Raw genomic sequence first — 144,179 nt, 5'->3', positions numbered from 1 at the left:
GGAGGAAGAGGACAAGGTTACCTGGGAGGAATGGTGGTCGTGCCAAGGTGGAGAGGACAAGTATTTGTGGAGTTAAGTGCTTTTGGGACTGTGTTGAGCCAGTGGGGCACGGGGAAGACGTGCCCCACGGCTGAAGAACGAAAAAAAAGCCTGTTGATTTTACACATGCCTCAGTGTGAATCTGTGCTGGGTCGGGCATCTATATAGCGCCTTTATCACACTGTATACTGTATATATTTTAAAATGGCATGCTGGTGTATTTTGTGTTTACTTCCCTTTGCATGGTCTATTCTAACTGGGATTCCACCAATCTTCTTCCCTAGGTTTGTGTAGGTTTTATTCAGAGATTCTAGTTGCCTCCTACAGTCCAAAGACATGTTCTTAGGCTTAAGGTTAACTAGAAATACTTAATAAACTGTTTAGGAAAGCATGTGTGAGTGTCTGACATCCCATTCAGGACACGCTTCACTGTTAGGGTGAAACTCTGAAACAAGGTTGGAATGAAAGTGGATGAATGGATGTATATGGCCGTCAAAGTTTTGAGACAAATCCACAGACAATTATATGTAGATGAGCCCCACATTGCAATCTACTCCAGCAACAAATTTTTCCTGCTCAGAACAATGATATCACATATTTATTCTCACGCCTACCTAAACCAGTTCAGGGTCATGAGGGGTTGCAGCCTATCCTGACAGCATTGAGCACAAAGCAGAAAGCAACTGTGGATGATTCTCCAGTCAGCCATTGGAATCAGTCACACAAACAGCAACATGGGGCCTCATTAGAATCACCAATTAGACAATTAGACATCCCTGGGATGTGGCAGGAGTCCAGATGAAGAGCAACTGAATTCAACAATAGAATAAAAAATACTGGATCCATATCACTAAAAACTTAATCACTAACCCACAATGTAGCCCATGGAACATCTACCAGACAAAAAAAAATCTCTAAAAATGTAACTCTAAATAACAGGTTTGTATTCTTACCCCTACAATTACAGAGTCCGGATGTGATGCACATGTCCTGTATAAGAGCCAGCATCAAGAAAATGTCAACTGGGATTCTGCTGGCATCATAATGGGACAGACAGTAAGCCTGTTTAAATGACAGTGGCCTGTAATGGATATAGTAATGACTGAGAATCAGGTCTATATAATTCTATTTGTTCTTTCAGGGTCTTCATCAACTCTGAAAATGTGGACAGCTAATGAGCAATCATGTGACTTAATGGAGTATAAAAAGCTCACCATTACTCCTGGAAAGATTTAACCTGGAGGTGAGACATAATGATTCAGTGGCAGGGAGAACTGAGAGCATTTTTGAGTTAGTAAGTGGATAAATCATCTCAGCCATGGAGACCATCTTTACCCTCAGCATAATCATGAAGAAGCATGAAAGAAATAAAAGTACAAAAAGTAGACCTATGTATCATCTTTGCTGCCAATACAATGTACAAGACTCAGAAGTCATGATCTGACATGGGATTTTAATTTTTTCCAACTATTCCTTGGCCTATAAAAATGTTTTAATTATGGCATTCAGGCCAACCCGTAGGGAAATTTTACTGCTTAAAAGTTGATCTTTGAGAGCTCATGAGACGTAATGGTGGTTCTCGTTTATGTTTTCATTCAGGGATCAACTTTGTCACAGATGTCTCTCCTAACATTCCTTACCAGAAATTGCTTCAGACAAAAAGGAGACTTGAAATACAACTGAGGACATAAGGAGTCAAAATTGAGAATTTGTTTAAAAGTATGTTATGAGGAGTCTCTTTCTAGTCTTGTTTTAATTTCTTTCAACACTTCATATAATTTGCTTATTATTTGATAGGTATTTTTATCCAAGGTAACAAACAACATTTGAGATACAATTAATTGCATTTCTTTTATTTTTCCATCTGGAGCACAGGCAGATAAAGTCACTTGTTCATGGTCTCACAGTGTGATTTGAACCCATGACCTCAACCACTGAAGCCCAAAGTCTTAAACACTATGCCACAGTGCCTGCCTTTTTTTTTGAGACTGGGTATGATCTATTTGGAGCACAGCAATATATATTAGAGCAACTAGTAGTATTAGTCACAAGCAAAGACTACAGTTTTTCGATCAGAGTAAAGTTTTTTATTACTACAAACAACAGTCCATGCATTTCACTTCATTTTCAAATTGCCAAAAAAAAAAAATTGTCAAGACACCTCTTGGAAAATCTGAGCCCATTATATGACTTTGCTGAGATATCTGCTGAAACTTAAGAAGAGACAAATGTCACAAAATCAAGGTATTTTTTCTCAGGAGAAAAATTTGAGAAGCATGAGATAAAAGAAAAGTCTTGATTTTATTTCTTTCTGATGTCATTGTTGTCTAGGAGCGACCAAAAAGATATTAAGATTGATTTTTCATTCCTATGGGAAGGGATCTAGTGGTTGTACTCATGATTTGTTTTCTAATATGATTCACATTGCCTCAGAAGTGCAATCTTGTATTCCTTATGGACGCTCCACCATGCTGGGGACTGGTTGCTAGAATGTCATTGTCCTTTGCAAGGATGCAGATCTTGGAGATCGCACGTCATGACGTCACTAGTGCAGATTCCCCATTAAATTTAGGGATCTTTCAGATTCTTTTAAAGGAAACGATTATGACACCCATTTGGACCAAGTCAGCAGTCGTCAGCAGTACAGTGTACTGTTGCACTTTCCAACCTGACTCAAAATCCCTATCGCAAAAGCCAACATTTTATCGATAAGCAGACTGAGTAGATAAATAGGCTGTTATCTGCATTTGCACATCAAACAGAATTATATTCCTTGTCATACTCCTGAAGTTGTGAGAGATACTCTTAGAATGAACATCGACTCATCAAAGGGTTGATACGTTCTAATAAGACAGTTTTCTTGCTGTATTGATGTGGAATTTTACCTTAACTCTTTGAGAGCTGAATATTTTTTTCCAAAAAACACAGTTTTCTGAGAAACAAACACAGGAGTGCTACAGGGGCAGCAGCAATGGTCACAATCGCAACACATCACAATCTGGTTTGTACCTCTTGTCATTGTAAGTGGCTGTCCTCCCAGGTGAATCTTGCCATAGGCATGTCAGCTACAAGAACCTGCTCAGCACCACACTCAGATGGGGATCGATCAGCTGGGTACTGATCAGCTGGTGCAGGTACCTCACATTTGTTTTCTATCACTTGTATCAAAATCAGAGTCTGAAGAGTACAGAGTCCAGTTCAGCGATAAGATGCAAACATCGTCCACGTTGTAGTTTTCTTTACTCATTCGCTTCAGTCTCTCACCAGACATCGATTCCATTTCTGCCGTTGTTTGCTCCTTGCTATGCACATGAGCACAGGAAATCTCAGTCAAATCAATGAAATTAACTTTCCTTCTAGCAAACAGAATCCAACTAAAACATAAAGGTGAATTTTGTCACTGTTTACAATTCTTTACCACCGTCAACCCCTCCACCCTGAAAGAGTTAATATATCTCCTTTATAGCACTCCACGTATACAGTCTTATCTGCACGTGGACTGCTTCTTTATGCAAAGACACTTGCCAGCTTAGCATAAGCTTACCAAACAGTTAAACTATATACCCATGCCAATCATCAAAGCATGTGCCCGCTCACCATACTACTTTTTATTAGAAGCGTCCCCCTCAGCTTCTAACCCCTGTAGGTATATGGCAGTCACTCACACCAGGTGCTCTTATCACTATACCTTGAATATATTATCATAGCTATTCCTATGTTCATTAGTTTTGTTTGCTTATGTTATAGTTATTGTTAACTCTCTTGTTTATATGAGTTTTAAGTATCTATTTTATAGCACCCCACGTGCATAGCCTTACCTGCTCAAGCAAAGAGATTTACTAGCTGTCCATAAAAAGAGCAAATGGCTGTCTCAGAACCTGAGCTACACCTTTGCCAACCACCAAAGCAGGTGCCCACTCAGCACGCTGCTTTCTTTGGAAGACGTCTCTTCTAAGCTGCTAACCACAACAGGTGATCTTAACAATATACATCGACGCAATCAAACAGTGCAAAATGAAAATAATTATAAAGAAACTTTAATAAAAACATTGTAAAACTGAAGGCAGTGAAAGGAAATTTGACAAAAGTCTTAAAAGGTTTGAAAGAGTCTTATTAAAATACTTGGAAATATCGGTGATGGAAGTTAAGTCTTTACAGGTGTAGGCGCAGAGCTGTTTTGGATTTTCTTCAGTCAGCAGAGGTCTTGCCAGTTTTTTTTTTTGGTTCTTCTTTCTTTTATTTCTTCCTTCTCTGCTCTTCTTTTTTCAGCTCAGCATGCATCCCTAACTTTATAATGAATTTGAAATGATTAAGAATATCCAAATAGTGTTTGTCTTTCTCAGGCTGTTTGTCCATTCTAATCCTAAAATAACTCTGCCAATAAATAAATTTTGTTTGGCACATTCCAGCTCACATTAGAAATTAAAACCTCTGCATCATTTCATACTGCTAGTTTTGAATTACTGATTATGATGATTTTTCCAGGCTTCTTTATATCATGAAATATTTATGTTTTAATTTTTTTTTCTAAACTCCTGTTATGTTTAGCCATGATGTTTTGTGCCCTCTAGGGGTTTTTCCACATGTAGAGTTCAAACTGATTTTTGAATCATAGGGTATTTTCTATCATATTCACAGGCACTTCCATTTTGGAGTATTTGTGTTATTGTTTCCTGGGAAGTAATTCATAGCAGATGTCATCTTAGCGACAGGTTAAAAGGTCAGCATTGGCACCTTTGTGCCAGTGTGTGATTGTTAATGAAAATACTCCTGGTAAACAGTCATCTAATTCTGTTTTTCTTGGTTACAATTTTGGTGACAGTATTTTTGACTTCTTGGTTGCAGTCCTTGTTTTCATTCCCTGACTTCCTCTCCTCTTCTGATTACTGCTTTCTTGTCAGGTTGGCTCTTTTATGTAGCACAATTTGCATCTTGTGTTTCCTAACTCGATGATGTGTGTTCTTTTTGGCTTTCAACTTGCTGCTCTGTTTTTTGACTAGTATTCTGGTTAAACATCCTGACCTGTATTTATTTAATTACTGGCCATGGTGCCTGTTTCAGAGAAGTAACAGAATCATTTTAAAAAGCCTGCCATCTCCTGCCCTCCATGTTCCTTCAGCGCCTTACCTCTGTATTCACATGTGTGTGAATGCCTCTTCACTGGTACTCCCTCTCTTGAGTGTTCCTCTAAAAACTGTGTCTCAATCTCTTTCATTATTTGTGAGGCACTTTTCTCGCCTCCTATCTGATTTTATACTTGCAGTCTTTGACATCAACTCTCTAAGCGTGGATATTATTTTTTTACTCCTCCATTCACACTTCCTCTTACGTTGCGTCACAAAGGCCAAACTGAACAATCAGATTGCTTTGAGGGACGGGACACACAGACTTTGATGTTTTGTTATATAGCAGATAGTCTTCCTGATCTTGACCCCTGCACTGTATAAATTCTGACACCTGAATGCAATCTTCTGATCCCATCCATCTATCATCCAACCCGCTACATCCTAACTACAGGGTCACAAGGGTTTGCTGGAGCCAATTCTTCTGATTCCATTCTCTCTCAAAACTGCTGTCACCTTTTGCAAAGTAGCACATTAACATGAGTGACAGAAGGCAGTGCCACAAATTTTTAATGATGCCCTGTTTTATAAATTTGCTCTGAAGTGAAATGATTAGTTCTGAAATGCGTCTCACAAGTAGTTATTATTGTCTTTGTGTAATTTTTTAAACTCTCCATGAATTTCTCCACCCACTTCCCAAATGACAGCATGTTAGGCTGAATGACGATTGATATACTGGGGTGTGAGTGTGAGTAGACCCCCGCTATGCACTGGTGCTGTGTCTGTTCAGGCAGGGCTGAAAATATTATGTTATATAAATTGGATTTTCTTGTGATTTCACATAGGCATATACAGTCCAACAGTCCATTGTGTCAGTCTGGATTGAAGTTAAAGTACACCTGAACAGCACTGTTTGTAGAGGAATATGTCCACTGCTCTTTTCTATTCATGATGGCAATGGAGGTGGACATCAGGGAGTTGTATAGCAGCCTGCAACAGGAGTGTTTTTGTTGATAACCCTTTCAAAAAACCAAAAGTAAAGCACAGTTTTAGGGTATGAAGGAAAATATGGGAAAGATCATGGTAAAGACTGCGGAAGAGGTGAAAATTAAGAATTTTCTTTGGGACACAAATAGTGATGAGCAAAAATGTTTTAGGTGAAGCTGAATTTGCAGCAAACTCAGCATTTTGTTGCGCAGACATTTGTGAAATAAACTGCATTTTGCTTCCAGTGACATTCATGCCACTCACAAAAGAAGAAGGGCATTTAGTTAAAGTCTGGAAGTATTTTTATACTTTAATTACACAAGTGTCTCTCTGTCTTTTAGCATTTAAATATAGATCTTTCTGTGAAAAAAATACATTAATGTGCACAATGGTACACAGTACTCTGCTTTAGTGTAGAAAATGTACAGCATTTCAAACTAACAAAAACACACACCACACTCCTATAAAGCGATGTGAGCAAGAGGCATAAACAGAATTGATGCTACAGATTACATGCTTTAGGGAACAGCAGCAAAGAAGAAGGGTGAATGAGGCTTTAGGGAGCATAAGGAGCAATATTCCTTGTTTTCCATCCAGAAAAAGCTTGAGCCCCCAATCTTAAATATCTGTGAGTACTACAACTGCAAAATCACATTTGACACAAATTTTAGTGTCAGTTTCACAAAACTGTATGAGAATTGAAACCTGCCTTGTCCCCTCATCACTGTGACACATCATTCTCTGTTTGCATTCGTGAATGAAGCATTGCTTTGAGAAAGGTGTATAAAAGCATAACAGCATGAACTGTATAGGGAGGTGGCTTGTTGTTGTTAAGTGTAAATGTGGATATTTTTAATTCACACTTTTGTTTTTAGTTGGGTAGATTAATGTAATGCACTTCCAACTTGACTCCTAACCTTTTTTTTTATTTTTTTAATTAATTTTATCGTAATCATTCCGTACAAATCTATCAATTTTTACAAAAAATAGGATTGAGAAGAAGTCGACCCCCACCGCTTAGAGAAAGAGCATGGCCAACGGGGTAAAGCTTAAGGCTTGTAAACAAACCTAAATTGATGAGTTTGATAGGCCAATAGAGATGAATGGAGAAGAAAAAGAAATGTGGAAATAATTGCTTCCTTAGTGCTTTGAGAGCTTATTCTAAAATATTACTGATAAGATCCTGCCATGTTTTGAAAAAAATCTGTACAGATCCTCTAACTGAGTATTTGAGTATTCAAGTATTCAAATCTAACCTAGGGGCGGCACGGTGGCACAGTGGTAGCGCTGCTGCCACGCAGTTAGGAGACCCGGGTTCGCTTCCCGGGTCCTCCCTGCGTGCAGTTTGCATGTTCTCCCCGTGTCTGCATGGGTTTCCTCCGTGCACTCCGGTTTCCTCCCACAATCCAAAGACATGCAGGTTAGGAGAATTGGCCCTGGTGTGTGCTTGGTGTGTTTGTGTGTGTCCTGCGGTGGGTTGGCACCCTGCCCAGGATTGGTTCCTGCCTTGTGCCCTGTGTTGGCTGGGATTGGCTCCAGCAGACCGCCATGACCCTGTATTCGGATTCAGCGGGTTAGAAAATGGATGGATGGAAATCTAACCTAAGAAAGACATTAAATGGTTTCAGATGGTTCAGAATGCAGCAGCAAGACTCTTAACCAATGAAAGAAAATCGGAGCACATCACACCAGTTTTAGCTTTATCATTACATTGGTTACGTGTGTCCTGTAAAATTGATTTTAATATACTATCGTATTAATGGTACATTATATAACGCTCTAAACATTCTTGTTCTTTTCTATATTTCTGAGTGCCTGCCCCATTTTTGGACAGGCGGAAAGAACACCTAGTGCTCTCACAAAGTGTAGGGATGCCAGCCTGGTCACCCCCTTTTATTTAATGCACAAATAAACTAAGCAGGCACTTGATGGCACTGAAATAAACATAAATAGTCTCTTTGGCTAAACGTTGGTGGCTTCTTCAGGTTCACAAATCTAGGGAGCTCCATCCTTGTCAAAGGTTTGGGTCCAAATGAGACATGGACATTCGGTGGAGTGGCGTATGTCTCTTTTTAATACCGGTTCTGCCAGAAGAAGCAGAGTCAGTTACCCTCAGGGGACATCTTCTCTGTGCTGAGGAGGAGAAAAGAGACAAGCCTGTTAGTAGCAGTGCCCCTTCTCATCCCGACAGGGTATTACATACCTGGAATGAGTCCTTGAGGTGCATCACACCTTACATTCCCAGCCATAGCCATAGATCTTCTAATGCAGGCCTGCTTATTATTCAAAGAGCAAAGCATATAAGACATGATGAAGCAGCTTTTTACTGCTATGCACGCAAATTCTGGAATACTTTACTGATAAGAATATTCCAGGCTAATGCTCTGGAACATTTCAAAGAACTCCTAAAAACACTCTTTTTTTTAATTTGGCTTGTTCATAGTTGCATTTTAGTTCTACCTCTAACAGATTATGCATCCATAGAAATATTATATTCTTCATGAATTCGTAGTCATAATTAATCTATAAGCTACTTATTTTTCTTTTCCTTTTTTATTGTGATGGAGCACCATCTGATCAAAGTACTGTTCAGTCACCTGTAATGTAAAAAAAGTGGGTACTCCAACTGTCGACAAGATGAACTGCATCAAATCCATCCATCCATTATCCAACCCGCTATATCCTAGGGTAACGGGGTTCTACTGGAGCCATCCCAACCAACACAGGGTGCAAACCAGGAAACAAACCCCGGGCAGGGCTCCAGCCCACCGCAGCTTCATCAAATCTTCTATGGGCAAAGCTGAAGAAACAGTAAGGAACTGCTGAAGTACGTTTATGTTAGAGATGGCCAGTCCTTTGGCTGTGGAACCACAGCAGATTTGTTTTCTTGTTCCTGGTGTTTTTCAGTTTTTTTCTATCCTCCACAGCCATCCTGACCATAGCATTAGACTTATCTTTAGAGGCTTAAAACAATATTCATATTTATAAGGACTCCGCTTTATCTGCTGCTTGTAGATCTATGTTACTGTATGAAAGAATGTGCTGATTTATTGCTATCTGCTATGTATTCATTCTTATTGTTATCTATTGCTAATTTGTTTTGTTTTTCTTGCAATTTTTTTCTTTGGTGTCTTCTCTAGCATTTTGAGCTACATCCTTCGTATAAAAATGTTCTATAGAAATAAATGTTATTATCAGCAATTTTGAAAAATACCACCACTTACATATAGTTTATAATTTTGGATGGGTAAATGTAATATCCTCAGTAAATGTATGCCATATCTTGCCCTTTTTTTCCATTAGAGAGTTTATGTGTGAGACTAAATCACACACAATAATTAATGACCAGACGTACTTACTGTTGAAATTTTAAATGGTATCTTTTTTTAAATCTTGATCACTTTTTAGGTGAGTCACAGGAGTTTGAGAATGTGATTGCTCACTGCAGGAGAAAAAAATAAATTAAAAAGGTGGCATTAAACTGAAATGAATGTGTCAATGTTTAGGCATCTGTTCAAACTGTAAAATAATTTCCAGCGCCTGTCATCTTTCCAGCAATTTCATGGAGGAGAACTGTGCAGAAATAAGCAGCTTTGTCCTCTATTATTATATAAACACTCAGCTTAGGAAACAAAAGGATTTTAGAAAAATTATGTCACTGTGCTAAGAGCATAATATTTAGCCAAACTGATTATAGTATTGTGCCGTATAATTGTTCCAGTTTATGGCATTTGCTGCTCCTATCGTTATTCTCTGGAGATGCCATGCATTAGTAAAATGTCTTGCTGTCATAATTTGGTTGAAAAGGGCATCGGTCTCCGTTCAAAACTGAAGTGATGACTCAATATTTCTCCTTAAGCCTTCAATAACTCACTTCTAATAAACCTGACCCTTTTGGTATTTGCTTGGTAATGATCAAATACTGTCACTGATGAGAACTGAAAACAGATCAGAGGTTATATTGTCCCTGTTACTTTGTGTATATCTATGTAACTAAGCATGGTGGTGCAGTGGTTGGCTTCAGAAGGTTTAATACCAAGCCTGAAGGCTGTTTGTGTGAAGTATAAATGTTGTTCCCTTTTCAGGACCATTTTCTCCAGGTACTCTGGCCCTGTGATAGAGAGACTTGGTTCCTGCTTTGCACCAAAAGCTACTGATATAGACTTTTCCCTTCGGCAACCAAGAATTAGAACAGGCAGGTTCAAGAATAAATTTAGCAGTATATAAAATACATTTGTATATACACTCTCAGTAGGCAATTAGATATGGTTGCTCTCAGCCAGCTCCTCCAAACATACACTCATGTGGATGCAACTCAATATACAGCATTTAGTACACAGATCTGGTCAAGAAGTTTAGTTGTTGTTCGACCCAATATTAGAACGGGCAAAACGCATGACCCAAGGGTCTTTGGCCATGGAATGAGTTTTGGTGTCAGATGAGGTGGGCACAATGCCCAGATTTGCTCAAGATAACAGAAATGCCCCAAATACTCAGTAACATCTCATTAAAATAGTGTTGTGTAGAAAGACATCTCTGTACAACATATGGGACCTTGAACCCAATGGGCTCCAGCAAAAGACCACACCATTTTCCCAAACTGTCAGTTAAGAACATGGAGCACACCAAACCAACAAAACCGTAAGAACTGAGATTTGTGTGGTCTAGTCTGATGAATTTAATTCCTGTTGCAATGTGTAGACTTTGGGGTCTTAATTCAGCAGAAACAATAGTGATCTCTGGATCAGTCCTGCTTTGCATGTACACAGGCTGGTGGTGATAGCATGATGCCGCAGGAAGTGTTTTCTTGGAACACATTGTTCCTCTTAATAGTAACTCAGCATCACTAGAATGCTTCTTCTTGTTACTGACCATACTTCTCTCTTTCTGGCCACAGTGTAATACTTTTCAAGTGGGAACTTCCAATAGAACGTCATACAACATGCATCATTTCAAGGTGTTTCCGAGAATATGACAGGGATTATTTCTGTTTACTGCATGGTGTGCACAATTCCAAGATCTTCATCCAATTGAGCACCTTTGAGACAAGGTGGAGCAAGAGGTTTGCGACATGAACATGTGGCCAAAAATCTGTTAGACCTTCGTGATGCTATCATGTCAGCTTTGGCAAAAATCCCAAAAGAATATTTCCTGCATTTTAATACAATAGACAGAGTGTGAGTATTTGCACATGCGTGTGTGTGTGTGTGTTTACATATATGTAAGGCTAGAATGTATAAAGAGAGTGAGAGTTATTGTACAAATACACATACAGTATATATTGTAAAGAGACAAAATACACAAGATCAACGGTCTGGGGCACCTGAAGGCGAACCCCGTATATTGCAGTATGCAAAAGGTGAAAAATAAAACATGTGGTAAAGTGCAATGACAAGACTTCATTGAATCTCAGTTGGTCTGTCCAAGATGGCGTAGTTTCATCTGATGTGGAATTTTGTGAGGAAAAAGTGTGTCCTGGTGGTCTGACCCAGGAAGTGATGTCAGAGTGGGATAGGTGTCAATCTTCCTTTCTGCAGAAGGAGAAGAGTGAGTATTATCAGACAGTGCCCCCTCATGTCTCTGTGGTAAATTACACTCACCTAAGCCTTTAGGTTGCTCCCCAAACACACGTATGTGACAACATATAAAATTTATACTATATATAAAGTATATACATGACAGTATATTCATCCATCCAGCTATATCCTAACCACAGGGGTCTGCTGGAGCCAATCCCAGCCAACAAGGCAGGAAACAAACCCCAGGCAGGGCGCCAGCCCATCGCAGGGCACGCACACACACACCAAGCACAATTTAGAATTGTCAATGTGCCTAACCTGCATGTCTTTGGACTGGGAGGAAACCCACGCAGACATGTGGGAGAACATGCAAACTCCATGCAGGGAGGACCCAGGAAGTGAACTTGGGTCTCCTAACTGCGAGACAGCAGCGCTACCCACTGCACCACCATGCCTGACAGTATATTGTATAACATATTTTATATATCATTAGGCTATATTTCTGAGTCCAGTAGATTCTACTAGAGGTAAAACTCCCAGCATTGAAGATAAAGGTGACTGTGCTGCTGTGCATGGCATAGACCAGTGGTTTTCAACTCCAGTCCGTGGGGACCCCAAGTCTGCAGATTTTTTATTCCAACCAATTTCACAATCAGTGTACCATTCTTCCTTGTAATTGATCTAAATTGTTTAGGTATCTGTCCTATAGATGTTTCAAAGAAATTCATAAATACTTGTCTTCTTCTTTACATCTTTAAATGCTTATGCTTATTCTTTCATGTATTTTTAGGACTTTTGCTTCCTTAATTGTATCCAAATACTGATGATTAGAAATGATCAATGTAGACACAGGTGCAAACAACACTGAATGCTAAAGGGGAGCAATGACTTCACTGCCATTTTCACTTGTCTGCTCATTAAGAAACATTTCAAAGTATTTGTAATCCTTTAGCATTCTGTGTTGTCAGCATCTGGATATAATTAAAGGAGTAAACTGTAAAGAAAACGGTGAGTTTAAAAGAAAATGTCAAAAGATACTTAAGTGTTACAAGTTTGGGGAATAATACAAGTATATCATGATTTCTTAGAATAAGAAAACAAAAAGAGTACAGTTCACTAAACAATGAGTTCTATGAAAAGTATTAATTTAGACGAGCTTTCAGAAATTCACTTTGACATTGAGAAGTCTTTTTCTATTAATTGGTGTCAATAAGACAAATGGACTGGCACCCTGCCCGGGGTTTGTTTCCTGCCTTGCGCCCTGTGTTGGCTGGGATTGGCTCCAGCAGACCCCCGTGGCCCTGTAGTTAGGATATAGCGGGTTGGATAATGGATGGATGGAATGAGACAAATTAAATCCGTTGTGAGTCAACATTGTCTAACAATAAAATCTGAAAACTTCCAAGAGAGTGAATACTTTTTATAGGCACTATATATCCTTTAGCCTCCAGGATGACAAAAACCAGAAGACACATCAGGAGAAAACCTTCAGGGCAGAACATGAGCCACTACAGTAGCAGGAAAGGCCCCTTGCATGTCAGCATAGGAGCTCTAGATTAATGGCACACCCCAGATAACTAAGAATGAGGGGCACCATTACAATGAACACAGGTATTACAGTTTGAGAGTAATCATGACTCAGTTTCAGTCTCCCTAATATTAGTGTTCATGCCAGAGAGGACACAACAGGGACAGAAACACCTCCTGGCCACAAGAGGATGCTTAACCCCAGAATGGAACATAAGAACACCTTTCTCGTCTTTGCCCTTTAAAGGTAATGGCTCAGGGGTGCAAGAACACCAGAGACAACTACAGAGAGTTCTAACCTGGTGTCTCCAAACTAAGTGACTCCTGAAGTGATTGTCTAAAGTGACCTGGGGATACCTCAGGGCCAGGAGCTATCTGAGTTTAATGTCAGGATAATAGTGATTGCGAGTCTTTAGGGCAATAATTTAAATGACATTAAGACTGGATAAATCTGTTTGACACTTGTTCTTCTCCCACTAGCAAAGTGACATTTCATTTAAGAAAAGTCCCTTTCAACTCCATTTGAGGCTATTCCATACTTGTCAGCCATGTAACAACCCTCCTCATTCTTACCCCTAAAGCTCATGGAGCAGATGTGAAGCCACATGATGTTATGATGCCAACGCCTGTAGCATCCATCGGATCATGTATCGTGTTGCCAACTGTGTTTTGAGACATTTCAAGAATCATGGCACTGAAGAGTGGTGGCATGTTGCATGTTGATGAATAGTACAAGTCAATAAGAATTTCACTGTGCTTTGTACATGTGACAATACTTTTACTATTACCAGTACAGCACTCAGGGCTTGAAGTGGGCTGGTATATACATATATAGAGTACTGGCACTTCTCTTTTTTAACAGTTATATTTCTTGAGTGTTTGGTGCATACCAGCAGAGTTTTTAAGAGTATGAGTACACATTTACACATTCTCAGTCCGCAGCCCTTTGATGAAATGTTACCTTATTGTGGTGCTCAAAACACTAAGGAGGACCCAAGACCCATTTTTCAATGGAATAAATCAATCTTAAACAAAGAGTACTGGAACTTAAGTATCTCCACTTTCGGGTACTGACTATACTGAGAGAACTTTCAAATTCTTCACTGAAAGTGAATTGAACCCTGACAGCCAGGGCTGTTAGACAGCAGCACAAAGCAAGTGAGTCCCCAAGATGCTGTAATAAATATTTTCAAACCCGCACTGAAAAAAAAATTTGAAATGGCACAGCCTTAACAAGAAGGGATGTACTAAGCGACCAGATTGTATAATCCTATGTTTTCTGCTTCACTTCATGTGCATTGCAAGAGAATATAATGTGAAGAGCATCTGATACAGAAGCTTTTGTATCTAGGTTAGTTGCCATTTTTGCACAGTACACTGCATTATATTTTAGTTCATTTTATTTCAGATTTTATAACACGGTTTGGTTAAGTTTCTTTGAATAACTTTCAAAATGCTCATAAATCAAAAAGGAAATGGTATTCTTTTGAAAGGTTTATTGCAGGTTTCTGGTGTTATCAGAACACTGTTGGGTATTTTCAGTATGCCTCAGATGTCTGCATTTATTTGAATTGATATGGCATGATTGAATATATAAGAAAATATATTTCCTTTTCAGCCCTAAAAGCGAGCATGATTTAAATATCATTATGAAATCTTTATTATGCTGTCCCTCAGCGTTTGCCATTTTTTTTTCTTTTTTGATGTGATTTAATTTCCTATAAATTTGTTAAGATCCCGAAGTTATTTCATAAAACCAAGCCGGAGCGATTAGTTTGTGAGACAACAGCGCCACCTTGCGCTTATGATTTTGTTTTTAATATACCCCGTTCTCTCAAAACGTGAGCAGCGCTCCGAGATTGGTTCTGTTCTTCAATGTGGGCGAGTCGTACGGAATGGTTGTGAGGTTTATGTTGGAAATCAACCGTTTCTAATATAGTCCCAGTTACGTCGATCGGGCGTTACCTGTTATTGAATTCTCATACTCCAAATTACTATATAAACTCATATTACTATTGACAAAAACCTCATTGTTATTAAAATCTTAAATATTAAATTACGTTTTAGAAACATTATTCATTTCTTTCAAAATATTTGTATTCCAGTCTACAGTTTCCAAGTTCGATTGTAAGATAGGACTCAACCCTAAGAGTTGTCTATTAACATACCGTTTTGTAATGTGAATTAAAATGGAATTATACAGTATATGTAAGGTGACCAGAATTTTTTCGGCCAATCAGGGGACATCGGGGGGGAGGGGGGTTAGGGTTAGAGGAGCGTAGACTACTCCCTATCGTGTTCCGTGATTGAAGTTCTCCCACCACTACCGATGGAAAACTTACAGTCGCACATGCTGCAGATCATAGCAGAAGCATCCGGGGTCGGACGCAAATACGAAAATTCACGCCTAAGCCCATCATTGAACTGACATTTCCTTTTAGCAATCATGTTGAACCACAGAGCTCACCGCGCCAAAATGCAGAAACATCAGGTGGAAGAAAAGAGCCGCCACGCTGCTCTCGCATCCAGAAGCAAGCCACGCGTAGACACAGCCACGGGCAGAGGCAGAGCACGGCGTGCCTAACTTAGTATCTACAGATCACGAGTAGGGACTCTAAACACTACAGAGTACAAAGTGAAAGCTTATCACGTGAATTCTTATCACGTGAATTCTCGCTAAAGTTGCAGGATGCGGTAACGCATAACCTCCGTCAAAACACTGCGCACGCGCTCCGAGTTCAAATTATCGTGGTGATGACATACATTCAAAAAAGTGAACCAGCTGAAACCGGGGACAAAAAGGGGACATGTTTCTGAGTGGGGACAGTTGTCCGGAAAAAGGGGACAGTCCCCGGATGGATGGTCACCTTAGTATATGGTGGAACAGGAAGACCACGCAGACTCGGTGATGATATATGCAAACTATACACAGAAAGTGATTTGAACCCTGGAGGCAGTGGCGACAACCATTTTAACACTGAATATTCAAATCTGTGAAATTTTAGGGCCTAATTATTGTTTTTAATACAAGCATGTGAAGGCATAAATGATGACAGATTTTTTTAATATCAGTTTGTGACGCCTCGATGTGAATAAATAATTAAAATGCTAAATACCTACAGACATCTGTTCTCAGATTTCTGTTGTCAGTTCTCTGATCCCTTCTCTGTCAAGTGGCTGCCTGTCACACTTTTACACTACTAATCTGATAGCTTCTCCGCACCTGCTCAGTATCTTCTGGATGGACTTGCTCTTCCCTGTTGAGTATCCCCTGCTGCCTCAAAATCTGTCTGTTTCAGTAAATACCTGTAAGAATGAACATTTTTGCTGAAATACTAGTAATATCCTATTGCCACTTCAGTTTAGTTCATCTTATTTTTATAGTGCTCTTCACTTTGTACTGGCATTGAGCACTCTGGTAAGTTCAGAGGTAGATGCAAATACAAACTTTGCAAATCACTAATGACATAATGAGTACACATAAAGACTCAGATCTGTTTAAACAGACAGGAAACAGAGTTGATATTGATTAACATAAGTGGAGGCCAGCAATATCTGTCCATTAATTAATTGTTGAACTATGGCCACTTCATATCCTTAGCTTCAATATAATTCAATCATTCATTAAATTGTTTATTTATTTATCTCACACTGACATTCAGAAAATAATCAATAGGTCTGAATATTTAATAGGTCACAATATTTCCACAGTGGCGCTTCTTCATAAGCAGAAAAGCAGCTCGATTTGCATCCATCCATCGATTTTTCTCAGCCTGCTTTAATTCAACCGGTGTTCATGGGTAGATAGAGCCCACTTTAGTTCTACAGGGCTTCTTTTCCCGACAGCCAACCAGTCTGCCTCATGTGTCCCAATACTAAATATTAATTATTAAAGAGATTCTGCCTCTTCTAGTTAAATAATTTAGAAAAAGGCTGGAACAAAATCCTGAACTGGTAAGGATCTGGAGGGGCCAACAACTGGATTGTTATGGCAGTCCTGCACTAATTTATCCATACGTGGTTTCCTCCATGTGGACACACAGGAATACTCAGCTTCCATCTCACTCATGAATTATATAATAATATTTAGGTGGCAAGAAAACCCTGTCATTAATGCTTTGTAACAATGTGGTGAATCATGGATGAATATTTAAGGATACCCACTCTCAAGTGAAATAAATACAACCATACAGAGAAAGTCCACATATTAATAGCTGCATTATCAAGTTTTGTTTATCACATATTCTGCTTCACCAACAGAATTATAGTACTGGAGAGCAATGACCCCAACATAACCATTTAAGCATCCATTTAAAATGAAGTACACTTCAAATGAAGTGCACTTCAACCAGCTTCAGCATTCCATTCAGCACTCTGTACCAGTATTAGCCTATAATTCTTCTCATAACGAAGGTGTAAATCAGAGATGAACTAACATCTTTGCGGAGGGCCCTCTCACATCAGAAGGCACAAAAAGCTGAAAGGTCAAGTAAAATGACACCTTTTATTGGCTAACTAAAAAGATTACAATATGCAAGCTTTCGAGGCAACTCAGGCCCCTTCGGCAGGCAAAAAGATTACATCTTGTCTGAAGAAGGGGCATGAGTTGTCTTGAAAGCTTGCATATTGTAATCTTTTTAGTTAGCCCATAAAAGGTGTCATTTTGCTTGACCTTTCACTACATTCATAATGGCTAACACAGTACAACACCCTAGTAATACAAACAAAAAGTTATAATTCAACAAGTGACAACGGTGATGTACAAAATAATGTTCCAATGAGCAGGTATTAATTTTATAACTGGAAGTGACTTTATTTATCTATTGAATTTATTAAAAGCAACTAAATCCCATGATTTAGTCAAACTTAACAAAACTAAATTCAATTCAACTCCCACCCATGAGAAAGAGAGGAAGGCTAACAGCCGGAGTAAAAATAAGAGTAGAAAAGAGAGAAGGGATTCCTCTTCACCAATATAAAAGCTTAATCTAAAATGTTATTGATTAGATCATGCCAGGTTTTAAAAAAGTTTTAAACAGGTCCTCTAAGTTAGAATTTGATTTTTTCCAGTTTCAAATAGTATATACCGTAACATCAGTTACCCACTGACTTAAAAGAGGTGGACTAGGATTCGTCCAGTTGAGGAAGATAAGTCTATGTGCTAATAGTGAAGTAAAGGAAATTACAGTTTGTTTGTCCTTCTCCACTTTAAGCCCATCTGGGAGTCCACCAAACACTGTTAATGGGTTAGTTTGGATTGTGACGCCAAGGCTGTCTGATAGGCATTTACCTGTCAGAACTGCAGGTCTGACATTGTGGTCAGCAACACAGGAGCGCTGCAGGGGACTGTACTTTCTCCAGTCCTGTTCAGTCTATATACATCAGACTTCCAATGCGACTCAGAGTCCTGCCACGTTCAAAAGTTTGCTGATGACTCTGCTGTTGTGGGCTGCATCAGGAGTGGGCAGGAGGAGGAGTACATGAAGCTAATTAAAGACTTTGTTAAATGGTGCGATTCAAACCACTTACACCTAAACACCAGTAAGACCAAGGAGCTGGTGGTGGATTTTAGGAGGCCCAGGCCCTTCATGGACCCTGTGATCATCAGAGGTGACTGTGTGCAGAGGGTGCAGACCTTTAAATATCTGGGAGTGCAGCTGGATGACAAATTGGACTGGACTGCCAATACTGATGCTCTATGTAAGAAAGGTCAGAGCCGACTATACTTCCTTAGAAGGGTCCTTCAACATCTGCAATAACATGCTGCAGATGTTCTACCAGACGGTTGTGGCGAGTGCCCTCTTCTACGCGGTGGTGTGCTGGGGAGGCAGCATAAAGATGAAGGATGCTTCATGCCTGGACAAACTTGTTAAGAAGGCAGACTCTATTGTAGGAGTAAAGTTGGACAGTTTAACATCTCTAGCAGAGCGACGGGCACTAAGCAAACTCCTGTCAATCATGAAGAATCCACTGCATCCACTGAACAGTGTCATCTCCAGGCAGAGGAGTAGCTTCAGTGACAGACTTTTGAACGACTGAGGAGATCGTTCCTCCCTCACACTATGTGACTCTTCAATTCCATCTGGGGGAGTAAATGCTAACATTATTTAAAGTTATTGTCTGCTTTTACATGCATTTTTATTACTATTTAATTTAATATTGGTTTTTGTATCAGTATACTGCTGCTGGATTATGTGAATTTCCCCTTGGGATTAATAAAGTATATATCTATCTATCTATCTATCTATCTATCTATCTATCTATCTATCTATCTAAAGATTTTGGTTCAAAAGGATGTTAATTTGTTACACACCCAGAACATGTGGCCTAATGAAGCTGGAGTGCGATTGCAGCATTTGCAGGTTGGATCTTGCCCTGGAAACATTTTGGACAATTGTATGCTTTGCGCATATGGAGCTTGAGTGAATATTGTGCATGGCTGCCTTCCACTCCTTTTCTGAACTGTTGAGCAAGAGAACCTTTTCTCATTGTACCCTTTGATCTTTGAAAGGAAGGGACCTTAAAATAGAAATGCTCTCTGAGTCCTCAAGACTGATCAATATTTCTTCAGGAATACAAGTAGGTGAAGCTTCTAATTTGGAAATAGTGGAAAAATTGTGCTGATAGGAAGCTAAATTTGGGCTGTAATTGTTCATGGAATGCAAAGACATTATCTATGTACAAATCTCTGAGTGATTTAATCATGTATGTTTTCCAAACATTAAAAATTGTGTAAGTTTGAGATGGAGGAAAAAGGTGGTTATCGTGTAGAGGTGCCACAAATAAAAGCTTCTCTATCTTGAAGTGCTTCCTACATTGGTTCCATATTTTGAGTGAATGAAGGAAAATTGGGTTGGAAAGGAAAATTAACTTTACTAATAAAGTGGGAGTCTTATTTTATTAATGATCGGCATTGCTGAAGGGAAAAAAATGATTAATTGACCAAAGTTCAATTCTTATTTTTTCAAAAACATTAAAGTGGATAACAGGTAGCAGATATTTTCCCATTTTAATAAGTTTTATTCTAAAAAAATCAGTCTACAGAGGTTTTTGACCGAATCTTATTTAAACCTGGAGACATACTGGTATATTGTATGAATATAACGAATTTTATGCTGAAAGCAGCAGATTTTTAATCACCATTATCAGGATGGAAAGCACCTTACTCAAATGAAAAAAAGAAAGAGGCTACCAGAACAAACCTGGACAAAGGTTTCTTACAATGTCTGTCACTAAATTTGCTGCCATGTGCAAGATTCAAACATCCACTAAGTGAATTTTGTATACTAATACAATAGGACAATGCATACGTATTGTCCTCAAAAGAATGTATGGGATACAAAAAACCGTAGCTGATTCATTCAAATGCCAGCCTAAATGTAGACAGCAGTACAGAATGAAACTAAGTCTGCAAGTAGGACAGCTTTACCCCAATTTGTTTATTAAAGCACCAGCTCATATTGGTTTTACAATTATATAATATATTTAAAATATCATAACATTGATTCTATTTTATTTATTTATTCAAATTCAGTTTTAACCTGGTGCAGTGGTAAAAAAAAAAACCTCCCGAGTTCAAATCCCAGTGTGCTTATGCTTTCCTTGTCAAGATGTGTTTTTCTGTGCCAGTACTCCAGTTGTTCTCCCATGCTCTGGCATGTGCCATTCTATACTGGATTAATCATCTTTTATAATGGTCGGGTACATTGCTTTTTGCAATACAAGTGTCATTTTCTATAAATGAAGCCTTCTATACAAATTGTGAAATGTTATCATTTGCACGTGCATTTTTACCACGGGAACTGCTTCTCAAGGCTCACCTGCGTTCAGTGGCAACTCGATCTGCCACACTTTACCCCAACTCCTTGAGCTTGAAGTTCCGCCGATGCACGCGCACCCGGAAAAAAATGAACCTTAGTGGATGGAGAAGCGGTGGTGGTTCTGCCCAGGTGTCAGTCTCTCAGTTTCCTTCAGATCTGAGCCTAGCAGCTCTCCAGCCAACCCGCTGAAAAGCCATTACGGTGCTCGGCGCCGACGATACAATGTAACACTACAAAATACAAAGGGGGTTAAAAAAATGAGTTTTAGGGATGTCTGACATATGGTTGTTCTTCGTCAGTTTAAGTCGGAAGAGCAATAAAAACCTTTGTTTTTGGAATGCTACAACCACTTCACTGTGTTTATTTCTCCCGCCTGGAAAGAGACATTACAATGTATATATTATAAAATAACCTTTTTTGAGTGGCGGGATTAGGCTTCAAAAGAATACATTTAAAACAGTTCACGTTAAAAAAAAATAGTTTAACGCTGCAGATAATTAACAATTTGCGATTATCGAGAAGCTGTCTGCCTTTAGTTGCCCAGTGTGTGGCGTTGCTCCCCGAGTGCGCATGCTTCAAAAGCTTTTGTCACATGGTACGCACCACTTTTTTTTCGTCCCGGCGTGCATTGTGACAGCCTGTGCCCTGTTTGCCCTGCCAGACTCCCCTGTGCAGCAATGTCCCTCTTAAAGTCTAGCAAACTTCTCTGCAATGTCGGGAATTATTATCCTTGTTTGTCGTCTTTTCCCGTCAGGGCCAGGTAATACGTTTATGTCTTCACCTCTGTACTCTTCCATGTTTTTTTATTTTTATTCCGGTTGTTGGGCCCGGGGAAAGGGCGTTGAGGGGAGTTGAAAGGCACCGTGAAATTTACAGGTTTACATAATTCTCGACTTTTGGCACGTGTGATTTCCCCGCATTTTGTACTTTTCTGCATTTATGCTGTTTTTAAAGTGATACACTTTTATTACTAGTGTATTTTAACATGCTATTATAGACGGCCTTTTACAAATGCATGGTGTGTCCTTGAGTAAATTATAATACACCCTGACGCCGGTGGGCCCTGGATATTGCTTTCCGATGTATAGGATTCCGTGTTTGACATTCAATTATTGCATTTTAACTTAAATGAGTATTTTGGAATGTACATTTTCAGTCACTCGCTAAGCGTTAGTGATGTGTGCTTATTGTTCAATAGCAGTTTTAAATATTTTATTTATCCATCTCCAGTTTTCCGACATTGGAAGGTCATATTATAAATAACTTTGGGTTAGTAGAGGTTAGGTGCCCTCTCGTTATCCGCAAAATATGTTCTATATGATTTCCTTTGCATGTCCCTCTGCTTTACCACCAGTTCGGTCAAGATAAGCTTAAAGATACTCGTGAATCAAAAACTGGATCAAGCAGTTTAGAAAGATGGGTGGTTGTATATTGTAACCGGGGTTTGGAGTGGGCACTTATAATAACGGTAGCAGTTCAAAAGGTGTCGGTGGTAACAATAGCAATAACAAACCGCTGGTTTCAATGCCGATGACCACATTCTTAAAATAAAATGGTCACAGTATTCAAAATACGTTCCGAAAGGTGACGGTTATTACTTGTGCCACCTCGTGTATCCGGATAGCTAATGGTTCAAGTAATTTGGATAATGACGTCGACCTTCGGTTGCTGTGTGTTGCGTCGTGATGTTGTGATTGGCTAAGGCACACGTGCCCCTTTTAATATGGTTGGATGTTTATCTGATGCTTGTATGAGCCTGTTTATCCACTGATGGAGAGTAAAATTTTATTCGTAGGTGAGAATTCTGTAGAATCGTTTGATATCTGCTGTTTTTAATTTCGCATTTGGCAAAATTATGTAGGATGGTCGTAGACTTTTAGGTGGAACCCCAGTGTTGTTTCCATTTTAAATCCAAAAAAATGTGTAAAAGGCAACCGCCAAGCTGTAGTAATTTTTAGGTGTCCTCACTAAACCATTTAGAATTTAATGTAGTTGCAATTGTGTAAATACTGTAAATATATTTCAGTATTTTTAATTAATTTACTTGCAAAGTCTGAGCTTATTTTCTCGACTTTTGAATGGGTTTTAGTGGCCAGATCGACTTCTGATTAATGTATCTGCCGCCTATTGCTCTAGTGTGCATCTTTGATGAATCCCTCTCTTTACAGTTTCTGCAGCATTTGAAGAAAACTATTCTTCACTTTATCAATGCACATTTAACATCCAATTTTAGGCCAAGTAAAATGCTTGTAATATTTATATAGTACATATATTAATAAAACAGTAATATTTTTATTTCATTTTACCTTCTGGTAGAGTTTCAGTGAATGAGCAAAGTATCTTGGTTTTAATTATAGCCATTACAGAACTTCTGGTGAAATGAATGTCATACGAGAAGGATCCTTGTGTGGGACTGGTAAACGTGCCAGTGGGTTAAGAAGAAATGTTTTTATCTCCCACACTTGCCAATTTAGAGCTTAATATAAAGCCTAGACAATGATTGGTCATTATTTTCCAGTTTAGGTGGCCCGCACATGATGTGTGTGTGGTGTTTTGTTTTTTTCATTTTCTTTTCTTAAATAAGCCAGTTAACAAATCTTGTTTTTCTCATTCAACACTTTTGATGTTTGTACTGAACAACAGTCAAACCTCATTAGTTTATTATGGTAATTTTCTTCCTAATCAGTCGTTCATTAATTCAAATATTACAAACTGTCAGACATAAATATATTAAGTGTCATTTTCAGATTTTTAAATTATAAGAAAACAAAATCTTTTTGTAGTGTGTTTCATTTTTCATTAAACTGGTAAGAAAACAACAGTTCAAAGCTCAAATATTACAGTAGAGGTAAACTGAGTGGAATTAAATTTCAAAGTCAAAGCGTCATTTCCATAACCAAGTCCAGTATAATCTGAATTTTGTACTGACTGTCTTGTACATTCTATTTTTGTTGCTAGTTATTTATATACTAACACAATATTGAGGGAAATTTCCTTATTTTACCATGCCTCCGCATATGTGAGAAATGAAATGTGGATGGTCTGATGGTACAATACTTAGCTTTACTAAAATAGGATGGTTTGCAGAGGTATTTCATTTTCACACCCCACGGTAATAATGGGCCAGAGCCTGTTATGGCAGCACAGTAGGACAGGGTACCAGTTCATCATAAGGCTCATACATATACACATCTACATGGACCAATATGGAATTGCATGTTAACCTGACCAGCATGTCTTTTTGCAATTCATGTATATATTTGAGGGAAGTTGTTGTTGTTTGTATTTCTTGAACTTATGTAAAAGTTAAACAAATAAATACTGTCTATATCTTTGGGGGTATAGGAGGAACACCCATGCAAAACCATGATAGTGCTTATACTCAACATGGGCAAAATTGGCCTGGAACTAGAATCCAGGATCCTGGATCTTTGAGGAGGAATTACTATCCACTGTGTATTATGCTGCCTTTTAAGTTTTGCATTTGTGCAATTATTTTGTCATATATAAATCTTATGATCAAAAACAGAATTTGAGCAAGTTAGTTAAAATGCAATAGATTCTAAATATAAACATGTGTTTACTTAATAAAAGCTACAGTGAGAGGAAGAACCCAAAGAGAAAACAAGATAGCAAGGGGAAATTAAAATCCTGGATGTCCTTGGACCTAACTGTATAAGCATTGTTTCTGATGTCTGTTAGAATGAGTTGGCCTCTTTAGTTTATCTCAAAATGCCACAATGGAATCTCCTTCTTGCCATCAGGCTCTTTGTCTGACCTTTCCTTCACCAGCTTCCTTCCTACTCTGTGCATCTTGCAGGAAGTGGCATCCCAGTAGGAAAAGCCCTGTAAAAATAGTTATTTTGATCATTCCTAGATTTTGCTTTCTGCTTCTGATTCACCGCTTGATATTTTAATAACTTTACCGGTAAATGTTAAGAGCAATATTTAAGGAAATTTGCCGTTCTGTGAAGGCTATTGTATAAATGTAGTTGTTTCTGTATGTATGTTGTAACCTTGTTCTGCTGCATACAGGTAACCTTACTGAGTGGCTTATGACTTTTCATACCATTTTACCAAAACTGACCTTCTTGTTGTTCTGCATCAGTTTTCATTTTTTTTTTTGATGCCCTCCAAAAAATATGTTACAGATTTACAGAATATTTACTGTGCTATGGAGTTTCAGTATCATCTTTGTGTATCACCTTTTATTATCTAGCTCCTGGTGGTCGCATGTGGAGATGGGTCCACCTGATCCCATTCTTGGAGTAACAGAAGCTTTCAAGCGTGACTCTAACCCCAAAAAAATGAATCTTGGTGTGGGTGCTTATCGTGATGACAATGGCAAGCCTTATGTACTTAGCTGTGTGCGCAAGGTAAGTGAACAAAAAAGTGATTCCGTCTACATATACTCTTCCAGTATATTCCTTGTAACATTCACGACTGTTGTTTACTTTCTAGCCACTGCAAAATTAAAAACATCTATGTGTATAATGTGCAAGTTACGTGTAGTTTGTGTTCAGGATATTTCGGGCCAGAGGCACAATACATGTATATTCTCTACCTTTTTGGAAAGCATTCACAGTCTAGTGGTGAGTGCCAAGACTACACATTCCGACTCCTATCTTAGCAGTTGGCCTTTAATATTATATAAAGGGTTGATGTGGACAACATTTGAATAATTCTAAGTTACAGTGCTGCGATACAGTAAGTAGATCACATGGAAGGATCTCTTCATATTTACTTGCATGTTAATTGAGTAAATTTCCAATATTCACAGTATCTACTGTAGTTTAACAAAAGAAATGATGACAATTCTTTATAATTTATTCAGCAAAAGGTATGACATGGAAAAGATAAGTAAGCCCCTGGCTTCTTTACATGGTGTTTAGCAAAAATGTTTTGTAGACACCTCCTCATTGGTTAGCTCTACATCAAGTCCTGCAAGCATTTCTGTGAAGGTTAGTACTGGGTTTTGATTTGGCCTATCCATAATCCTCCAATTTCTTCTTTGTGTGCCTTATCTTTGTGCATTTGCTTCAGTGTTTTGGTTCAATGCCTTGTTACAACACCCACTTGTGGTTCAACATCAGTTTTGTAACAGATGAGAGTACTTGATGAAGGTTCAATCTAACACAATATGATATTCAAGGTTGACTTTAAAATGACAAGCTGGCCAGCTAATGCATAAGAAATGCAGCCCCAAACCATAACTCTTTCACAACCTTGTTTTACAGCTGAGAAATACGTGTTTGTTCTCCTTAGTTTCTTGATGACTTCCCACAGCATCTTTTGGAGAGAATGTGATGGCATTACCTGGCTTGGATAGATTGCTAGTGGTCTGAAATGTTAATTTTTAGATGATCTTACAGTGGACTGCTAATTTCTAAGAAACATGTCGTCTAATTTAAATATCTTTCCAGACTCCCTAGCTTCAGCAGTCTTCTGAGGGACTCTGACTGCCTTTTTGATCTTGGCATACTGTAGCTATATTGCTTGAATGAAACCACACCACTGATATCTAGCATATAAGGCATAATACTCAAATGAATCTGTAATGATGATCTAAACATTTGCGCTGATTTGGGTACACCTGTTTCGGATTTTAGGTATTTGATCCAGTGACATGTACAGTATCCTTTGTGTAAGGAATTTGCCTTTTTGTTTAGTGAGAAATTAGATGTTTATGGTATTTGTTTTAATTATAACACCTTTATCTGTTAATACTGTCAAAATTTCAGTCCAGTATCTTTTGCCTAAAAATTTAAAAAAAAAAAAAAAATCCCTAGATATTTAAATATTACACATTGTACAGGAAGTCATAATCAGGGCTGGGATACCAGGAGAGTGTAGGATTGAAGTGATGTAATGGAAGGATGACAGGAGGTCATTATCAAGTGATCAGTGTTCCCTAATAAGCTACAGGGCAATAGGGAGACCCGTCGTCTTGGATGTGGCTATATGTTGCCCATAATAGCAGGCGGAGAACATGGGAATTGTGTAGCCCTTCAACAGAATGTTTGGTCTAGGTTTACAAGGACACCTGGGTCCTTAGTGCGAGTTCTGGCAGAATAGAATAAAATTTCCTGGCCTAGGCCTGGAAGTGATTCTCCTGAAGTAGCTTTTAATCTATGTCACCAGACTAATGAATGTGAAGTTGAGAGGAAAGACTGATATTGAGCTGTTGGAGGAAGAAAGGCCTGAGAGTACACTGTATAAAGATGCTGAAGGCTGGAAGCGGGCCTACTGGGCAAAAAAAAATATATATATTTTTAAGTTTCATACCCATGCAAATTACGCTGTGCTTTTTTTGCCATATTGTTTGTATATAGACTGATTTTATTTTCACACCATGCTTGTTCGTAGCCGATTATCTACTGTTTAAAATCAAGAAATCTCTGACTATACACCTTTGATGATGAATGCACACATTTGATAAAATTCACTTTGTGGACTGTTTATGAACTAATATACTCTTGTTGGGTTTTTTTTTTTTCTTTTCCTTTACTAGGCTGAGGCGCAGATTGCAGCTAAGAAGCTAGACAAAGAGTATCTTCCAATTGCTGGCCTAGCTGACTTTAACAAGGCTTCTGTGGAGCTGGCCCTAGGGCCTACTAATGAGGTCATAAAAAGTGGTCGGGTGAGTTGACAGTCTTCATTTTGAATGATTGGGAATTCCGTCAATTTTAAAAGGAGAGAGAAAATACCTGCTGCAGAAAAGGGCATGAGATGTGTTTGGAATAGAATGTGTTTATTGCTGCATTTCAATTTACAGCAATTAAGTGGAATTATGAGTGAGATGATGTACTGTCTCTCAGGATAATAGAACATCAAATAATAATCAAAAAAAGTTTTTCTAAATGCCAGTTGATATAATGCTAAGAGAAACCTTTAAACACAAACAGCAGAGTTGTCCAGTTGATATTTTTGGTCGACTAAGAGCTGTTCTTTAAAATAAGGACAAATTACTTGATTTCTTTTTTTTAATTCATAAGACTTTTTTCCAGCTTACAGAGTTGTATTTATGTTTATACTGCACCTATTTCAGGCTAATTATAAGCTCATAAGTGGCTGTTCAACCACTACAAAAAAAGTAGTGATTAAGACTATGCCTAACCTAAAAAATAAACCGTATGTAAAGTATATTTGCTTTATAGCACATTGAGTTTGTCCCCAGAGGATAACACAGTATCACTTACGTGGATTGTTTTTATCATTTTATTTGTAGTTCACAACTGTGCAGACCATTTCAGGAACTGGGTCTCTTCGTGTGGGAGCCAACTTCCTGGTAAGTTACTGTTGTCCACCTTTTATGCGAATTTAGCATTGTTTTCTGATGCTGGTGGCATATTTTAATGTAATAGTGCTAGCCATTTCACAAACTCCTTTATCATAGTTGTAAGTCTTGGTTCAGGGATTCTGGAGTTTTCGTGTTCTCTCGTTGTCCACTTGGGCTTTATCTGTGTACTCTGTTTTTTGCCCCTCCCACCTTCTGTAGATGTGCAGGGTAGATTGATTTGACTAACTTGTAGTGGTAAAAGAATTTAGCAATAAAGATTTTATATTGTGATTAACAAAGTATATTTCTTTTGTTTTAATAATTACAGAGTGCGCCACTTGGTTCTGTATCAGAATAGAAACTTGCCTGTCGCTAATAGATTTGTCAAAAATGCTAAGGCATAATCAGACATACACCATTTTCTAAAGGCTGTTTTCCATACAGAATTGGGGAATTTTAATTGATTTCTACTTGTAAATTGGGTTCACTTTTACTCTTTCTAAGCCTTCTTTTCAGTTTGAACATTTTTGTCACTGTCTCTGAAACAGAGTGATTATGGTTTGTACCTGACTGATGTCCTGGACAGGCTTGGTTTCTGCCAGGATAGGTTCTGGACTATTTTGACCCTTTTTATTAAATGGATTTGGGAATATATTTAAATATTCTGAATATAACAGAATTCTGAATTTTGCTCAGGTTGAAACTATACAATGCTCCTTAATTGTGTTTAGTTTATGTTGCATGTATTAAGAATCTGAAACAATGATAAACTATGAAATTGCAGTACTTAATTTTCCAGGGCTCACTTGTCTTTCTGGGCAAATGTTGACTACCATGTCATAATAATGCCCATTGTGGTGAGATTAGGACAGTTCATAAGCTTTCTATGTTCTTTTTCAACAGGCAAGATTTTACCAGGCCAGCCGTGATGTATACCTTCCAAAACCATCTTGGGGTAACCACACACCCATCTTCAGAGATGCTGGAATGCAACTTTCTGGATATCGTTACTATGACCCTAAAACATGTGGATTTGACTTTGCTGGTGCCTTGGAAGATCTGTCTGTAAGGGGATGTTAAAAGCTTGTTTGCAAATATGAGTTGGTTCTATGTGATGTGTTAATCTATTTGGATATGTCTTCTGTAATGTTTCTTTATTTTCTGTATAATTTTTGGTATGTTCTTTTTCAGAAAATCCCAGAAAAGAGCATCATTCTGTTCCACGCCTGTGCTCACAATCCCACTGGTGTGGACCCCAAACCAGAGCAGTGGAAGGAGTTGGCTTCAGTTGTTAAAGTGAGTTTAAACACTGAAAATTATAGATCTTTATTGTGTAGAGTATGGGTTTCATTTTAATATGTAAAACCCTGTGTAAACTATATTATTGTTGCCAAGTGCTCCATCAGAAGTATTTGGTGATCCAAGTAGAAATTGTCGAATCTGTGGTTATCGCATGTGGCTGAAACCCAAATCCTACCAGTTCATAGGAATTTTACCTATATTACTGTGTTCTACAAACTTTGATTTATAGGTTTGCATGGCATCATGAAACTTGACCAGTTCATTTTGTGTTAAATCTTAAACTGCAAATTATTGGATGACCAATGTATATTTCAAGAATCCAGTATAGTACTTTTGGCTTAGTGTGTATACATTTATCAAGGTCTTCAGATTTGTTTTTTTGTTTGTTTTGTTACAGCAAAGAAACCTATTTTCCTTCTTTGACATGGCATATCAGGGGTTTGCAAGTGGAGATATTGATCGTGATGCATGGGCTGTCCGCTATTTCATCGAACAAGGCCTTAATGTTGTTCTTTCTCAATCCTATGCTAAAAATATGGGATTATATGGTAAGAATTCCCTTTCATTTTTAATTTTTTTTTTTCCAACTGTCTTAATTTTTAGTGACTGCATAAAAGAACAACTATCTTTTTACTGGTAAATGTGAAGCATATATATTTTTTTTTTATTTATACTATTTTCCCAATCCTCAGGTGAGCGTGTAGGAGCCTTCACTGTTGTGTGTAGTGATGCTGATGAGGCAAAACGTGTTGAATCCCAGTTGAAGATCCTGATTCGCCCAATGTATTCCAACCCCCCACTTAATGGGGCTTGTATCGCTGCCACTATTATGAACACCCCTGAGTTAAGGCAGGAATGGTAAGATTTTACTCTTCTGTGTTTTCTGATCCTTTTTTTTAATTCTGTATTTAAATATCTTCGATTAGCCATTTAATTAAGAGATGTGTTACTTGGGCAGTGCAATGAGCCTGTCTGTGAAGATAAAAACATACAATTGTTAGGTTTGACTGATACTGCTTTATGGCATTCTTGAATATGGTGTAATTTTGAGAGAATTATAAACTCCTTTTATTATGAAAATGTGAAGTGGCTGAATATACTTTAATTCCTAACCTTTCTGAAAAAAGACAACCTTGCTTTTCACATTCATATTATGTCAGTGTATAATAAAACAAGTTTTCTTGTATGGAACCTGTTACATTAAACTCACAACATCCATTTTTAAGTAGTAATGTTACAGAAACCACTCTGGAAATGGGTTCTGTGTGAAATCTTGTTAGTGGTGTTGTGAACTGGGGAATTAAATGCAGAGACACCGTTTAATCCACACCCTGATAATTTGTGTTGGCAGTTTACATACCCTTCAAGAGTGTTACCAAAGGAATGACTTTCAGGTTTTCCGGAATCTTTAAATTGGTGCGGATGAGCCACTATGAAATTAAAGATTGCTCATCCGTCATTTTATTATATTCATTTATTGTGGATGGTGGTGTTTTTATCATTGGCCGTCACAGTTTTGTATACCTTGCTGTGAGGAGTTTCACTGCATTGTACAGTGATAGTAATGTAACTGTTTTTTTAACTGTTTTAAAGAAAACCTTTCTCATATGTAGAGAAATTATTGCATGCATTATATATTCATGCACTGACATGCTCCTCAGTTTGAGATCAGCCATTCAGCTGAATGTTGGACACGAAGTGTACAGATCATTGCAGTTGAGGCTCTGTGGGTCTCTGGTACATGTACTTAAACTGCTGGTACTGAGTCACACAAACCAATCTTGTCTTGGCATCTGCACACTTAGTCTGTGTAAGGCAGTGTTTCTCAACCACTGAATTGCGACCAGGGTTCCAGCTAGTGGGTAATGGTGCCATTTGTTGTTTCATGACTGAGTTGCAGTGTTCCGCCTAAATGATTGGCAGTGCTGTGCAGTACGTTTCTCCATTTCTAGGGTGAGCTTGTTTCACCAAAGGGGTGGGGGGGCAGGACGGCAGCTTGCAATTGCTACTAATTGGTTTGTCATTGAATTAAAAAAGCAAAACTAGTTTCTTGAGACATATAGCTTGAGAAGCACTGGTGTTAGGAAGGCAATGTGGGATGAATGCCTAAGAATTTCCGACATGGAGCAGTGCTGGTGAAAACAAACCTTAAAGGGCCCTCCAGAAGTAATTAAATTGGTGCATGACTGTAGTCTGTTATTTGAGGAATGTAGAATGGGTGGCTTATTAATTCACATTAATAGGCTGTATATTATATTAAGGCAGTGCTCCGCAACCGGTGTGCCTTCAGCTGATACAGGTGTGACACGGTCAAGTAAGACAATTTTCTAACTAAATAATATTTCAACGGTTCTCCTTAGAAACACACTAACGAGAATACGTGCAATGAAATATTCGCGTAAATAGCCTTTTAAAGGTTTCATAATTTTATGTGTCATTTCTCTGAAATAATAAATCCCATCGCCTGGCGCATTGTCGCCTACGATGTCTGGCGACTACGTAGGGCCTACAACTGCGTAGTATGCTTTGATAGGCAGAGCGCTCCGTGCCCTCGCCTAGATTCAATTCAAGCTGACGTATTAGTCGTGCTAAGTCGCATTCACTCGTCTTGCGACAGTAGTTATCATTCATTACTATTAGTTGTGTTGTTGAATTCTGTATGGTTAACTTTCTTCGTGTGATTCATATTTAGTTTTACACCCCTTTAAATATGGATACATTTTTATGTGGAAAAGATTTGTCTTCACGTACAGATGATTTTTAATGTTGAGTGACTTGACTAGCAAGAATCTCTTTCTTGGACCCTGCACTTAAAAGGCTGTGCATCTGACTAACTTGTGTAAAGGCTGAAATGGCTCATGTCAGATATTCAGAATTTTTTTTTTTTTGTGGTAGTGGTGTAATGAGGATAATAATTCTTTGTCTTATATAGATGTGCTTAAGGTGAAATGGTGCTATTTATGACTTTTTATTTGAGAATGACTCTGCCTGGTATTTTTTGCCACATTACACTCGGTTTCCTTACTGCACTAATAGTATTTTATATCTAGCTGCTTTGGTTTTTATTTATAGGTTGCAAGAAGTAAAAGGAATGGCTAACCGTATAATTGGCATGAGGGAACAGCTTGTGTCCAATTTGAAAAAGGAAGGGTCTAGCCATAATTGGCAGCATATCATTGACCAGATTGGCATGTTCTGTTTCACTGGCCTCAAACCTGAGCAGGTAAGTTGTTTAGCCAAATCCAGTTTATTGCAGATAGTGTAATTTTTAAAGAGTATGAATCTCTAATAATACTTGGAAATTTCCTGACTTTTCTAGACAGGCAATCCTACCTAGGTTTTGACCATTTCTGAGGTGTTCCAGTTCTTTGTCACCACAATATAAAATATTTTTGTTTTTTTACTTTTTGAAGACCTTCCCATAACTTTTTTTTTTTAATGTTTCATTTCTTAATTTAGGTTGAACGTCTCACAAAGGAGTTCTCTATCTACATGACAAAAGATGGGCGCATCTCTGTGGCTGGTGTGTCATCATCAAATGTAGCTTACCTTGCCAATGGAATACACCAGGTCACCAAGTAAAAGTGCATATGTGTTGGAGTGAAACCAGTTCATTTATTTTTGAGTACTTGCATCTGGAACGTAGAGAACAACTCAAAGTTGTGTGCGACAAGTTAAATGTGTTTCCCCTAGAAGGCAACCTTAATTATGAGCTTTGGAGCTCGGTAATCTTAAAAGCAACTGTCTACCATTTTAGATACATGCCTACTGTAAAGAATCACACACTTGTACTCTGCTACTTAATACAACTCCAAGTTGTTCCATAGAATCTCATTTTTTACCTTATTCCAGGATGTGGTGGCAGCGATTGCAAAGAATATGGTTTGATTAGCAGGAGCTTTAATTTAGATTACAGCTGCATCCAAAATTTGTATGGAAAATTTTCCAAATAATCCATTGATAATGCAAGCATTGTGAACACATTCTCTGGGTAAATAACTGCCCTTATTTTGCCTAAGTAGTGGTTCATTCTTACTATGTAGTTTAAGGTACCTTGACACAAGGATACAATCAAACTACTTTAAGGATGCCTTGCATCATTTATGGAAGTTGTGGCCCCAAAATCCACTAGAGCTACCAATTGATTTTTTTTTTTTTGTGGGCGGGGGAGAGGAGAAGTCCTATCTAAAAGTTGCTTGTTTAGATTGTGGCTACATAACTCGTCATCCATGCCTACTTAACTAAATACACAGAGCCAGTACCAAAAATTCTCAATGCTGAATTTGACAAAAAATGCTTTAGGCATATTCTTGTAATGGAATGTTGTCTTTATTGGGTCTCTAACTTTTGCACATTTAAAAAAAAAAAAAAAAAATTGTAAATGTCTAAATTTCAAAATTGCTTCAGAATCTTTTCCTCAGATATAGTTCTTAGTTGTGCGGAAGAGTAAAGGCAATGAAAAATGAAACCAAATACTACTGCATCCAATTTATAGTTAAAATACATTTAATATTTTCAAAACAAATCTTAAATGCCAGATACAATTTTTTTTTTTTTTTGGTCTGCACAGTGTCCATTATCTAAAAGGAACAGTGCTGTTCATTTCATCAGCAGGGTCAACTGTCAAATTTGTAACGTATGAAAATGCCCACATTTAAGAGTTATAAAACAGATTTTGGTATCTGATCAAAAGTATTAACCTCTGTGGTTACATAAGCACTTGGAAAATGTGTGTATAAATGTATTCACACATGAGCTGCACTTTTTGATATTGTGTCATTTGTCCAAATAAAAATGAACTGCAATCATGATATGGAGGTTTCTCTTAATTTTAATTCCTGGGGCGGATGGGAATCGGGGGGGTGTCTCTGTTTGGTTTAATTTTGTGTTTTGCTTTAGTACCCTGGAGGATGTGCAAACAATACACGTAAAAGGAAGGGGCCTAAAATTGAACCTGCTCAAGTGCCTTTTTAAACCTTAAGAGGTTTCTTTTCAGATGTAAGAGTGTTTTACAGTGATGAGTATTGACCTTTAATACAATGCAGACGATTTGCTGATTTAAAATCAGTCCAGATTTTTTTACAGTGTCACTTTTTTCCCCTAATAAACTGATTTGTAACCATCAACTAGTGTCTTTAAACAAAGGTTACTGATCCCCTAAAACAACTCTGGTCCTTTTAATTGGTGACCAGTTTTTGCTGCAAATTAACTCCTTTTCTTTTCAATTTAATTGAAGATTTTTTTTCCTCTAAATTGCTTCATTTCTTGCCTTAAATGGCAACTAAACAAATGAAGTGTGAAGTGAGTGAGCCAACAGAAGGGCCTGAAACTCCAACCAATCGCTTAATTAGGCACCAATTCTTGTTAATTAAACCTGTTTTTTATTTCCACGGCTTGTTGCTGCTGTCATTGTGCAATAGCAGATATTTCTGAAATTGATTTTTCTTTTCTAAAAACACAAAATATTTTGGGGATCTGAGCAGATCAATATTCTTGAAACCTTCATCATTCTTTTCTGTAATTATATGATGGACGCAGTTTGCTGGTCATGTTTTGGCTCCTATTCTATCTCGGTGTTAGGCTGCTAATTAAGGAAAAACAATTGTGTTCCGAGTCTTCAAGAGCAAGTCAATTAAAATTTAAAAGTTAATTAGCAGCAAAAACAGGTCACTAATTAAAAGGGTTAGAATGAAAACCTGCAGTCACTACACCCCTCCAGAACCATAGTTGGGGACCCCTGCCCAAGAATCTGTAAGCTACTACACTAATTTGATCTGCAATTGTTGTCACACTTTTTTTTTTTCCCCATTTCAAATGACATTTACAGGTTTTCTAGCATGAAATGAGAAATTCTAGCAAAATCTGCCCATGAAGATTCAATCTGATCCGTTGATTTGGCCATTCCAAACACTCGGCTGTCGTATGCATGTTTGGGATACATTTTGACTCTGAGATTTGATAGTAATGCACAGTATCTGTATTAAGGGGCTGTTTGAATAGAGTTGAAGTACAAATGAGATTTTTCAAACAAGAGAAAATAGTTTTAATATTACAACAGCTATCTATTCAGTCAACTGATAGGAGAATGTGCCATTAAAGCTGTATAACAAAATGAAACCTATAGCCAGCACCACTTAAATACACACATTTTCCAAATTTATTTTCTTTAACAGAAGCTTCATATTCCACAGTCAATGTATAATATTTTATTGCATTTTTACGTAAGGCATCATTTGATTAGGATACATGATTGCTTAAATTCTTGTAGTTGGAGCACAGGCAGAAGCGACCTCCATTGATGCAGAGGTAGGAACTGAACGAGCAACCCAGTGGTTTAAAGTCCAGACCAGAACACTACACACCTGGACTCTGGTCCAAGTTTATCATTCATTGTTTACCTTCTCAAGTAGTTTGCTTAAAAAAAAAAAAAAAAGACTGCATTTATGGCTTAGCACATTGGAACTGCATGAATATACTTTATCTAGCTGTAAAAAAAGTGCAGCATGTAGAGGTCATAGTCCCCAATTCTGTTAGAAGCAAATTTAACAAAAGGTAATTAATGATTTACATCTTTATTAAAAAAAAAAAAAACATTCTATTAAACTCCTGGTGTCAGTGTATCTGTTCCTAACGAGACTTTCATCCATGTATGCTTAGTGATCGGTTTTATTGACTTAAAACACATTAACTGTATATCTAGAGTTCAGTTTAAAGAGGACAAGACAAAGGTCACGTACTTGTGTAACACCCTACTGGCTTTCTGCCATCTTCAACTGAATAAGCTGGTTAGAAAATGGACAGTATGGATCAAGATTAAGTAAAGAGTACCAAGTTAAACAGAGTATAGTTCATTGTTAAAAGCCAGTTTGGTAACAAATTTACGCTCTGCTGCAGGTACGTAAGAAATTGGACAAATGAGAGGAGACCATTCATTCCATCTAGCCCGTTTGTTTAGCGAATGGCTAAGCCGTTCCAATATCTCATCCAGATTCTTCTTAAAGGTTGTTAAGATTTCTGCTTCAATTACATATTTCAGTAGGTAGTTGCACTTTACTTGGCCCCAAGGAGAAATTGAGACAAATCATTTATGAGGTGAGTAACACAAATGATTAATATCAAACATAGGCAGCTGTAATTTTTCCCCCCTAAAATTATTTTTAAATGTGTATTTTGATTAGATTAAGTTTTGAGCACCCAAAATTTTTTTAATATTTGTCCTCTCAAATTTTAAATTTAACGTGAACTTTTTTTACCTTGCTTTGGGCACCATGTCAAAACAAATTGAAAATATGAAAACTCCTGACACCAGGGTGGATGGACAGCTCCCAGGTGCCCAAACGTTAACGTAACATTTATGGCATACAGAGCTTTTATTCAGCCACCTTAAAGGTTTTGCTTGATTACATTTCCAGTAATGCCTCGTTACTCCAGTGTTTCAGTTTTTTCAAATTGTGTTTTATCGATTCCTTCATTGTGCGGTTTACTGATTGTTACTGAAAATCTCATTTTCTCTAAGCTAATAAGCAAAATATCTCCACTATATTAAAATTGTCTGCATATTCCATCTACCATCTATCCCTGAGATTGTTTGTTTTTTTGTTTAATGATAACCAGTGCCAGATTTTTTTTATTCTCTGCACAGAAATTGTACATGTGACCCACTGCACTCTCCTTTGAATTTGGCGTGACTTTTTTTGGTAAGATTTTTCAAATGCAGTGGTTTTAAACTCTAAAAGCACTCGTCTACATTGACATCATGATGTCATTTTGTTTGAACACAGTACAGCAGATGCACAAAAAACGAATTGGCCTAAAGTGCTTCCTCATAACAGTCAACATGAAGTGGACTTTAGATGTACACAGACTTTCCCATTTGAGTGTGGTCATCCAAATTGATGTTAAAATGTTGTTTTCTCCATGTAAAAAGTATGAATTAGCTCTAAAGAGTTCCCATATGCTTCAGGGCACATGAACTTCACATGTCTTATGAATATGAGCAAAGCAGAATGTTGCTGCACAATTTGTACGTGTTTGTGCTGCTTTTTAAAAAGCATCCATAATTGTTGGTCATACTCAAATCATGAACAGTCAAAGCAGGGAAGACTGCATGGCCCCACAACTTTGGAGATGTGGGAATGTTCTGCAGGTGACTGCTGGGATTCACATCTGCAGAAAGTATAAATTGGCATCAAAGGAAGCAAAAAGTAGGAGCAAAACGCTTCCCTGCCTTGACAGTTGTAGACACCCAGCTGCCGTTGAACCACTTTTGGAGAAAGTACTTGCTGGTGCATTGTGGCAGAATGATTTTGGCTTTCCTTTCTATACCACCTAACAAAATGATAAAGACATCTTGGAAACTGCCAACGCTGGAAGAAGTGGCTGAGTAAAATTGTGTTGGAATTCATGCAGTAAACTCACAGTATTTTCATGAACACTGTAAAAAGACACTATACCATCATCAAAATTGACATACACCCCAACTTGTTTGGGGCTACCTGAAACAGAGACTGCCTCCTTCTCATGCCATGCTTCGGTTTTATCCTTCTCCCCATAAAGACACCAAGAATAACTGTTGTATCCCAGTCTACAGTTGTCGCCCTTTCCTTTCCGGCCAATTTGGGGGTAACAAATGCCAACTTTCCAGCGACCTTCACCTTGGAGCTTCACTTCCCAGTAACTGCAGCCACCCTCCAGCGGTTCAGCTCCCAGCACTTGTGGGAAAATGTCAAATCGTGCATTATGTTGGGGGTACGGCTGGTTCTCTTCTGTATGAGTTACTGATCGATTGTCATCAGTCAGGATCAATTTAACGTGTGCACTGTCTGGGTCCAGGTTTGGAGTTTTCCCATCTACAAGAAAGCAAACCATACATAGTACTCTTTTTTTTTTTAATTCTAGGTTCACTCTTTACAAAAAAAATATATATATATATTTGAACATATTACTGTAGGTCTAGCCAGAGATGGACATCCTACCTAAGTACCATTTCCACATCTGGCTGGAGTTTGCGTGTTCTTTCCAAGCATTTTCTAACTTTCCTCCCATAGTGGCAGGACAATACCCTCATTAAAATTGCCCTTTTGTGTGCATGAATATAACGTGATGAGCTGGTGTCCCATACCTGGACTGTATTCTGCCAGGTGTATCCATTTTTATGACTGCCATCATTTTTCTCCACCATGGAACAACAGATAGATGTATGACAAAGATCTCCTTATCCTACTGTACCACTGAACTCAGAATTTAAAGAACCCAATTAGACATTTTTCTGTACCGGTAAGTAAAGATGGGTGGGGCAATAACCTTAGGTACTGCAAATAAAAACGATGTGTCACTTTTAATGTGTTATGCTACATGACAAGGATTGTTGTATTTAAAAGAACATCAGGGTACCTGTACCCCACTACAGACTGGTCAGTTTTCTTAATGAGGTGGCTCAAGCTCTACCCAGCAGCGTTTCATTACTGTTACATATAAAGAAACTGTTGTTCACATTCGTATCATAGTTGGTCAACATTTCTGGGAGCACCCATGGCATACTTACATCCCCAGATTTAGGCTGTTCAATGTGACAGGTGCCTCTGTCAAACTTGCTGAGTGCCAAGACTTATGTCAATCACAAATAAATATCGATTTTAATGTCAATGTGCATTCATCCTTCCATTTTCTAATTGGGTTATTCGGTTCAGGGTTAGGGGTAAACTTTTGCCTTTCACAACAGCACTAGACACAAGGCAGGAAACCAACTCTGGACAGGGTGTAAATCCATTATGTGAATAAAGGAAAATAAGTAGCATTCTTGCTGATCTGCATCTGTATCAGAATGACAAAGTACACAATCACCGGTGATTTTATTGTATGACCTGCCACAATCTCACTTCAGCCTAAATAGCCCTCTTAGTATTCTATCTGAGCATGTCGCTGCCAAATCATCAGGACTCTTGTGACACTCACAGAACAGAATAAGGGATTCCCTGTCTTCCTCCTTCATAGGTGCCACCTCCAGTCTCTTCCTCGTCCAGTTCTGCAGCCTCTCAAGTTTATCACGGTCCAGTTCTCTTGGAGGCTGCAGCTCATTGATGGGACTTGCCATATGACTAATACTTAAAAAAGAGAAAGTAAAGAGGAATAGCAGGTAAAGCGTTAGCTCATTTATTGTAAGGTTACAACAGATATAAATTACACCTTGCTGCAAGGAAATAAGTAATTTTTTAGTCATATATAATAACCAAGTGGAAATACTTTGTTAATGTGCTTGAGTATATTTTAGGAATAGTTCTACCTTACTTAAGCAGGATGTTAGTGACGCACAATCTCAATCTCTGTAATTTCCACCACTTTCAGATACTGTCCTCAAGGCAGCCTGCCAAACAGGGTGTGGCTGGACTTTGATGTCCCAGTCTGAGTTTGTCATTCTTAGAGCTGACTGCAAGTTCAGTTTACGGTTGGGCTGCTGCTAAAATTTTGACTTCGGCATCGATGCCAGCATTCAGACCTTAGTACCAGAACCACAAATAGGGCTTGTTTTGATGGCAAATATTATTGAAATAATTCTATCAATTTTCAGTTTGGTATTATTTGAATAAAAATGGGGTGCATGTTGGGGACCAAAGAGCACTTAAAAATGTTTCCCATTTAAACTAATCAAGTTATGAAAATTCACCTTGTGAAATGGTATTTGCTTAAAGCTAGGAAAGCATGCACACCACTTCTATTAGCACCTACCCCACTGAATTAAGAGAAAATCATTAAGATGTCCACTCACACTGAATGTCGCTGCTTTAGGTTGCAGTTACTTGGCTCATACATTAGTGATTGTTAGAAAATTCCCATGCAAATAAGGTCAAGTTTGTAAGAACTTTTTTTGACCATATACTGCAGAAAACAGAGAGAGATCCTACATTTACTTGTACTTTTGTTACTTAAATACACTTAATACCAGATACTTTAAAACATCTAGAGTAGTTTTCTTATGTGCAAATTTTACTTTCATTTGAGTCACTTTCCAGAAAGGTAGATTTACTCAAGCTTGGCTCCTGGGTATTTTATACAATACAAATTTTCTATAATAGTGGCAGCTTCAAAGAATGAGTAATTGGCGGTTTTTGATTTGTAAACACAATGTCAAATAATAATCATATGCAATAATCATAAATAAAGATCATGAAAACAAGTTATGATAAAGAAAAAAAGAACATGATGACATTTAGAACAGAAAAGGTCCTGAGCACAACCAAGGATTCAAGGATTTTGTTCAGGTGCCAGTTTACACAAGTATCTAAAGGCACTTTACATCAAAAAAGCAAATGAAATTAAAAAGATATTAAAAGATAGGTAACATAAAATCACATAAAACAGGAATGCAAATTTTAGAATGTGTAAACAATATTAAAAACCTCCTCACACAAAACAAAAAGTCTCAAGCATTGATTTAAACATAAAGGCAGCAGCAGTCTAAGGCTTATTTGGAGTGAATTTCAAGGTTTAGAAACAAAATCACTGAAGTTTGCGACCCCAGAGGTTTTATTCCTGTATTTTAGAACAGCTAATAGAATGGCATCAGCCAAGCAAAGAGCCCTGTGAGGCACATAGTGATTTTTTTCTAAATGGATAAATATGAAGGGGATTTATCATGTAGTGCACAAAATGTTGAGATGAGTACACTTTCACAGGGAGCCAGTTTAAACTACACAGGATTACACTGAATCACAACTTTGTACATTTCAGAAGATAAGCACCCGAGCTTTGTGCCATTGTGCCATTATTATGTATTGATCACTTTGGTAGACCATTAAATAAAACATAATAGTGACCCAAGCAGAGAGTATGAGAGAATGAATTAGAATGTTAGCAGATACACAATCATGACAGAGTAACACTTGTGCATTGTTCTTTAAATGGATGTACGTACTGTAGACTTACAACTACCTCTCTCTCATTTGTGCTTTAAAAAAGAGTTCTGAATGAAATTCCAGCATGCAGATTAGCATCAATACAACATAAAAATTACAAGTCAACAAACTACCTATGACATCACATTCAAATTCCCCAAATCAGTCACAAATGGGGAAAACAAATGAAACAGATCATCTAATGCACACCGTGAACTAATGGAAGGTTTGATGATAATATTTTCAACCAGGCTCGACCAAATAATAATAATAAATATGAGTCTCTTTATTTTATGTATAATCCTCACTTGAGTTGCAGTGACAGCTTGGGTCCACTAAAAGACTAAATAAAAGACTGACGTCTTTTCCTTAATCAAGAATCAAAGTAGCCACAAGCCTGAAAAGAGATTTTGAGGTGTTTTTAATTGACCTCCAGCAGTATTTACAGGGTGGACTTGAGCTGGACAGCAGCGTAAATGAAGGCTCGGGTGCAGTGAGGACGACAGCCAGAACAAGGAGAGTGAAAGTTTGCCAGGGAGGATACCTGGACTACTTAAATTATTGTGTTAGTTAGTTGGTCAGTCATCCCAACAAGGACATAAAGAACTACATAGTTAGACTGAGGGAGAAAAACAGGATTGTGTTTTTTCTTATTTTGTGTTGTTGCTTTGTTTTTACTCCTTTTTTGTCCCTTCCTCACTCTTCATAGAATAAGTTCTAATTTTTAGATTTCTGTAGCCTCCTTGGCTTATTTTTGAACTTAAGGAAGACTCAATTCAGCTCCCTACAGTCCACTGTATCAATATTCTCAGACAAAAAAAATGGGTATACTACAGAAAATCAGAATAAAACACTGTTATTGGACATTTGTAGTATTTTGGTACTTAACATCTCTCCACTATTTTTTTTAATAATGTTGCTCGAATAGATGTAATGGCTCAGTTCAATGATCACTATTTACAGTTTAAAAATTATTTTGGATGGTTGCATTAATTATCCACCAATTCCTGTATCTTTGAGGGTCTTCTTTGCCCATTAAAATGATGCAAGATGCCAAAGCCTATCATGGAGAACTTGCCCAGAACTTTGGATAGGATGCCAGACCCTTTTACAGTCAACATTCATACCACGTGTATTTAGAGTCACTAATTAACTAATTAACCCTAACAGCACATCTTTTAAATGGCAAAGCCAACCAAAATAAAAGAAAGAAAAGGAGAACATAAGAGTTTTACAAAGACACAAGACACAGTGACAAACTGAATCCAGTAACCAGTACCATAATGCAGCAGTGTTAGCCAATATCCTAGCATGGCAAAGACTCAAAGCAGTACAGAATTCCAAATTTTCATGATAATATATTGTCAAAACACTGAGGACAAGTATCAATGTAGGTATAAGAAACTTTGCAGATGTGGTAACATCTGTGATGCACCATCTGTGTAATACAAACATCAGCACTGCTGCAGAGATTCCTTTACCAAAGGCTCTGTTTACATTTAAATGTGTGAAGTTCATTTTGCTTTTTCATGTTACAATGAAAAAAGAGCTTAAATGTGATACATGCAGTAACATGCAATTGACACAACAAGCCATTTGCAGACAATGCTGTATTAAAATAAAGTACTCTAGTAAACTAGGGATGTCTTTGAATTCAACTGCTGGGAGCAGTTTGGAGGCTGAATTTAGAATTCACAAACATGTGTAATCAAAAGAGAAAACAGGGTAGCAAGAAACCGGATGATTACGGATGATTTGTTTACAACTGTCCTGACTGGCCCCCAGTCATCTCTGCTTGAGAGGCAATGAGGATCTTCAGGGAAACGAAAAGAAGGCTAATGTACTTAAAATAAAAAAAAAACTAAATTCAAAACATGTATTATCCCAATTAGTTAATTAAATTATTTAATTTTTTGTCTTCTGGTAGCAAACATCTTGCAAACAAATATTATTTTTAATGTGTTATTTTAATAAGACAATGGAAAACACATGTAGAATAAAAATGTACAGACACTATTATCTTTCCAATGTCCTTATATGTAACATATGGAGCATACAAACCCCAAGACATGGAGGAAACTTTCAAAGTGCCTTTACCATATTATAGTAACATTGGGAATGGCTTCAGTAGATTTAATGAAACAAAGCATAAACAGAAAGGCAGATGCCAAGATGACTAATCATTGTCAATGTATAATCAAAGTTATAGTACACTTCACTTTTCCATCTCTAAATTACTAAATTATTAATGTTAATATATTCCTTGAAAATAAAAGCAACAAATGTATTCATACCTCTTTGCCATCCTGCAGTATTCCTGCATTGGAGAAAGAGGGAATAAATATACAATGTGCGTAAGTGATGTTTAAAAAGAGACAAAAAGACATTCACTAAATAATAAAGTACTACAAAAGCTAGAATTTTTGGCCCGTTGTTTCAAGAAGCAAAAGCAGTGAAGCAAATAACCACACCACAACTTAAACAACACTACTAAGATGCCACATAAAAGCAGTGATACTATCCTTTTCACATTAGTCTACAATAAAGTTTCTATCCATCTAGTATTAATCCTTTCATAACATAATCCATACTGTATATCTAGTCTCAATATTATTGCTTTGAATTTTGTTTTATCTTAGCATTCACATCACAATATCCTCTCCAGACAAGAAGTGACACTCACAAAAATAAAATTTCTTTAATTACACAGTCAATGCATTGTTTCAGAAACAGTTCCTTTATGATTTACTAGTGGAAAACTAATTCTGAAAAGCATTATATAAAATAACTTCAAACTTGCTTGCAAATCACACAAACACTTTACAAATGCAGATTCGAACTTACATAAACTGTCTATCCAGAAGTGATTTTTTTTTTACCTGTACAAAGGCTTGATCCCGGAGACGAGTGGCTACATTAGAATCAGACAGCTTTTCCAACTCAGTGGAGTTCTCCATAATTTCTTTCAAGGTCTCTTGCAGGGGTTTAAGCTGGGTCTCAATTGAAGCTATAACCTTTGCCTCTTCTCGCTCCAAGCACTTTAGCACCTTACTCTCCTCATCCTCAATCAGCTTCTTCAACATTGCGTATTGGTCTTGAAGATAAGATTTTTTGCCATTGATTTCAGTCTAAAGAAAATCAGATTAGAAACTACGCCCATCAAAATTAATCTTTAACTGCCTGTTAGATGTCCATATTGCATACAATCTTAAATACTAACAACTTCAAAAGTTCAATCTCTTATTTTTAAGTGATTTGATAAAATGGCTGTGGAATAAGGGATGCTCTTCCATATACCAACTGATGACAAGGTAGGCTTCATTTATACTAAAAATGTCCCAAATTCCTAGAAGTATTTTGTGCCTTAAGTCTGATACAACAGAGTCCAATTTCTGATTCAGTTCATAACAATTGAGTAACCACCTTTACACTATTTTAATTACATTCATTTGGATTACATTGGCTTTGAGTTGGCATGCATAGGAAGAAGAGCATTGAGATCTTGGGAAGATTAAATTGATTAAATTAAATGCTCTCATAGTCTATCACCCATTATTAAATCATTGCCATTTGGGTTATTTTGTTTCTTTTTTGTATCTTCTCAAGCAAAATAAAGTTCAATCAAGAACACTCAAATTAATTGTAAGCAACGTTCCAAACCATGGTCTACTTACAGCTGCCATTTCCAAAATAAGCAAAACGTTTTTTTTATTACTTATGTCATGTTACACCTGTTGTCTAAATGAAGTCAGTTCAAACTTTAATTAAGAGAACTGCAGAGTAGTTACCGCTGACTTAATGTGAGATGGGAATATTCTGAGTTACCATGTCTAATGTCACTCCTTCCCAATTTCTTAATGTTTATTTCAAGTCATGTCAAAGCTTTGAGCCAAGCATAAGATTACTGCATTTTCTTCTCAATATACGCAAAAAGAATTTAGCATTTACCTCTGTTTAAATAAAATGGAAACACCTCAAACAGGATTGCTATCAAAAATAATACGATGGTCAAATGCCTTTTCTGGCAGGGTTAATTATTAATTTGTTATTTAATATAACAAAATAAGTTGAGGGATCAGTTTTATATCATAATGCAGCACTCGTAACTCGGGTAGTAAAGTTACTTCCAAAACTGTCCTACAGGGAAGCTTGCATGTCCCATACTTTCCTTGAAGCGTAAGCACAGCAGAACAACTGGAGTTGGCTGTTCAAGAACAATAGGCACATACAATACATTTACTAGCCAATCCAGCAGTTGAAAGACCCTTACTTGCCTAATGAATGGTAGGAGCCCGATCTCTGGTCTTGTCTTCTCTTTTATAGGCTGTAGAGTTAATTAGTTTTTCTTGTGCCTTGTGTGGGGATTAGACTGACTAGTAAAACTAAAACTGAACCACTGTGAATTTGGGTGTGCACCACAGTGAATTCTGTCATTTAACAAAAATGCCCACATTTAAAAAGTTGAAGAATCAGGAAATATAAGTCAGTGGTTCTCAAACTGTGGGGCGGGCCCCCTAGAGTAACAAAAAGGGGGGCACGAAGATGTGAAAACAAGAATCAAAAATATGAAAATTACATCTATTGAAACCAAAACAAATTAACTTAAACTACATTCTGATACTAGAAAAATAAATATAGAGTTAGATAAATGTTGATAAAAGTTAAGTAGGTATAATAAAATATGCATCTATTATATATCATTAATTAAAAAAAGAACAAATTGGTATTAGTGGGCTCCTTTCAAAAAAATGTTAGGGGGGCACGATTACAATTGTTATGAAAACTCGGGTCGCAAATACGTAAAAGCTGAGAAACGCTGAGATAAGTCATAGTGTGGAATAGGCTATGGTATAGGCATCTTGACTGAATGCACAGAGCAGACTCACCTGAAGATCAAGCTTCTTCTCCATTAGAACATCCACGTTATTCTGGATGATTGTACTGTTTGTTTTGATTTTCTGAATATCTTTTTTCAATTTGTCCTAAAATATTAAATAAAATCTCAGTTTAAATTTGTTTTTGTATCAACATTTGCCATAAATATTCACGCCTACTCATGTACCCAATAGTACCCAAAATGCACAATAATAATGAATGTTTCAGAATAATTTGTATTATTTAATATAAATTAAATTAAGATAAATGTAATTAGATTTTTTTAATATATTGATATATGAACAAATTACTCATTTAAGAAAAATTATTGTCCAATCAGACACCAAATTGACATGTGGGAGTAATTCACACAGTGAGAAACATTTTACAGCATGACAGTCGATCAGATTATGACTGGTGTAATCAGTGGAGTCAGTCTTCAGAACATGTTATCTGCAGGCAACGAAGTGCTGTTGTGTTCACTATATTGTAATGCAAAATGAAAAAAACGAATGCACAGGGATGAGAGTATGTACAATATTAGCTATCCATTTTGCAAAATGAACTTGAGCAAAAACCGACAGATGCACTCATGATATTAAATATGTTCAAAGAAAGTCATGAAGCAAGCTGCAATGTCAAGTCAACTTTATTTTTTGTGTATGTTTGTCGTGCTATTAAGATATTACTCTCAAATTATGACAATGGCAAAATATAGGTGCTACCTCAATCTTATTGCATTCTAAATAGTGCCATGTCTTAACATATCTCATTGTAAAATTATCCAAAAACATTCATATCAAGAAAAACACTCTATTATAGTGATATACAAGAGGTATTACAAGAAGGTCATTTATGTCTTTTACTAGGTGTAGTTCTACCTATGTTGTACAAATTTCTCTTCATTCTTAGAAACTAGTAGCAGTTACTATTCATTTGACCTATTAAGACAAACATTTTAGAAATAAATTTTCACAAAATATAAAGGAAAACAACAGTGATCATACAACATTTTCTGTATATAAATCACACATGGAGCAAATTTAATAGTAGAAACAGAATTAACAGTAGTATTGGAACACTGCAGATGGGTAAGATATGACCAAGCTAACTACATATTTAAACATTCAAATAATTTTCTGAAAATGAAGCTGTGGTACCATAGAGGAAAAAAGCTATAGCTGTGATGAACATAAAAATAACAGAAGACTAAAATCATATATGGTTGAAACAAATGTTCTGCACCTTGAATTTTCTATAAGTACAAGCTATATCTGGAACAATACATAAAAATAGGACACTTTCAGGATAATTTTGGATAAAAAAAATGGAAATCTTATTCACTAAACTCCAAGTTCCCATATAATTATTCAAATTCAAAATTAATTAAATGTTTATGGATTGTAGCAAGAGCTTTAAATTTGACTTTAGTATGTCCATCTGTTTCTATATTATCTGTACCACAAAGGTACGTGCCCAGAAAGATAGACAACAAACTGTAAATGGTCAAATTGTGTTGGAAAATGCTTACAGTATGGACCTCTGTAAAACAAAAACCTTCAATGTTAAAACCCAATACAATACTTACTCCTGTGCTACATATGCAGAGGTAAAAACATGTGGTCCATATCAGTTTAAAGTCTTGCTAGGTTTAACAACTTCTTGTTAACCTTAAGCAGCTAATCTATTGGATTAGAGAGAAAGCAAAACCTACAATGCTCGTAATGCCAAATGCCAATATCTGCATTATCTATTGAACTCCATTTTATGAATTTATGAAGATGCATCACTTACACATTTCAATTATTAAACATTATAGTGTGTAACATTATTTTAGTGTGCATGGACAGATTTTGACCTCTGTGAATTTAATACAAGTAATTATGCAAAACATGATATATATATTTGTATAACAGGTAAAATTGTGTTTGAAGGCTTATTATAAATCCTACAACTCTGTCGAAATGAGGGAAATAAAGTTGGTAACACAGTTCAAAGTCTGCAATTTGAATCCTGAGTAAAAGTTGGCATGTGTTTGTGTGACGTGTGCAAAATTTTTCCATACGTCTGAGTGTGTTTTTTTCCTTACTTCCTTATAATGTGCATTTTAGGTTAACTACTAACAGCTAATTGACTGTGTCTGGGTATTCCTAACACTGTATTTCAGAATTGATTCCACGTCCTCACAAGCCTAAACTGCACAAAGTAATGATTGCATGATGCCTTTACTTTCCAGACACTTAATAGCACACAATGTGGAAAAAACAACTGCATAGAGATACATTTACACTGTAACTCTTACTTGGGCCTACTCTTTGAAGAAGGGCCTCCTCAGTGTTCCTGGATAGCTGATCCCTCCCTAAATGTGAGCACTCAACCTGTTCATGATTTCCTTTTCAGTACTTACAATGCCTGAAAAACAAAACCACCCCTTAAATGTGACATACAAAACAAGCACAATTTGCCCTTCTGGCATGCACATGCCACCCTACTGAAGAATACAACCTTGCATGTAATGCTGGCAATGCCTTCTCTTGTAACCTGCACTGACATAGTCCAGGTAACAAGCATATCTGCAAGGGTTACAGTATTCTGAACTGCCAAATTAATTTTAAGTGCCTACCAGTGCCACCACTCTTATGATTGACATACAAATTGAAACCAGCATTTATCAGTCAAATGTAACCAGAACGAAACCTGCCATGAAATTGCCAACCAAATAAAAACCATAATCTACATATATACAGCTGCTCCAGTCAGAGGAATCAATCTCAGGTCCTACAGAACTGTAGTGGCTGTAGGTTTTCATTCCTAATTAATAACTGGTTACCTAAAAAAACACACTTATTTTGTAATAATTATAATTTCTCTTTTATTATACTTTCCTTACCAGCAAACAAACGATAAAGAGATGCAAAGCGATGATTAGCTAACTTGATTGAATGTACATAAACTCGCCCACCATAAAATATCAGTTTCAAAAAAATATTTGAAAAGAAAAAAGTGAAGTCTGAGAAATAATGATCTGGGTTTTCATTAATAAAACTTTGCATTGATTAAAGTGTGCCATAAAACTGGAAAATGCATATCCCAAAGAAAAGTCAATATTTTTAAAAGCTGGCATACGCACATTTGTATGCCATTTACCTTTATAAAGCACCATCATCTTGTAAATATTTGTATGTGAGCACACTTCGAACGCCATCTGGTTGCCACTCTGAAACAACCATATACAAACTGCACTTGGGGTGCTCAATGGAGGTTTACAGTGGCTACAGGTGTTTGCTTTATTCAGTTTCTTAATTAGAATCCATTTATTTACTAATAAAGTAATGTTTTTGGAGAGCTTAGTTTTAATTACATTGCCTGTTACAATTCAGAACCCTTAATTGCCTATTTTCATATTTATATTTTAATTATTGCCTGTTTTCTTAACCAGCCATCAGTTAGTAATGAGGTACAAATGATAAAGGAATATTAGCTCTATACCTTATATGCTTCCATTTAAACTCTATATATGCATCAACATCTGGGTTAATAAAAAATATGAAATAAGAAAGAAAAGGGAAGGACCATCAGCCACAGGGATATAGTTTTCAGAAAACAAAATACACACTTTTTGCAAGAAAGCACTAACAAGCCACATAATTAACTACTGAGTTTCTTTAGTTTTTATGCCTGGCTTCGAATTATGAAAATAATTAAAAAGCTGGAGTGAAAACCTGCAGTCACTGCAGACCTTCAGGACTGTAACCCAGTACCCCTGGACTATGCTAATCAACCTCATATCGATGCAATCGCAATCCTACAGACCTTTGTTTCCTGGTAGAGCAGCCTTCCACCTGACGCATCCAGATGATGCCACCTGTATCTTGCCTGCATTTGTGGCATTCTATGGTGTAGCATTAAAGCAGAGTATTGAGAAAAGGGATGAGGTGCTATTGTATGAGGGTGTAGCCACTATCACTTGGCACATGTAATGACATGACTGCTGTTACAATGAATAGCATAGGCCCTATGAAATTCTGAAGGTTCAGCAAATTACCTTACCAGGAATCCAGCCTTTATGTACTGTGCCATTACGAAGTTGTTTGCCAGCATTACTTTGTCTCAAAATCGCTAAACTTAGGATTGACCCAGGCCACCAAGCCATGACATTTGTCAGTTTCATCTTGGCATCGCAGGTGACTTGTGTGTTAATGGCATGTCACTGCACATGGTTAAAAAAAGAAGCATCATTTTCACTAGGTGATCTTATTCCCTCGATTACATTAGGAAAACTGAATGGCTCCTGGGAGCCTAAATCAGCACATAAGTCATCATCACCAGTTAAAACAAATCATGCCGGTCTCTAAAAACTAATTCTCTTCGCATATGACCATTTGCATAGTTTCAAGCAGCACCACATAAATCATGTTGTGTCAAACCATTAGGCTATGAATATGTTATTTAAAACATTCTGTATGCAGGGATCAATCACACTTGTGTTTATACTGTGCTTTGGTTTCTAATCCCAACAAGTGCCAACAGGTAGTCTAAGTTGACAAAAAAGTCAAAGAGTTCTTCAGTGCCACAATGGCTCTCTTAAAAGAGAACTAAAAAACACTCTATACATCACATTCATCACTTTTGAGGTTTAAGATCCATCATGGCAACACACAACATAATAATGGTTTGGTGATATGAAAAATTATGTATGCAACTTATGATTTAGCTGGTTTGATTACAAACATTGCAGGCCTCTTTTTGTGCATATGCAAGTTTTATAAACCTGAACCCTGCTCTGGTCAACAAAGTATGTTGTCGGTGCTCTCAGAAAAACTAAAATCTACAGTTCTGGAAAAGTGTGGTTTGGCAGAATAAGAACGTTAGTAAGCCATAAAATTACATAACAAAGTGGAGTTGGAGATCTGAGTTAGCTAGTTGATTTGCTTTGCATCTCGCTATTGTTTGGCTGCTGGTTATGAAAAAAAAAACAATTAAGGGTACTAAATATTAAAAAGGAAGTTATATGAAATGAAGGCAAGAGAAGTATGTTTAATTTGCATAAGTAACTGGTTATTAAGTAAGAAAGCTGGGGCACTCCTGCATGAGTTTGACACCTCAAACAAAACCCATCATCCAACTGATAGAGGCCAATCGAATGGATAATTTAAACTTCTGCATACATGTGCCAGCCCAGGCTTACTGATAAAGATCTCAATGCTTTGCCATTCCAATTAACAAGCATTCGTGTGTCAACACTGCTGCAAAAGGCAATTCAGACATTGTCAGTCTGCTGAATATCTAAACTCAGCCAGACAAAAATATATAAACTCAAAGTGCATGTATGAAGAAGCTCAGCTGAAGGACATCGCGGTTGAAGAGGATAAACAGCTTTAAGCACTAATGACTCCCAGCTTACATGCAAGTACCGTTCCTTTAAAAAGACCATCTGTACCGCGTTTGCACGTGTCCATCTACGTTACTTATCCTGATCACTGACCCGTAGCTCCTTCTCGGCCTGGGCAATGCTGATACAGTCGTGCTGTTTGTGTGCACCGATCAAGGTGCACACGCTGCACACGCACACCTCGTCTTCCCGGCAGTAGATCTTCAGCAGTTCCTGATGTTCCATGCATTTCCAGACGGAGATATCTGAGGTAGCATCTACCAGAGGATGGCTTTGGAACGCAGCACCTTCCGTGTGGATCTTCAGATGGTCGGCGCACATCGATGCTCCACACACCAGACACGTCTTCAAAGCCACCTTCGATGATTCTGTGCAGTAGCTGCAAACCACCGTGCCTTCAGGAAATATTTGAATGCGCTTCTCACGGCGCTCATTAGCAAGAGAGTTCGGAAATACTTCGTCTCGCCCAACGGCTGGCATTTTCTGGTATTGGTCGCGACACTCGGGGCAGTGAATGGTAGCAGTGGAGGAAGCTCCGAAAACCTCCTGGAGGCATCCCCGGCAAAAGCCATGTCCACAGTTGAAAACGGTCAGCTCCCTCGCTGTATGATGGCAAAGAAGACATGGCTCATCGGAAGAAGACGTGCTACCCATAGCAAAAAAAAAAAAAACAAGCGGGACAAAGCGAACGCGAAGCAAAAGTAAAGTGAAAAAGGCGGTTTGTGGCGAAAGTAAACGACTTCCTGCACGCAAGTTGTAAAGTTGTGTCAAAATAAAAGCCACTCGGCGACAAAGGGCATTCTGTCTGGCGGCTGCACGATTTCCTGGAGCGTTTGAAGTACATAAAGTATGTCAAATGTAACATGGACATATGCAAGCGAGTATGGTGGTGGGCGCGAGCGTACTGTGCGTTTAGCTTGCATCTCTTGGGCAGTTATTTATTATTAATAATATTGCTATTTTAATAAATCTTAATTTTAGTTTCTTTATTGATAAGTTCTCATTGAAGAATTTATTGGTAACAGAACATACAGTAAGCATGCCAAAATGAATGAAAATACAACTAACAAGTGGCATTTAACAAAGTTTGCTGTCCGTCGTCAATCTCAGTAAAACGACAGTAACTTATAATGCATCTGCGACCTTAGAATTCAGACTTTGTTGTGCATGTCTGACAGGATGGCATTTTGTACTAAACCTGTGTTAAATCAAAAAACAAACGGCGCGCAATGATGCGCGAACCCCAGGAGATCCGTGACAATCCCATCTTGGTGCGCCTGCGCCAAACTCGGAAGAGCCACTGAGTTCTACGGGGCTGATCCAGTATCTTCATATGGATTACCGCGTAGTCGAACAGAGGCAGTGTTTCCCCCGTGGAGTTTTACCCGAGTTGGGCTCGAAAACGGGGTGTGAGGGGCGTCGTCGTGGTAGAGTTGGAGTTAGGCGGTCTCTCAAAGATCAGAAGCAGGGCGCCTGAGATTAGGGGCGGAAGCAAAAGCGACACAACTGGCCTTGAGCCTGTTGTGACAGCTTTCTGTTTCTTGTTTTACTGAAGCTTGAAAATGAGGGAACGGTGGTGCACTGATTAGTGTTGTTACCTATCGGACCGAGGAGATTAGATTCACTGAAGTGGAAGTCAGTCAGAAGCCACTGAATTGGAAAACAAATGCCCTAAAACAAGTACACTTCTTCTTAAGGCTGCATCAAAAAAAACTTTTCAAAAAACTGAACATACCTGTAATTCTGTTTTATCTTTAAAAATGGATTAAATTGGTTTGATATTGGACAGATGGAAATGTGAATTAGATATGTTTCTACTATGAATTTTGACTAAGCAAAACATAGTTATAGTTATAAAGATAAACATGAACCTGAGAAAATTACTCTTTAGTGCTCATAAAACAAAACATTGGTGTGTATGTTGAAATGGTTTCACAATAGAATGCCTCCATTGTCACTGGTAGATTTTACGTACAGTGCCCAGCCATGTCAATGGGGTCTACGTTCCATAATACCCTGGAGAGGTTTTTCTTTTGGCTGGTCTGATGAGAAGTAAGGAAAGCTCTGGTGTTTTCTGTTTTCTTACCACATAAGATTCAGAAAATGAGACAATCGATATATAAAATGCTAGGGATTGTGTCTCCATTTCACACAATCATTCACAAAAACCACTGGGAGTATGGTCTTGATCTTGATTGAAAGCATATGATAGAAGGCACACTGATGAAACCCAATGTCGTTGCTGGAATGTCCACAAAGTTATCAGGGTTTGCATCTTTCTTATGGCAAACTACATAGGAAATATAATTAACAAGGTGACATAAAAGAAAAAAAGAGCAGCAAATTTAAGAAGCCGATTATGTGATACGAGGAAGAATGACAGCCCTGGCCTTTAATGTGCCCAGCCTGCTGTAACTCGCGTAGCGTGCCACATTGCTGACATGTAAACAATCGATGTGAGCTCTACTGTGGCTGAAGCTCATTGCACAAGCTGACCAGTTGTTATCGCAAATGCTAGTCATATACTCCCAATACGACAGAAATTCATGCATGACCAAAGAAATGGAGTTACAGGCTTGTTCCATCATGTTATTTGGCTTAGGATCTTTTTATACAGGTGCCGGTCATAAAATTAGAATATCATGACAAAGTTGATTTATTTCAGTAATTCCATTCAAAAAGTGAAACTTGTGTATTAGATTCATTCATTACACACAGACTGATGTATTTCAAATGTTTATTTCTTTTAATTTTGATGATTATAACTGACAACTAATGAAAGTCCCAAATTCAGTATCTCGGAAAATTAGAATATTGTGAAAAGGTTCAATATTGAAGACACCTGGTGCCAAACTCTAATTAGCTAATTAACTCAAAACACCTGCAAAAGCCTTTAAATGGTCTCTCAGTCTAGTTCTGTAGACTACACAATCATGGGGAAGACTGCTGACTTGACAGTTGTCCAAAAGACAACCATTGACACCTTGCACAAGGAGGGCAAGACACAAAAGGTCATTGCTAAAGAGGCTGGCTGTTCACAGAGCTCTGTGTCCAAGCATATTAATAGAGAAGCGAAGTGAAGGACAAGATGTGGTAGAAAAAAATGTACAAGCAATAGGGATAACTGCACCCTGGAGAGGATTGTGAAACAAAACCCATTCAAAACTGTGGGGGAGATTCACAAAGAGTGGACTGCAGCTGGAGTCAGTGCTTCAAGAACCACCACGCACAGACGTATGCAAGACATGGGTTTCAGCTGTCGCATTCCTTGTGTCAAGCCACTCTTGAACAAGAGACAGCGTCAGAAGCGTCTCGCCTGGGCTAAAGACAAAACTGTTGCTGAGTGGTCCAAAGTTATGTTCTCTGATGAAAGTAAATTTTGCATTTCCTTTGGAAATCAAGGTCCCAGAGTCTGGAGGAAGAGAGGAGAGGCACAGAATCCACGTTGCTTGAGGTCCAGTGTAAAGTTTCCACAGTCAGTGATGGTTTGGGGTGCCATGTCATCTGCTGGTGTTGGTCCATTGTGTTTTCTGAGGTCCAAGGTCAACGCAGCCGTCTACCAGGAAGTTTTAGAGCACTTCATGCTTCCTGCTGCTGACAAACTTTATGGAGATGCAGATTTCATTTTCCAACAGGACCTGGCACCTGCACAAAGTGCCAAAGCTACCAGTACCTGGTTTAAGGACCATGGTATCCCTGTTCTTGATTGGCCAGCAAACTCGCCTGACCTTAACCCCATAGAAAATCTATGGGGTATTGTGAAGAGGAAGATGCAATACGCCAGACCCAACAATTCAGAAGAGCTGAAGGCCACTATCAGAGCGACATGGGCTCTCATAACACCTGAGCAGTGCCACAGACTGATCGACTCCATGCCACGCCGCATTGCTGCAGTAATCCAGGCCAAAGGAGCCCCAACTAAATATTGAGTGCTGTACATGCTCATACTTTTCATGTTCATACCTTTCAGTTGGCCAAATTTCTAAAAATCCTTTTTTTGCATTGGTCTTAATTGATATTCTAATTTTCTGAGATAGCCTACTGAATTTTGGACTTTCATTAGTTGTCAGTTATAATCATCAAAATTAAAAGAAATAAACATTTATAATACATCAGTCTGTGTGTAATGAATGCATCTAATATACAAGTTTCACTTTTTGAATGGAATTACTTAAATAAATCAACTTTGTCATGATATTCTAATTTTATGACCGGCACCTGTACATTCAGCGATGGAATGGCCACACAACCTGACTGACAAATAAAAAAAAACAACCATCAAGTTGCGAGACCTTTCTGCCAGGAAAAAAATGACGACATCAGGCGGCAGTGAAGGATATTGCAGAAACCTCAGCAGAGTTCCTGACAGGCGCTTTCCTCAAGTACCAGAGATCAGAGTTTTACTAGTTACACTTAAATTAAAAACGTGATTTAAATATAATCTAGAAAATGTATCTTAGCACTCTAGAAATGAAGATGCAAAAAATAATTATGTTGAATTTGGCTTTATTATGCACCATGATGTTTGTGATTTGGATGGCTCATGATCAGGAAAACTCAGCTGGAACATGGATGAAATGACTGAATGCACTTGGGATTTTGTCGCTCTATCATTGGATGCCAATGGTTGGTGATAACATGAAGCATAGCCAGGGACCTTCCACAGCCAGAGATGACTGGCCTACTGACTCTCTTCAGGTTTCTTTTTGTAATCCTTCTCTGATGAAGTGTGGTCAGCAATTCTGTATACATTAAAAATATAAACAAAGTTTCCAGATGTTAGCATAAGGTTGCAACATAACAAAATGTGTTAAAGTGAGGGGATCTGAATATTTTCTGAATGTTGGAATTGCCAGGTGATTTAAATAGAATATGAGAAATTACCGCGGCTTTAAAGATTTCTGTCTCCAGCTGGGGTCTCACATGGCCTTCCCATGATTTGGATCTTAGCAGCATATCTCTGTTCGTAAAAGGCTTCATGCTTCTGGGCGACACGGTCTGTGGAACAGCTCGGGCAAGTATTATACTCCACCTGCAATTTCAGAAAAAGAATATGAGGATATTAACTGCAGATACAACTTTCCTATAATCATATATTAACTCGGGCTTGCCTATAATTTTTTTTTAAATAACAAATATGTCTGCCTTGACAACCACCAATATTTGAGCTGAATATTTTAACCCAATACTGCAAGACTCCATAAATTCAGAACCCAAACAAATTAGTAACATTTACTAGACCAGTGAGGTGCTTAAAGTAAAGTTCCATCCATCCATTATCCAACCCGCTATAATCTAACTACAGGGTCACAGCCAACACAGGGCGCAAGGCAGGAAACAAACCCCGGGCAGGGCGCCAGCCCACAGCAGTAAAGTTAAATAGCAAAATTAATCCTAATCCTGGGTTTCATAAATACAACCAGATAATTCATATCCGCTTTATCTTATTTTGGGTGACAAGGGACCTGGAGCATGTTACTGTAGGAAATCATACCAGGCGCAGCACACTCAAATACATTTTGCCAACACCTGTTACTTTGGTCATAGAGGCAAAAAGGATTCCCCCAAAAATGAATCCCAATGTGCACAGGAGGAACTGTGAATGACACAAAGAATTAACTATGACATGCCATTTTATTAAGTATAAAATGTTATGTTATGTTTTGTTTTGTGAACCCAGCCACAGGGGATGCACAAACCAGTGTGTTTCTTCGCGCCAGTCCCAAGCCCGGATAAATGGGGACGGTTACGTCAGGAAGTGCACCGGTGTAAAATTTTTGCCAAATCAATATGCGGACAATACACATTTCCATACCGGATCGGTCGAGCCCCTGGTTAACAACGACTGCCACCAGTACTGTTAGCCGACAGGGTGCTGGAGGAAATTGGGCTACTGTTGGCCTAAGAAGGAGAAGAAGAGGGGGGAGACGAATCTGGAGGCAGGGGGAGAGGAGGAAAGTAAAGAGAGTGGAACTGAGGGTAGGAACTTTGAATGTTGGCAGTATGACTGGTAACGGGAGAGAGTTAGCAGATATGATGGAGAGAAGGAAGGTTGACATATTGTGCGTGCAAGCGACTAAATGGAGGGGGAGTAAGGTCAAGTGGACTGGAAGTGAATTCAAATTGTTCTATCATGGTGTGGATGGGAGGAGAAATGGGGTAGGAGTTATTCTGAGGGAACAGTATGTCAAGAGTGTTTTGGAGGTGAAAAGAGTGTCAGGCAGAGTAATGATTATGAAGCTGGAAATTGGATGTGTGATGATGAATGTTGTTAGTGCATATGCACCGCAAGTTGGGTGTGCAATGGGTGAGAAAGAAGATTTTTGCAGTGCGTTGGATGAAGTGATGAACAGTGTACCCAAGGGACAGAAAGTGGTGATTCAATTCAATGGGCATGTCGGTGAAGGGAACAGTGGAGGCGAGGAGGTGATGGGTAGGTATGGTGTCAAGGAGAGGAATGAAGAAGGTCAGAGGATAAAGGATTTTGCCAAAAGGATGGACATAGCTGTGGTGAATACATATTTTAAGAAGACGGAAGAACAGAGGTGAGACAGGCACTGGGTGGCAGTGAAGAGTTACCAGATAGCTGGGAAACTACAGCAGATGTAATAAGGGTGACAGCAAGAAGGATTCTTGGCGTGACATCTGGAAAGAGAAAGGAGGAAAGGGAAACCTGGTGGTGGAATGATGAAATACAGGAGAGTATACAGAGGAAGACATGGCAAAGAAGAAGTGGGATAGTCAGAGAGATGCAGAAGGTAGACAAGAGTACAAGGAGATAAGGCGCAAGGTGAAGAGAGAGGTGGTGAAAGATAAAGAAAAGGCGCATGATGAGCCGTATGAGAGGTTTGACACTAAGGAGGGAGAAAAGGACCTGTACTGATTGGCTAGACAGAGGGACCGAGCTGGGAAAGATGTGCAGTAGGATAGAGCTACCAGGGAAGAGGAAAAGAGGAAGGCCTAAGCGTTGGTTTATGGATATGGTTAGAGAGGACATGCAGGTGATGGGTGTAACAGAACAAGATGCAGAGAACAGAAAGATATGGAAGTGGATGATCTGCTGTGGCAACCCCTAACGGGAGCAGCTGAAAGAAGAAGATGTTTTGTTTTGTGAACAAAGTATCTCACTCTTCTCTCTCCCACTGAATTCCTTTTAAGCTTTTACAGTAAGACCACCCTGAACATCCCTCAGTGAATTCAAAGGTAACTCATTACCTCACTAAGATGTGCCTTGAGAATTAAGTTATAATGACAAACTGATTTCATCACTAAGAAAACTTGTGCACAGCATTCAATGGAATACGTTATTAGAACTGGCTCTTGCAAATCAATCTCTTTTAAACCCACTTAGCCCATTCAGAATGAGAGTTGCCAATAACATGCATGTCTTTTAGATATATAAAAATCAGAGTACCTGTAGAAAAGCCCACAAAACTCTGAGAAAGAGCATACAGTATTCCAATTAAGCTGACCTTGGTCCAGGATTTTTGAGTCAGGACTGCAGAGCTATGAGGCAATGTATGGCATAAATGAAATATTTTAATGTCAGAAATATTTACTAAGTTGCAAAATAATGACAGCTCCTAAATATCTACATTTTAGTTTAATTTACGATTCCAAGCATGCACGAGTGTGTGCCTCTGTTCAAGGCTTGGTCTGACCTGGCATACAGTCCTGCCGATATGGGCCACATATCCCTCCAACATTAACATGAAATAGATAATAGATTAATCATACTGTGCAGTGTTCAAACCCCCTTACATTCACTTAAATTATAAGGCTACCCTTTCAATTAAAAAATACTTAAGAGCAAATATTTTTTTCACGGTACCATCCCAAGTTGTCAGATAAAAACTTAAGACCAAAAAATTCAAAACCATTACATAAGTAGCAGCATGGTGGCCCACTGGTTAGCATTGCCTTACAGCTCTTTGAAGACTCTTCAAATCCAATTCTCCATGTAGTTTGTAATTTCTACTTCTGGCAGTGGGTTTTGTTTCTTCAGATACATGTTCATCCTAAAGACATCCAGATTTGTTTTTGGTGGTTACATGTGTGGTTATACTCTGAATAGTCCATGATTGCTTCCTGTCATATATCCAAACTTGTCTAGAACAGATTTCAGCCCTCACAGTCATGACAGCAGGCTAGATTGTACTACTGTACTACAATCAATTGAGCTAAGTGAATCCCAAGCTAAGATACAGATTCTTTATCCTAGCAGATTTGTTGCACTCCCTTAAAGGGGGTTGACATTCAAGTTGTTGAAGGTTTGAGCTACTAGCTAGAACATGGTCACATCTGTCCAGTTATTTACCCTGCATGATTTATATTATAGGTGACATAGTGATCTAAAGGGTAGTGCTGCTGCCTCACAGCTCTAACAGCCTGGATTTGAATATCATGCTGGTTACAGTCTACGTTGTTTGAATGCTCTTCCCTTTTTTTTTTGGTCAGGTTTTCTCCACAAAGATGTCAAATTAAAAAGGCAGTAACAGCACATGTCTAAGACAGACAGAGTCATACAAAAATAAAGCTTTCTCCTGCTCGTCCCTTTGTGCAGTTATTTCAAAACATGAATTTTCAAACAGATGAAGTTCTTTGTTTAGTTTGGCGCACCTATATGGTGAATTCAGTCAGTCAGTCATTACCCAACCCGCTACATCCTAACACAGGGTCACAGGGGTCTGCTGGAGCCTATTCCAGCCAGCACAGGGCACAAGACAGGAACAAATCCCTGGGCAGGGCGCCAGCCCACCAGAGGTCACACACACCCACACACCAAGCACACACTAGGGACAATTTAGGACCGCCAATGCACCTAACCTGCACGTCTTTGGACTGTGGGAGGAAACCGGAGCAACCGGAGGAAACCCACAGTGACATGGGGAGAACATGCAAACTCCACACAGGGAGGACCCAGGAAGCGAACCCAGGTCTCCTTACTGCAAGGCAGCAGCGCCGCCACTGTGCCGCCCATTGTGAATTCATCCAGTATGAATGTGGGTATACATAAAAATGCCTTGTGATTCCTTGTGATTGACAGGCATCTGAGAGTGCACTTGGCATATGCACCTTTGGAACATTTAAGCAAACTGGAGTACATTAGATGTACAGTCGACCCTTGACATACAACCGGCCTGACATACAAACAACTTGATTTACGACCAAAATTTTCGTTTTGATTTATGACCAACATCTTGAGTTACGACCCGAATGCGGTCACGTGTATGCGATTGTAAACAAACAGCCGAGAGCGTTCGTAAGCGTCAGTCGGAGCCCAGATACATGTGTTTGTGGACGTAATTTCGGTCAGTGCAGTGATTTATCTATATATATATAATTCACTAAGACCATGGCAAGCAAGACGCATAATTGCTAAGGAAGGAAGAGAAGGTAACAAAGGTAAAGAAAGTGATTGTTAAGGGATGTTAGCTAGTGGGCTGGCGCGGCACATGATGATGTCATCAGGCTGAGTCAGCACTGGCTTGCTTTGGAGTGTATTATTACAGCAGTTAACAACACGACCAGCTTTGAACTGAGTGCTCGACTACTGTCATTATTAACTTGAGAAACAGCGATCACAATCAAAACGAAGAAGGAAATTGTGCGGAAATATGAGAGTGGCGTTCGTGACCGATCTCGCTAATATGTACAGCATGTCGAAATCCACCATCTCGACAATTTTACAAAGAAAAGATTTGCATAAGGAGGCTCCTTCTAAACAATAACCATCTTCCGTTTCATTCTCCTCCTCCTCCCTTCCTGCAGCCCAAAGATGTCAAATTAAATGGTGAGTACAATATGAAATTGTTGTTTCTGGTAGGCTAGGCACTTTTTATAACTTTTTGGTTAATACATTAGAAAAATTATTATTATTATTATGCACATTATACAACCCTTTTTTTATTATGAAAAGTGTTGCTGTGGGAGGTTCAGAGCGCATTATGGGTATTTCCATTATTACTTATGGGAAAAATAGTCTTGACTTACAACCAACTTGAGTTAAAACCAGCCCTCGCGAACGAATTGAGTTTGTAAGTCAAGGGTCCACTGTATTAGACTCTGGCCCTTGGATGTGAAAGCCAGCAGCACTATTCAATGAGCCACAATGGTAGTACTTTTAAATTCCACTGTGTCATGATTGCTTTAAATTTCTAACGTGTTTACATTGAGCCCTCCCATTTACTATTTAAATTTATGTAGTCTGATCAGTTTGATCATAAATGTGTGGAGGACTGACCTAATATCCTAATCCAACATACTCAGAAAATTAAACCGAATAGAGGAGACTATGCGGGGGCCTAATATGGGTCTTCAAAATTCTCAAAGGAATTGATAAAGTAGATTCAGCTGAATTCTTTCAACATAACAGTGTACCATGAACTACGAGACACTGGTAGAAATTAAAGGGAAGTGCATTTAGGACTGAAGCCAGGAAGCACTTCTTTACATAAAGAGTTGTGGAAATTTGAAACAAACTACTGAGCCCTGTACCTTTAGTTGAAACAGAAATGTTTCCAATCTTTAAGAAGTAGCAATGAGGTATTGGTACAGCTTAGATATTAGCTAAACAAACGAACATGATGGACTGAATGATCTCCATATATAAAGGTGCCCCAAACCTTTTTTTAACAGTGCATAGCGAAAATCACAAAAAAGATGAATTTTATAACCTTGCTTTTTGTAGGATCCTGGGGAGTCAAAAATCTTCCCAAAATCACCACAAATTTGAGTATGCACAAAAAAATCCAGATTTATAAAACTGTGTGTACAATAAGTTGCATTCACTTCCCCTTTATAAGTCCCAAAAAACGTGAAATGTAATGAACATGCATGTGCCTACAACCACACCCTGACTCCTCCCAGAATTCTGAATATTTAAATATGCAAGTCAATATAAATAGCCCCTTCCATTCTGGGTTTGTGCAAAAGACAATGGCAAAAGCATGTGGGAAAAATAAGAATTTCAGCAAATGCAAAGTGGAGGCAAGGAAAAAAATACTATTTGTTGGCTTAAGTAGTTGTATAAGTAACAAAAGAAAATTGGTGTAGCAATACATCATGGCAGGGACACTCATAACTTCAAGTTTAGAAAGTCGTGCAGTGCCCGAAATAAAAAATCAGGAGGGGTCTCCCCTAGACTTTCAAGTATATTCAGTTATGTGGATGGGGATGGATATTTGAGGAGCATACTGCACGATAACAAGTTGTAAATACACTTGACTTACTGCTTTCATACTCTTTCTCTGTAAATTTAGCATTCATTTGCTCAGAGGCTGTTGCACTTGCTGCTTCGTGAGCAGCTCGTTTTCTCCACTCTAGCAGCCTGCTTCTTTCGTCAGCATCTTTTCGCATTAAAACTGATTAAGTCAGTTTTTGTGTTGCAATTGCTTAGTATGTTTTTTCTTATCTGCCTCAAGAATGATTTAAGATATGAAGAGGTAGAGGAAGTGACGGCAAAGGTGGTAGGGATGAGAATGGCGCCCGCACGCATGCGCCACACGGCCGCCCTGCTGCGCACTGCAGAGAGTTGATTCTACAATAAAATAAAAAAAGAGCAATAAAAATCATCACCCAGAAAGCAGACAGTAGAGGTCACGTAAAATTCCACTTTAAATTTGTGTACCAAATTTAAGGTCAATAGGTCAAACGGTTTGCGAGCTACAGGTGATTTAAAATTCTAGACAGACAAATGGACAGCCACGGTAGCGTATTACATATGAAGATATTATGTACATTAAAGAACCATCGACAACAAATCAAATCATAGAATAATATATTGAACAATTATTATAAAAGTAAAGTTGAATAAATCAGACTCTGCAGCTGTACGAATAAAAGGTAAAGTACCACTTTGGTTAGTGGAAATAGCCCAAAAGTTGATAGAAATCAAAGTTTTGTACCTAATACCTGTATGCAAAATTTGGTTGACCTAAGTGAAAGTGTTCTCAAGTTATTGTATTTACATGCACACACACACACAGACATAATATCAAAAATTGTATTTTTGGACACAGGGAGATCTAAAATGTTGATATTCATCAAAATGTTGACATAGAATTTTTGGACAATTACAATACTTTCCCTATACTTTGTACACAAGAAAGTAAAAAAAAGTGGTCAGATATCAACATTGACGTGAAAAGGCTTCTCACACACCTCTGCCTCGGAAACCACTGGGCGACCATCTGGCTGTGTGCTGACGGACACTGTTTTGGAGTCACAAAATGCAATAGTGGATGCTGTAAGAGATATGGCTAATGAACTAAGGAATATAAGGGCTGTAGTATGTGATATTGACCACAGATTCGAAAATAAATGCTGCATCTGATTACCTGTTTTTACATTCTGCGAATTACATTCAAACAAAGTTGTAATGCTCTCCGATTTGGCTGATCATTTGGTGGTTCAGGGTCAGGGTCATCATACTGCATCTCTTCAGGTAGGAGCAAGCCACGATTGTGTGCCACATTATGCAGCACACTACATGCTTGCACAATGCAAAACACTTTCTGTGGACTATAGAGCAGCATATTAATAGTGTGGAAATTCTTTCTATTTACATAAGCAAATTAATTCTCTGAAGGCACCTTTATAGTGTAGTGCCAGTGCCAAGCCCCACAACAGACTGATTCTCTGCTTTTTACCTGGCTCTTTGAGGTGACTTGCTGTGCTTAAAATAAATGCTTGCCTTTTGCCACACTAGTTGGAAAAAGCACATATGACTGTGCAAAGTTGCTGTTTTTATAAGCTCTCCTGCTATAGATAATATAATGTCAGCTCATTCTTTTGGTGATTCATCCCTGGCTGGGTGATCTATCCCTGTGTTAACCACAGCACCACAGTACCACACTACAACAAATTCAAAAACAAATACCCTGCATACAAACCAGATTCTGAGGCCTCTCCTCCTCAACCGACATCTTTGAAAGAAAGTTCAGCCACATCTTCCTGTTTCATGGTCTTTAACTTTTGATCCATAACCGCAACTGTATTGCTGATGCCTGCAAACAGATCAAGGTCCTCGTGTTTGCTTATTAATCTTTTTGCAGCTTTAGCCTCCCTCATATTTCTGAGTTCTCTTTCCAACTGTTCATTTCTTAAGTCAGCTGCAGCCTTCTGTTTCTTCATTGCATTCAGCTCCTCTCGAAGTCTCAATTTGGCATCATTAGCTTCATCCAGAAGTTTCACCATACTCTTGTTTTCCAAGATTATATCATGCTTGTCCTTTTCAAGGGTTTTTGTGTACTGTTTCACAGCATCATATTCGTTCAGGATGAATTCATAATGCTCCTTTAGATATCTGTACTTGACCTCAGCTTCACACAAAACATCTTTCACAGTTTGACGACTCTTTTTCTCCTTGTATTTTTCTACTCTCTTTTGTGATGAGCTGTTTTTCGGACACATTTCACCCAGTATCGATTGAATGTCCTCTTCCACATCCTTCAGCTCATCTCTACACTTTTCAAAGCCATCAAGCCTAATGTTCAGACTCTCATTTATTCCACTGGCCTCTGCCAGCCGTCGCTTAAGCTCTTCATTTTCGGCAGTGAGCTCTGTCACTCTGGCAGCAAGCCTCTCGCAGCTCTTTTTTTTGTCTTCAAGTTTTGTGACCAGCTGGTCAAGCCTTTGGATCTCGATCTGTATTGCAAGGAGTTGAGCACCAAAGTCTTCATCCTTTTCCCCATCTTTTTGGCATTTCATGGGTTGGAGGACATTTGGGTAAGATGCTGTTAATGGTATTTTTCCTGAAACTTTTAACCTCCTGTAAAAATGCTGAACAGTAAAAAGGAATCATGTTAGACATGATGAAACGCAAGTAGGTAGCACAAAAATAAGACAAAAGATTTTAAGAGAGTTATAAAAATGAGAAAGTTAGCACAGTCTATTAATAATTGGTGCTTATGAGCCCCATTATGAAAGGGCCAGTGGTTAAATCCTCTAGGCAATTTCAGTAGCAATCAGTACAGTATTCTAAAATGTTAAAGTATAAAAAATAATTAAATTCAGTTTAGTTTATTTTTGTATAGCACTCGTCAATGAGTGCAAGGGCACAGTAACAAATTCATGAGTAAAATGCAATTACAACTTCATAAATTACTAATTACATAATGCATACAGAATTGTTTAAACACACAGTAAAACATAGTTCAAAATTGATTAACTCAAATGGAATCCAACAATATCTGCCCATTAACATCATAACATTGTGATGTATATCATTTTTATTATTGTATCTATATATGAAGTGCCTGGAAAGTCAGGTATTGGTTCACATCAATTATACATTTTCAGGCTGCCTAGAGCACAACTTCTTTTGGCAGTTGGCCACCTTGGTTTTGCACAAATAGGTAAGTCTATTGTAATTTGCATCATATCTCAATGTAGCTGTAGGTATGAACTGAAAAGAATTTATAAAAGGAGATGGACTTTCAAGGAGTTCCAGGTCTGGATGCTTTTCTTCAACAGGTTGAATTTGACCACACACTGTATAAACTTGCATTAGACTCAGGAACATTTCTTGTCTTTTAGGCCTCTAAGTTGTATACATTTTTGAGGCTAAAGTGCAGAACCACTGTCTTTTCTGTGTGGGCCAGGCACACCCTACTGGATGTGGTGCCCCAAATGATTGTGGGTTTCCTTTCCAGGCCAGTTTTTTTTTTTTTTAATTTTTATTTATTAATTTTATTACAATCAATACATAGCAATCAAGTTTTTACAAAAAAAGAATTATGCTAAGAACAGATCGATCCCCACCCTTGAGAGAGAGAGCAAGCCAAACGGTGTAAAATTTAAGGCTTGTAAAAATACCTAAATTAATAAATTCTCTGTGCTTTATAAACTTATTTTAAAATATTACTGATTAGATCCTGCCATGTTTTGAAAAAAGTCTGTACAGATCCTCTAACTGAGTATTTGATTTTTTCCAATTTTAAATAATATAACACATCAGTTTCCCACTGACTTAAAAGAGGAGAGTTTGGGTTCTTCCAGTTTATCAGAATAAGTCTGCGTGCCAGTTTTTTTAATTATTAACCAATTATTGCTACCGGAACATACTTTACTAATGAAAAAGTGTCTGGAATGAAAACCTTCCACAAATGCAGCATTCCAGGATCTGAGTTTGATACTCCTTGCTTAGATTATTTATGCCAAGAAACATCCTTGGGTAGACTGCCTCCTATTTTCTTATTATTTTTCAAAGATCTACAGTTGACAGCAACGCTCTGGCCACATACATAGACTGTAAGACTGTCCTGTCAGTCAGAGCCACCCCTTCCTATACAAACTTAACATACCGTGCATGAGGCTCACGATCTTAGAACCAACATGGTGTGGGACCCAGCTAATGGTGTTATTCTGTTTTAGGAATCGTCAAATGAACATTGTTGACTGTCACCTGCTGTGATCATTTTCCATTAACGAGAAGAGAGATAGCTTCAAGTCAACACCAGTTAGGAACACAGACAAGATAAAAACAAAAGCATGAAGAAACACTTGCAGGTGTGTTTAGAACTCTAAATTTGCCAAACGTCCAGTAAGCTAGCTAAAATAACATTAACTTCCACTGCACTAAAGCTAGCAATTTACTGGAGTAACAACAGAGTCACCATATTATTATGTGTAATAGTTTTGATATTGATTGTTTAACACAGATTATTTCATGTTACTGTAAATAGCTGACCCAGTTGTTAATTATTTTATCACCATATAGGTCTCAGGACCAACACACAACTTTAGTCGGCATATGTAATGCTTTGAGTGTTGTTGCATTTAAAACACATTTGTAAATTTCACTAACACACAGGGTCTCTTATATAATGGTTACCTATTGGCTGAATTGTGGAAAACCACCATACAAGCAACTTTGAAATACAAAAAAGCAATCAGCTCGAATTAACTTCAATTGTTGGTTAACTTTATTGGCAGCTAACATTACTGATTTAGTTAATGCCTCATTGCTATCTATTATCATTGGAAAGACAAAAATGAAGTTTAGATAAATTTATACGTATAGGTGATACAGCCACATATTCATTTTTTAAATTTCTAAATATTCAGTTTTATTTCGATGGTTTTTATTCTGCATTAAGTAAGTTTATTTATCACATTTAGTGGTAATATTATTATTATTACTAGCAGTAGTAGTAATGTTATTAGCAGCAGTAATAGTATTATTTATTATTATTAGTAGTAGTAGTAGTATTTATATTATTATTATTATTATTATTATTACTAATTAGGCCTACATTTATAAATGAAGCAACTCAAAAATGTATATTTAAGTTTGTGATGCGTGTTTCTTTGTTCACTACTAATGTAGTGGATTTCAGGATGGGTAGTTGTAAGCTTAAGAAGAAGGTTCCGCTTATGTCCCCAGTTTAGTCAGGGGCGGCACTGCTGTCAAACAATGGAAAAAAGAGAGAGGAAAAAAATTTATAAAAAATGGAAGATGGTAAAGTGAAAATCAAAGATGAAAAATCCATGCTGGGGTCAAAGAACAGGGACGAGAAACAGCAATGCATTAAACAAAGATAATGTCAAAGTAAAAAGTCTAAAGCCTTAAAAGTATTTTTAAACCCACTAATAGCACCACAAACATTTTATTTTCTTAGAGAATCCAAAACCTTGAGTATGTAAATATCCTCCAGAAGATGATGTCACTAAATGTGTCTTTAAGTAGTCACTTGATGGTGATTATCATAAATAAAATAAAATAATCCACTTTAATAAAAGAATAAGTGTCGGTCCAGTTGCTTTTTGTTTGTCATTCCAAAAGATGGTGCTTTCCAAACATTTTCAATAATAAAATGCATTGCATTTTACATTTCAACACATGGTTCTTCAAAACATTAACATTGCTTTTATGAATACTATACCAAATGGCATATAATGATGACATATGCATTGCATTGTGTACCACAAACATTAATGCTGAGGCCTAACTTGATTACTTCAGCCTGTCCTAGATGGATAGCACAGCTAGAACAATAACAAAGAAAACCATCACAAAAATCCGTAAGTACAGAAATTATAACCTTAAAAATCATTACAAGGCCTCTGTCTTAAAGCATGGATTCACAGCCATCTTGCCTGGATAGATATCACAAATAGAAATGATGCAGCAAACTGGAGCCAAGAATAGGCACCCTAGACCTGTCCTCAGGGCTGTGCCAATGCCAATGTACAAAATAAAATACCTTTGAGCCAAGTCTACAAGAGTTCAAAATTTCTTGATTTCATATTCCTGTTCACCATCCACCTTCGATATGTCTCCTAAAAAGGCTAATTTGAATTGACTTCAAGCCAATAAATGTGAAATATGTATATATTCTAATATTGTAATATATGTATCTGTCTTAAAATGGACAAGAATAGCTAATTTATAATGTATGTGACCAGCCTAATTTTCTCAAGACATTTATAAGATCCAATGAATTTTGATGTGAGTTACAAGTAATGCAGCAGTAGCTTCACTGCCTTTCAGTAAGGAGATCATGGGTTTGTGTCCCGTGAGAGAAGCACTATATACATGTAATGAATTATTGTTATTATTAAAGAGACTGGATCCTCTAATAATTTTTTTCAATAGTATGCTACATCTTTTGCCCAACCCAAAACTCTGAGACATGTCTACAACTGTGGTCAGCAAGGTTTAGGAGAGTTACCTACCCATTTTTTGTTTTTCTCTTACCTAATTCCATTTTATTTTTCAGTTGAGATAAGTACCCGTCAAGCCCAGGCAGAACTGAGATCACTCTAGGGAAACTGAGAAGGGTTAGTTTAAACCAAAAACACATTCTAGAGCGTATTTCTGAAGAACTCTGCCAAGGGCAGAATTACAGTCAAACTGAAAATAGTTCACTTTGCACATTAACTGTTCTTCCAAATCTTGATGAAATGCTCAGTCTGACCATTGTTCTCAGTGCGGTATCCAGAAGTAAAATTCAATTTAATACCTAATCTTGAGCATGTAATGCATTTTGGATCTATTAGAATTTGCACTCTTTCCTTAATGAATATACTGCGAAACTTCCTAGTGATGGGTAGCTTTTTCAGATACACAAAATGACCACAATTAGAAAATCCAGCCACCACTGACATTATTTTTGTATCTCCTTGAGATGGGGGAGATGTATAACAAAATTATTTAATTCCTCCCACAGATGATTGGAGGTAGAGATGGTTGAAGAAGACCCACAGGTAGACCACAACAATGTCTAGATCTAATAAGGATATTATATGAGTTTACACTCTATCTATCTATCTATCTATCTATCTATCTATCTATCTATCTATCTATCTATCTATCTATCTATCTATCTATCTATCTATCTATCTATCTATCTATCTATCTATCTATCTATCTATCTATCTATCTATCTGTTCATTTGCTTGCACCAGACATTGTGCTTTGGTAGTTTGATAAATTTGCAAATTACCAAAATTAGTAGAGGCAGGAACCCACAGATGAACTTTATCCCAAAGGCTAATGGTTACAAATGTTTTACCCAAAGGTACTTCCGTGGGAATAACTTCTTGAGAGTTCGCCTGCTTAATTAAAGAATTTAAGTCTGGTTCGTTCCTCTGTGAAGGTAGCTGCTAGGAGTCCTTCTTGGGAGTAAGATATTTTCTGGATCATTTTTATCCTCATCTGGATCAAACTGCCACAAAAGGTAGTCTGTCTTACGGTTCTTTTCTCCGAACCTATATGAAATAACAAAATTGAATCCACTAAAGAACTGTGAGATCAAAACAAACCAAGAGGAGAAACCTAAATATGTCAAAACAAAAACAATGTTGAAGTACCACACAAAAATGTGAAGCCCCAAAATTTCTTTTAAACTCACTCCTAGGGCCATAAGAGTTATGTTTTCTTGGAGGATCCAAAATCATGGACATTAACTGCAATGCACCACACTATTAAATACCCTTTGAAAGATAATGTCACATTGACCACCACTGTTATCAACAAAAGAATAGATAGATAGATAGATAGATAGATAGATAGATAGATAGATAGATAGATAGATAGATAGATAGATAGCACAAAGCACTACAACCAAGGGAAAAAAACAGAATCATAGCAAAGTTTGTTGAGAGTCATGCAGGAGGTGCAGAAGGTGGCAAGCAGACCTAGTCCTGAATAACTAAAAGCACCCTGGGTAGCTCACTCCAATCCATTACCTCTGAATGTTATACTTGTGCAGTGCACCATACATTTTTATGTTGATGGTTATCAATACAATATGTGCATTACATGGTGCAATATGTATTGAATGACTGCATAACCTGTGTTCCATTTTTATTCACTGCTTCATTATATTTCCTTTTTATTGAGAATAAGTCGAGACTTTTTCTCAATCCTACTTTTTGTAAAAATTGATTGGTATGGAATGATTACAATAAAATGAATTAAAAAAAAATTCTTTTTATTTAATCTTGTAAAAATGAGCAAGGTTTTATGAGCAGGGATTTTAATTTATTAAAATCGCAAATAAAACTTTTGGCTCAGTAAAAATAATTTAACAGAATATACCTTAAATCAGGCTAAATATTGGATTATTTATTCAGTTACCTACAGAAAATGCCTATTGCAAATGATAGTGCCCACTCCCCCATGATGACAAAAATCAGGTTCAATAAAAAAAGACACATAGATATATGGAAAATATAGATATATAAATTTATAAAGTTATAATTTATAATATATAAATTTATAAATTATCAATACTGTCTTTAACCAAAGATTCATTTATATTTGCACCATGAAATGAGTTCCATATCTAAACTGTTACAATCAAAACCTCTTTCTGGTAATGCAAATGTACGAATAAATGGATCTCTCACTGATAATAAACCTACTGAACATAATAAATGGGACTGGTAAGAACTATCATATAAATCAAATGGAAAGTGCGGCATCAACAGTAAGGTGTCACCTTGAGAAATTCTGAACTTGGATGTTTATTATATTTACTATGCCAAACATCCATTCATTATTAAACCTGGTTAATCTAGTCCAGGGTTGTATGAGCTATATAATCCATCATGGAAGCATAGGGATAACATCAGGAATCAGATGGGCATGGGGTGCCAGTCAACTGCAGAACATTGACACAGGGCCAACTTAGGGTCACTAATTTATTCAACCTGTAGGTATTGAGATGTGGATAGAAAACACTACTGTGAGAAAAATCCACAAAGATTTTCAGATCCATATGTACAGTGTCTAGACCATGATTTGAATCCAGGATTCAGGTGCCATAAGGAAGTAGTGCTGTGATGGTTTAATAAAAAATTACATGTAAAAGCATAGTAAACCTAATATCAGAAGATTACAAAATAAATTATTTGGAACAAAATTTACAACTACTTTGTTTTTATTATACAACGCAGAAATTAAGATTTTCCTTTATTCATGGAACATCTTTTGTTGTGAAAAGCACTTCATTTTTTCAGGTTGCGTTCATCTCAGAGTTTTATTAAAATTGTATAATAAGATTGCAAGCAGATTAAAGGGCTATTTCAGGCTTTCACTGGAAACCAACTTTCTGAGTAGAAAAGGTCTGTTTGATTTCCAGCTCATTACCTTCATACACAGCCTTACTACTCTCTCCAAACTCGGATACTGTGATGAACGCCCTCTTTCATTTGTCCCTGAACTTGATAAACGGATTAGAACATGAATAGTTGGATCATTTTAATTTATGTCTGTCTGTGGCATTAATGCTAGACAAGTGGGTTTGGAAAATGGGTGGAAGTCAATATCTTTACCTTCCCTATTGAACTGAGCAGATGCGGACACAATGCATCCTTAATTAAAGATTCGATGAACACCGTTAAACGTTGTTGTTAACGAATTGACCTTACCACAAAGTAAAGGTTTTATCCCCCAGTCTGAGACACTAGGTAGGTCAGGTCACTTGCCCCTAATCTACCAACGATCAGTGTGATGTGAAAATCGTTTTAGATACAATATCTGCTAAAAAATTCATATCAATGTTGGAGTTCTCCGTTTGAGTTTTAATCCTTCTTGTGGCGGTCATTCCAATAATGTGTCTCTTCAAGTAAACATTAAACAATAACAAAACTAGCCAGATTTTACGGATTTCTTAAAATGACGAATTACGATATAGTGGGCCAAATGCAAACAGTTGCAGGGTGTGAAGATGACGGGGATGTCGCTGTGATGGAGCGGGTCTTTTTCTTTTAATACGAATAGAAAGGGGTGTCCTCCTCATGTAGGGGATTAATGAACATGATTGTTAAAATGCAATTTTTTCTTTATTCTACAAATAACCGTCAGTTGTGATAACGATTCATCAAACCCTTAACCTCAACAATGACCAGTCGGCGTAACTCACTTGTTGGCTGCCCACCTGCGCCCCTTCTTGATCGCTGTTTGAGAATGCCTCCCCTCTGGGCTCGTGTGCTCTAGTGTTCCGTTTGTAGCGCATGGCCAGCATCACCAGGAGAGCGACGAGGGCGACTAGAAACAGCGCCCACGTCGCCTCCCAGACATCGTGGAACAGGACGCACTGTTGGACAGGAGGCTCCTGCTTATTAGTTGAAGTAAGCCGGACGTTTAAAAAATGTGCACACTCCTTCATCACGAGCCGAGGGGAGCTCTCCTACGTAGTGAATAATTGATGCCATCGCTTGACAAGCATTTATAAAATCTGTGATCTCGTGATAATCTGAACAATGCAGAAACTATACATGTCTGGCCACATCGTCTAATCCGAGCTGGATAATTTCCTGACAGAAACTAGAAGCCATTCCTCTTTACCTTTAATGCATCCTTCGCGTTTCTGATGCCGTATTTTAAAGCACAGGGTCGCCAAGAACATGTAATTATTTCGCCAGCAGTGGGCGCCAAACAGGAACCAACATCTCGTTCATACGCAGGTCGTTTCTGATCCTATTCGGCATCACGTAAACGCTACCGAGGTAACGTATCTGTACGCCAGATATAAACAATAAAGTTTTGCATAATATAACCGACACCCAAAAAATACAAAAAACGACTTTAAGCTTTTCTTACTAAAAAAGCTGTTTTAGATAGCATTATGAAATAAGATGTGCGGTACTTCATCAGCCGCAAAATTATGAAAAAGAATGGGCTGCACTTTGAAATATGACTGCATTATCTGGTGTTAACTATGTATTAATTTAAAGGTATACATACTAGTTAAGAATTATGTAAATATGTTCTTAGCACAACTGTTGATACTAATAAGTAAATATAAAAATGTAATATTAAATATAATGTAGTCCAGCATAAATAAACGTATAAGTGTATCGTCCAGTGTAATTTGTATTCATCATACTTGACAACATGTGTGTTATTCACTGAAACATCCAACATAATAATAGCCTTCAACAAAATGCAATAGCAAAGTATATGCAGTGCATTTGTTACACTGCTACAATTTTTGTTTTTATTATTCCATCCATTTATCAATTATCAAACCCGCTATATCCTAACTACAGGGTCACGGGGGTCTTCAGGAGCCAATCATAGCCAACACAGGGCGCAAGACAGGAAACAAACCCTGGGCAGGGCGTTTTTATTATTAGTTATTGTTATGTATGTATTACTGTCTGTTTCAAATTATTACTATGTATTCACGTATCTATTTTATTTATCTATTTATAGTATAGTATAGTTCTTGACCTGTCTTACTCTTGTGCTGTGTTTAGGTATATATTGTGCTGTGATCCTGGGGAACGTTATTTTTATGCCACAGTATTTATTGTCATTGCACTTATACAACGAAATTGCAGCAACCCTAAAGGTGCATGCAAAGATAATGGACATAATTAAATTATAATACAATATAATAAAATAACTAAATATTGCACCTAGGTATAATGCACATATGAATTGAGTGTAATAATAGAAATAACTTGCAAAGAATGTATACATGTACTGTACTGGTACTGCAAGAGTGACTGTTGTTATATTTTTATATTGGTCCTTGACAATCATTGTAAGTGATTAATAGTATTCAGTTCTCATATGGCTGTAAGGTAGAAACTGTTATTAAATCTGTTAGTTTGTGATTGGATGGACCTGAACCACGTACCAGAGAGCAGCAACTCAAACAGGTGATGTCGAGGGTGGGAATGGTCTTTCATGATGTTGACTGCTCTGTTGATGTAGCAAGTTCCCCTAAAGAGGGCAGTGCACAGCCAGTATTTTCCTGGGTAGAGTTTATGATCCTCTGAAGGGCTCTCCTGTCTGCCAATAATACCACATAGAAATGCATTATAGCAGCACACCCTCAATGGAGCAGGTGTTAAAGGGCTCCAGCAGCTTCTCCTTCAGGTTGTTTTTTCTGAGGATCCTCAGGAAGTAGAGTCTCTGCCTTCCTGACTGCCACTGTGATGTTTATGGACCAGGAGAGATCTTCTGCAACATTTATACCCAGAAACTCAAAGGCAGGAACTCTTTCCACACAATCTCCGTTGAGGTATATTGAGTTGTGGTTTGTGTAATGCCTCTGGAAGTCTATTATAAGTTCTTTTCTTTTGGTAGAGTTCAGGGTGAGGTTGTTTTCAGTGTACCATGCTGTCAGTCTTTTGACCTCATTCCTATAGGCTGTCTCATCTCCTTCTGAAATGAGTCAAATCGCACTCATGTCATCTGCAAGCTTAACGATGGTGTTAGTGGAGTGAGAGGGTACACAGTCATAGGTATAGAATACATACAGAAGAGGGCTCATGAGCAGGTTTTAAGATTTTCTAGTACAACTGATTTAAATTTTTTGGGTGTCTCATAAAGAAGTATAATTTAGGTAGAAGCAATATGAATGGATTTAATTGCTTAACAAACAGCACCACTTACAGAAATAATTTCTCGGGTATTTTGCCATAACTCAAAATAATTTTTTTTAAGTTTAAGAAAATGGTTTCTGAGACAATTTGTCTTTATGCAGTTCCTTTAAGCTGATTTAGCCATAAATGAATGTGTTAGTAGGCATTGCATATTTGTTTTCAGTTTAATTGCCATCATTTGTTTGGATGTCCTGTGGTGGGCTGGCGCCCTGCCCGGGGTTTGTTTCCTACCTTGCGCCCTGTGTTGGCTGGGATTGGCTCCAGCTGACCCCCATGACCCTGTAGTTAGGATACAATGAACCACCAATCATGTTAGGATTCCACACAGCAATGTCAGCAAATCAGGTGGTCTTTTATTTTTTAAATATTCCCGTGCAGATTGCTTTTTTTGAGATGTTTCTTCTAATGTTTTTGTAGTTTTGGGTTATTTCTGTTGGGAAAAATGGCTTATTAGCATAATTGCATTAAGCCCTACCCATTTTTGAAAAGATATTGCAGAGTTTTAGCAATACCATCCCATTTATCTAATATCAGAGAAAGATAAACACCAGTCTTAACAGTACTTTAAGTGATAAAGATTTGTGTGGCTTTTAGAGCATTTGTCTTTGATAATCTGGCAAACCCACTGCATACCCTGCACCATATGGGCAGCCTCTTCTCCTTGTGATGATGCAAAGGGTTCCTAATATGTTAATATACTTAGTGTGATTGAATAATATCATTTAATAATGATATGGTTATGTTCAGTGATCAGGCGACTTGTCAGGTAATTAAAATTGGAAAATAGATTATTTTTTTTCTAAAAACAAATGTTAGGAAGTTATAATGTAATGGAAGAGTGTGCAGTCAGCATATTTAAATTTTGTTAACATTCACGGATTTCATTTAACAAATTTATTAAATAAAATACGTCTGAGTAACTCAAACAAGCTATGTGTGCCTAATTCATAATTCCATTATGGTTAGAATAACTCATATGAATTTAGTTTGAATTACTTGATTTATTGATGTGGATTGTTTTACACATAATTGAATTAAGCTCCTCCAGCAAATTATTTTTGCATGTATGCATACATTAATAGTTGTTTTGTCTGGCAAAGTTCTTAAATATGTGTGCAATATTCATATTTTTGGAGTCTGTATTTTATCAATTAAAAACAATTGTTAATTAATTGTTGATATATTTCTGACAATGGCATTCTTACTTAATACTGTTGCTCTCAAATGGTTACTTAGCACCATTCAGATCTGGAGCAGTCATATTCTTGTTTCTGAAGAGATAGATCTAGCTATATTGTAGGACCTGCAGGACTGAAGCATTAAAGAATAGTCAAAAAACCAAACACGACATGCAATTCTAAAGGGATTTTGCCATTAACCAATCAATCATTTATTTCATGAATTAATGAATCGATCAATCAATTAAGAACAAAAAGAAAAAATCCGTGTGGAGTTTTGCACATTCTCCCCATGTCTGTCTAAGTCTCCCACATCCCCAAATGCAGGTTAGGTTAACTGGTGATTCCAAACTGGCCCTACGTGAGTGTGAAAATGTGTGTCAGTAGAACCTGTGATTGACAGGTACTGTGTCAGAGGTTATTTACTGCTTTGTTCCCAGTATTGCCCTATAGGCTGTAACCCTGTAAGCTCCAGAATTGGATTAAGCAGGTCTAAGAATGTTATTTTATGTTAATCACTTTAGATAATGGGCCAGCACTCCTTTGACATTCCATGGAATTTTGTTATTTTGACAAGCAAGGTATAGAGATGATATAAGAGTGTAAGATATAGAATGTGGAAGCAGACAAGGGACTAACTTTCCTTTTAAGCTTTTATTACCCTGCTAATATCTTAAAATAATTATAAATATTATTACATTGCTAGTACAAAGTGAGAAAGCAAAAAATAAAAATAATATCTCAAGGGACAACAAGTTTGGCAGGTGCTGTACAAGGAGGGTGCAGGGCAGAGGACAGTACCAAGTTAAACTGTTGAAGGACAGAGACATCCACAGTGGCAGTGGTAGAGCAACCATACGTGTTGGTGTGGAAACGCAGAGAAAACTGGAAAGCATTACATTCTGTATATGTATTGAATACTGAAGGACAAGCAACAGACAGGAGCACCAGTGTAAAAGGTAAAGGTCGGTGGCCTGGTTAGAAGTGCATAGTTTTCCACATGAAGGTTAGATGGTAGGAAATTCAGAAGGTACCAAGGAAGCACAGATAAGAAGAGTCAATTAGAGTTTGTCTGTGGAATCTAAAGGGACAGGGCCTAAAATTAAACCTGCAGTCACCTCATAGAAATGAAAGGTTCCTGCTTGCCATAGTTCCTTGCTGTGATATTAATCTACAGCCACAGTGGGTCCCCAAAACTGAGTTTGGGAAGCACTGTGGTTGTGAAATCTCCACATTGTCCTTTTGAGGTTGCAGATTATCCCTAGCATCACTGGTTCACGCACCATTTTGCTGTTACACAGCTATATCTTATATGGCAATGTTGTGTGTATCTGAGATGCTACCAGCAGCATGATGCATGGCACTACTGAGCAGTTTGTAAGTAAGATGTTGGTATCCTTCTATATAAAAGTGGTCGGGATTGTCCTTCCGTCCCGTGAGTGCTACGCAGGCACGGAGTTTCACACACGCCCCGTCCACTTTGCAATTCACGATGGGATTTGTAGTTTCGTTTTTCCAGGTAAAAGATGATTTTCTACTCCAGATTGTGCAATATCTTCTTCTTCTTTCTTACTATATAAAAGCGGTCGGGATTGTCCTTCCGTCCCGTGAGTGGAAAGCGTAGCGGTATTCTGCTTATCACAGACTTACTACTTGCAGCTTGCGGTAGGAAGCGACATGATGTGAGCAAAGTTCTGGTGCTCCCATCGTTCCCTTGCTTTTGTGCGCGATGCGCTGGAAAAATAGACAAAATTATGTCTCTGGAAATAATTAATGGTGATGGAGTACAAATTCCTCACCGCATAGTAAATATCGGGGGGTTCAAAAGGGCGACCTCAATATAGAAAAAAAGTTTAAATTTCATCACAAAAATAACAGAAACTACGAGTATTAAAGTAATACCGCTCAAATGCAATATAACCAAATTAATGAGTTTGTATAAAATATCAAATTGATCTACATATTGAATTGCCTTAAGAAGTGGTCAACTTAAAAGTCGGTCAGATGAGAACAGATAAATGGCCTCTGTCTGCATTTACCCACAAGTCATTTACTACTTTAACAAGTGCAATTTCTATACTGTGATTTGTTCTAAAACCCGACTGAAATTTATCAAGAATAGCATGTTTATTGAGGTGGTCATTTAACTGCATAATGACTGCCTTCTCTAGAATTTTACTTAAGAAAGGCAGGTTAGAAACGAGTCTAAAATTTTAAAAAGCACAGGGTCAAGATTATTCTTCTTGAGTAGGGGTTTAACTACAGCAGTCTTAAGACAGTCTGGGAAGACCCCCATATCTAATGACGAGTTTACTATGTCAAGAATACTATCAATTAGCACGCTTGATACTTCTTTGAAAAAACTTGTTGGTATTGGGTCAAGGACGCAGGTGGAGGATCTCAGTTGAGAAATTATTCTATGTAAATCCATCCATCCATCCATTTTCTAACCCGCTGAATCCGAATACAGGGTCACGGGGGTGTGCTGGAGCCAATCCCAGACAACACAGGGCACAAGGCAGGAACCAATCCTGGGCAGGGTGCCAACCCACTGCAGGACATACACAAACACACACTAGGGCCAATGTAGAATCGCCAATCCACCTAACCTGCATGTCTTTGGATTGTGGGAGGAAACCGGAGCGCCCGGAGGAAACCCACGCAGACATGGGGAGAACAAGCAAACTCCACGCAGGGAGTTAGGACCCGGGTCTCCTAACTGCGAGGCAGCAGCGCTACCACTGCGCCACCGTGCCGCCCTCTATGTAAATCAGGTAAATCTATCCTGGTGAAAGAATTTAATTTGTTTATACCAGAGTACTGGGGCTTGGAGGATCCGCAGTGTTGGGGAGATATACTATATTATTTCTAATATTATTCATTTTTGATAGAAAAATATAGCCTCACAGGTTTCTCTGGAAGTATTTTGGAGGCATTCCTTTGCGTTACCTGGGTTTAGCAGATGATCAATCTTAGAGAATAAGATTCTGGGATTACTAGCATTGTTATTTATAATCTTAGAGAAATAGCAGCGCCTCTCAAGATGGACTGTGTTATTGTATTCCAAACTCATTGTTGAAATGAACTTTTATTCAGTGTGCACCTCAGTCCATCCGTCTTTGTGCTTGCTGCAATATACTCAAATACAAATTCAGAAAACAAGAATTGTTAGGAAGTCTCCTTTCATGTTAGTTCACTATAGCATCAAAACTAAAGAATTATTGTGCTGCTCTCTGACAGGGTTGCATTAAAAAAATGTGTTTGTGGCATGCAGTTATCTTCAAGCCATATGATGATTTAACTGTTTTAACATTCCACACATAACAGCTAAGTGCAACTGTTCTCAGTGATGCTATTCAGAAATGCAAAATGGCAGGGCATTTATTAGCAGATTGTGTTATTTGTGTATTTGTGTATAATGTGATTTTGTATTCTTCAGATATGCATACCCTAACTGCTAATATACTGCTCAAAAGAATTAAAGGAACACTTTTTAATCAAAGTATAGCATAAAGTCAATGAAACTTATGGGATATTAATCTGGTCAGTTAAGTAGCAGAGGGGGTTGTTAATCAGTTTCAGCTGCTGTGGTGTTAATGAAATTAACAACAGGTGCAGTAGAGGGGCAACTGAGATGACCCCCAAAACAGGAGTGGTTTAACAGGTGGAGGCCACTGACATTTTTCCCTCCTCATCTTTTCTGACTGTTTCTTCACTAGTTTTGCATTTGGCTACAGTCAGTGTGACTACTGGTAGCATGAGGCGATACCTGGACCCTACAGAGGTTGCACAGGTAGTCCAACTTCTCCAGGATAGCACATCAATATGTGTCATTGCCAGAAGGTTTGCTGTGTCTCCCTGCACAGTCTCAAGGGCATGGAGGAGATTCTAGGAGACAAGCAGTTACTCAAGGAGAGCTGGAGAGGGCCATAGAAGGTCCCTTAACCCATCAGCAGGACCAGTATCTGCTCCTTTGGGCAAGGAGGAACAGGATGAGCACTGCCAGAGCCCTACAAAATGACCTCCAGCAGGCCACTGGTGTGAATGTCTCTGACCAAACAACCAGAAAGACTTCATGAGGGTGACCCAAGGGCCCCATGTCCTCTAATGGGCCCTGAGCTCACTGCCCAGCAGCATGCAGCTCGATTGGCATTCGCCATAGAATACCAGAATTGGCAGATGCACCACTGGTGCCCTGTGCTTTTTACAGATGAGAGCAGGTTCACCCTGAGCACGTGACAGAAGTGAAAGGGTCTGGAGAACCATGGAGAACATTATGCTGCCTGTAACATCATTCAGCATGAGCAGTTTGGTGGAGGGTTAATGATTGTCTGGGGAGGCATATCCATGGAGGGTCACACAGACCGCTACAGGCTTGACAAAGGCACCTTGGCTGCCATTAGGTATCAGGATGAAATCCTTGGACCCATTGTCAGACCCTATGCTGGTACAGTGGCTCCTGGTGCACGATAATTCCTGGCCTCATGTGGTGAGAGTATGCAGGCAGTTCCTGGAGGATGAAGGAATTGATACCATTGACTGGCCACCACACTTTCCTGACCTAAATCCAATAGAACACCTCTGGGACATTATGTTTTGGTCCATCCAATGCCACCAGGTTGCACCTCAGACTGTCCAGGAGCTCAGTGATGCCCTGGTCCAGATCTGGGAGGAGATCCCCCACAACACCATCTGTCATCTCATTAGAAGCATGCACCGATGTTGTCAGGCATGTATACAAGAACACAAGGGCCATACAAAGTGCTGCGTACAATTTTGAGTTGCTGCAATTAAATTTTGGCAAAATGGACTAGCTTGCCACATAATTTTTTCACTCTGATTTTTGAGGCGAATTCAGGGCTCTGTAGGTTGATCATTTTCATTTCCATCAAACGATGTGGCATCCTTTCGTTCCTAACACATTACCCAGTCTATATCAGTATAGATATCCAGGAGGATTTCTTTTTCCCATTGAGATGTGATGTGTTTTCAAAGTGTTCCTTTAATTTTTGTGAGCAGTGTATTTTCTACAACTAATTTATTGCAAATTGCAGAGAGAAATTTCAGTTTTCAACCAACAGTGAAGCACTAAGGGGGGCCCATGATTACCACATGGTGTTTTGTGCACTCTATTTCCTCACCTCAGATTCATCACTCTGTACTTATTTGCACTTTCTTTTAATTTGTCTTACCTTATGTGCTAAAGGAGTGTTTTTTTGTTAAATAAGTGCATAGATTCTTACACTTTAATATGTAATTTAGAAGACATGTATAGTCTGTAAGAGATGCTCAAGTCATCATCAAACAAAAATAAATTATCTAAAAGGCCAGATTTTTAAATTAAAAAAGGTTTATTGTTAATAACAAATAGCAGAACAGGCAAAACACATAATGAAACAGGGGAAAATATAACAAAAGACTTGTGTGGTGTATGGCCGGCTGTTCATCATGGCCAATACCCCCAAACTGCCAGGTGGAGCCCTCCCTGCAGCATGGAGGTGCCCCGAAGACCAGCAGGGAATTCTGGACATTGGAGTCTTTATGCACAGCCCTGTTGGATACCATGGGGCCACTAGGAGACACTGCATGGAGGAACAATGTTTATTTGCCTTACACCCCGGAAGTACGTCCGAGTCACATGGACAAGGGGAATGACGTGCTTCCGGGGTGAAGAAGAGGACTTTTTATCTGACCCGGAAGTGATAGGAGATCACATGGACTGGGGATTGGAACACTTCTGGGTCATGGAATATAAAAGGTTTGTGGGAGCTCCCAGACGGCGAGCTGAGCTGGGTGGAAGGGGGGCAAAGCGTCTAGGAGTGGAGGATTGATTTATTGTAGTATTGTGAATTTAAGAGTATTGTGGAGAGGAGGGTGCTTTGTGCACTGTTTGTGAAGAATAAAGTCAATATTTGGACTTCTACCTCGTGTCTGACATCTTGGACAAGGATTCAAGGGAGCGATAGTGCCCCCTATCTGTCACACTTGCTATATTTGCTTTTACCTACACAGTGATCTATGGTCCTTTACTGCAAAATGAGATGGCTGTTCTACTTACCCATAACCACTTCCTGCTCACCCTCCTCTACTTACCACACCAAACACCTTCTCCACACCCTAGCCTCTCTTCCTCCTGCCAGATGAGCCCTTGCCTAGTGCTAACTTTCCAACTCCAAGGACATGTTTGCAGTAACAGAAAGATACCTTTACATCCAAACCAGGAATTATATCCAGGTACTCCCTGGGAATTATTTCTGGTGTTCCAGTTGTCACACAGATTGGAGCATATGACACCCAGACAGGTTGTCTACCCCAAACGTACTTCCCTCTAGTGACTTCACAGATTCCTGATATATGAAGAGCAATTTGCTACCAACTCTTATCACTGAGTTAAGAGCCTTATAAGATTTTAAGCTCATCTAGTAATGCTCTGTGGTGATGATTATAAAAAGAGTCACCATTAGACTCCTTTTACACATGATAAACTCATTCTTGGTTGAGCTTGTGAATTAGCATAGGATCCATGAGCAGCAGATGGCATACAGTACAATGATCTACAGCACAAGAGATTCTACTGACAACCTGACACACCTTTAGTCTGGAATTGAGCAATGTGTGGAACTGAATTTCTAGCAGTGACTTCCAAGATCTACCATCCTGGGCTTGAATCGCATCACCAATCACTGTCTGTGTGGCTTTCCCTTCACATCCCAAAAGACATGCATGTCGGTTTAATTGTTGATTCTAAATTAGACCCAATTGATTGTTGTTGTGTGTCCCTTGGAATGAACTGGTGGCCTGTCCAAGGATGATTCCTGCCTTGCAACCCCAGCAACCCTGAGCTGGACTAGGATATCGTGATGTTTTAGTACTGTGGCTAACCTTTTGTCTATTAGACAGATGCTATAAAGGTTAACCAAATACATGGTTGGCATCTTAACATCAAGTGTGATTCTTTCATCTTCACAGTGCACAGATGTGGACTAAGCAGTACATTTTGTAGTTCCAACATTAGCTTTTTATGAGTAATAAATAATGAGACTGACCCAGGGTCTTTGCATTGCAATAATGTGCCTGCCAACTCAGAGAATGTATAAATGTGCAAAATGTATGTGCTTCCTTAATACATATATTAATAAAGTATCTATCTATCTATCTATCTATCTATCTATCTATCTATCTATCTATCTATCTATCTATCTATCTATCTATCTATCTATCTATCTATCTATCTATCTATCTATCTATCTATCTATCTATCTATCTATCTATCTATCTATCTATCTATCTATCTATTTACTTTTGCTACAGTATAGAAATGGGGAAACAAGATGGCCAGTGGTTACAGCTGCCTCAAACCTCAAAGAACCAGGATTAAGTTCCTGCCCCAACCATTACCTCTGTGGATATTATTCCCCAAGCCCATGTCATTTGTCCAGGTTTTTTTTTTATAATGGATCGTACAGAAAGTTTCAGGGAGCTCAAGTGCTTATGAGAGACACCACTGATACCAATTGGCCCAAACATCAGGACCTCAGTTTTGTTCTCAAAATATTTAAAACGTTTTCAGGACCTCCAAACTTCAATATCCTCAAGGCAGTCCAACAAAAGTTTTAAAGAGTTTGTATTACTGTGCTTCAAGGGTAAATAAATCTGCACAGCAGTGAAACAAGATGCCATAACTTCTAAAATTGTACCCTGAAGGAAGCTTACAGAGATAAAAGGAATGGCCCAAAAATAGGACCCTGAGGAATTACGCAAGTAAGAGTTGCTGAGAAGGAGACATAATTACCAAAGCTAACAGAAAAATGTTTGTCAAACTAGTAAGACTTAAAAGGAACTGCAGGTCTGACATTGTGGTCAGCAACACATGAGCGCCATAGGGGACTGTGATGATGCGGGTTCATTACACGCTCCCATCTGCTGTCCGGGAGCACTTGAACCCAACACAATCGGTAATGTCACCGATGAGCATAGCAGTGAGGCAACAATAGAGCAAGGGGATGGTGTACAAAAGTGCCAAGTGCTTTTATTTAAAAGCAGAAGAACAAAACAGTGTCCAAATACATACTGCAGTGCTTTCCAATAAACTATCCATAAAACAAACATGGAGGTTTTAAAATCAATAAACAGAAAAATAATTCTTTAAAAAGACGATGAGGTTAAAACGTTGGAAGCAATCTCTTTAAAACACAAAGCCCGCGTGTTCGTCTAACTAGTGACTCCTCTTCTTCTCCCTATCCAGGCTTTGCAACAAGGGGAGCCACTCTACCTGCAGCTGACCTTCTTTCCACTTCAGAACAGGTCTGGAGGCCTCCCGATCCCTGGCTTCGGTCGCGCACTCAACCCAGACCGGGACTTAGCTTCTCTCCAATGGTCAGGACTCTCATGCTGGAGATTATCTTCCTAAATCTCTTGACTCCCGCTGTCTTCCACGGCAAGTCACCCCCTCGCTGGTCACTTCTTCTCCTCTCAAAATGCTCAGCGGGAGCGACCACAATCAACTGCCCTAGGTGTTGAATAAACACCTCGCTAGGGCCCACAGCCCAATTGCACTCGAGCCTGCTCTCGCTCGTTCCCTTTCACTTGCTCTCTCTCATGCCAGCTTTCTCCTCACTCCCTCCCTGCAACCTCTGTTTTTTTCTTTCTTTTCTTTCTTCCCCCTTAACCGCCTCACACTTCTATTTAATTAAGAGGACGTAGCAGTCATGGCCAATCAGTAGCCCTGAGAACAATCGCAGACGTGGACGATTTCTCACCTGTGCACTAGGCGAGAAACGTCCACACCACGAATCATCCCGGGACCCTCTTCAGCCACACAACCACCACGCCCCCTCGCTAAGCCATGAGCACGGCAATTATTTATTTAAAACTGGCCTTTGACGAGAGCTGTGGACCCGCTGTACCACAGGGACTGTACTTTCTCCGGTCCTGATCAGTCTATATACATCGGACTTCCAATACAACTCGGAGTCCTGCCATGTGCAAAAGTTCACTGACGACACTGCTGTCGTAGGCTGCATCAGGAGTGGGCAGGAGGAGGAGTAAAGGCACCTAATCAAGGACTTTGTTAAATGGTGCAACTCAAACCACTTACACCTGAACACCAGCAAAACCAAGCTGGTGGTGGATTTTAGGAGACCCAGGCCCCTCCTGGACAAACTGGTGAGGAAGGCAGGCTCTGTTGTAGGCATGGAGCTGGACAGTTTGACATCCATGGCAGAGCGACGGGTGCTGAGCGGGCTCCAGTCAATCATGGAGAATCCACTGCATCCACTGAACAGTATCATCTCCAGACAGAGGAGCAGCTTCAGCAACAGACTGCTGTCACCGTCCTGCTCCACTGACAGACTGAGGTGATCGTTCCTCCCCCACACTATGAGACTCTTCAATTCCACCCGGGATTAAATGTTAACATTATACAAAGTTATTGTCTGTTATACCAGCATTGTTATCACTCTTTAATTTAATATTGTTTTTTATCAGTATGCTGCTGCTGGAGTATGTTTCCCCTTGGGATTAATAAAGTATCTATCTATCACCCCAAAGCACTACATTTAACGCCCCCAGAGTGGTCCAGACGATGAATGAGGATATCGTGGTCTATAATATCAAGAGCAGCTGTCAATCCAAAAAGCATGAGAATGGCAGGATCCATGAAATCGATAGTTAATAAGAGATCATTAACAACCTTTAAAAGTGCAGTTTTACTGCTATGTACAGCTTTAAAACTAGACTGGAATACATCAAGAACGCCATGGATGTCTAAACATGATTTCAACTGAATAAATAAAACTCTCCCAAGTACTTTGACAAAAATAGAAGTTTGAATATTGACCTAAAATTGGTAATAACTGAGGTGACCACAATTTCTTTTTTGACGAGTGATTGCACTACTGCATGCTTAAAAGTTCTAGGTACAACACTGGAGGTGATAGTGCTGTTGATAATTATTTGGATATTTGGACCAATAGTGTCAACAGCTTCTTTACAAATATGAGAATGAATAACATCTGTGAAATAGGCTGAAGGTCTCAAAAGACCAATAATTTTCTTTTAAGAAAGAGACACAGGCTCAGACTGGATAAAGCAGCAAGCAAGTAGCAGCAATGAAAATCTCATAAGGAGGAGGAAAAATGAGTGCTCTAATGTTTGTAACCTTTTCAACAAAAAAAATTCTTCACAAATGCTTGAGGACAAGACAAGCAGATTGGGGGTATTAAGACCAGCAGTGATGGTACTAAAAAGAGCACGAGGTTTATGGAGGTTTTTCAAAATAGAAAAATATTTTTTTCTTTTCAGTTTCAACAGTTTGCTAATACTTACATCAGGTGGTCCTCAAAATGTCAAACGACACCTGTAACTTTTCTGATTCCCATTTGCATTCAGTCCTCCTGCATTCACACCTGACAGCACAAGTGTTGTCATTTAGTCATGGTTCAGTTTTAGACTTAGAACAGTATAATTCTAAATGGGGCAACACTTTCCAAAATGTTCTAGCAGGTGGAGTAAAATAGTGAGGTTAACTCCTCAGTATCAGAACAAGAAGGGGGCCCTGACTGAATCCTTGTAACATTATTAAAGGCACTACAAAATTCAGTGTTAAACAAGGTAGACCACAGGATAAAACAAGAGCGCATGTTGTTGAGTAGGGCCTGTCATAGATTGTACAAGCTTAAAAGAGTCAATAAGATTTAAAATGTCTTTAACTAACGGTGTAGTAGGGTAACAGAAATAAAGCCCCCAACAATTAAGACTATCATATATTGATATTGTTGCATAATCTTAGCTAAGAAATCAGAAAAATTGTTACATAATCTTAGCTAAGAAATCAGAAAAATTGTTAATCAAATCCTTTTATCATATTTTGTTGGATAGTGGTGGCACGGTGGCGCAGCTGCCTCGCAGTGAGGAGACCTGGGTTCGCTTCCTGGGTCCTCCCTGCGTGGACTTTGCATTTTCTCCCCATGTCTGTGTAGGTTTCCTCCGGATGCTCTGGTTTCCTTCCACAGTCCAAAGATATGCAGGTTAGGTGTATTGGTGATCCTAAATTGTCCCTAGTGTGTGCGTGTGTGTGTGCACCCTGCGGTGGGCTGGCACCCAGCCTTGCACCCTGTGTTGGCTGGGATTGGCTCCGGCAGACCCCCGTGACCCTGTAGTTAGGATATAGCAGGTTGGATAATGGATGGATAGTTGGACAATATATCATGGTGCACAAAATCAGATAAATTTGATACATCACAAACATTCTCAGCTTATCCACTAATACACAAGTGAGGCGAGCACGTCGGCAAAACGAAACCTCCGAAGAAAGGCAGTTGCATAGATGCTAATGCACAAACGATGCGAGCACATCAGCAAAAGGAAACCTCCTAAGAGTGAGATGTCCAGAGTGGTTCCTTTCAATTATCTGACATCTCTACTACATTTTTTTTTTTCTGACAATTTCAATAGTTTCTAGAACCCCGTGCTTTTTACAGCATGAGCTTACACGGCTAGAGTAATATAAATGGATATTACTAGAGTCACTGACACTCTACATAGTGCTCATATTTTAGGGCCCCTGCTTTCTTCACCCATCTTCTCTGTCTGGGTTCAGGCCCCAAATGGCTGCGAAAAACAAAATGGTTGCTTAGAATGCTTATGTCAAGTAACACAATGCTGATTTGTAAACCTTTGTTTAGGACAATAACATATAATCCAATTTATCAATTATTCATCTTCTAAAACATGCTTATTCTGATTCCTGGTCACTGAAGACTTCAGACTATCATGTTTCAAAGGAGCAACTTTAAACAGAAGCCCACTGAAGATTCCAATGTAGAATCATGGAGAAGGGCTTCTGAAGATGCCAGAGGAGTCATGTAAGCTGTTTGTTTCCTTTGCTGCCCTGATTTTGAAGATGGAAAACCCTGTGATGCTCAGCTGTAAAATTATACCTTTCCATCCACTGCGATTCCCACCTAAGGACCCTTTAAAAAGACTCATGCGATCAAAATACCTAAAAACTTCTTGCAAAGCCTGCACAGTAAGCTTACCACACCTCACATCTTATCACACCTCATTTTCTTCCTGTATTGTGGTATCCCCTGAAACCACATGCCATTTTTTGCTTGAGTGCTCATTGGTTCTACACACGGCCCACTCAACTCACATACATACTTCTTCTTGCTAATACAGTGACAATTTACATTTACCAATCAGTCCAATCAAAATTCTGAGGGGATGTGGAAGGAAACCCTTGTAGGCACAGACATAATGTACAACACAGAATATAGCTGGACAGAGATTAAAACTCAAGACTTTGGAACTGCTGGGCAGCAGCATCAATCACTAAACCCCCCTGTCATCCTTTAAAATAAGAGTGAAAAACCAGAAATTTCAAAACTGGTGATATAAATGTTAGGTTAATTGTGGGGTCCAAAATGGACTGGCATGCACTGAGATGGACTATAATTCTTTAGAAGGTTAGATACAGTCTTTGTATGCTGCTACACAAGTTCATACAAACTTTTTCTTTATCCTCATAATGGATAAAGTTGGTTCTTAAAATGAATTCATTTGATGGATTACAATTTGATCAGGTTATTAATTATAGATGTTGGTGTACTGGTGTACTCTAATCACAACATAGTTCAGGGTGGATTTATACTTTCCACCTAAAACTGTTGGGGCAGCCTAAAGCTCACCAGAACTTTTTAATGATATAATAGAGATGCAAAATATTCAGTAGATATTAAAAGTACACAACAGCTTAACTAGGTAAGGATCTGCGCTGGTATCTGGAAGGCTGTCAGTTTGAATCCCTGTTACTGCCAAAAGAGACTCTCTTCTGCTGAGCCCTTGACGAAGAAGGACCCTAACCTGCAATTGCTCCAGGGGCGCAGGTGACCCCATGGGGTATGCAACAACTAAGAAATTCCTAATACAGAAAAATTGTACAAGGAGAAATAAAGACCAAAATGGATAAATGTATGTATCTCTTGGATAATATAACCAGTCAGTCAGAAAGTATTGAAAAAGCAGGTAAAAGGACCATTTCATAAAATTGCTTCATTACAAATACACTGGGACACACATAATACAAGAAGCAATGGAATAAAAAGTATTGAAATACATTTAGCAGTAAAATCAGCAAAAAAAGACAAAACCTATATGTTAATTTCCTAACCTTAAGAGTGTATTAACTTATCACTGGTTGCCTTGCCCTTCATTGTAATGTGTGGAACGTGTTTTCCTCTCCCTAGTCACAACAGATTAGGAAAAAAGATGTGAGAAAAACTGTGAGACAGGCTTCTTCGTATAACCTGATACTGGTTGTCCCTTCAACACCCTTAAGTCTTTTTCATGCTTTTACAATAGCCGTAAATATCTAGTGGGGCCAGAAGGACTCTATGGTAGTCGTTAACCAAATGTTACACAATGAACCAACATCAAACCTATGTTAGTTAATGACTTATCTTTTAAATGAAGTCTTTATTGGTTGTTTCGGAATTATTTTATGATTCATCAGCAGGAAGTGATTTCCACCAGAATAAAGGCATGAAACGCACAACACATGCAATAGGTGTTCAATCAACAACAGTTGTTTCTCTTCCCAAGCCTACTGACTTTTCTCTGAAGCAAAACTTGTCAAGACATTTTAGTTACTGCAGTCAGTACGTCACCATAGCCATCACTTGCTAATAAACTTTGGACCTCGCCTCACTGAGTAGTTAAACTATGTCTTTAGTAACAGCTAATAGAATATTCTTTTCAGTCTACATCAAACAACCTACTGAGGCCGGCTGGCTTCCTTATGTCATACTAAAAACACTTAAGGCCTTCTATGTGTATAATGATCAGAGTGCTGATCATTTTAAAACTATGTGGACATCTGAAATAAAGCTGAGAAAAAACATCAGACCCCCATAGGATCCATCAGACCAGGGCTGTTTTCCCCATCCTGCAGTTTCTTTCAGGAGGTTCTCTATTTTATACTTTTCAATGTCTGATACATAACTGTAATGGTATCTGTTATACGCACAAGCATGTCCTCTAATTTTTGGTTCATCTCTTTCTCCTCCAGTTTTGCCTCCACTGCATTTTCAAGATCTTGTTGTAATTCATCTGGGGCGATGAGATCTACTGCTGCTGCCACTTTCTGTTGCTTCAAAGCACAAAGCTCCTCACTCATTCTAAGATTGGCTTCATTAGCGTCGTGTAGTAGTTTCAATGCATGCTGTTTCTCAATTTGAATTGCCTCCTTATCCTTTTCAAGTCTTTCTGCATATAGTTTCAGTGCTTCAAATTCACTGAAAATTATTTCTAGACATTCCTTCAAAGTCCTGTCCTTGATGCAAACTTGAAGTACAACATCAGGAAAGAAGTGCTCACTGCACTCCTCTTCATCTTGATCATCCTTTATTTTTGGCAAAGTGTTCTTTGGGCACATTTCCTCCAATATTAATTGCATTAGCTCCTCCACATCTTTCAGCTCACATTCACATGCTTTAAACCCATTAACCCTACCTAACTCTGTGTACAGTTTTGCACTTATTTCACTGCTTTCCACTATGTGACACTCAAGCCTCCCAGTTTCAACAGTCATCTCTGGCAGCCTGGAGGTCATCTTTTGACAGCACTTCTTTTTATCTTCCAAATTTCTGACCATGTGGTCCAAACTCTGAATCTCTTCCAGTATCGCAAAAAGCTGAAATCCAATGTCATCATTCTGCTCACTGTCAGCTTCCAAACTTTTTGGTGTGAGGTCTGTAAAAGATTTTTTGGTCATTGGAGTTTCTTCATATGCCTTCCTCAAGGTAATCTAAAAATGTAAGAGACTTCAGGTTAGCCACATGTTCAAAAATAACATGATAGATGCTTTTACAGGTCTTACAAGAGATAAACTGAAAGAAAATAGTAACCACAACCTCAAACTTTGCCTTCAAACTTCAAAATCTAATAGCAAATAGTTAACAGTAATGGCACATGTTCAGAATTAAGTGAAATTCTGTCCCACCAACATGGAACAAATTAATCAGAAATCCAGTGCCAAGATAAACACAAATTAAATACATAATTATATTTAATTAAAAACTAAAATTAGCTTAACTTATGTACTTCTTACCCGTGTTTCCATACAGTATAGGAATATATTGCATTCAGAAAATCAAGACTGAGTTATCATTAAAGTTCAAAGCTGGAGGATATTAAGTGATATTCTGGAGACATTTGATTGCTAAAAATTGTAAAAATTAAAGCATAAATTCATAGAGTGAAAGGCACAAGAATGTGAAATGTGCTAGATAAATAAATGTTGTTGTTATATGTAGCAAGAGTACTTTTAAAATTATGACCCATTGGTATTTCACAGATTTGTTAACATCTATTCATGGTTATTTACAATATGGAGTCCATTATGGATCTAAATAAATAAAGGTTCTTTCTGGAACCTCCATTTGGATGGATCTTCTAGTAAATAAATAAAGGTTCCTTCTGGGACCTCCATTTGGATGGATCTTCCAGCAACCCCAATTCTTTTTCCCCTATGGCATTGCTCTGAAGAACCAGTCTGGCACCTTTTACTTTTAAGAGTACTTAAAACTACCTTGTTCTGAATCTCATAGCATAGTACATGCAAAATACAAACAGCTTGTCCAATCAATTTCATTATGGTGGGGAAAGCCTGTCTATGTTTCACTGGGCACAAGGCAAGAAGTCCTCCTCAGGGTGTCGCCCACTCACTCGCATACCCAAACCGTGATAATTTAAAGTCGCCATTTCACTATCACGTTTTTCCACCCGCTTTTCCTGGCGAGGTTCGCGGTGGCAGCAGGGCAGACGTTCCTGTTCCCAACTAATGATTCCAATTCTTCGTGTTGATTTCCCATGCACTGCTAAAACAGCCCAGTGTGCCCTGGATCTGTCACAGGGTCTCCGTCCATTGGGACGTGCCCTGTTCAGCTCTAGGGGTAACCGCCCGGGGAGCACCTCAACTGAGTCTTCTTGATTCGGAGGCGCAGCGACCTTACTCTGTCACTTTCCCAAATCGCTGAGCTTGTGACACTATCACGGAGTGTTAGCTCCACAACCCTGCGAAGAAACCTCACTTCTACCGCTTGTACTCGCGACGTGATTCGTTCTTTCGGTTGTTACCCATAGCGGATGGGTTTGTATAAAATGTTGATCGAGTTTACTTTTTTTGGCCGTTACCCATAACTCATGACCATAGGTTGTATCAGGGATGTACTGTATATCGACTGGCAAACTGAGGGATTTGTATTTATACTCATCTTCCGCTTAATCGCCGCAGACGAGGGATAGCCTATGGGAGGAAAACACAGGGTTAACGTCCAACATGTACACGGGGCTCGAATCCTGCTGATTTTTTGCTGGCCAAAAAATGGTTGTATAGGCCACGTTAGCGTTACAGATAATTACTTTCAAATCCGCAGTGAAAATGCTTGGATGAGACGCAGCGTGTAGGGTTACATTATGTGCGTCTGCTTTCAGTGGATTATTTGAAAATACCAATGGGACAACTGACTTGCTCTTCTGCGCAGTTCGTCTAAGGTGTGCATATGTTGTTTATCGTAGAAACTGGACACACTAGTTAATTAGAATTATCTACTTTTACGTTTCGTTCAAAGTGTACAAAAGAAAACGGCCACGAGCTCATGAAAATGTTCTCCCACTTTCTCACAACGGGCGGGAATTCGTCAAGTTGTTAATGTCGACTCCCGTTTAACTCCATAATTAGACGGGACATATTCGGTAGCGGTCTGCAGACTGCACCTCTACTCAGCTCTCTACCTCCGCGGATCAATGCACGGCAGTTAACAAACTCGGGGTCTGAAAGCTGGGATCATGTGACAACACTGTCAAACCCTCATTAAAAACATTCAGTAACGTGTGACATGAACATACTTTATCAGTGTTGAACGTCGCACTTCCGTCCTCTGGCGTTTTGCCTTTACTCCTGCCCCTAGACTCCAATGTAGTCTGAAAAGAAGCCTTCCGTTTAAAACGCTTCACGCAGACCACTAAAGCAGCCGTTAGTACAACAAGAAGCAGCAACCACGTAGCCTCCCGGATCTCGATAACACACTGTGCCTCTGAAAGATCCCAGTCATCAGAATCGGATGTAATCGTGAAAACATGGAGCTGATTGTTAAAATTCTTCATTACATCGCAACGTGAGCTCTCCTACATAACGAATAGTAAATGCCACCGTTTAAATTGCATTTATACTTGCCTTGATCTCGCGATATGCTACTCTGCACGTACACAAAATTGTTTGGTTCTGTAAATGTACTATACTTACAATGTACAATATATCAGGATGGATCCCAGAATATCAGACACTTCTTTTAGTCTCTATACTTACATCGCGAGCATTAAAGGGCCAGTGTGTGACAAAGATCCACTGTAACGGGCTTTAGATTGGCTCTTTTTATAATCGCACTGGCACATATTCTCTATTAGAGAAGAGTGTTCAAGTCTGTCTTTGATGTGTGATAGTGATAAAATGTGTAGTTTTATGTTCAATCTAGATAATTTACTGAAAGAGGAAGCCGTTACTTTGCACAAATTCTGACTAATAATTTTTCTCTGCAGGTTTCTCCATGACGCCCATCTTTTTTTTCATCCATTTATTAAACACTCCTAATTGTAGAGTGACAAGGGAGGCAGGGCCAATATGGAGAAGAAGTGGGTTCAGCATTTTCTGGATGGAGCACCAGTATGTGGTAAGTCAACCTTGCACATTAAAGTTCACTCACAGAGGGCTATTTCAGATTTTCAAAAAAGCCTAAAGCCTACATCTTTGTTATGTTCCCAAAGAAAAGTCTATGCATTCCAGTTGGGAAATGAAAATACCTCATCTGCATTGAACAGGGAGCACTCAAAAAGCTGCAGTCTCTCTCTATAACTTCAGTTATTCCAGATTTTCAAATGTTATCATGCTAAAAACAGAAGGAAATGTAATCAGTTAAATTGTTACAGAAATGACAGGTGATCAGAACATTTTGTAACATACGTAACTAGATAATGATGCAAGCATTTTGTAGCCTTATCTATTTTGCTTGCAAATTGGTTCATATAATTGAGCTGGTGGCAGTACAGACAGTCACACACATATATATAAGTAAACATACATATATACTGTATATACATATGTATTATATCGTACCTGCCACATAATATAAAGAATATACAGTATGACATGTGTTTCGCCCTATTTGGAGCTCATCAGGTGAACACACTTCTGCTTCCACGAGGTTCGATCCCCACAAGTATGTAAAAGCAAAGGTGTGTACGCTGTATGAGCCCCAAATAGGGCAAAACACATTTTGTGTAATCTTTGTATCATTTGGCAGGTACTATATAACTTGTCTATGACCGCTTCTCACAACTGAGAGGACGTGGCAGATACTACAGACTACAGTATATATATACCTCAGGACTGAAAGTGGCATTAAATGCCACAGCTCTGTGTGGTGAGTGACCATCTTGCTTGTGTCTATAGCTCAAACTGGAGGGTTACACATACTGTACACACTGTATACCTTTGCAATCCTTCTGGTCCTGTTACACCTCTTTCATCAAACAATGAAAGAACTTGGGTCCCACATTACAAAATCCTCAAGATCTTCTCATCTTTCAATTTCTGTACTTCAGGTTCTTGAAAAGTATACAAAACTACAGGTAGCTGTCCCCTGTGGCTCCGCCCACATAGTAGTGAAACAGGACAAACTTTAAAAATCAATTAAAAAAAAAACAAAATGTAATAATTTGTTTTGAGTAGAATTAATATTAATAGCTTTCATATCCGAGGGCCTCTTGATATACAATATTTTTGGTTTTGTGGTTATAATGCAGCTGTGATCTCTTTGCCAAAAATGTAAAAGGTTGGTAAGCTATCTCTGGCCAAGCAGAAGGTAGGTACGCTCCAACATCAAATGTTCCCACTGTATCTGATCATGTTCAGCTGTGATGGGAGAGTGTCCCCCACATGGGGAGAAGAGCATGTGGTGCTGATATCTCTGCCAATGAGCAGGTACCCTCTAAAACACACAAACTGTGATCTCTCTCAAAAACGTAAAAATTACTCTTTAACAATCTCTAGATGATAATGTCTGCTGAACAAACCAGTATCGCTAGCTAAGCAGAGGCAAGGTACGATCCACCACGTGGCGAGAGGTACAGAGACTCGAACGGAGAAACGTGAGTAAAGATGGCCCTGGCCAGCTCCCTACTCCTGAGGTCCCACCTTTCCCCCCTCCTTGGCCTGCAGCCCGTGTCTCAGATTCATCGGTGCTGCTATTAACCAGAACGTTCAAGCATATTATAGAAAAAAACCCAAACTAAATCCATTTAGTAGTTCTCTCTTTTAAAGCGGACAGACATACAGATAGCTAGACTTTGGATTTGATATACTGTATATATAGAGATGGAAGAAAATTTTAAGAATGTGATTTTCCTTCTCTTCGTTCCATTGTCCAAACACTTAGAATTTTAATAAATAGAAGGTATGTAGGCATAGTATTTTTAAGGTTAATGTTTCAACTTGTGATAATTATAATGAAGATTGAACATGTTTTTACTATTTAAAACAATGTTACGTACATGCCAATAACCTATTTTTTCTTATCAGGCCTCATATCTCAAAACCTAGTCTGAACACAATAGCCATTTTAAGTAGTTGGACTATTGTTATATAAATGATCTCACACAAAAAAAACCCAGATATTTTATCTTGCCCTGCGAGAGATATAAGATCTATGAAAATCTGATTTTTTTTTTCATCTTTGAAGGGGTGGAAATCCATGGGGTAACCATTTTCATGATTTCAATTTATTATGTTTTTCATGTAACAAGGTCTTCAAAGGATAAACAACAACTTTTTTACCTTCTCTGTGCTGCTTAAACAAATCATAAATTTAGTGAACATCAATTTTTTAAAGGACTATAAAGAAAATAATATAATTGATTTCAGAGGAAATGGTTAGGAGAGTAAGAATCCTCAGTTTATGCTGAGAGGAAACATGTTTTAATTATTTAAATATTTTTGTTCGTTCAGGAGATACTGTATTTAGCATTATGAAAGGCTTCCAAATGTTAAATATGGTGACGGCCGCCATCTTTGAATGGGGCTAGCAGGGTGCAGGGTGAGGTTTTTTTTGGGGGGGCAATCATTCAACCGAAAGAATAAAGTTTCAAATCCTTTAAAAATCATGCAGCACACCTAGGCGAACCCCCACGGAACGACCCATATCATTGTGTTTTACAGATTATTATTATCAGTAGTGTCTCTTCATCTTTTGTATATTTTTGCTTCAAAAGCATCCCGGTTCACTTTACATTAAGCCCGCACACCAGCATCATGTGACACCAAGTCAGCCTTCTGTCATAATCACTGAAGGCTCTTCATTTTTTTGCCCTGCTAGGTTGATTTGCTGTTCAGTGATTACTTTCTTTACGAGTCTTAGTACACACAAACGTCTACTCCCACGATCTGTATCTTTCTTGGGTTCTCCTATAGTTTTTTAAAGAAGCTGGTTATGTAAAGTTGAAGTCTGGGACCCTTTACAAACATCAGCACAAAGCCAGTCAATACATTAGTCGACCAAGATGGCCACCTATGGCGCGTTTATGAAATTTAAGGGGCGCGCTCTCCAGACACCAAGGGGCACCGTTTATGTAATCCCTAAACCCAAACACCGCACCAAGTTCAACTGGGAGCGCCATTATGGTATGTCACAGGGCGCGTGTCCCGGACAATGAGGGGGGAATCCCGAGGGGCGTACCGTTTATATGAATGAATTGAGCGGTGTGCGCTCAAATCAACCCTCGTCCGCGTTTTGAACACCGGGGGTTTCGTTTTAGGAAAATAAGGGGCCGCGTGATGCGGACAACGAGGCTCCTATAGATCCGGGACTATAGTATTCGGTATGGTCTTCGTTTTCGTGACATTTGTACAAGCAATTTACTCAATACTCTCGTGACATGCGTAAAATATTTTTGTTTCTTATTAAGTCTGCTGTACTAGTTATCGTAATAAAACATTCTCAATTCTGAGTCGTGAGTGGCTTTTTCAACTTATCTTTAATGTATCCCAGCAGAGACATGTCACCGGTTAAGCCTGGATTTAATTAACGTAGGCCTATAAAATGCATTTATGAACTCTTAACTGTCTCTCACATTCTTCTACAGAATAAAAGTTTATAGAAAGAAACAGATCAGACCAGAAACGTGTTTGCATAGCAACGATGCCCTAAACAGTAAATGTGTCCACTAAATATTTTGAAATTTAATACTCAGCATTGCTGATTTAGTAGCAAACAGAAAACTGAAATAGGAAGTGCGGTTGATGACCAATGCAACACGAACCCGCACAGATGCGTCATGCCACAATTGTTATTGCTGTGATATACCATGTAAAGAACCTTACAGTAATCTGTTAATAAACAATTGGAAATTAGCGAAAATTGAAATATTAGGAATCGTATACAAGACGTATCGAGTAGAGACACGCTAAAGCTCACAGTATTTAGTATCGGAATGTTACCTAGCAGTACGATTTTAAAATAAACCGACAATCGTTTAAAGTTCGAACTACATTAACCAAGAGCCATCGGTCACATGATTTCCGCTAAGGTTTCGATCACGTGCGCGACTTGAAGCAGACCGGTCACGTGCTCTCCTGCTGTCTCAGCAGGGACACTTACAGCGAACTGGACTGCAAATTCAGCTGGTAAGTGAAATAAACACAATAAACGTTTGTACGTATTAAATGTGACAAGCTATTATCCCCGAAACGAATATACGAATTACTGTTTAAAGGGGTTTTGATGGTGGATCTGAAAAATGTACAACTGATGCGGTTCATTCAATCAACACCTCCGTGAGTACACCACTGAAATCGGTTTATCTAAACCCAACATTAAGAAAATCTGGTATTACTTATCAATGGTTTATCTAAACCCAGAATTAGGAAAATGTGATATTGCTTGCCTCTTTCTTAACCACTTCATCACCACACTGTACAGTAAGATCTGCTGATCTGTGGAATCGGCACCTGCGCATTTTTAGATTTTTGTGCTTAATATTAATAGGTACTTGGACTGCCTATAACTTTCGTGTTAGATAATACTTATTTGGGGATTTAGATTCTTTATAGGACTATATAGTATTTGTTTCACCTGAATAGCATTTGATTCTGTTTGATCTTTTTTGTGTATTTTCATACTGGATTAACAGTCGACATTTGTTGTGTCCCGAATAGCGTTATAATTCGGGTTTATGGTCGTGGATACCAGCTTCTGTATTATATTATTAGTGGTTTCTGGTTGTAGGTACACGTCACGGTCTGGGGAGTCTTTTCTCTTAATCTGCATGTCATATATTTACCATTGTTTTTTGTTTCATGAGTCTGATTAGTGGCATTTTGTGTCTTGTTAGTATTAGTTACTGGTTTCTGACCAATTTTTGGATAGTGCATCTGCTAACGTTTTGTTTCTTGAAGGTATTAGGGTGATATCATAAAAAAAGGATTCCTGTCTGTGGATATTGCTAGTACAGTACCACTCTCAGTGCCCAGTCACTTTATGTAAGCATTGATTACTGTAACTATTTGCCATTAGCTACTGGTTTCTTTATTCTTGTAATTTTAGTTACTAGTCATTGTATATGAACTTAATGTGTATCTAATTCTGATTCTTGTATTTGGGATTTAGTAGTCATTTACAAGATAAAGACCATGAAAGAAATTTTACACACAAAATTAATAATCGGGATGCAATGCTAAAATGTATCTGGGAAAAAACTGTAACATCATAGAAATGAACTCAATTTAAAATGGAAAAATCTTCCCAACCAAAGAAGGTTCTAAGACACATTAACATAAAAATCAGGGCAACAAATTTTATGTACCCCAGACATCTAGTAAGTGAAATTGTGGAAATCAAAGGTATATCCCCATACTTACAAACAGTTTTTAACCTCAGGTCATTAAACTGCTTATCCATATAAACTCATCGATTTGACTTGATAAGTAACTGTTTAAAATATTTGTACTATCTGTTAGCACTGCTTGTGTGCACTTACCTGACCATTGTGTAGCTCAAATGCTTGTATTGTCTGCATGTTACTTGTTTTGTCTGTTATATATTTTATGTTTGTACCCAAAACCTGTGGTTCATTTATTATGATAATTGTGTATGTATATTTATTTTATACTTTGTGTTTACAATAATAATAAATTATACTGTTACATATTTATTTGGGGGTGCCAGGCACAGGGAACTAGCAACAAATATTTCATTTCACTTTTGAAGAATATAATCTCAATAAAGGAAGCTTTTTGTGTATGTCTGAGGCCTTCCAGTCAGAAAGTCTTGAATCTAATCATCACAGTGGGAGATGTTTAGTCTGAGGACTCTGGTCAAAGAATTGATTGGCAGTAGCTAAAATGTGCACAAACCTAATGAGATAGATACATTTATAATAAAATAGTGAAACTGGCCTTAACTTGTTAAATTAAGTGACTACAGTTAATTGAGTAAATACAAAATTAGATTTATGAAGAGGCCACAGTAATCTACTATTTCAAGACTGGTAAAGCTGTTTACAGCTGTGAAAAATAAAAAGGCAGAACTCAGCAGAATTTACATAAACCTTTATATTTATCTAAATTGATTTCCCCGCCCAAGATGTGAGACAAGCTCTTGTGAATGTGAGACTTGCATTTGGAATTAAGTCTTCTATTAGATATTTTAAGAACTCTCTTGCTACCTGTTTTTAGACCACTTACATCTGTCTTGTGAGCGCACTGGTTCTCTGAACCAAATCATCAACTAAACCTGGCAGCATGTTTTGCTGCTTCTAGTTAGAGTGGATGTCAAGCTTGAGGACTACAGTTGTTAATCCTGTCACCTGAGGATGTCAGATTACAGCACACAGCGTAACATCTCAGAGGATGGCAAATTCCACACCTCCACGATAACTTTCTAGCACAGTTTCAAAATATTGTGAGCTTGCCACATTTTGACAAGCAATAACGGGTTTTTTGACAGTATTGCTGCTCTATGAAGGCCTTGAAGATATGATGAGGTCCTCTTCATTTTTGCATTCATGGTATAACATACACAAGCCTTCATACAGACAAGCATGTCTTCTGTTTGTGCAGTTCAAAACACTAATATTCCATATTAGTTGTTCATACATTTTACTTCTGGGGAAGCACTCATTGGTTGTCAGTTCTTGCAAACAAAGAGGCAGCCCTCTAAAATTGTAGAGGCAAATTTTTAAATGGTGGGACTGAGTCACTGGGCATGGTCACAACAGCAGGCTGCAACTCGCTAAGATAATATAAATGTAGTCTGCAACTGAAAATTACTAGAGAAATCATGTAGTGTGATGGGACCTTAATGGAGATCATTTAAGAGGCGAGTATGTACATTGTTCACAGAGTACATCCTTTAACTGAATAATACAAGTTCATTCTCAATAATTGATTTTTGGCCTGTGGAACTGGTAGATTTATGCACAATTTTGTATTTGAATACATGCAGTGTGAGTGAGAGAGAAAGACCACTCGCAATTAGTCTGGTTTCAGATCCAATGCAAAGGGTACAGGCAAGAGTGACTACAACTATGTAGCATTTTTCAGTATCATCAGAAGCCCAGGATCCTTCCATATCTAGGAAAGAGTATTTCAATTCCCAAGTGTCAGTTTTCTCTGCTGAGACTTGGTATGTAGGAATCAGCTCTGCACATGCCCTTAATCTCACTCTCATCCCTGTCATTTGCCATGTTAGTAATAAGCCTACATGACAGCACCACAGCTTCTTCAGGATGACCCTGACCTAAGCCAAAAGGCGCTTGCCAGCAACTGTCAAACCAAACATATCTGCCGGTGTCGGAATTCCATTTCCTAATACTTGTATAACAATCATTGAGAGTCACATTTTTGAATTGCTGTTTTTGTAGTCCATCCATTGAAAACAGTTCAGCTTAGGCTTATCTTACCAAAACTACAAGGTCCCTGACAATATAGTTCTAAAGATTCCAGAGGCTTTCAGGCTTCTCTATCAAATCAAAACTTATCTTAAAAGGAATATATGAAACTACAAGTAAAAAAAAGGCATTCACATCTATACTCATTTATGAATAACAGCCATAATCTACTTTTTTCATCATGTATGCAACCTTTGCAGCTTAGGGTCACAGGGAGTTGGCACTTATCCTTCCCTGTATCACTCACTCACACTGGGCCAGTTTCATTACTAGCTACTATTAGCAGCCATGATGTAGCAATCTTATCCTAGAAGAAATGAAATGTGTACCTTTATAAGGAGGGCTAAGATTTTTTTTTCACTAATCATTTGTTTTTTAGAAGAGAAAAAGCAATTGGCTATTGAAGGTGCCCATCGTATCTTATAATAGTACATTGCATCAGTGTTGTAGCAGAATGTCACATTTTTAAAGTCTAATTTGAATGTCACGTCTTTAATGTCTAATTTGATAAATGTCCTGGTTTAAAAATACATACTTATTGCTGAAATTTGATTCATTTTAACAAGTAGTCTTTATTGTGTTTCTGATCTGTATACAGATAACCTCAAGTGGAAGGCTGAATGTAGAAGATTATTTACTAAGATAGCACTGCACATTTTGAATGGTCTTACATCTGAAGATTTTTTAATTAAATAAATAGTAAGTAGATTAAGAAAATATTTTGTGGAAAGGGCTGTTCCAGTTCTCTCATCAGTTTTGTCAGTATGCAGTCTGGCAAAGATTTCTCAACATTCGAAAATATGTTCCCATTTTTAGTTTTGTTATGTTAAAATAAAAACAGGAACATCTTTGTTGATTTGGAACTCTTCCAGTGTTACGTATTATTAAGGTGCTATTGAAGTCTATTTAATCTTCATACTCTAGTAAAAAATTCTGGTATCATCTTAAAATCTTCACATCCTTTTGGCAGATAGTAAGCTTCCCATTACCACCTTTAGCATTTTCATTTTATTTGCATTTTTATACTATGAGACCAGTTTATCCAGTAATTTGCTGGTCAGTATTTGCTTACAAAATGGCCTCAGTTAATCAAAGCAAAAAGTTATCAAGCATGCAACTAGATAGTCACATGTGTTAACGTTAATGTGTTCCTTAAAACCATGTCATTTTATGCAACTTTTTCAGCGGTTTTCTGTCATAGCCTTCATTATCTTAGCAAGTCAGAAGTAGTCGGTGGCATGCTCCCATGAAGCTGGTGCATAAAATGACATGCCCAACTAGTCTGCGACTCGCAGGGATAGCGTCAAGCATGTTTGTTTTTGTCTTTAGTAATAGGGGTAGTGACTTTGTGCATGAGAGCTTACAAACAATGAATGCTCATCTAGAAGTACAATTTATAGAAAGCAGCAATGAGGAATTGGGAATGCAAGTGCTTTGGACCTCACAAGCTGAAGAGAAGTTCGTCTGTCTGATGTCTTTTGTTTTATGTACTCTAAATAATAAATTCTGTTTGATCTTGCTGATGCTCAATTTGATAGAAATCTATTGACTGTGCATTAAGCCAAATCATCTGTCATTTTCTTAGACCCATTACAGGACTTTTAAGTGTTTTCTGGCAGGAAATGTCCCATTTGCAGATGGATACACTGGTGCCATGATGAAATTTATCTGATTGGCAGCAAAGTTTAGATATCCTATGGCATTGAATCTGATTGGCAACAATTTTTAGATCTCCTATGGCATTCACATGTCCCTTTGTCTTCATCAAGGCAACCAAAAACTCACCTCACAGCATTACGTCACCATCAGCAATTTGCAGAATTAATTCTTAGCAGGAGTGATAAATAAAGTAGTGGACTTTCACTATATTCTCATCCTCCTGTGAGCATGAATCACCAGCTGGCAATTACATAGAGCAAGCAGTAGCATTCAGATCATCCACTGTTTCTGTTTCTTTAGCCCACATTAACTAGATTGTCTAGTTTTTTTTGCTATCAGAACTTAGCCTTAGCTGGGTTATTGGCAGCCATGTTCTATACATAGCAGCAAGCTCAGTGATTCATCTGATGTGCTTCCTTTGGCATTTCTTTGGAGTCTGCCATTAGTTGTCTGTTGCTACATGTTACTTGAGGCTAGTCATGCCCGCTGCCTTTGGCTTGATTAATCAACTCTTTATTTCCAGCCATAGGACCACCATTTGTTGGATGTTTTTGGTTTGCCAGTGTAACTTTTTGGTACACAAATGTTTTGGACAAACTCTAATAGTGTGAGAGTTCTTGATGCAGTTACTGTAGCTAACCTCCTGTCCACTGTTGTGCAATGTATAAATAAAGTTAAATCTGTATTATTTATTCCCATTTTTTACATAGGGAAAATCCATTGCTGCTTTCCCTTATGTTTCAAATATAATTTTCTTCAGTGATGCCATCAATGGTTGAACATTCAGATATATAGAAGAGAGAGGCTCTGCAAATAGCCTGCAGAGGCAATATAAAGTAGGAGGCTCTACAAATGGCAATATAATATGTAATTTCTAAATATCATCCTTGTTTTTCATTGCTGGAGTTCCAGCCAGAACATCTGCATGTTTCCATCTGAAGAAGATGCCAAATAGGCTGTGATAACATTCCCAACCATACTGATCATTAAAACATATATATATATATATATATATAGCAGACATTTGACTTTGAGTCAAACTTTTCAAATACATTTTAGATGTTAAAGATAATTATTTGACTTTTTCAGAATGATGTTTGTCTGTGCTTGTGTGTATCACTGAGTCCTGTGGACATAAATCAAAAGTAAATCACTCAAACTGAATGAAACTCAACACAAATATTAGCACTGTGAAATTCAGAATTAATATATGCCTATGTTGTATTAATTATATATATTAACATATCTAAAATGTATTATCAGGAGCAAGCAGGTTTTATTTTAATATATATTTGCCTAAAATTTGCTTTTTGTATATGTTTCCAGTAATATTGAAATTTCCTGTCTTAATTTGAAACTGTAAAAGTAATCTCAGAAAGCAGATGCAGAAGATTTGTGAGTACACTACAAAACAAGGATGTGTTTCTTTTTATAAAATAATGCTTCTAGAAACCAGGAATGTTCACAGTTTTAAAACAGGATCTACAGGAAAATGGTGCAAATTTGAATAAAAGCCTTAAAACGTAAAGAATTTGTTCACTTTCAAGCCAGGATGGCACGTGAGAAGTGATCCACCTTGTGCGATTGTGTGCTTACTGTAACACATTTCAGAAAAAAAAATCTATAATTTTTTTTATAATAAGATTGTGCCATTTTAAAAGAAGTCTGGCAGTGTTCTCACCCCATTTCTCATCTCTCTCCGTGGCAGCATTTCACAAATATCGTAGGTTTATGTTGCACATTTCCTTAGTACAGCAATTTCCATTCAAGCACTTATGGCACCCTAATTTCTTAATTTTCTTGGTGTTAACCCTCGGCCTCTCTCAAATTCAGAATTCTATATAAAACTGATGAACCCCGAATGCCTATCGAAATAAGCTGTTGTGATTCAATGTACAGTATTCAGCCAAATAATGCTTGGGACAGTACTCTGGTGCTGTCTAGAGGATAAAATAACATTATACTGCAAAACAATCATGAATATTTCTTCGTTTTTTGCCACTTTGAGTGGGATGTAGTCTTCAACTTAAACACAACGTAATGTTAATTTTAATGACAAACTGACAAAGAACCATTAGTTGAATGAAGTGATAGTGATGACAATGTGATCAGGTGTTGACGCAGATAGTGAAATTGACTCGTATAGCACTGTACGACTGACCCATCGTGATATGCTTAGTGAAGCTAGCAGCATGACAGTTCACTGTGGTGCAGGTAGGTGTGTGGCAAAAAAACAAAATGATTGTGATCAAGTAGGAGAACAAAAAGCATGCTAGCCCCCTAAGCACTATTCACAATGCATTAACTGTGAATGTTTGTGTCAGGGGAAATGTGGTAGCCTAATGTGTCGATCATGTAGATCAGGCACAGACATTCTACCCTCTCATGCTCAAGCATTAGAAAAATACTTTTAGAACAGTGCGCTAAGAAACACACTTCTACTGTCCTGATTGCACCATTGGGCTGTGCAGTGGTGACTGTTTTAAAACATATCACACAAAGGACTTTTATTAAATGTGCATCAGAAGCGCAGTGAACACTAAACATCATTTTCCTACTGTATTTAAGATGGTGTTCTGGTATTTGCATGCTTATGTTATATATATATATATATATATATATATATATATATATATATATATATATATATATGGAGTAAATATAATGCGAAGGACATATTTTTTTTTTTTTTATATTTTATTACAATCAATATATAGCAATCAATTTTTACAAAAACAAAGAATTATGCTAAGAACAGATCGATCCCCACCCTTGAGAGAGAGAGCAAGCCAAACGGTGTAAAATTTAAGGCTTTTAAAAATACCTAAATCAACAAATTCTCTGTGCTTTATAAATCATTTCAAAATATTACTGATTAGATCCTGCCATGTTTTGAAAAAGTCTGCACAGATCCTCTAACTGAGTATTTGATTTTTCCAATTTTAAATAATATAACACATCAGTTTCCCACTGACTTAAAGAGGAGAGTTTGGGTTCTTCCAGTTTATCAGAATAAGTCTGCGTGCCAACAGTGTAGTGAATGCAATCACAATTTGTTTGTCTTTCTCCACTTTAAGACCCTCTGGAAGAACCCCAAACACAGCTGTTAATGGGTTAGGAGGGATTGTGAGTCCAAGACTGTCTGAGAGGTAATTAAAATTTTTGTCCAGAATAATGTTAATTTGGAGCAGGCCCAGAACATGTGACCTAGTGAGGCTGGGGCTTTTGCAGCGTTCACAGGTTGGATCATGCCCTGGAAACATTTTGAGAGTTTTAGTCGAGACAGATGTGCTCGATATATAATTTTGAGTTGTATAATTGTATGCTTTGCATATGGAGCTTGAGTGAATTCTCTGCATTGCTACTTTCCACTCCTTTTCTGATATATTAATTGAGAGGTCATTTTCCCAGTGTCCTCTTGGATCTTTGAAAGGAAGGGATTGTAAAAGGATTTTATATATTGTAGAGATGGAGTCTAACTCCTTGAAATTGAGCAATAATTTTTCCAGCGTGGATGAGGGTGCAAGATGAGGAAAATCTGGAAGGTTCTGTTTAACAAAGTTCCTGATTTGAAGATAGTGAAAGAAATTTGTAGCTGGAATGTTAAATTTGGAATGTAATTGTTCATAGGATGCAAAGACGTTGTCTATATAAAGATCTATAAGCAAGTTAATTCCAAATTTTTCCAGATATTAAAACTGCATATGTTTGTGAGGGTTGAAAGAGGTGGTTCTTTTGCAGGGTGCCACAGAAAGAAGCTTCTCCGTCTTAAAATGCTTTCTACATTGGTTCCAGATTCTAAGTGAGTGGAGCACAATTGGGTTATTAGTGTATTGCCGATAACGTGTGTTTATTGGAGCACAAAGCAAGGAATACAAAGAAGTACTGCAGGATTTTACTTCTATTGCGGTCCATGCCTGTGTATGTTCTTCTATTTGTGTCCAGGTTCTTATCGACTGTATATTTGCGCCCAGTAATAAAACTGGAAGTTAGGTAGAGCCATGCCGCCTTCTGCCTTTTGTCTTTGTAGGGTCGCTCTTTTGATGCGTGGATGTTTAGAATTCCAAATAAATGAGGTTATTGTTGAATCTAATTGCTTAAAGAACGATTTATTAATGTATATTGGTATGTTTTGAAATAAAAAGGAGCTTAGGAAGAATATTCATCTTAACAGTGTTAATTCTTCCAGCTAGTGTGAGATGAAGGGTTGACCATCTATGCAAGTCTTGTTTAATTTTTTCCATGCAGACGACGAAATTTTGTTGATAAAGAGCTTTATGTTTACTTGTGATGTTTACCCCGAGGTATTTAAACTGTTCTGCAATGATAAAAGGAAGGGTGTCTAATCTAATATTATATGCTTGCGAATTCACGGAAAGAGTACACTTTTATTCAGATTAATTCTGAGACCAGAGAGCTTTTGAAATTCTGTGAGTGCTGCTAAGACTGCAGGCACAGAATTTTCTGGGTCCGATATATACAGTACCATGTCATCTGCATATAATGAGATTTTCTGTTCCAGTCCTTCTCTGCTAATCCCCTTTATCTGATCAGTATTTCGACAATGTATTGCCAGTGGTTCAATGGCAATTGCAAACAGCAGTGGTGACAAAGGGCATCCTTGTCTTGTGCCACGTTCTAGTTTAAAGTAGTCTGAGCAAATGTTATTGATGCAAACTGAAGCTTCTGGGTTAGTATACAGTAATTTAATCCATGCACAAATGTTCGGGCCAAACCCAAACTTCTCCAAAATAGTAAAAGGTATTTCCATTCAATCATGTCGAATGCTTTTTCTGCATCCAATGATAATAATATTTCTGGGGTGTTTGATTTAGTTGGTGAGTATATTACATTAAACAGGCGTCAAGATTTGAAGATAAGTGTCGGCCCCTAATAAATCCAGTTTGGTCTTGTGATATTACTGAGGGAGCACTTTCTCCATCCTTCTAGCTATGATTTTAGAGAGTATTTTAACGTCGTTATTCAGAAGTGAAATTGGTCTGTATGATGCACATTGTAATAAGTCCTTATTTTGTTTTGGAAGACAGTGATTAGTGCTTGGCGAAAGGTTTGTGGAAGAGATTGGTTATCTCTGGCTTCTGTAAATGTTGCTAATAGGAGGGAGCTAGCTGAGCGGAGAATTTCTTGTAAAACTCTGCAGGGTAGCCGTCAGGGCCTGCTGCTTTTCCACCTTGGAGTGACTTTATAGCATCCAGTAATTCTGATAATGACAGAGGTTTATCGAGCTCCTCCACACTAATAGCGTCAATTTGTGGTATCTGTAATTTATCCAGAAATGCATTAGATTGTATATTGTCTTCTTTAAACTCAGTAGTATATAGGGATTTATAGTAGTCTCTAAAAGTGTACATTATATTTTTGTGTTCGATGATTTTATCTCCGTTAGTGTTAGTAATTACGAGATTGCGTATGCATACATCTTGCTTGTGAATTTGTTGCGCTAAAAGCTTATTAGCTTTCTCTCCATGTTCATAATAATGATGTCTGGATTTGTAAATTAGTTGTTCGGTTTCTTTAGTTGTCAAGAGGTTTAATTCTGAATGTAGAGCCTGCCTCCTCTTATGTAGAGTCTCGCTTGGTAGTCTGGCATGTTCTTCATCTATTTTAGTAATTTCGCTTTTTATCTCTGCTACTTTCTTCGCTTCGGATTTATTTCTGTGGGAAAGATATGAGATAATCTGTCCTCTTAAGAAGGCCTTAAGAGTTTCCCAGAGTATTCCTGCAGAGATCTCAGGGGATGTATTTGTCTCTAGAAAGAATTCAATTTGTTTGGATATAAATTCAGTACAATTCTCGTCAGCTAATAGAAGCGGATTGAGACGCCATCTGCGGGGTGAGTGTATGGGGCTTAGTAATTTCAGCTCCAAGATCATCGGAGCATGGTCTGAAATAACAATAGCATCATATTTACAAGATTTAATCTTAGGCAAGAAGTTATTATCTATAAAGAAGTAATCAATCCTTGAGTAGCAATGATGTACTGGTGAGTAGAAAGAATATGTTCTTGAATTTGGGTTTAAAAACCTCCAGGGATCTGATAAGTTGTGATCAGTTATAAACTTTGTAATTATCTTTGCGGTGTTAGTTGCCGTTCCCCCTGTGGAGGAAGTCTTATCTAAAAGTGGATTTAGAACACAATTAAAGTCCCCAGCCATTATAAGTTTATGAGTGTTCAGATTGGGAATGGATGCAAATAAATTTTGTATAAATTCCTTATCATATTTTTATATGTGTTTTATGTAATAAATATTGACATAATAACAATTAACTAAGTGTATTTGGCACAAGACATAAAAAGTGGCAGTTTTCTTGGACAATAGTAAATTGCAATTTTGATCACATTTGCTGCAATGACTCCATTCCCAAACTCAACAAGTTCCGTTCTTCTGCTAGGAAGTTTAGTGATGCAACATTTGCCTTTGTATGTGAGTAGTTCTAGCCTTGCAGTATCACACATTAGCCAGTTTTACAATAGAAAAATATTTTGCTAGCTAACATTTTTAAGCTGATGGTAATAGGCATAGCTGGGAGTAGATTTCAGTCTTGGACTCCCCCTTAAATATATTGTGTCATAGTTCCTACTGGTTGATCATGATGGAATTATGATTCGTGTACTTTTTTATCTCCCCTGAAATCAATTTCAGGTAACATCTCTGTTGATGGTGCACCAGCCACATTAGCTTACTAGCTTTGTTAGCTGCACGCTATGGTATACTAAGATGTCAAAGAGTCATTCTTGAATCTGTATGCCTAGAATTGTCTTTAATTTTATGATTTTGTATTGCATAAAACAGGATATTTAGTGGTGTCTATTGGATTTTCAGTAGGTATGAGCCCATGTGCTTATGGGTACTTCCTTACACATGTTGGATGGATAGCAGCCTGTGTTTTGTTTTGGATTTTGAATCCTAGATTAGAGTTAGTTTTTAGTTAGGTAAATTGTTATGTTCTGCCCAGTTGTGCACACATCCATCTACACTGCCACTCATAATCGCGTCTCATTTATGCAGTCTTCAGTTTGCTAGTAAACAACATTTCCATTGCTATTATTATACAGATCTCTCGCCATGTTAAATAGCTTTAGACCCATGCATGGTTTTGTGTTATTTTACTTCCTTATTTACATGAATATTCCATGCATGATGTTTTCTGTGAACAAATAAGTGAAAAGGATTGTGTACTTAAACCTAAAATAGTGTCAACAATTAGTGATAACATTTATTGCTCCCAGTTTCCTTTTGTTGTCAAAACATACCTCAAAAATGTAGAAGGCATGTTTCCTGAAACTGAAACCTTTGTTCCTTCAAAAACGTTTCAAAGGTTTTTTCATGTTCTTAATGAGTCACTGTACATCCATCCATCCATCCATTCTCTTCTGCTTATCCGAGGTCGGGTCGCGGGGGCAGCAGCTTAAGCAGAGAGGCCCAGACTTCCCTCTTCCCGGCCACTTCTTCCAGCTCTTCCGGGAGAATCCCATGCGTTCCCAGGCCAGCCGGAGACATAGTCCCTCCAGCGTGTCCTGGGTCTTCCCCGGGGCCTCCTCCCGGTTGGACGTGCCCGGAACACCTCACCAGGGAGGCGTCCAGGAGGCATCCTGATCAGATGCCCGAGCCACCTCATCTGACTCCTCTCGATGCGGAGGAGCAGCGGCTCTACTCTGAGCCCCTCCCGGATGACTGAGCTTCTCACCCTATCTTTAAGGGAAAGCCCAGACACCCTGCGGAGGAAACTCATTTCAGCCGCTTGTATTCGCGATCTCGTTCTTTCGGTCACTACCCATAGCTCATGACCATAGGTGAGGGTAGGAAGGTAGATCGACTGGTAAATTGAGAGCTTTGCCTTACGGCTCAGCTCCTTTTTCACCACGACAGACCGATGCAGAGCCCGCATCACTGCGGATGCCGCACCGATCCGCCTGTCGATCTCACGCTCCATTCTTCCCTCACTCGTGAACAAGACCCCGAGATACTTGAACTCCTCCACTTGGGGCAGGATCTCTCCCCAACCCTGAGAGGGCACTCCACCCTTTTCCGGCTGAGGACCATGCTCTCGGATTTGGAGGTGCTGATTCTCATCCCAGCCGCTTCACACTCAGCTGCAACCGATCCAGAGAGAGCTGAAGATCACGGCCTGATGAAGCAAACAGGACAACATCATCTGCAAAAGCAGTGACCCAATCCTGAGTCCACCAAACCGACCCCTTCAACACCCTGGTTGCGCTTAGAAATTCTGTCCATAAAAGTTATGAACAGAATGGTGACAAAGGGCAGCCCTGGCGGAGTCCAACTCTCACTGGAAACGGGCTCGACTTACTGCCGGCAATGCGGACCAAGCTCTGACACCGGTTGTACAGAGACCGAACAGCTCTTATCAGGGGTCCGTACCCCATACTCCCGAGCACCCCCACAGGATTCCCGAGGGACACGGTCGAATGCCTTTTCCAAGTCCACAAAACACATGTAGACCGGTCGGGCAAACTCCCATGCACCCTCCAGGACTCTGCTAAGGGTGAAGAGCTGGTCCACTGTTCCGCGACCAGGACGAAAACCACACTGTTCCTCCTGAATCCGAGGTTCACTATCCGACGGACCCTCCTCTCCAGAACCCCGAATAGACTTTTCCAGGGAGGCTGAGGAGTGTGATCCCTCTATAGTTGGAACACACCCTCCGTCCCCTTTTAAAGAGGGGACCACCACCCCGGTCTGCCAATCCAGAGGCACTGTCCCGATGTCCATGCGATGTTGCAGAGACGTGTCAACCAAGACAGTCCTACAACATCCAGAGCCTTAAGGAACTCGGCGATCTCATCCACCCCGGGCCCTGCCACCAAGGAGTTTTTGACCACCTCGGTGACTTCAGTCCCAGAGATGGGAGAGCCCACCTCAGAGTCCCCAGGCTCTGCTTCCTCATTGGAAGGCATGTTAGTGGGATTGAGGAGGTCTTGAAGTACTCCTCCCACCGACCCATAACGCCCCGAAGTCGAGGTCAGCAGCGCACCATCCCCACTATATACGGTGTTGACACTGCACTGCTTCCCTCCTGAGACGCCGGACGGTGGACCAGAATCTCCTCGGCCGTCCAAAGTCGCTCTCCATGGCCTCTCCAAACTCCTCCCATGCCCGAGTTTTGCCTCAGCAACAACCGCAGCGTTCGCTTGGCCTGCCGGTACCTATCAGCTGCCTCCAGAGACCCACAGGACAAAAAGTCCTATAGGACTCCTTCTTCAGCTTGACGGCATCCCTCACCGCCGGTGTCCACCAACGGGTTCGGGGATTGCCGCCATGACAGGCACCACCACCTTGCGGCCACAGCTCCGTCAGCGCCTCAACAATAGAGGCACGGAACATGGCCCATTCGACTCAATGTCCCCACCTCCCTCGGGACGTGGTTGAAGTTCTGCCGGAGGTGGGAGTTGAAGCTACTTCTGACAGGGGACTCTGCCAGCCGTTCCCAGCAGACCCTCACAACACGCTTGGGCCTACCAGGTCTGACCGCATCTTCCCCACCATCGGCCAACTCACCACCAGGTGGTGATCAGTTGACAGCTCCGCCCCTCTCTTCACCCGAGTGTCCAAGACATATGGCGCAAGTCCGGCGACACGACCACAAAGTCGATCATCGACCTGAGGCCTAGGGTGTCCTGGTGCCAAGTGCACATATGAACACCCTTATGCTTGAACATGGTGTTCGTTATGGACAATCCGTGACGAGCACAGAAGTCCAATAACAAAACACCGCTCGGGTTCAGATCGGGGCCATTCCTCCCAATCACGCCCTTCCAGGTCTCACTGTCATTGCCCACGTGAGCATTGAAGTCTCCCAGCAAAACGAGGGAATCCCAGAAGGTATGCCCTCTAGCAACCCTCCAGAGACTCCAAAAGGGTGGATACTCCAAACTGCTGTTCGCGATACGCACAAACAACAGTCAGGACCCTTCCCCACCCGGCGGAGGGAGGCCACCCTCTCGCCCACGGGGTAAACCCCAATGCACAGGCTCCAGTGGGGGCAATAAGTATGTCCACACCTGCTCGGCGCCTCTCACCGGGGCAACTCCAGAGTGGTAGAGAGTCCAGCCCCTCTCAAGGAGATTGGTTCCAGAGTCCAAGCTGTGCGTCGAGGTGAGTCCGACTATATCTAGCCGAACCTCTCACCTCGCGCACTAGCTCAGGCTCCTTCCCCTTCAGAGAGGTGACATTCCACGTCCCAAGAGCCAGTTTCTGTAGCCGAGGATCAGACCGCCAAGGTCCCGCCGGCCACCACCCAACTCACATGCACCCAACCTCCTTGGCCCCTCCCATAGGTGGTGAGCCCATGGGGAGGAGGACCCACGTTACCTCTTGGGCTGTGCCCGCCGAGCCCCATGGGTGCAGGCCCGGCCACCAGGCGCCGCCATCGAGCCCCACCTCCAGGCCTGGCTCCAGAGGGGGCCCGTGACCAGCGTCCGGCAAGGGAAAACGTTGTCCAGTTTTATTTTCATTGGAGGTTTATTGAACCGCTCTTTGTCTCATCCCTCACCCAGGACCAGTTTGCCTTGGGTGGCCCTACCAGGGGCATAAAGCCCCGGACAACATAGCTCCTAGGATCATTGGGACACACAAACCCCTCCACCACGATAAGGTGATGGTTCAAGGAGGAGAGTCACTGTATAGTACACCCTATTTTAAACTGCACTGGCACAGTATTTTTTAATTTATTAGAAATGCTTCAGTTAAGAACGCAGTTTCCCTTGGCAAATTGTTGTATCTCATAATGTGAAAAAATAACCTTAACCTGAAAAATGCTGAGCTTATCTTTTAAAGGATGTGCCGAAAATAACTTTTTAGTTGCCTAGTGCCATTGTTCCTGCAGGTATGTTAAGCCTGCAGCCCTTTTAGTTACCTAGAAGATTGACATATTGTAATTTAAAGCTATTTTCTTCAATTAATATTTACAGTAACAGCACATTAGAATATGTTTTTGAAATAGTAAAGTCTCTAGGGTATACAATAAAAGGAATCAATTAGCAGTTAAATGTGGTTATGCATATTCAAGTTTCTGAATTTTCTATCTGCAGCTGGAAAGATAAAAAAAAATTAAAAACGTCTTTAAACTTTTTATTGTTCACCTATATTTGTTTTTTCAATTTTTTCCTAATTGTAAGTACACTTAAAATTTACCTGGAAGACCCAGCATCTTTATTAATATACTAATTAATCTCACACATTTTGTCTTTTTCAGGTTTTGCATATATGCTGATTGGCAGTTCCAGCCTGAGAACAGATATAATGCTGCAGCTGATCTGAGCTACTTATTGTGAAACCAAAATGGAAAAATGTTAAGCTGCTATTTTCCTCAATTCCCAAATAGATTATTTAGCTGTCAATAGCAGATTGTTAGGTTTTAATTTAGTACACAATGTCTTATCCTGACTTGGTGATCAACAGCGACTGCAAAGACTGGAGCTGGAGTGAAGATGCGGGAGAAAGAGCCCGGCTACTACAGAGCCCTAGTGTAGAAACAGATGACAAGGTGGTACACATCAAAAAACCCGTTGGCACTTCCACTCTTGGAGCCATTTTTATTGTAGTAAATGCAGCTCTAGGAGCTGGTCTGCTGAACTTCCCAGCCGCTTTCAGCACAGCAGGTGGCATAACTTCAGGGATAGTCCTACAAATGGTGAGTACCTGCTAAGTCCTTCTGTAGTGACTCTAGTTTACCTATTTTATTGTGTTCTATAAACGTATGTGAAAAATAACCAACAGTTGTCTTTTTTTTTGGTTACATAATGATTACAGCAATTACCATTTAGTGTATTAAATTTTAGCATGGCATTAGTGGACAGTGCAGTATTTGGTTTATTTTCAAACCTGGTTATATATAAATAAGAGGAGACATTGTGCTGCAAGTTTGACAGGATGAGTGGCTGTAAGAAAGCCATTCCTTAAAGATCAAGATAGGGCCTTGAAATACAGGCCATGAACTACTGCAGACTGGAAGAAAGTCTTACAGACTGATGAATCAAAATTTCACATCTTCAGTTCATCACGCAAGGTGTTTGTATGCTGTGAAGTTGGTAAAAGAATTGTTCCTTACTCTGTGACATCAACTGGTCTGGGTTTTTTTTCCTGGAGGCAGAGTTGGTGACTTGCAGAATGGCATGGTGAATCAAAAGGGTCACCACAGTTTGGCTGTTATATCAGCAAAATGTGGCTACTTTGATTAATCAAAAATCAGAATAAAATTTTGTACACTTGATGATTCCTTGACCAGTAGTGTATATAACAAACAAACAACTAACTAATTAATTACATGTATAATATTTTTTTACTTATAGATGGGTTATACAGCACAGTGTGAATGACAAGCAATATTTGAATGGTGAGCCAGTCCATTTCAGGGCACACTAACTCACACAAATCAATCCACACACACTTGCACACATATGCATAAACTTTATGCAGATGTTCACAAGGTCAGGAATCAAACCTGAGGTGCTGGTGCTTTAGTCAGGGGCACAAAATTTGTACTGACATGGTGCCCACTTTACTTCTGTGTAAACATCTGTGCTGACAAAATTAAAACTAAACACATTTGTATAATGTCAGGCTAGTTTCTGTGACTTAAGTGCCAGCCTGCCACTAAAGACAAGCATATGTGTGTGAACAATGCTACTATCAGGAGGCAGGCAACATCTCTACAAAACAGTTAAATACTTTTGTGAAGTAATGCAATCACAGTTGATAAACAATACAATTATTTTTGCAAACACACAATCATGTGAGAAATAATACAATATTTTGCAAAATACTTTTGTATAAATAGCAAGAATAATCTTACATAGGGTATAGTGTGGATTACCAGAAATCAAAGATCTTTTTACATTTTTTTTCATCACTGTAGTAGCTCCAGATTTTTCTACCAGCTCAATTGCTTATTTAAAAGCTAATCATTGCTGATAACAAAACTTTGCTTCACTTTATGTCTGAATTATGGTTTTGTGGTTTTATTCTGTCATATCAGATCATTCTTAATTCTTTCAGCAGATTAATAATTCCCAGTTCTTATCTTTTTTCATTTATTTGTTTACAAATATTTTATTAAATCCGATACCTTATGATGGACATACAAATATTAAAATGGGAGTAGTTTATATGGTGTGTCCTTTGTTATTTGCACCTTATTGTTAAATGACAGCTAGTTAAGATGATCAAAAGAAATTAAAAATATTGAATGCACATGATTAAGATTAAAAAAGGTAAATACTGTACATGTTAGGATTCTTAACAAGCGAGCTAACTAAAATAAAGCAAGGAAATAAAACAAATCAACCTGTTTAAACTGGTAATTTTATACTATCGGAAATTATACAATTAGTATTGACTAATTAGAAGTAGGGCAGATGTTTATTATGCTAACCACTGTGGGTTGCTTTCTGCCCCTTGTGTCTTTTGTATTATATAAATTAATGAATTAGAACAAAAGCTATTTTTTCACAATTATGTTATTTAGAAAGGAGAATAATTAATGGCATCTGGACATTATTTAATCAGCAACTGGATTTAATCACTAATTTATAAATTTAATAACTCTTTTAAATTGTTTATACTCATAAGGAGTAATATGAAATAACAACCAGCATATCAGTGTAATTTAAACCAGGCATGTCAAACACACGGCCCGCAACAGAAATCTGTGCGGCCCACATGACAGGTCCTAGTTAGCACTAAACTTGTACAAAATTATTACTATCGTTTGTGATTGAATCATTCTGCATCTTCGACGTTACTTATTGACTTTTCTTACTTCCGCCTTCTGACATAAGCACGTTTTCCCATGGCATTACGGTACCGGAAACGTCATCTGCTAGCATAGTTGCAGCTGCAGCGTCAGCTCCTTGATACCCTAGGTATGACACTGCAATCACGAGCCTTGACCAAAGTTAATGAGCCGCGACGTTGCAACTGAAGTATTAGGCTGCAGTGATGTGGGCTCTGCATTGGTCTGTCATGGTGAAAAAGGAGCTGAGCCATAAGGCAAAGCTCTCAATTTACCGCTCGATCTACGTTCCTACCCTCACCTATGGTCATGAGCTGTGGGTAGTGACCGAAAGAACGAGATCGCGAATACAAGCAGCTGAAATGAGTTTCCTCCGCAGGGTGTCTGGGCTTTCCCTTAAAGATAGGGTGAGAAGCTCAGTCATCCGGGAGGAACTCAGAGTAGAGCCACGGCTCCTCCGCATCTTAGAGGAGTTAGATGAGGTGGCTCGGGCATCTGATCAGGATGCCTCCTGGACGCCTCCCTGGTGAGGTGCTCCGGGCATGTCTAGGCCTCGGGAAAGACCCAGGACACGCTGAAGGGACTATGTCCCTTGGCTGGCCTGGGAAAGCTTCGGGATTCCCCCAGAAGAGCTAGTAGAAGTGGCGGAAGAGGATAGATGGATGGATGGATATTTTCATGTTTTTTTGCTCTAGTTTTATGTAATTTTGTAAAAGTATTGTAACGAACAGTTAGTGCAGACTACAGCTGAAGATCTGAAGTGGACGCGAGAAGTTGGTGAGTTGTTTATAACCAAATTTTTGTGATTTTGAGTTTGGAAAGTTAGTGTAGGTCAGGGGGCTTTTTGCATATCGCCTTATTTTACAATATAAACTTTGAAGTAAACTTAGTAAAGTAAAATTTGATTTTTGGAGGATTTGTTTTCCAACTTCAATTACTGAGCAATGAAATCAGTGAGTGTTTTCGTGATTTCAGTTCACACAAACAGGTCTTTGCGTTGTTTACGTCACCATACAACGTTGAGAAAGTACCTGAGAATGTCCAAATGGAATTGATTGAACTGCAGTCAGATTCTATTCTGAAGGCAAAATACAACGAAGTTGGTGTGCCAGGCTTGTATGCTTACCTGCCACCCTCGTATATGCAGATCCGTAAATTGGCATCAAGAGTACCGTCTATGTTCAGAAGCACTTACCTTTGTGATCAATTGTTTTCGTTAATGAAAACTACCAAAACTCCACATCGCTCAAGACTTACTGTTAAGCACCTTTCATCCCTCATAAAAGTTGCAGCTGCACAAGATTTCAAGCCTGATATTGAAAAACCAGTTACTAACAAGAGATGCCAAGTGTTGGGACAAAAGAGATAGATCTCAGACTGTAAGACTCCTATATAATGACCTAGCTAAAAGGCTAAGACTGTAATTGTACGTTGTTGTATGGAGATTGTATGGAAATAAATTGCTTTTTTTAACTTTAAGTTACATTTTTTTAAAGTTTTGAGTATTGGAAAGAAAGCTACGGTAACTTTGTATAATAGTATAATAGTATCTGTTACAGTGCGGCCTGCTGATGCACATATGGCAGTCGAAGCAGCCTACCAATGGTAGTCAGTTTGACATGCCTGATTTAAACTGTAAAAGGTTTATATGGACATAAATTTGTTTTTTTGTTACTTTTACACTGTTTTAGCTTGTATTTACATACACATACAAAACCATTGCTGCTTCCATACTAAATTTGGCTCAATTTCTTATTATCCCCAGATAATAAATAATGAATTCGTAGATTACTATGAACTGTTTACTGATTACTCTGGTACCATTCCCTCAGATATCAAATCATTTCTTAATACCCTTCCAGTCCCCTGTTTCACTAAGGAAGAAGCTTCTCTTGTAGATGCTCCCATTTCTTTGGCTGAACTTAAAGAGGCATTAGACTCAATGAGCACAGTCAAGAGCCTTGAGGATTGACGGTCTCCCACCTGAGGTAATTTCCGCATTCTAGAAACACTTATCTCTTCCTCTGTTTGAGATGATCAGTGCAGCTGCCTCCTCCATAGTAAACTTAACTTTAGTATTAATTTTGCCGTTATTACTTACTTTTGAAGCAAGCTAAAGACCCTGATCTGTGTTAGACTTATAGACCCTTCTCTCTCATTAATATGGACACAAAACTGCTAGCTAAAGTTCTGGCCTGCTGCTCAAAGGAAGTCGTTGGCAAATTAATCCACCCCAACCAGTCCAGTTTCATTGTTCACTGTTCTACCCTCTGATAACATGAGAAGATTTCTGCATGTCATTAATTCAGTCCCTTCCCTTCCTAGCCCTGCTGCGCTTCTTTCCCTGAATGCCGAAAAGGCTTTTGATCACATGAATTGGCAATTCTTATGGCATCTCATTGACAACTTGGGCTTCTTTCCAGGTTTTACAAATCTGGCAAAAGCTCTTTACTCCTCCCCCTCTGCAGTTCTCTTGTCTAATTCAAATATCTCATGTCCCATCTCCAATAGTAGGGGAGCAAGGTAATGTTGTTCTTTCTCTCCTTTACATTTCAACTAAATTCTCGAACTCTTGTCAGTGCTCAGAACATGTGGGGTTTCCCTGTCTACCCCCCAACCAATTTGCTCATTGTACTTTCTGTTTTGTTCTTTCTCTCCCAAGAAAAAACCTCTCTCTACCCTCTACTCTTTACTTTGCAAAACATCCTATAAGCCTCTGCCCTTGATTTCCTTTTGGCATGGAGACCATTCTCCTCTCCTTTCATCTCTTTCATGGGACACTGTTCTCTCCGATGTAAGGTTTTGGTCTAGAAACCGAAACTACCAGCTCACCCAGTTCAAAATTCAACACAGACTCTATCCTAGTCCCCGCAGGTGGTTTCTGATAGTCCTCACTGCTGTTTGTCTCTGTCAATTATGTTCCCTTGGTACCTGGCACTTTTCTCCACATGTTCTGACACTGTTCCCCTGTCTTTTCCTCTTGGACACACATATGTCACCTACTGTCTTCCTTTCTATCCTACCATATTCCTCTTTTACCTCAAATCTTTCCTGTTTTTGACATTTCTAGGCTTCTTCTCAAACTCTGTGAGCGCAAGTTATTCTGTCTAGGTACCCTGGCAACCATACTAATTATTGCCTCCCGCTTGGAAGGCACATGAATGCATTACTGCACATCAACAACTGGCAGTCCTCCTTCTAACAGTGCTTCCAGTAATCGAATCCTGGTCTGCTGCGGCTCAGATGTGTAAATCTTGGCTTGTAATTCCAAGATGTTTTTTTTTAATCACGCCCCACTAATGCTGGGTAGGAGAGGGTGGCAGTGGCTGGGTTGGATTATTTTGTATGCTATGTCCATTTATTGATATATCCTGTCAATTTGCCTTTACTTAATAAAAAGTTGATCACAAAAAAAACCACAGTAAATGGGATACCTGTGCAAATTGTTTGCTTCAGCTTGTATCTGTAGGTTGTAATCTATTAGTTTTTCCCTGGAGAAGGCCCATTTGTCCATCCATCTATCCATCCATCCATCCATTTTCCAACCCGTTGAATCTAAGCACCGGGTCACGGGGGGTCTGCTTTAGCCAATCCCAGCCAAAACAGGGCACAAGGCAGGAACCAATCCCAGGCAGGGCGCCAACCCACCGCAGAGGCCCATTTGTAATATTATGAAATTTCCTACTTATACTTTAAATTTAAACCTCTGGCAGTTTACTGGTTACCTTTTCAGTGTTTTAAGTCATTCGTTGCCTTTCAACTGATTTAATTTTAAGAAAAAACTGGACAAACTGAGGTTTTCTAAAACTTTTGACCAGCAGTGTATGTATAGATATGCATGTAAGCTCTTCTTTTGTTTTACTATCGCTGAGGTTGCTTTTATTTTTCTTTAAAGAACTGTCTGTCCAGTCTTATGGCCAATTTTACTATGTCATAAATACTCTACCTTGTATGAATTCTTTGTAATTAACTTTTGTATTTCTAATTATTTTGTTTCAATATTTTAATTGGTTTAAATTCTTGACAGTTACTTAAATTTTATGATGATCCCAGTAGTTCTTTAAGTATATCCTCTTTTCTTTTTCTTTTACTTTGAATATACTGTACAGTACATACTTTTCTGTTTCCTGCTTATGTTATATGTCGTGACAGCTGTCCACACTGTCATGCAAGGCTCTGCCTCATCAAAGATTATTAAATTGGATGCGACAAATCAAGTGGGAGGGAGATTCAAAATACAGTAAATTTTTTTACTAAGAAAATCTGAACCGTTTCCTACCTGTTAACATAGACAAATTACATTATCCATGTTGCTACTTGCATGAAATAGGCAATATATTTATAGAATAACGCAATACTTTTGCAAAAGAGAGATCTTTAATAAACAGAGAAGTACGCGATAAGTAGGTTGTCCATCAGTCTGATTGTTGAATCTACTTAGTCCAGTATTAGGTTGCAGGTAACCAGGAACTACCCAGGCAAACACAAACAAATGCAAGATTTGATGCTAGGCCAGTATGTCAGACTGTTATCTATGACACTCTGAAACCCTTCAAGGCAAGCAGGAAATATTTATTACTTAAATTACTCTTGTTGGAGTGAACCCTAAACATTATTTAAGATGAGTCTGTTTCCGCAAAAACATCAAGTAAGGATTTGTGTCATTATAATTGTAGACTAACTATAGCCCAAGTTAAAGTCCACTTTAGAAAGCACACTGTCTCTGACAGGGTCTTGTGTGCACTTTCAAAAAGTGTTTTTCAGAAGCTGTAGTTAAATGTTAGGTACAGAGTCTTGGAAATATGTGTTAGGTAAGATTAAACAGGCCTGAGGGTGTTAAAGAGAAGTGTCAGAGAGGTGTGTGTGAACACCAAAGAGAAGTGTAGGTTTTCTTAGGTTTCTGGTCTGAGAGTATCTAAAGGCTGAGAGAACATTGGAGTCCTGAAAATATTTGTCTGTACTTAAACCTCTTGGCTTACTCCAGGGCTTTTGCTTGCTAAGGATTTCACACACCAGTCTTGTTTGATTTAGATTTTTGTATAACACAGTGTAATGTGCACTTTTGATCTTTTTTTATCTCTGCAGTGCATGTTGGTCTTCATCATCAGTGGACTTGTGATCTTGGCCTACTCTTCTCAAGTTAGCAATGAACGCACCTATCAGGAGGTGGTCCGGGCAGTATGTGGACGCATCCCAGGTGTAATTTGTGATATAGCAATTGCTGTCTACACCTTTGGAACATGCATTGCCTTCCTCATCATCATTGGAGACCAGCTTGACAAGTGTGAGTTGTATTTCTGGCTTGTCTATGAAAATGAAGAAAAGGGTACAATATAATTACCTGCCAAAGGTAAATAAACAAGTTTAAGGTGAATGTTTATATTGGGAAAGGTATAATTAGTATAACTGACAGGAAACAGTGGTCTCGTTGCTGTGATGAATGCCATTTATTTTTTCAAATTTAAGGCTTGTCAGATGGATGGTTGGCTTTAAGAAACCACCATCTTCTATAAAAATTAAGGCAGTGGAAGCAGAAAAATAGCTGAATGGAAAAAAGTTAGAAATCATAAGGACAGAAGACATTTGACAAGTGAGAGGAAAGCCTTCAGTTCATCAAGCATGTTTTGTTTAGCTAATAGCTAAGCTGTCCTTGTATCTTATCCAGATACTTCTTAAAGGTTGTCAAGGTTTCTGCTTCAACTACATGTCTCAGTAGTTTATTCACATTTTCCACATCTCTTTGCATAACAAAGTGCTTCATGGCTTCGCTGCCACATAATTTCCACTGGTTTTTATCACATATGTGATTTTTCATTTAGGTGAACAGATCTGCTTTATGAGTGCCCTTGACTTGGAGTAGGTCCCCACATGGTCTCCTCTGCTCATGACTAAACAGGTTTAATTCTCCAAGACTTTCACTGAAGGAAATGGCCTTAAATTCTGGGACTACACCTAGTTGCTCTCCACTTCAAGTGCTGCTATGCCTTTTTTGTAGCGTGGTGACCAGAAATGCACACAATACTTCAGATGTGGTCTCACTAGTGCATTATATATCCATCCATCCATCCATTTTCTAACCCGCTGAATCCAAATACAGGGTCACGGGGGTCTGCTGGAGCCAATCCCAGCCAACACAGGGCACAAGGCAGGAACCAATCCTGGGCAGGGTGCCAACCCACCGCAGGACACACACAAACACCAAGCACACACTAGGGCCAATTTAGAATCGCCAATCCACCTAACCTGCATGTCTTTGGATTGTGGGAGGAAACCGGAGCGCCCGGAGGAAACCCATGCAGACATGGGGAGAACATGCAAACTCCACGCAGGGAGGACCCGGGAAGCGAACCCAGGTCTCCTAACTGCGAGGCAGCAGTGCTACCACTGCACCACCATGCCGCCCCGTGCATTATATAGTCTAAGCATAATGACCCATGATTTATATTCAATAGATTTAACAATATACCCTAATATTGTATTTGCCTTTTTAATTGTTTCTGCACATTGCTTAAATAATAAAAGCAATATGTCAATTAAAACTCATAAATCCCTTTCGTCGCTTCATTAGGAAGAAACACTACTTTTCCCTGATGGCAACATGAATTAGACAATCTACAAGTCTATGACTTAAAGTTTAAAGCCAAACAATATGTACATACTTCTGTCATATCACCTACAGTATGTCCATATATTCAGTCTCTCTTCACTGTTCCATTATTTCAACGAGTAATAATTTCCATTTGTTAGCGCTAATGCAGTCTTTACTATCAGATTATTGAGACTTTCGAATATTAGTACTTTCATAATCTCTAACCTGCTCTGCATGTGTATTGCAATCAATGCTTTTGAACCTCTTTACGACACTCTACTTTGTCTTCTATTCTTTGTCTTTTATTTCTGACCCCGCTCGGAGCTGAGAGCTCAGGAACTGTGTCTGACAATAGTATTCACACGAAGGAGAAGTGATTGGACCGTGGGCATGGTTGTAAATGTTTGAGAGGAGGGCGGGATTGGTCAAAATCTCTTGGCAAAAAGAGATATATATTATGCTCTGTTTATGTGCCCACTAGAATTTCCAAATGAGAGGGTCTTTTTAAAGGTGTTAGATTTTTGCTCTAAGCCATGAATACATGTTTCGTTGGCATTTTGAAGTATTCTTTTTATTGTTTTCCACCAAATTCCCAAAAATGTTTTTTAAGTTGTTACCTGTTTTTCCATTTTCTCTTCATTGGTCATCCACATAGCAGTTTAATTTCAGTGTGATCACGGATTTTACTTTTTCTGACACATTTTAATATATTTGGCTGATCAGAAAACATTAATTGTTAGGGTTGTGTTCTACTTACATTGTGTATACTTATAGGCATAATAAATACAGAATACAAAAATTTGTAGAATTGCTTTAATTAAGACTGTTCAAATTCAGTCAAGCCTTTTTCCTATTAAATTACCAGGAGTTTCATTTTATTTTATTATTCTTTTTACTCTTTCCTTGCCCGTTCCTTTTGCCTCAGCTCAATTTCACTCTTTAACATTTAATTTGTTTTTCTTTGCGCAGTGATTAGTGCTGTTGCTCATGAGACAGATGGAGTCACAAGCAAGCACTGGTATATTGACCGCAAATTCACCATCAGCCTGACATCCATCTTGCTAATCTTGCCACTCTCCATTCCCAAAGAGATTGGTTTCCAGAAATATGCCAGGTACAATCAATTTTAAGTCTGTTTCTAATTACTCGGTGCCTCCTTTTACAATAATACCCATCTCAAGACAATGTGTCAACCAAACAAGGTTACAACACAGTACAATCCAGAAGATGACAAGGGAGGTGGATAATGTATATAAAAATTGTAATGTAGGTAAGTAGAGATTTGATTGTCAGATATGTATTGCAAACCAATTTTCATGTACAACACATTATTGTACAGACAAATGTATGGCTTACATTGTCATAACATCGGTTTTCAGAATGCCACACTGCTTGTTATATAGTCATTTAGTTTTATTGAAGAAATTCACAGCAAGCCAATTCTTTAGCAGTTGATATTGTAATTACATTCATTTGATGAAGTAATGAAACCTAGTAAGATTATATTATAATTATTTTGGTGCAAGTGGACAAAGTGGGGTAGGGCCTAAAAAAAACTAAATCTTAAATGAGAAGGTTGCCAGTTGAGTTCCCATCTCCAGCTTAGTACAATATATTATATTGAGCATGTCATATGTTTTAGTAAAAGGATAGAAAATGAGCAATTAACAAGGGGAAGATGTGGAAAGCAGTTATTTAGAAGAAAAATAAGCAAATGGTCATTTTGGTGTAGATATAAGTTTAGCAAAGCCTTCTTGCAGAGTGTCTACAACAGAGCAGCAGAATATTGCAAATCATATGCATACCTGAATATGCATAAAATACATTTCTTATTGTCTATATTTTCCAGAACCAAGGAAAGATATTTAGACTTTGTAAACATTTTTGTCTTCTAGTGCACTGAGTGTTCTTGGAACCTGGTATGTCACTATTGTTATCATAGTGAAATATATTTGGCCAGATAAGGAAATTTCCCCAGGGTACATTCCAGTCAGGTGAGTTTTTAGATTATTGCTCATCGTGAATATATGCCTCTATGAAAATGTTTCATGTTTAAATTATTATTAATAACAAAGTAACATTTTTTCCTGTTTTTATAGGTGTACTAACAGTAGCTTCTTAGCAACTCGTCTTAATTGTTTGTTAATTTCTATGAAATGTATAGTGAATATAAACATTTCACCTCCATATACTCCTTTGACTTTTTCCAGCATTAGCATTAACTAATTAACCCATACCTGCGAATCCTAGGATAAGTTTAGCAGGAATTCTCTGGATATTTACCAGCATTATTATGCCATTCTTATAATATGGCAACCAGTACCATACATGGTATTCCTGTTAGGGACTCACAAATTAATTTTATTGCTTATCTCTTAAATTTCTTATACTCCCCCAAGCTTGTCATTTTATCCAGCAATCTTTTAGCACTGCTTTCTCTTTGGTCTGACTGTATACGGTGATGAGTCTACTAGAGCTCCTTTGTGTTATTATCTGCATTCTCCATTCCATACCCCTGTTGTGTAACTATATTGTTTGTAAGACTTTATATTTATTAAAGTTAAACTTTAATATTGTAATTATCACATCTGGTTCTTTGGCAAGGATTCTGCTGACATTAGGGTATAAGGTAATCTACCTAAATTAGCACTATCCATAATTTTAAGTAATGTGTTAATTATAGTTTTGCCTAAATATATATTGGAGTTTTCAGCAGCCTCAGGATTGACCCTCATGAAAATCTTCGCTTGACATTACCTAATTGTGGAAAAAAGCTCCATGTAACATAATATACTGTTTTCTGTGCTTAAACCAGTTCTGAAGTCATCTGCACATGCTTCACTGAACTCTTGTGTCTTGCAGTTTTATTGTTTGAAAACAACAGATGATTGCAAATTAATTGTAATAAAAGGATAGAGAATAGGTCAACTTGGAATTCATATTTTTATATAACTGTTGAACAGAGAGAGAGTAATAAAGTAAATAATAATTTCTCACACGCATAAGCTGTGGGTTTATTAAGTTTCCTTAATATATCAGTTTGTTGATGTAAATTACAAGTGACGTTCAAAAAGTTTCTGCACTTTTATATTTTTGTTGGAAATGGTGAAAGTAGGAGGAGTAGTAATTGGTCGTACCTGAGAGTGTCATGTGACTGGGAAAATTGCATCACAGAGGACGGTGACTATGTTTTTTCAGTGAGCACAGAATTTGAACAACTTCTTTATTTTAGTGGTCTGATTTACAGGATAATATCCTAAGCACTTATTTGACAATGGTACAGCATGGGTTCTCTGGTAGCAATGATGGGGCCTAATGTGTTGTTATAGATACAGTTTTTTAGGAGGATCCTTTTAGCTGTATTTCTGTCTGTAGATATTCAACATATAATACTGTACAGTCAAAATACATGTTAGTCAGTGTTCCAGCTTATTCCAGTCAAAATCAAGACTTTTTACCAACAGTCTTCATCCATCCATCCACATTGGAATGGCTAAAAAACAATCCATGAACTTTGTTGACAGCACAACAGTGAGTCGTGTGATCATCAACAATAATGGGGGTTCATACATGAGTGAGAAATCAGAGCTGAAAATGTTACAGGGTGATGCGAACTTGACCTTTAGATTCTGAACTTGTCTGGTTGATATGTATTTCTTGTTGTTACATTTCAAAAGACTAGTGGCTATAATTTTCAACAAGTGTGCACCCAAATACTGATAAAATAGAGATGACTATATGCAGAATCAGTTATTTTGTGCTTTTCATGTGTAGTTGATTTTAAAGACCATATAATAGTTTGTTTTCAATTTGAAATCTATTTTTATTGTTAATCAATGTCAAAAACCCAGACACATACATTATGGTTCCTCAACAAATTGTGAAAAAGCTCTGTGTCAGGGCTCCTCAATCATGGTCCTGGAGGACCGCAGTGGCTGCAGGTTTTTATTCCAACTAGTTTCCTAAATAGAAAGCAATCCATGCTAATAATGAAACTTGGTATTGAACTGTTTGGCTGTTAATGCTTGCATTCATCCAAGAGCAATTTTAATTGCAGCGTAGAATTTCCTTCTGTGAGAACATTATCCAAGTGTTTTGTGGACCAGAATAGATTTAAACTTATTAGTCCTTCCAATTCCCCTCTCATTCATTTCTAAACATTTTTATCACAGATACTTCATGGTAAGCACGTGAGCTGGAGAACCGCTGGTTTATTGGTTATCTGCATCTCATTATTAACTAATGTATGATTAAGAAAACAGGCAAAAATTAAAACTTAAATGCAACTGCTAAAATCTAAAATAGGCAATTAAGGGTTCGGAATGGTAACAGGCAAGAGAACTAAAATTAAACCCAAAAAAAATGTTGCTTTAGTAGTAAATAAAAGGGTTCTAATTAAGAAATTGGTTAAAGTGAAAATCTGCAGCCATAGCAGACCTCCAGGACTGTAATTGAGGACCTCTGATCTACAAAGTAACTAAAATTTGTATTTGATGAATGAAAGCACTAACAAGGCATAGAGTTAAGCACTAACTATCATTATCAGCAAGGACTGAGTTCTAATTAGGACACTGGCTGGAATGAAAACCCATAGCCACTTCGGCCCTCCAGGACCGTGATTGAGGACGACTGCTCTAGGTGGAGCATTGATGCTTTTAAGAGCCACCGTATTATGACATGAAAATTAGGCCACTGTCTTCTCTGCTGATTTGACATTTTTATTTCACTTAATATGCAAAATATTGTTTTCTAGTTTCCATTGTGAGCTCTAATGTACTTATAAAATAAGATGCAGTAGCATGCCCAAAAGTTAATTTGCAATAACAATAAAGTGATTATTAACAAATATTATTTATAATCTTTTTGAAGGCCTCCCTCATGGACAGCAGTTTTTAATGCAATGCCAACTATCTGCTTTGGTTTTCAGGTAATCTCCTTAAATTTTACGTGTATTTTTTATATTTGTGATCTGATTTGTTGGGATTGTAAAATGAGTTACAATCAGGGCTTTTTCTAGACAAATGATTGTCTTCAGTGTCTGTCAAGAGAATATTGTGATCAATACTGTGTGGAAACTGAGTCCCAAACACAATTACACAAGACAGTCCCAGATTCAAATAAATTTATTTGCACAAAGTACATTTTCACAGGCTTCTTCTCATCAATACACAATCCAGTCCACCCTTCAATTGTCTCTTCTTCCTCCTCTACTCCTCCCATGCAAGCAAGTCTTGCCCTTCTCCCCTTCCAACTCTGACTCGCCTATGAGAGGCAAAGTGGCTCCTTTTATGTTGTACGTTATAATTAAGAACCTTCTTCATTGTGCAAAGTTATTTCTTAGCAGTTTCCCCTGTTGTTTACCCTGGTGGTATAAAAGTACCCCTGCAGGGCTGCCCATCTGGACTACAGTTCTCATGGTTTCCTGCAGTTGTGCAAATTAGAGCTTTAACGGAGTAATGTTGGCACCCAGAGTATAGGGGGAATACATTGGCCCGGGAAGCAGTCTCCCTCTGCCCTTTCAGTTTTATGACCTCCAAGCCAGAAAAAGCACCAGCAAGCAAAGTGGCTGGGATGCCCTCCCATCCATGTCCCTCTATTATAAACTTACCCCAGCCAGTTAAGCAACCAATGATTCTGTTCGGGACATCAGCCGAACTGTGTTGTTTGTGATAATGGTTATCAAAAGTCCAATAAGTAGATTTCTAGTGCCAGAATAAGGAAAAAAAAAACTAAGAATCAAGAAGAGTGGTACTGGCTAAAAGAAAGATAACCACATTTGGCAATGCAATAAATATTGCCAGGTTACTTCTCATTGGTTTATTTTATTTTTTTAACCTTAGTGATACCATATTCTTACCCATTTTGACAGTTTAATAACCAGGATTTTTGGGGGCTTGCTAAAAATATTACCTTGAGGCTATTAATGTTCTTCAGTATCAATTTTCTTAGAGGTTTTCCTTGTTCTATGCCATTGACATTGTCCTACTAAACATGCTAAAAAATGCCTGTGAGTTACTGAAGGGGCTTGCAGAGAGTCCCACTTGCCTAACAATAATTTTGTACTAGGAAGTCAGTATGGCCCGTTTAACTTTATTAACCCTCAACTACTCACACCATTTCTCATCTCATAAGTACTCACTCTGTCTTCTTTATGCGCCAGTGTTAAAATGGCTACTTATATGCATGCTGTGAGGTTGTAATAAAACATATTGCAATAATTTTAAATTGTACATGTTTGTAATGTAATTTAATACCATATTACCGAATAGTATGACTCTGAAAATAAACCTGATTCACTTCTCCAGCGCTCATTTGTTACTGGTCACACTTTCATGCACAGCAGGACTTGAACATGTATCACATTTCACTTAAGTTGTTGAAAGGTCTTTGCAGACAAAGTCATTGCAAGAAGAACATCTCATCTTTGTCATACATACGCAAGTACCCGTGCGGTGTACCAAATGCACCATATGGAACATGCAACTGTGCATCCACTCATAAAATCAGCTGGGCACACATTGGAGGGAAACCATTGTGACACTGTGCTTGTAGTGAAGCAAGCTGATTATAGATGGTAGATGCTGCCGGTAGGTTCAAGTAAAATGGCTTTGGACAAAAATAATTGAGATTGGTGCTTAAAATACACCAGCGCAAGTAGTTAAGGGTTTAACCATATTGTAACAGATTTTGTGATTTAGACACAATTTTTAAATTACCTAATAGTATGTTTATTTATTCATATGCCATCAGTCAGGCCCAAGGACCAAGCTGCAACTTCAATATTTCTCATTTCATTTTTGTGAAGGCTTATTTTGTAAATAAACTTACTTAATTAACAATGTACTTTACCTTTTACAGTCATAAACAACTTTAAAATTCATTCTGAATCTCATTTACTACTGAAATCATTGGATGGTGCCCATATTAACTTTAATCTATCTTATTATCTTGTATTATTTTGTAAAATACCTGGTGACAGAGTTAAATAAATAAACATTTTTTTGTCATTTTTATATCGTGAGAAAAAAAAGTTTCAGGATTTAACAATATATTAAAAAGCTGATACTTTAAGTGCATTGTAATTAATGTATATTGCATTGTTAGTAGCCTACATTTGATTCATTGTACTGGAGGATGTATTTGTTCACTGAGAAGACTGCTACTGTATATCTAGACAAACTAAATTATATTTCTAAGCCGATTTAGCAAATGTTATGCTGAATGAATAACATGTTTATGTATTATACGATTAACTTTTTTTCTGTTAATTAATTGATAACTTTGTATTTGTTCTTTAGCTTATATATTAAGTAGCAATTTCTTATACAGTATTGCATTAAAAGAAGAAAGTGAAGAGCTACCATAGCTACTGGCGTATAAGTCGAAAAATTTATGCCTTAAAATTCATTAAAAAAAACAGGGTCAACTTATCCATGAGGCAACACAGTTTTCCATAGAATTTGGGTAATAGCACAGTGCTTTTATTTAAAACAGTCAATCAAAATCAGTGTTCAAAGTAAACAGTGCAGTGATGCAAAAGAACTCTTCATTAAATAAATAATCCATAAAGCAAACGTGGAGGTTTAAAAATCAATAAAATAGAAAAACAATCCTTTAAAAACCCGAGGTTAAAATGTTGCTGGAAGCAGTCTTTAAAATCAATAAGCCCGGTGCCTCTTTTAAACTAGTGTCTCACCTGCTTCTCCCGGTTGGGCTTTACAGCAGGCGAGACGCTCTCTCAGCAACTGTCCTTTCTCTCGCACACACACAGGTCTGGAGTCCTCCCGGTCCTGGCTTCGGTCTGGCACTCATCCCAGGCCTGAGACTTGGAACCTTGGCATCCAGGATGCCCACACCAAGGACTTCACCTTCAAGCCTCCCGACTCCCGCTGCCGTCCTGGCCTTACGTGGACAGTCTTTTCTTCTTTGGTCACTCCCGCTACATGATCACTCAGCGGGAGCGAATTCTACTTCGACTCCTGGGTATCGGCCTAACACTCAGGCTTCCACACAGCTGCCTGCGAGTGCTCGTTGCTCGCTCACCCACTCGCACCGTCTCTCTCTCTCTCCTGCTTTCTTCAGCCACCTCCGTCTTTCTTTCTCTTCCTTGATTTTTTTTTACTCTGTTTTGGCTTCCACACAGCTGCCTGCGAGCATTCATTTGCTCGCTCGCCCACTCGCACTGTCTCTCTCACTGTCCTTCTTTCTCTAGCCACCTCCATCTTTCTTTCTCTTCCTTGTTTTTTTTTTTCTCCATTTTTCCTTCCTCTCTAACTGACTCGCGCTTCTCTTTATATGCAGAGAGGACATAGCAGCTGCAGCACATTAGCCACAGGAACAATCACAGATGTGGGCAGTCCCTCACCTGTGCACTAGGTGAGAAACGCCCACACCGCAGATCGCCCTGAAGCTCGCTACAGCCACCACGCCCACATAAGCCTTTGTTGGAATTTCAAGCATCGGCTGGCTGGTGTATGCGGTTTATGAACAGATATGGGCTGTGCCTTCGTCGGCAAACAAAAATCGCGCAGAAGCTGCTGAAAGATCTAGAAGAAAAGGTCAGTTCCATTCATAAATTTATTATCAAGCAAAGACAAAGGCATGACTTTGATCTCAGTAACACTGGTAACATGGATGAAACGCAAATGACATTTGATATGACAGAGAATCGAACTGTAGCAGGGATTGGTGAGAAGACCGTGCTTATTAAGACAACGGGCCATGAAAAAACCCAAGTTTTACCCTCGACTTATACGTGGGTCATAACAAATTTTGTAATTTTCGGCTTAAAAATACACTCGACTTATCTGCGAGATCGACTAATACGTGAGTATCTGTGATAATTTAACATTTTAGAAAGTAGTGTTGTGTTTTTTTCTCTTCATACCTATTTTTTTTTTTTTTTCACAGTGTCATGTGAGCAGTGTACCAGTATTCAACAGCATGAAGAAACCAGAGATAAAATCCTGGGGACGAGTTGTCACAGTTGGCATGATATTGTGTCTTTTTGTGTATACTGGCACAGGTAAAATCTTTTTTTATTATTTATAAACATGTAATTATAGGATAACTTACTGAAGAAACACTTTAAAGAAAGATATATTTTGGCCTTTAATAGTAATTTTGTATCACACATATTTCCATCCTGTTTATCTTCTGTCTCAGTGATATGGTTACAGTAGAGCCAGATTTGATTAAAAAATTTAATTCTGCTTCACTGTAAAACTAATAGCAGCTTCAGTCATTTCCATTGTTAATTTTCATGTGAAAAATAAAAAAAATTATAAAAACTCAGGCAACTTCAAAAAGTGTCTTAAAGTGCATAAAAGCCTAAAACATGTGATATCACTCTTGGCATGAATTCTTGTTATTTAGGATAATCAGGATTTTCTCAGGAATCTCATTCTGAGTTTTACTTCTTTCTCAGTAAGAGATTAAAATATGTACATTTGGTGTTTCACTATGTACTGTTATGCATATTAAAATTATTCATATTTACTTGTAATTCTCTGGTATAATGTACATACAAAATAACATGTCATAATGAGTTATTTACTGTACATGTGTGATGTACAGTATGTACAACAGAACACTTGCATTACTGTTTGTTGCAATGCTTTTTTATTCATTAATAATTGTAAATTTTGCATAAAAGACCCCAAAGTCTTAAACTTTGGTACATTAAAAGACTGCACTCTAACCAGTATTCTTGTGTGATGGAGTATTTCATATTTTTTTTTTATTAATTTTATTTGAAGCAAATAACATCCTATCAGTCAAGTCAAGTCAAACTTAACAAACCACAATTCATCCCCCACCCAAGAGAAAGATAGGAGAACAGCCAGAGCAAATCTTTAAAAGTATCAAGAAGGGAAAAGTATCCTTTTTTCCCTGATATAGATGCTTATTCTAGAATGTTATTGATAAAATCCTGCAATATTTTTAAAAAGTTTAGAACAGATCCTCTAAATGATAATTTGATTTTTTCCAGTTTCAGATAGTATAGGACATCAGTTGCCCACTGACTTAAAAGTTGATCAAGATAAGTCTACATTCTAGTAGAGAGGTAAAGGCAATTACACTTTGTCCTTCTTCACTTTAAGCCCATTTGGGTGTACACCAAACATAGCTGTTAGTGGGTTAGGAGTGATTGTGACACCAAGGCTGTCTGAGAGGCATTCAAAGATTTTTGTCCAATGTGATGTTAATTTGGTGCACACCCAAAACATGTGGCTCAGTGAGGATAGAGCTAGATTGCAATGTTCACAGGTTGAAGCTTGCCCTAGATACACTTTTGACAATTTGAAATGAGATAAATGCACTGGATAAAAGATTTTAAGTTGAATGATTGAATGCTTTGCTCATATGGAACTAGATTGTATTCTATGTATGGCTGCTTTCCACTCCTTTTCTGAAATATTAAGTGAAAGGTCTTTCCCAACCATATCCTGGAATCTTTGAGGGGAAAGGACTTTAAAATGTTTTTCTGTATTATAGAGATGCTATCTGAGTCTGAGTCTTCAAGACTGATCAAGTGATGGAGTGAACCAAATCCCATTTCCAGAATTAATGTTAAATACATGTGGTATACTGATACCATGCTTGTTCATGCTTATCATATTAGATGCTACTCTATACTTACTGTTGTCAGATATGGCTTGGGTGGCGACCCGGCCAGGACACCCAGGAGGACCGGAGGAGGTCTTGCGCCTTCCCCAGACCATGTGGGGGCGACCGCTCTGGTTGCTTTGGGGACCACGGGTACAGAGCTTTGAAACTCAACCCTGTAGGGGCCCGTGGTCACCGCCAGGGGGCGCCCCAATGCCCAGAGAGCCCTGGACCTCAGCACTTCTGCCACACCAGGAGGTGCTGGGGGGAAGAGGAACGGGGACACCCGGAGAGTGCTTCCGGGTGCGCAGCCGGCACTTCCGCCACACAAGGGAGTGTCAGGAAGCACCTGGAGCTTGTCCGGGTGTGGATTTAAGGGGCCGCCTCCCTCCATTCGACGGCTGGAGTCGGGTGGAAGAAGGACGAAGTCTTGGAGGAGAGGAGTGGAGACGGACCAGAGAGAAAGGCCTGGACTAGAGACCAGTCTGTGTCCGGGCTGTACCCCACACTGTATACTTGACAAAGTGTAATAACACTTTAACATGCATATTGTAGATAATGTGTCCTTGCCTGTTTTCAGATTTACCAAAATTGGAGAATTTCGGGTTTATAGCAAAACTTTTTAACTAAGTCAATCAAATTCAAGATTATGTGGTGTCCAATTTGTCCTAGTAGCATTAAACATAAGGGAGAGGCCAACCATGAGGTGCTAGTCTATTGCCTAGTCACTTAGTCACATTCACATTGGAGCAATTTGAAATTGCCAAGTAGCCTACAATGTGCATGTTTAGGATATACAGTGGAAGAAAAACTGGGGGGTACCCATAGAAACATCCATGCATACATGGAGAGAACATGCAAACTCCTTGCAAGAAATAGCTTCTCATGGAAATCGAACTCAGTATGATAAACTCATAATACAGCAGGTCTGACCACTGTTATTTTGGCACGTTAAATTTAAATATTTTAAAAGCGCTTTTAGTCCAGAAAGATTTAGTTATTATTCCACTTGTTTTTTCTATGGTAAGTAATCCATAGTGAATACTGTATTTGAGTGTACAGTATTAAAGGCTATATTATTTATATATAGATGATAAGGAAATATCACCCCTTTAATTTGCACTTGTTTTCAAGGTTTGCAAGCTTCTTACTTTAGAGATATGAATGTGTGTGTGTGTGTGTGTGTGTGTATATATGTGTATATATATATATATATATATAAAATAGGGGTGAACGTGGGTTTGTATGTGAATGGGCGCATTTATAGACTGATGTGCTGTTGGCATAGATACCAGGCCCTCATGTCCCCAAACTGACTTAAGCAGGTTTGAGAATGCATACATTTATGCGTATATTTATCATTGGTTTTACACATGAACAATACAAGACTGACTGAAAAATATCCATCTACATGCTTAATCTTCTTCTTCCATTACAGAGAAAAGTCAAGCCAGAGTCTAATTTCTTACTCATTTTCATATTAGCATTGGCAGCATGTTTACAGAAATAAAATTGATTAATTCATTATATAGTTACATGATTTACTTGTTAAAACTTGTTTTCATCAGTGTTGAAAAATGTATTCTATTGATAGATAAATTTTGACAAGGTGAAGTGTGTTGGAAAATTTTGTGAAATTTCAATTGCACATGTCAACAAACCTTTCAAAGTGATATACTATTATTGACAATGAAACCCTCAGATGGAAGTAAGACGATGGATTGATTCTTGCTGTTAAATTTCATTTGAGAATACTTTTTGTTGGAGATCCATGTTAGTCTCTTTTGTTGGAAGCCCCTTTAGTCTATCTATAGGTACATTATGAAAAAATTATTGCTTGTTTCAAAGGAAAGAGATATTAATAGCCTTTCATTATTAAGTGGATCGTTATTAGTACCGTATAATGTGATTTTATTTTATTTTTTAAATCAACTTCATATGTTATATCACTTTGTTTTTTTTATCTGTGTACCAGATAAATCACACTGATAGGTTCTTCTTTCTTTCTTTTTCCTTTTAGGGGTTTGTGGCTTCTTGACGTTTGGCTCTACAGTTAATCAAGATGTGCTGATGTCCTATCCTTCTAATGACATTGCTGTGGCCTTTGCCAGAGCTTTCATCATAGTATGTGTGCTTACTTCCTATCCCATCCTGCACTTCTGTGGCAGGTACAGTTTAACCTGCTCTTTTCAGAGAGGTGCTCTCTTATAACTTAAAACCTTGTAGTCTTATAAAACCTGTATTTATTTGAAATTAAAATTTAGAAAGTTGAAATTCATAAAGACTGTATTTATGTTCCAGTTTTATACACCAAACACAGGCAGATGTGATGAAATATATGCCAGCAGCTTTCTTATACTGATTAATTAATTAATGTACAATTTACAGAAATAAGGAATATATAAGTAGTGTTAGGGGAAAAAAAATTTATGGTAGAGTTTACTGCTGTCAGTATAATATTTGGTTAGAAACTAATGGTAAGGAGTGTGTCAGGTGATCTGATTTATGCTTTACATTAAATAAGTTCTGCATTTTAACACATTTTTATTTAAAATCTCACCAGAAAGTGGAGATTTCACTGAACTTCGTAAACATGACGATACTACTCCTATTACTGCATGGCAGAAATGCAAGTATTTAGCACATTTAAAATGCCTTATTGTACTGAAAAATCCACTAGATGGTGCCTGTGAGCCCAGTAAACAGAAAGCATGCTCTAAGTCAGTGTTTCCCAACCTCAGTCCTGTGGACCCACTGTGGCTGCAGGTTTTTGTTCCAACACCTGAAAACAGTGATCTCATTTAATTAGCTGGTATTATTTTTCTGGTTCTATTTTTGCTCTAGATTTAAATGCTTAACTCTCTTTTGTTGATTTCATTATATTTTCCCCTTTCTCTGTACATTTTTCCCCTTTGTTGTATCTTAATAATGACAATTAAAAATTAGCAGAGCAGACATGCTGGCAAACAGCACTGAATAATTAAAGGCTGCAACTACTTTAGCATCAGACCCATTAATTAGTAAATAATGGATTAATTAAGCAATTAGAACACCTAGAAAAGTAGAATGAAAATCAAGATGAAAATACTGTTAAAAAGAAAAAAAAATACATTACTCCCGTATAACTGCTTGGTAAATTTTAATTAATATATATTTTATATGTATATATATGTATATATATATATATATATATATATATATATATATATATATATATATATATATATATATATATATATATATATATATATATATTATCAAACTTAGCTTTCTAATTTCTATATTGTTCCCAAAACACAGAACTTGGGAAATAACACATCACTTAATTAGCCCAGGAGTCCAATTAAAAACAGAAAATGCAGCCCCCAGTGAAATTTACTTAAGTTAAGTCAACCATCCAACAACAGAGCATTGAATGTAGTCCTCTGCAAAAATAGGTTGTATACTTTAACAAAAAATCTTAATTCCTAAAAATGTAACCAAAATTATCTTTCACTCAAAAGTCTCATTTAATTTATCTGGGGTAAATGGCTAATTAATGCAAGGGATGTTACAGTATATAAAATGCTCTGAAATTATCTTTATTCCAACAGTAGCATTTTTTCAGTAAACCCTACATCTTAAACTATGTTGTTTGTCATAATAATTAATAGTGAAACATTTTAAATTATGAGTGTTGTACATATACTTAACTTTAGTAACGCCACTGGCAGAGTTGCTTCATGAAACTGCTAGAAATACATTGATTAAGCTTTATACTTCGCATTTGTATCATAAAGGGTCTGAAATCCTTTCCCTTGTTTTACAGTATTATTTTGAAGTTTTGAAATGCCTGCCATTATCTGATTAGCGTGACTCCATTGTCATGTGTGTTAAATTGATCAGGAGCACTAGATTGGCACAGAGTCAGTGAACGTGTGTGGCTTCCCATTTAAGCCTTCTGCTTCTCTTTATTTTTATTTACCTTCTTGTTGGGATAAGTGGTGGGATGTACTTATTTTATCTCAATTAAAACATGAAAACACCCAATTGAATTCGTTTCCATTGTGCTGTTGAGGAGTTCATTGAAAGCCTTGGGAATCTCCACAGGTATGATATGGAAGCTGCTTTAGTTGTCCATATTGCTTGTCCTGTCTCTCATACTGTATTCATTTAAACACCTTACTATTAAGCTCTAATACCTACTAGTAATTTAACACAAGAATAAAGGGTAAGAATTACTGTATAAAATTATGCGTAATCTAAACAAAAGTATTGTTCAGACTATGTAAACAATTATTTCCAATAAACTTCTGACTATGTTGTATACAGTCAATGTTGAGAGCAAAAGTTACACTAAGTCAAGACATCATAAAGGAAAGAAATAAGGAAGTAATGTAATATAGACAAATAATGAGCAAATTTTACAGTGCTTCATAAAGCAAACAACATGTTAGATTTATTATAATTGCTTGATTGTACAGTATGTATATGAACAAACTGGTTAATATATATGTTATATCCAGAGGAACTGTAGATTATAACAAGGCTATGAGGTGTAATAGCAACCAAAATGAGTGCAATAACTGTCCAGTATTACAGTATTTAACTGTTTATGTTAAATTCAGATTATCTTGTCACCTGTAAAAGCACAGTTATCAAAGTTTACCTGTGTAATTTTAAAATGAATTTAAACTTTTAAGAGACCTAAATCTGCTGTGTTCATCCTTCCGTCTCTCTCTGCACACAGAGCTGTGGTCGAAGGACTGTGGCTGAGATTTCGGGGTGAGCCATTGGAGGTGGATGTCACCCGTGAGCGTAGAAGACGGATCATTCAGACCATTGTTTGGTTCACTTTGACACTGTTGCTGGCACTGTTCATCCCAGACATTGGTCGTGTAATCTCAGTTATTGGTGGACTTGCAGCATGCTTCATTTTTGTGTTCCCAGGTATGTGATTCTCTTTATTTGTTGCACCTGTCTGAAATTCAGTGAAAAGTCTTTGTCATTAACCCGAAAATGTACAGTACTATATTTTATTAGTTGGTGAATTTTTCATTCAGAGTTTGAAACTGAATGTTTTGAAATTATTAATTCAGAGGTAGATGAGTGATCTTCCTTATAGTAACTTGGTGTTCAAAATCACCATCCTTGCAGTGCCATTTTTCTACTACTAACCGTAAAATATCACTTTATAAGTTGCAGGCTAGTCAATGATAGTCTTACAGACCCAGATATATAATGCATATGCACGTAATGAGTGTGTTTGGCATAAAAGACGATGAGAACAATTCGGCAGTTCGCTCAGTTTCTAAACTAATCCAGCAGAGCACAAAGTAGATGTGGTGTCTTTAAATAGCAAAGAGTAATTGTTAACCTGGTCCAAAAGGTAACAAAGCTGTAGTTATGATGGATAAACTTTTTATGGCTGAAAAGTCGCCTAAAAAGACCGCTTCTAAACATATAAATGTGAGTCGTGTGTGTGTGGAACATACATTACAGGCATTTAAAGCAAACATAACCGTTTTCAAAGGAAAAACCTTTATGTAAAACCATATTGTAATCTGACGTTCAAAGACATCACTGGGTTAGTAGTAAAAGTGAAAGATGCATTATCGCCGGCTGTATGTGGTGTCTGTCACTTACACTTAATGATGATACAGAATCGCAAACAAGGCTGCACAGTAAGTTAACATTACTGATGCCAGAAACACTGGCCTGCCTAATTAATGCCACACACCACTGTCATGTGCCATATGGCCCGTTGGAATGTTGGGAGTGTACCTAAAACAAATGGCAATTCAGTGTAAATGTATTTTAAAATCCATGACCTTTCTGCCTATTGATTGATTGATTGGTTAATACAGTAGGCCATGAAAGATAATGTGTCCTCTTTCTTAATCTCATGCAATATACCAATACAAGAACCAGTCTTTCTGTCAGCACTCTTTCTACACATTCAGGAAATTTACAGAAGTGAAAATGTCCATGTATTGCAAACAAATGTTCTGTTGAGTTATTTTACTGTGTTTCCCCAAAGGACACTATCAGCTGCTTTTGTACATTGAGGCATCTGGGGAGCAGAGCGCATAGGTATAACATGATCTGCTCATGCCCTCATAAGGCAACCAAAGGGGCAATGCAAGAGACATTAGGAGAAATATGTCGGTAATATGATGGAGAGAGTTTCAGGTAGAATATACAACATCAGTAAATATAATAACCTGCAACTTTCATCATAGGTGAATAATTATCAGTATTCTTAATTAAAATTATTCAAGTTTTTTAATTGCATTTGTGTTTAATATAAATAATTGTTGGTCAACAAAGTGAATGTAGCAGAATATAAAATTACAAATGCACTTTTTTCCTACAGGGTTGTGTTTAATTCAAGTTAAGTTATCAGAAATCCAAGAAGTGAAGCCAGCTAAGTGAGTCCTGTTGTCCGCTTTACTACATGAATGAGATACAGGCGATGCAGTTATCTAAAATCTGACTGAATTTTTTTTTTTTTTCTTCATCACAGATGGTGGGTCATGGTGTTTTATGGAATCTTTATGGTGACTCTGGGAGCCTTCATCTTTGGACAGACAACCACTAATGCCATCTACCAGGATATCATTTCCTAAAACCATTTATTATTAAGTTGAGGACTGCAGAGCCCTTCACATAAGCTTCCCATTATGTGACAGAACAGGACTGGATAATATGGTGTCCTTCCTGTCTTTCACTTTGTGGCTGTTTCCTCCAGTGAGAATAACTTGCATCATCATTCTATGAACACCCATTTCTTTAAAATATTAAATATTACCATTATATTTCTACTATAATACCACACAAATGTACACCCTGTACAGGTTAGATTATTAAATTGAGCCTTACAGGTATTAAAAACCAGAGCAAGTATGTTCATTTTACTTGTGATTGGTGTACAAGCCTTAATTGTAGAGTCTTAGTCATTATTATAGGTGGTTTCTGTTTCTTCTACATAATGGTTACTTCGAAGTACAAGTTTGTCAGCGCTGTTCAGTCTCCTTTTGTAATAATGTCATTTTTAATCCAGCTTCATGACAAGAAATGGTTCTCTTCTCACAATGTAACAGAGTTTTTTTAGATATATCAAGGGAGAAAGAAAGGAGCCTTGTTTTTTGGGTCTAATAAGGTTTGTTCTTGTATGGCCAGCCCCGTCTGATTACAGTTGCATTGTGTAATGTCGGTGTTTATATTCACAGTTTGGAACATCTTCAATTACCCACTGTAGTTTGTGGCTTCATTGCCATACAACTGGAAGTAACTATACAATCCAAGTCTATTTTATATTTTAAAATCAAACACCATTTATTAGATAAAATAACTTTCCCAAAGAATTGTAACTTTCTGTATCCCCAGCTTCTATTAATTGGTCAGTTGGGTAGACCATTGCAGTGCATGCTACAGTGTCTGATGTTTGGACATGGGAGTTTAACAGAATACCATTTTAAGTTAATTAGAAAACTAGTTTTGCACATCAGTTATTGAAAGTGAAAAGTTTGAACACAAATACATAGAAAGAATTATGGCTTATATTTAGCAGAAATGGGCACTGTTAAGGTTTTTTTTAATTGATTTTGGGAAAAAATCATAAAATGGAAGGGAAGAATTGTTCTTAAATGAGAGCCTGAATTCTAGCAAAAGGTGCTGCATGTTCTTTAGATCCATGTTTTTTGGATTTTTGAAGAACTATATTATTTATGTTGGGTATTTTATCTTACTACAAATTTTGAGTGATTTTTAAATATCTTCTGCTTTTTATAATTTAACATACACTAAATGTTTAGTATCTTTTTCTAGTTCAAATGTAGATTTAATTAATGAAAAGTATGGAATATTTTCTTTCCTTTTGTGAAGGAATGAAACTTTTTTAATCAATTATTTTCCTTCATTATTTTTAATTTGAATTACAGGACCCATGTTGGGAAATATTAACAGACGTGTAATGTCATACTGGCTCATGTCACTCACACATTTATTATAATATAGCCAATCACAATTAGTTAATTTATATAAAAAAAAAAAAAAACTGGTGAGCTCAATTTGTTTGTTCCTGCAGTGTGAACAGTTTACAGCTAAGCTGCTAAATTACGTAACTTCCTCTGACATTAAAATTTGCAGATTACCCATATACTCTAACCCTCACTTGTGTATGTGGGTGAAGGACTCGCGCTCCATCATATTTGCTTCAATCTGGTCACCAGGGACTTTGAAAGTGCATATATAATATAATATATTATTCATTATATATATATAATGAAAGGAAAGGGAATAATATATTTATGTGCAGAATGTGTTTAGCAAACATTGCCAGGGAATATTATATTCCAGTTTTATTACAAGACAATATAGGACCAAGTAACATATTGCAAAGTGATAACCAAGAAGAATGCTTAGATAGGCATACCTGCCATTTTTAAATTAAAAGGGATTTACGTTTTGATTGGGAACCCATCTTTTTGATTTGTACCACAGGTTGCGGTATTCTAGTTAGTGCATATTGGCTGAGCAGAAACAGCAGCAGGTGAAATCTTAAGAATCTGACAAATACAAATCCTAGAATAAAGGTAAAAATAAACAAAACACTAATCCTCTGTGGAGTTTGAAGTGTAGCACTAGATGAAAAACTGCTGTTAGACTTTATGCACCCTTCTGCAGTCAGTGGAGCTGCTGGGTCAAATATATAGGGTTCCTCTGAATTTAGAAATTGGTTGTACCAACTGGTATAAAATAAGGATTATTGTACACAAATACATACTCTCTATGTATTTCCACAGCATTGTTACTTTGTATAAAGAAATAAAAGTGATTATTTCAGCCTTTGTGAACAGTCACCTTCAGAAGTAATAAAAGAATAATTTGGGCTGCAACTAGGCTCTGTGTCGGTGCAATATTTTATGTTTTGACTTATTTTGCTTTTTAAATTTAAGTGCAAGTTTTCTGTGAAAATTCATTTTTAATTTGCTTTATAATATGTTTACAATTTATATATTTTGTTATTGATTTCTTGTATATGAAAAGAAATAAATGCTGTTTATGACATTTTTGTTTTTTGCATTTGTCAGCTTTTCTATTCATCTCACATAGTACTAATATATCTACTGTGCACAGACATAGTAGACATCAATCTGTAAACTGCAATCTGAAGCAGTGTTTTGTTGAAATGCATGTTCACAAATGCTGCCTTGTTTGTAGACAATTAGTTAATTTCCAAGTAACAATAATTGTCTAATTCAGTATGTTCGTATACAAATGCTTTATGAAGACAATTTTATATTTACTGATTAGAGAACTTAGACAATAACAATATATTATATAAATCTAGGTTTATGAAATTAAAATTGTGATTCTTGTTAATTTCTATTTGTTGATAAGACTAATGGCAAAAAGCAGCCAGTTGACTAACTGATCAAAACAATATAAACCAGTACAGGTTTTGCTGCTTTGGTGTTGGAGTTTCTTTTATCTAATAAGAAATGAATCAATTACAAAAAAAAAAAAAGATTAAAATAAGTTGAAAAGGGAGTTGGAAATTAAATTTTAAATACATAAATGCAGATGGGGATACAATCTTTCACCATACACATATAACCCACATGTTTACAGACTACAGTAAGTCCTTATATTGTACTCATTTTAAAGAAGTTTAGACACAATCTAATGAGTTTTTACTTCATTACAGTTACCACAGCTAGATATTCTTACTGCAGAGGAACTGTGAAACACTATAAACTCACTTCAAATTGGGAAAGCAGCAGGCTCTGATGGCTGCCCAGTGGAATTTTATAAAACATTTTTATGTTAGCTCCACTATTAT

At 38.1% G+C, this 144,179-nt stretch overlaps 5 protein-coding genes across 8 annotated transcripts; 2 read left to right on the top strand and 3 right to left on the bottom strand.

The window, feature by feature from the left end:
* The first annotated feature begins 21,569 nt into the window (after positions 1–21,569).
* got2a (glutamic-oxaloacetic transaminase 2a, mitochondrial) lies at positions 21,570–34,347 on the top strand. The gene is made up of 10 exons (XM_039763062.1): positions 21,570–21,715; positions 25,175–25,331; positions 27,467–27,595; positions 28,184–28,243; positions 29,138–29,299; positions 29,426–29,530; positions 29,934–30,084; positions 30,229–30,394; positions 32,609–32,759; positions 32,996–34,347. The coding sequence occupies exons 1-10, from the start codon at positions 21,633–21,635 to the stop codon at positions 33,116–33,118; spliced, it is 1,287 nt and encodes a 428-aa protein (XP_039618996.1). The 5' UTR covers positions 21,570–21,632; the 3' UTR covers positions 33,119–34,347.
* Positions 34,348–35,675: 1,328 nt separating this feature from the next.
* si:dkey-29p10.4 (tripartite motif-containing protein 16) lies at positions 35,676–53,692 on the bottom strand. The gene is made up of 6 exons (XM_039763061.1): positions 51,788–53,692; positions 46,314–46,409; positions 44,307–44,555; positions 43,722–43,744; positions 39,491–39,639; positions 35,676–38,385 (listed from the first exon to the last, which is right to left on the bottom strand). The coding sequence occupies exons 1-6, from the start codon at positions 52,346–52,348 to the stop codon at positions 37,865–37,867; spliced, it is 1,599 nt and encodes a 532-aa protein (XP_039618995.1). The 5' UTR covers positions 52,349–53,692; the 3' UTR covers positions 35,676–37,864.
* A 2,501-nt stretch (positions 53,693–56,193) lies between these two features.
* Positions 56,194–73,368, bottom strand: LOC120534945. The gene is made up of 4 exons (XM_039762451.1): positions 73,069–73,368; positions 64,588–65,476; positions 56,579–56,726; positions 56,194–56,436 (listed from the first exon to the last, which is right to left on the bottom strand). Exons 1-2 carry the CDS (start codon positions 73,312–73,314, stop codon positions 64,610–64,612), a joined length of 1,113 nt encoding a protein of 370 aa, XP_039618385.1. The 5' UTR covers positions 73,315–73,368; the 3' UTR covers positions 56,194–56,436; positions 56,579–56,726; positions 64,588–64,609.
* A 16,411-nt stretch (positions 73,369–89,779) lies between these two features.
* Positions 89,780–94,157, bottom strand: LOC120534944. Of its 3 annotated transcripts, none has more exons than XM_039762450.1 (2): positions 94,091–94,157; positions 89,780–91,528 (listed from the first exon to the last, which is right to left on the bottom strand). In XM_039762450.1, the coding sequence occupies exon 2, from the start codon at positions 91,493–91,495 to the stop codon at positions 90,692–90,694; it is 804 nt and encodes a 267-aa protein (XP_039618384.1). In that variant the 5' UTR covers positions 91,496–91,528; positions 94,091–94,157; the 3' UTR covers positions 89,780–90,691. The 3 variants fall into 3 exon arrangements, with proteins under 3 accessions (XP_039618384.1, XP_039618383.1, XP_039618382.1); XM_039762449.1 differs by having other exon boundaries at positions 94,028–94,112; XM_039762448.1 differs by lacking the exon at positions 94,091–94,157 and adding an exon at positions 91,832–91,887.
* Positions 94,158–98,375: 4,218 nt separating this feature from the next.
* On the top strand, positions 98,376–143,179 carry slc38a7 (solute carrier family 38 member 7). Of its 2 annotated transcripts, XM_039763060.1 has the most exons (12): positions 98,396–98,458; positions 102,320–102,420; positions 114,619–115,056; positions 122,242–122,440; positions 124,715–124,859; positions 125,641–125,739; positions 128,615–128,672; positions 132,656–132,770; positions 136,374–136,521; positions 139,083–139,282; positions 140,709–140,763; positions 140,859–143,179. In XM_039763060.1, the coding sequence occupies exons 3-12, from the start codon at positions 114,796–114,798 to the stop codon at positions 140,959–140,961; spliced, it is 1,383 nt and encodes a 460-aa protein (XP_039618994.1). In that variant the 5' UTR covers positions 98,396–98,458; positions 102,320–102,420; positions 114,619–114,795; the 3' UTR covers positions 140,962–143,179. The 2 variants fall into 2 exon arrangements, with proteins under 2 accessions (XP_039618993.1, XP_039618994.1); XM_039763059.1 differs by lacking the exon at positions 102,320–102,420 and having other exon boundaries at positions 98,376–98,458.
* The last annotated feature ends 1,000 nt before the right edge of the window (positions 143,180–144,179 follow it).

The sequence above is a fragment of the Polypterus senegalus genome, chromosome 9 (genome assembly GCF_016835505.1).
Source record: "Polypterus senegalus isolate Bchr_013 chromosome 9, ASM1683550v1, whole genome shotgun sequence".
Taxonomy (NCBI): domain Eukaryota; kingdom Metazoa; phylum Chordata; class Cladistia; order Polypteriformes; family Polypteridae; genus Polypterus; species Polypterus senegalus.
This window is presented reverse-complemented; position numbering and strand designations above follow the sequence as displayed.

Bases quoted from the DNA above. Each gene is read 5' to 3' on its own strand.
- slc38a7 (XM_039763059.1), top strand. From the start codon at position 114,796: ATGTCTTATCCTGACTTGGTGATCAACAGCGACTGCAAAGACTGGAGC. The intron at 139,283-140,708 runs GTATGTGATTCT...TTTTTCCTACAG, and splicing joins CTTCATTTTTGTGTTCCCAG to GGTTGTGTTTAATTCAAGTT. The intron at 140,764-140,858 runs GTGAGTCCTGTT...TCTTCATCACAG, and splicing joins CAAGAAGTGAAGCCAGCTAA to ATGGTGGGTCATGGTGTTTT.
- LOC120534945 (XM_039762451.1), bottom strand. From the start codon at position 73,314: ATGAAGGAGTGTGCACATTTTTTAAACGTCCGGCTTACTTCAACTAAT. The intron at 65,477-73,068 runs GTGAGTTACGCC...TTTACTGTTCAG, and splicing joins CGCAGGTGGGCAGCCAACAA to CATTTTTACAGGAGGTTAAA.
- si:dkey-29p10.4 (XM_039763061.1), bottom strand. From the start codon at position 52,348: ATGGGTAGCACGTCTTCTTCCGATGAGCCATGTCTTCTTTGCCATCAT. The intron at 43,745-44,306 runs GTAAAAAAAAAA...TCTCCAATGCAG, and splicing joins GGGATCAAGCCTTTGTACAG to GAATACTGCAGGATGGCAAA. The intron at 39,640-43,721 runs GTATGAATACAT...CTCTTTTTTAAG, and splicing joins TACTGCAGGATGGCAAAGAG to TATTAGTCATATGGCAAGTC.
- got2a (XM_039763062.1), top strand. From the start codon at position 21,633: ATGTCCCTCTTAAAGTCTAGCAAACTTCTCTGCAATGTCGGGAATTAT. The intron at 27,596-28,183 runs GTGAGTTGACAG...TTTTATTTGTAG, and splicing joins AGGTCATAAAAAGTGGTCGG to TTCACAACTGTGCAGACCAT. The intron at 28,244-29,137 runs GTAAGTTACTGT...CTTTTTCAACAG, and splicing joins GTGTGGGAGCCAACTTCCTG to GCAAGATTTTACCAGGCCAG.